General features: G+C 55.2%; 12 protein-coding genes, 1 long non-coding RNA gene and 3 other non-coding genes across 25 annotated transcripts; 8 read left to right on the forward strand and 8 right to left on the reverse strand.

Moving 5' to 3' along the window:
* Positions 1–499: 499 nt before the first annotated feature.
* Positions 500–5,584, reverse strand: NAT16 (N-acetyltransferase 16 (putative)). Its single transcript, XM_007440411.3, has 3 exons — positions 5,370–5,584; positions 2,726–2,950; positions 500–1,432 (listed from the first exon to the last, which is right to left on the reverse strand). The coding sequence occupies exons 1-3, from the start codon at positions 5,559–5,561 to the stop codon at positions 878–880; spliced, it is 972 nt and encodes a 323-aa protein (XP_007440473.2). The 5' UTR covers positions 5,562–5,584; the 3' UTR covers positions 500–877.
* A 10,493-nt stretch (positions 5,585–16,077) lies between these two features.
* On the forward strand, positions 16,078–16,149 carry TRNAW-CCA (transfer RNA tryptophan (anticodon CCA)). Its single transcript has one exon. It is a non-coding gene; the product is annotated as a tRNA-Trp (tRNA).
* A 571-nt stretch (positions 16,150–16,720) lies between these two features.
* TRNAT-AGU (transfer RNA threonine (anticodon AGU)) lies at positions 16,721–16,794 on the forward strand. Its single transcript has one exon. It is a non-coding gene; the product is annotated as a tRNA-Thr (tRNA).
* Positions 16,795–17,844: 1,050 nt separating this feature from the next.
* On the reverse strand, positions 17,845–21,158 carry MOGAT3 (monoacylglycerol O-acyltransferase 3). The gene is made up of 8 exons (XM_088142340.1): positions 21,030–21,158; positions 20,720–20,811; positions 20,473–20,580; positions 19,915–19,985; positions 19,358–19,562; positions 18,660–18,831; positions 18,214–18,416; positions 17,845–18,107 (listed from the first exon to the last, which is right to left on the reverse strand). The coding sequence occupies exons 2-8, from the start codon at positions 20,784–20,786 to the stop codon at positions 17,953–17,955; spliced, it is 981 nt and encodes a 326-aa protein (XP_087998466.1). The 5' UTR covers positions 20,787–20,811; positions 21,030–21,158; the 3' UTR covers positions 17,845–17,952.
* A 4,714-nt stretch (positions 21,159–25,872) lies between these two features.
* On the reverse strand, positions 25,873–31,184 carry LOC103062657 (2-acylglycerol O-acyltransferase 2-B-like). The gene is made up of 6 exons (XM_088142339.1): positions 30,919–31,184; positions 30,359–30,537; positions 27,947–28,151; positions 27,648–27,822; positions 27,300–27,499; positions 25,873–26,414 (listed from the first exon to the last, which is right to left on the reverse strand). Exons 1-6 carry the CDS (start codon positions 31,010–31,012, stop codon positions 26,260–26,262), a joined length of 1,008 nt encoding a protein of 335 aa, XP_087998465.1. The 5' UTR covers positions 31,013–31,184; the 3' UTR covers positions 25,873–26,259.
* A 372-nt stretch (positions 31,185–31,556) lies between these two features.
* LOC112542333 (uncharacterized) lies at positions 31,557–32,245 on the reverse strand. The gene is made up of 3 exons (XR_015796475.1): positions 32,134–32,245; positions 31,855–32,019; positions 31,557–31,694 (listed from the first exon to the last, which is right to left on the reverse strand). It is a non-coding gene; the product is annotated as an uncharacterized LOC112542333 (long non-coding RNA).
* Positions 32,246–45,871: 13,626 nt separating this feature from the next.
* LOC148215848 (uncharacterized) lies at positions 45,872–47,218 on the forward strand. Its single transcript, XM_088142350.1, has 3 exons — positions 45,872–46,411; positions 46,580–46,667; positions 46,853–47,218. The coding sequence occupies exons 1-3, from the start codon at positions 46,310–46,312 to the stop codon at positions 47,104–47,106; spliced, it is 444 nt and encodes a 147-aa protein (XP_087998476.1). The 5' UTR covers positions 45,872–46,309; the 3' UTR covers positions 47,107–47,218.
* Positions 47,219–47,797: 579 nt separating this feature from the next.
* Positions 47,798–54,084, reverse strand: TAF6 (TATA-box binding protein associated factor 6). Of its 2 annotated transcripts, none has more exons than XM_088142342.1 (14): positions 53,929–54,084; positions 53,763–53,849; positions 53,511–53,664; positions 52,534–52,590; positions 52,295–52,414; positions 51,559–51,701; positions 51,072–51,149; positions 49,830–49,931; positions 49,553–49,735; positions 49,392–49,466; positions 49,177–49,302; positions 48,835–49,008; positions 48,527–48,706; positions 47,798–48,449 (listed from the first exon to the last, which is right to left on the reverse strand). In XM_088142342.1, exons 1-14 carry the CDS (start codon positions 54,082–54,084, stop codon positions 48,075–48,077), a joined length of 2,010 nt encoding a protein of 669 aa, XP_087998468.1. In that variant the 3' UTR covers positions 47,798–48,074. The 2 variants fall into 2 exon arrangements, with proteins under 2 accessions (XP_087998468.1, XP_087998467.1); XM_088142341.1 differs by having other exon boundaries at positions 48,527–48,733.
* An 82-nt stretch (positions 54,085–54,166) lies between these two features.
* MBLAC1 (metallo-beta-lactamase domain containing 1) lies at positions 54,167–54,994 on the forward strand. Its single transcript, XM_088142349.1, has one exon. It carries the CDS (start codon positions 54,318–54,320, stop codon positions 54,978–54,980), a length of 663 nt encoding a protein of 220 aa, XP_087998475.1. The 5' UTR covers positions 54,167–54,317; the 3' UTR covers positions 54,981–54,994.
* Positions 54,995–55,314: 320 nt separating this feature from the next.
* On the forward strand, positions 55,315–63,533 carry LOC112542334 (transmembrane protein 272). Of its 6 annotated transcripts, none has more exons than XM_025174948.2 (5): positions 55,315–57,925; positions 60,808–60,894; positions 60,989–61,039; positions 61,907–62,098; positions 62,908–63,533. In XM_025174948.2, the coding sequence occupies exons 1-5, from the start codon at positions 57,664–57,666 to the stop codon at positions 63,126–63,128; spliced, it is 813 nt and encodes a 270-aa protein (XP_025030716.1). In that variant the 5' UTR covers positions 55,315–57,663; the 3' UTR covers positions 63,129–63,533. The 6 variants fall into 6 exon arrangements, with proteins under 6 accessions (XP_025030716.1, XP_025030717.1, XP_087998474.1 ...); XM_025174949.2 differs by having other exon boundaries at positions 60,811–60,894; XM_088142348.1 differs by having other exon boundaries at positions 55,315–56,404.
* On the forward strand, positions 63,461–64,716 carry LAMTOR4 (late endosomal/lysosomal adaptor, MAPK and MTOR activator 4; the record flags this gene model as incomplete). Its single annotated transcript, XM_088141994.1, has 4 exons — positions 63,461–64,006; positions 64,108–64,209; positions 64,286–64,403; positions 64,479–64,716. Coding segments are annotated over 4 exons (864 nt in total), but the record flags the coding sequence as incomplete, so codon positions are not given.
* A 959-nt stretch (positions 64,717–65,675) lies between these two features.
* Positions 65,676–74,156, reverse strand: TRAPPC14 (trafficking protein particle complex subunit 14). Of its 2 annotated transcripts, none has more exons than XM_088142343.1 (11): positions 73,604–74,156; positions 73,437–73,532; positions 73,237–73,366; positions 73,054–73,140; positions 72,788–72,908; positions 71,914–72,061; positions 71,705–71,787; positions 67,230–67,393; positions 66,860–67,014; positions 66,486–66,679; positions 65,676–65,916 (listed from the first exon to the last, which is right to left on the reverse strand). In XM_088142343.1, the coding sequence occupies exons 1-11, from the start codon at positions 73,961–73,963 to the stop codon at positions 65,745–65,747; spliced, it is 1,710 nt and encodes a 569-aa protein (XP_087998469.1). In that variant the 5' UTR covers positions 73,964–74,156; the 3' UTR covers positions 65,676–65,744. The 2 variants fall into 2 exon arrangements, with proteins under 2 accessions (XP_087998469.1, XP_087998471.1); XM_088142345.1 differs by having other exon boundaries at positions 65,676–66,316; positions 73,604–74,155.
* Positions 74,157–75,827: 1,671 nt separating this feature from the next.
* On the reverse strand, positions 75,828–83,038 carry GAL3ST4 (galactose-3-O-sulfotransferase 4). Of its 3 annotated transcripts, none has more exons than XM_015890406.3 (4): positions 82,730–83,038; positions 81,236–81,394; positions 80,457–80,784; positions 75,829–79,889 (listed from the first exon to the last, which is right to left on the reverse strand). In XM_015890406.3, exons 2-4 carry the CDS (start codon positions 81,385–81,387, stop codon positions 79,038–79,040), a joined length of 1,332 nt encoding a protein of 443 aa, XP_015745892.2. In that variant the 5' UTR covers positions 81,388–81,394; positions 82,730–83,038; the 3' UTR covers positions 75,829–79,037. The 3 variants fall into 3 exon arrangements, with proteins under 3 accessions (XP_025030723.1, XP_015745892.2, XP_087998472.1); XM_088142346.1 differs by having other exon boundaries at positions 82,585–83,038; XM_025174955.2 differs by having other exon boundaries at positions 75,828–79,889; positions 80,457–80,781; positions 81,236–83,038.
* Positions 83,039–98,775: 15,737 nt separating this feature from the next.
* LOC148215851 (uncharacterized) lies at positions 98,776–100,958 on the reverse strand. Its single transcript, XM_088142351.1, has one exon. The coding sequence runs from the start codon at positions 100,568–100,570 to the stop codon at positions 99,299–99,301; it is 1,272 nt and encodes a 423-aa protein (XP_087998477.1). The 5' UTR covers positions 100,571–100,958; the 3' UTR covers positions 98,776–99,298.
* A 17,101-nt stretch (positions 100,959–118,059) lies between these two features.
* Positions 118,060–118,132, forward strand: TRNAG-GCC (transfer RNA glycine (anticodon GCC)). Its single transcript has one exon. It is a non-coding gene; the product is annotated as a tRNA-Gly (tRNA).
* Positions 118,133–121,777: 3,645 nt separating this feature from the next.
* On the forward strand, positions 121,778–130,228 carry GPC2 (glypican 2). The gene is made up of 10 exons (XM_088141995.1): positions 121,778–121,931; positions 122,481–122,639; positions 123,002–123,312; positions 124,682–124,762; positions 125,370–125,535; positions 125,853–125,983; positions 126,479–126,619; positions 128,247–128,383; positions 128,766–128,941; positions 129,960–130,228. The coding sequence occupies exons 1-10, from the start codon at positions 121,778–121,780 to the stop codon at positions 130,226–130,228; spliced, it is 1,725 nt and encodes a 574-aa protein (XP_087998121.1).
* The last annotated feature ends 3,345 nt before the right edge of the window (positions 130,229–133,573 follow it).

Raw genomic sequence — 133,573 nt, forward strand, 5'->3', positions numbered from 1 at the left:
GCCTATGGCACTGGCTTCCTGGCTTCCAGGTGCAACATGCTAACTTATAAAGCGTTTGCCTATAAAGCCCTCTATGGCGTGGCACCCGGGTGCCTTCTGCACCGTGTTCATTCACTGGAATCAGCCCAGCGTATTCAATCTTGCTGGTGGCTCCCCACTCTTGGAGGGCCCGGCAGGGGGTGGCGGGGGAGACACAGAGGTGCTGCTTTCCTGTAGCTGCACGGGTCCTCTGCGGTGGCCTTCCACCAGATGGGTTGGCCACCTTCTGGAAGCAGTTGAAGACAGAGCTGTTCTAGAGGGCTTTGGGACTTGACATCTGTTCTTTTTAATTCTTTTTAGATTTTCTGATTTGAACATCTCAGGTGTCATATGGTTTTAACTGGATGTTAACCATGGATATTGTAATCATTTTTGAACTCCTGTCAAGATGCCAAGCGTCCTGTGGGATTGCAGCGGGGGACAAATGAAATAAATATGAGTAAATAAATTGCATGGCCATCACCCAGAGGGCAAACTAGCAGGGCGGGAAGCGTCCCCAGAGCACTGAGTAGGAAGAGCAGTGAGCAAATCGAGGCTGAGGTTGTTTTGCTGCCCAAAGCTCTAAGGACCCAATTCGGAGCCTGCTGGCTGGGGAGGCCGCCCGTCCTACCCTTCCGCAGGGGCTGCCCCAGACTAGCTGCTCCCGAGAGGAAGACTGTGGCTGCAGGCCCTGACCCCCAGGGCCACCACGAGCTGGGCCCCTTCCCGGGGGCCGCCTCTCCTCTGCCACCCACGTCCTAGACTCTTGGTGGCCTGACAGTCCAGAAAGGCGAGGGAGGAGCCATGGCGAGACAAAGCAGGGCTCGGAAGGTGTGGCGTTTCGGGGGGGCTCTGCCCCTCAGATATCTGACTCCAGCAGGTACTGCTCAGTGTACCCCTTAGCCAGCTCCAGGCCCAGAGCCACTTGGCAGAAGGCGGCCATCTCCAGCCACAGGTGAGGCTCCAGGAACAGCTGGCACATGACGCTGCCCCGCAAGGCCGGCACCTGGAGGCGCAGGTGGTGGATCAGCTGGCTCTTGAGGTGGGCCAGGTTGCGGCCAAAGGCGTCGATGTTTAGGTAGTGCCAGTCTTTGCCCAGTGGGATGGAGAAGGGCTGGGTGCTCAGGGTGGCCACAGTGGGGTGGACCTTCTGATCTACCACCCAGCAGAGGCTCTTCTTCTGCAGGAGGCTGAGGTTGCTCTTGGTGGCCTTGAAGGGCTGCCAGTCCTGGATTATGGTCTGGTTGGGCAGGACTTCGCTCCGAAAGGCCTCCTTCAGAATGATCTCTGGCACCTCGTTCTCTGAGAGCAGCTCCGAAGGCTCTGGGCTGAAGCCGCCCTCTGCCAGCGCCAGCATAGCGGCATCCAACCGGGAGAGCAGCTCCTGGGCCTGAAAGCGCACCAGAAGGATCCCCTGGAAGTGGAGGAGGGTTTTTCAAGAGAACAGGAAGGGACAGCACCAGGCCCAGGTGGTGGCATTGCCTGCCCGAGGAGACCCCTGCGGCTGGGAGGAGACCAGGCCCTGCTTCCTCTGGCCACAGGTCCCATCCAGAACAGGCTGGGAGGGCTGCCTTTCTCTCCGAAGCAAGCCTGGTGGGGCTCGACCCCCAGTTGGCTTCTGTGCCTCCCGGCAGCTTAAGGGCAGGGGCTGCCGGGAGCCAGGCCTGCAGATGTGGTGAAGCGGGCGGGGAGGGGTTCCCAGGCAGCCCCTCTCCAGCAGAAGAGCAGCCCGCGTGAGAGCAGGCCGGCCACCTGGATGATCCCTGGGGTCTTTTCCAAGGTGAATGAGAAGAAGGGCGCGGAGAGAAATGGGCCCGACCATAAGAAGCAACCTAGCTGAGGCTTCAAGGCCTCCGCAGGAAAAGTGGCGGCCGAGGGAGCAGGCGGCGGCGGAGGCAGGCTTGGCCGGCAGCTGCAGCCACCCCCTCCTGAGCTGCGCTCGGTCCTGCATCCGGGGAGGGGTCCTGGGCTCAGCAGATGGGCACCTCCCCGCCCTGGGGCTCCTGTGAGACGCCGCCGAGGGACTTCCCTGCACTTCTGAGGCATCAAGAGGATTATGCCCATTTTAAGGGAAGTCCAAGCAGAACCAGCATTGTTCCTACAAAAGCAGCCACTGTACCCGTCACCTGAGGGGAATCTCCCATGGCCTCCCCTGCCCCGCACCCCAACTCAAGGTGACTGCAGTTGCTTCTGGATCTGTGACCCCGAAGGAGAGACTCGTAATAATCAGCAGGGATTCTATCAACTGCTCCCTGGACAGCTGTCCCCTCTGCTCCAGGGATGGCCCTCCTCCTCCTCCTCCTCCTCCTCCTCCTCCTCCTCCTCATTTATGGCCCAACAGAGATCTCAGCCTCCTCCCCAAATAGCTGAGGGGACCGGCAGCATCAGGTGGTGGGCTCTGCCATACACCCCATGGGCTTGTGAGCGTGCCAGCTGGCAGTGCCCCTGGGCCTGGGCTGAAGGGCTCAGTCCTGGGCTTTAGCTTCCTGGGCTGCCAAGGTCTTGAGCCCTGGGGTCAGGTCTGCGCTCCCAGGAGGAGGAGGAGGAGGAGGAGGAGGCAAGCAGGCTCTCTCCCTGGGGTCCGGAATCCACCCATCGTATGTCATGGGTAAACAGTGTGACTGGGGCAGGAACAGAGCCCCAAACTCCTTGGCATACCTTGTCCTGCCCCCCACCTCTGCCCCCCTTCAGAGCAAGGTTCCTTCACCTGTGTTGCAACGATGCGATACTTCCTCAAATCCTTGGGGCCCAGCTTGTCATCCCGGGTCAGGCGTGATACTTTGACTTCTGGGTGCTTCTCCTTCACCATGGCAGAGCAGAAGCGCTGCAAGATGCCAGCCACGCCTTTGCCACGCTCCCAGGGTGCCACACGCAGTCCCTCCACCAGCGCAGTCTCTCCCGCGTCAATGATGTAGACAGACTGGAGCCCAATCTGGGGGCAGATCAGTGGGGGCAGGAGGGGGGAGAGCAGAGAGTCAACTTTCAAGGAGTTGGATGGGCGGAGCAAGCGAGCATCACACCATCACAGCTGCCCCGGAGGGAGCCCTTTTTTCACCAGCAGAGCACCCGAAGCACAGAAGCACAGACAGACGTTTATTTCGTGACTGGAGGATTTGGGACCCGCAGCCCCATCACGCTCCTCCAAGGAAGCCCCTCAGGTTCCTTGATGGGGGCCTGAGCACCGCCCAGCACCTACATGAGTAATCCAGTGCAAACCAAACCGCAGCTTGCTCTGAAGAAGGGGAAGAAGGAAGTGTGAAGGGAGAAAGCTGGAGACTCAAAATTCGGTGAAATCTCAAGGGGGGGGGAAGTGGAGTTGGGGGCCATGAGGTGGCAGTGCCTCCTCCCTGCCAGAGGAGAGGGATGCATGGGAGGCAGCCTGTCGCTATCCATATGGGACCCTAGCAAGTGGGAATTTCGCGCCCAGCCCAGGGGATTCTTTCTACAAGGACAGGACCTCCACTGGGCCGCCAGTCGGAAGTCAGCTAGCCGCAGCAGGGGCCAAAGGGTCGATCACCTCCAGGCAGACGTGATACCAAACCCCCGCTATAAGAGTCTGGCAGGGTTCCCTCGTGGCCTCTGCAGTGGGGCGAGGTTAGGAAGGGAACTGGATGGACCCCCTGCCCCACCGCACCCAGCCAGGCCATGAAACCCCACGTCAAGTCCAAGGAAAGCTCTGAATTGTGGTGCAGGCCTCCTGTTCCAGGGGATTCAGAGCCGGTCCTCAGGACAGAGTGTGACATTGGAACCATCATCTGATTGTATCTGGTTACCCAAACTTCGGCCTAGGCTGTTTTTAAGTACATGGACTTCCTCATTCTCAAAAGCTCACAGGAATGGGGAACTCTGAGGGCAAAACACAGACCAATTCCAACACTGGAGGTTCAACCTTCTGCTTCAGATTCACTCCCCCCCCCCCCCGCACCCCTGCTGCACCCTTGCAAGGGAAATGCAAAGGAGAAAAGGGAGGAATGCAAAAGAGGAGGAGCATGATAATGACCCTCCTTCCCAGAAGGAGGCAGCGCCAAGGTGTCTCCTTCCGCAGAGGATGATACCAAAGAGAGGAAGGGACTCCTGAGACAGCAGCCATCAGAAGTGGGTCTTTCTTTCCCTGGATGAGATGCGACTGGCTTTGCTTTCTCCAAAGATGTAGGGAGCCACCTTCTCCCTCAGACCTCTGGCAGCCGTGCTCACCAGCAAGCCACCTCAAACAATCTTTCCCAGTTCTGCCTGGAGAAGCTGCCGGGTGGTGTTGTGGGGCACACCCACACCAGCCAAGTAGGAGGCATTGCCACTGAGATCCAGTTGCTTCTTCTGGCATGAATCAGGCAGAGATTGGCAGCCCATGAGGTACTTCCAGCCCCTCCGCCCCCCATGTCCTGGGCTGCGCTGGCTGGTCTCTGAGGAACGGCTGCAGCTGCGTCCTCAAACAAAGGTGCCGTGGATCCTTGCAAGCACCATGGCTGACTCCCCGATGGCCCTTTCTATTGAGGGATCTTCCTCCCCAGCTTCTGAACTGGCATCCAAGTGGCACTTGGTGGGTTCCTGCCTTAGCCTGGGTGGTCCTTCCCAAAGGCCTCTGGGGATCCCAGGCGTGGCACATTTACTGAAGTTAAGGTGAAAAGCCCCGACTTGACATTCAGAAACATTTTGAGTTTTTGTTTTCAGAAACGTCTCTTCTTCCATTCTGAAGAACACACATGACTGCAGGGCCAACCCAATCTGGGCTCCAGCAAAATGCCTTTTGAGGCAGTGCGTATTTAGAAACTATTTGTCAAATTCACAGCCTTTTATCCTTCCTCAACCTGACAAAAGTAATGGGGAACCATTATTGGATACAAAATATAATAGGAATGGGCAAAATCATTTGCTCCCCTTTTGCTCAGGAGCTGCCTCCCACAGGTTAATGTCCATTCTAGGGGCAGATCCCCCAAGCTCAGCTCTGCCTTCCACTACAGGGAGGTGCACCAACAGTTCTGCAAGCCCCTCTTAAGGGGAGTGGCAAAGCTGCAACCCCGGTGTAACTCCGACACTCTTGGAAACAGAAGGACGTGGCAATGCCCTTGAGCAAGGATGGGACAAAGCGCACCTGGAACCCCCCACCGGAGGCCGGGGGACTCTGGGCCGTTCTCTTCGACAGACAATAGTTGGGCAACCAAATGGCACAGGTCCTCTTCACTCAGAAAGAAGTACGGCCCCGATGGAGAGGCCCCTCCAGCCCTTCCCCCGGCCCTCCCGAGGCCCCTCCCTCCCAGGCAGCAAAGGCTCTCTCCCGCTGCCCGGCTTCACTTCCAGCCAGAGGTTTGGGGAAAAGAGGTGGCCGGCCAGCCCGGCTTCGCACAGGCCCTTACCACCATGCCGTTCTTCTTGGCCAGCACGACGGTGCGGTTCGGCTCATGGATCCAGGCATGGTAGCGGCTTGGGAGGTAGTCGAGGCCCCCGTAGATGCCCTGGGAGATGGCCAGGATCTCCTCAAAATCTTTTTCTGTGGCCACAGTGAACTCCAGCTGCGAGTCGGCTGCACTGGGGCCTTCCAGTTTCATGGCTGGCACAGGAAACTGCTGCTGCAGGGACACGAACTGCATGAAAACCACCAGGGAGGGTCACAGGATGGGAGCCATGGGGGTGGCCCAAGCTCCTGAGCCCTCTGGCAAGCCACCTATTAGCCTCCTGTAGGGCGCAGGAGACATAAGCATGTGACAGTGCTGCTGTGTGGGGTGGAGGATGAGGGGTGGACAGGGACCCCTTGCCAACCAAGAGGACTTGGGGATGGACGTAAGCCCAGCCAGAGGAGATGCTCCCGTGATCACGCGAGCCATGTGATCTGCCCAGCCGGCCCTTCCTGCTTTCCTGAGACTTCAGCAGAAGCCCTGCCTGGCATCCCAGAAACCAGGAGTTGGACATGGTTGTTGGGCAGGCGCACCCGGGCTTTGGAGCCCGCTTCTCTGGGGCATCTGCTCAACTCCTGGCCCCCCGGCCCACGTACTATCCCTGTCCTGCTGGTGCTCTGAAAAATCATTCTGGCTCAGAGGCTGGCGTGGGTGGGTCAGCCTGTAGCCCCTTCTCTTGGTCGCTTCGATTTGTGGCAGCAGCAGCAGAAGCAGCAATAGCAACGACACTAATTCCACTGTTAAGCCTGGATTTCAGGACTCGGTTAGACATCAGGAAATCTGGTAGCCTGCATTTGCCCCATGCAGTAGTGAAGGCAGATGAGGAATGCCGCAAGAGCAACAAGCAGTTGAAGAAGAAAAAAGGGGCAGCCTGAATTTGCTAATGGTAGCCAAGAAGGTATTCTGAATGACTTAATGAGGGAAGGGGTACTGGAAAGCAGTGAAACCAAGGATGTATGTAAGAATGAGCAGCTGACGATGAGAAGGCGCAGCTGGCGAAGCAGGCGTTCCACGGCCAGTACTTCAACAACATCCAAGGAAAGGTCAGTAATGAAAGAAATATGGCAGTGGTTAAAAAAGAGTCACGAAAGAAGAAATGGAAGGGCTCGTTTTAGTGGCTCAAGAACAGTCCCTACAGACAAATGTGAGAAATTGAGGAAACTCAGCCTGTAGTAAATGCTGGTTATGCAAAGAACGGGGGAGACTGTTGAACTCCTGGCACGCAGGTGTCAGCGCAGACCGAGCATTTGGAAAGACACGATAAAGTGGCCACCTCAGTTCACTGGAATCTTAAGATGATAACTTACCAGCAACAAAGAATTCGTTAAAAAAGTGGTGAGAACAAAAAGTTTAAATCCTATGGGACTTCCAAATGCAAACTGAGAAACAATAGTCAAAAGTACCAAAGCCGGTTGGAACAATCAAGTAGATTGGGTGCAAACGACAATACTTGTCTGCTTATTTATTACTGTGTTTGTACAATAACTCACTGGTTGGTTTACAAACTAATGATTAAAACCACCAAGTACAGAATGATAATAAAATGTGTATTTCCCCTTTGGTTAATCACTTCAGGGGTTACTTTGAGCAACACAGGATGAAAAGTTTTAAAATATCTAACTAAACTGCTAACAGAGTAGGTTATTATCATTAAAGATAAACTTTGTGTGCCCTTAATTGTCAGGGAAAGAATTAATGCATTTTGCAAGCAGCAAGGAACAAGATGCAAAAGTGCGTTTTAAAAGAACTAACCACAAGATTTTAACTGATAGTGCCTGTTTTGCAAATCACTCCTTCTCAAAACAGAAACATCTCTGTAAGCCAAGGAGCTTTTGGGCAACTTTGCATTGAACTGATACCCTACAACCGTGGACCTAGAGAGCCAGCGTGGGCCCCAGTAGGCCCTTGAAGCCTTGTCCTAGGCAGCCCCAGGAGGGCTGGACAGACGGGTAAGCAATTGCCCACAAAAAAGTGGTCTGCTCAAAAGCCCCCCCCCCAGCTCCCCAGGATAAGCAGCACCCCAGCCTCCCAGAGACGCTTTTCCTTAATTCCTGCATAAACGGGGCATTTATAAATAAGCAGGTCAAGACAGCTCTCCTCCTCCAGACAGGATCAGGCATGGAGTGGTTGCCTTGGTTCAAAGGCGGCAGGATTGGGTTAAATCAATTTAGGAGCAAGCAGCATGGCCCTTGTTTTGCAAGCCTCAGCTATATTTGGCATACCACCTTTGTTGAGTGGTGGGCCCTGCTTTGTCCTGAGCAGGGAACCGGCCCAGAAGAACCTCAGAGCCCCCCCAACTAGGATTCTGAGGGAGACAAGGCCACGCTGTAGGATCCGGAGAAGCAAAAAGCCAGTGGCCTAAAATCGGCATTTCGGAGATTCCCTGCATCCCTGCAGCTCCTCATCCGTCATATGAGGATCCGGCTAAATCCAGAGGCCTTGAATTATGGGGCTGGGGAGGAAACCAAATGGCTGGCTCAGAAGGAAGGAGGTTGACAGCATTACCCAACGCCTGAGTCTCCATTTAGCCCTTGCCTTGTTTACAGCACTCAGGTGCGGCTCCGTGGAAGCAGCATGCGACACAGGAGGGGGCACCCTGCTTCATCCCTCCCCGTTGCCATGGTCCCCCCAACTGTAACCCGAAGCTGGGTGATGGGGGAGGAAGTGGTCCACACTATGTGGGCCAAAAGAGAAATGTGAGTTAAAATAGGTAAGGAATGAAAGAGACAACACCTAGCTGCTTCGAATGAATTCAGTTTTCTGAGAGCAGATGGATTACCTCCTGGGGTGCTATGGGACCTGGTGGATTGATCTCAGAACCTCTGACTGTAATCTTTCAGAACTCCTGGAGCACAGGAGAAGTTTGGAGATGAGTTAATGATGTTCCAATCTTTCAAAAAGGGAAAAAGTGGACCCAGAAAACTACAGATCAAACAGCTTGACATCGGCACCTGGGAAAATCCTAGAAAAGATCATCAGTGGGTTTGCAAGCATTTAGAAAGGAAGGAGGCGGTTACCTGCATGGCTCTATTAAAAATAGGTCATGCCAGGCAAATCATATTGCTTTTCTTGATTAGAGGAATGCTGTGGCTGAACACCCTCTCCTCCTTTAGCGACCACAATCCATTCCCTAAATCGGAAGCGAAATGGTTGCTAAGCCAACGCATGAGAGAGAGAGAGAGAGAGAGAGATGCTGCAAAGATTGCTGGTTGCTGCCATCTCGTTAGATAAAGTTCTCTTGTGCAGCTATGTCAGTGTTACTCTCACTCCAGTGTGCGTTGCTGTCAGATGCAAAAATTTGGTCATAAGTGTGCACATTGGTCGGAAGATGATTTTTTAAAATTACCATTGTATTTATGAATGGTTGCTAAACAAGGTAGCCACTAAACAAGGACTGGCTGTAGTGTATTTAGTCTTTAGTAATACATTTGAAAAGTTGACCATAGCCTTATTCTTGACAAAATGAAACAATCTGGGATGGATGGTCCCACTACCAGGTGGAAACAGAGTTGGCTGAACACTGTGGCTGGTCCCACATGGAGGGAGGGGTGCAGTGGGGAGCCCCACGGCTCCATCCTGGGGCCAGAACTCTTCAACATCTTCATAAACGGCTTAGATGGGGGACGGAAGGGACGTTCATCAAATCTGCAGGTGACACAAAAGCAAAGGGGCGGGGGAGGAGATTGTTTCCACCTCAAAAAAGAGGCTCCAGGTTCAAAAGGATCCTGATAGACCTGAACCCTGGGCCCGATCCAACAAATCGTTGTTCAGTGGTGAGAAATGCAAGATTCTGCACTTAGGCAGGAAAAAACAGACGCGCAGGTACAAGACAGATGGTACCTGGCTCAGTGGTAGTACTTATGAGAAGAATCCGGGTGCCTTGGTGGAACACAGATTAATCATGAGCCTGGAATGTGCTGCTGCTGCCAAAAGACCCAAGGCAATCTTCAGCCGCATTGACAGATATGCAATGTCCAGATCCTGGGAAGAGATAGTCCAGCTCTACACTGCATTGGTCGGACCGGACCTGGCATGGTGGGTCCAGTTCTGGTCACCTCAGTACAAGAAGGACACTGAGGAACTGGAGAGAGGGCAAGAGGAGCGCCCGAGAGGGGGATGGGCTCAGAGGCTGAGTCCTACAAAGTTCAGATAAAGGACCTGGATGCTTTTGGCCTAAAGAGGAGAAGGAACACGAGCGCCATCTTCCAATCCTTGAAGGGCTGTCCCAGGGAGGAGGGGATGGATTTGTTTTCCAAAGGGCCTGGGGCGGGGGGCAAGAACCAATGGGTGAAACCTTAACAGAGAGAGAGCCAGACTTGAAATAAAGAGGAATTTCCTGACCTTGAGAGCTATTAAACAGTCCATCAGTTCCCCTCCTTCTGAATCCTTTTAACAATGCAAATCTTTGCATTGGTGGGAGGCAGCAACATCAGTCAAGGTGGCCCAGGGGCACCATATACCCTTGAGCCAGCACTACTGGGGAGGCTCTGGAGGCTAAGAAGATCCATGCGCTCTGCCTATGCTCCCTTCACTGTCGCTCCTTCCCCCCCACCTCCCTTCCTCACAGCAACCGGCAGTTACAAGACATTCAACAGCCGGCCTGCTTCCTTGGTGGGTGCTCTGCAACTGTCTCCATTGCATGTGGGTTGAAAGTTGGCCCCTGGCATCATTGAGGGGTTGAGCCACAGGGAGACTAATCAGGGCAGTCAGTTTTCAGATTTAGCCCATGGAAAGAGGGGAGGGCCGCAGGCTAGGGAAACAAAAGGCTTTATTTTTACATCTACTTAAAATGGGAAAATTCTTCCCTCCAGATTTGCTTTTGCCCCCCGCCCCCTCCCACCCCTTTCCCCTTTCTGCTTCAGACTATGGATCTTGGGCAAATCAACCGAGATGTGGAGCTGCTTGGGGGCAATCTGATGCCACTTAAGGCTACTGTCACCTTGGAGAGGGAATTTGAGCACTTCTAGAGTCACAAAAGAGGAGGGCAGGTAAGGAAAAGGGAGTAAAGGCTGGACCGAATGAGGCCACTGGAGCCAGCCCTTCTCTGCTTGCCTCTGCATCGCATTTCGCTGGGCAATGGCCATTAATGTTTCACAGGAGGGAAGGATGCCCTTTTCGGCTCTTGAACAGAAAACCAGCCGGAAACACAAGAGGCCAAGATTTTCCATCTCAGCTTCAGTCCGTGCACCAGCCAATCTACAGTTGTGGCCCCAGGGAGGAGCCCCACTTCTCTTTCACAAACGCGGACCCATTCTGAATGGCCAGGTCAAGAGTGGTCTGCTCTTGTGGCTGCCTTATCCTCCTAGCCTGTGGAAGAGATGGGCAGCCTCCTGCCTGGCAGAGAAAAGTGCCAGCCTCTGAGAAGACCAGCCCCCGCAGCTTCCTTTGAGAAGGATCCCTTCTGGGTGGGATGGCAAGCCTTTGGGAGTGGGGGAGACACCATGGGGCTTCAGGGCAGATCCAGAGGCTTCCTGTCCCCACCAGTGGCCTGTAGACGATGTGGGCAGCAAGAGGAAGCAAAGGCAGAGCTGAGAGGGGCCACCAATGGGAAGAGCATCTTTTATGCTGAAGAGTTGCTCCGTTCCTCCCCGCCTCCTGCCTGGGCCGTTGCGAGTCCTGCATGGCCAGGAAAGAACCAAAGCGTGATCGCTTTAGAAACAAGGAGAGGGCCAATAGCAACCAGAGAGGCTGCATTCTGGGTCAGAGGAGGTGCCTAATGGGGTGGGAGAGGGTCAGGGTCAGAGTGGTTAAGCACCCATTCCCCAGGGCACCGGTGGGAGTTTCTGGGGGCTGGGGAAGCAGAAGACGTGGGCAGGGTCCTTTTGCCCAGGGGTCCCTTTCCTCCCAGCAGCTCCACCACCCTTTCCGGTCCTTCCCCTTCCGCTCTGTTGAGGCCCTTTTCTGAAAGGCCTTTTGTGACCCAGATGGCTGCCAGAAGGCATGGGGAAGAGAGTTTAAAGATTCCCAGAAAGATTCCAACCAACTTCTGCCCAAGAAGGGGCAAAGCAATGGGAAATCAGCCCCCAGAGCTCCGTGAGCACTGCCAGAGGCTCTGTGCCTCAGAGAGGGCGCTCTGGGCTGGAGAGAAGCCCCCAGAGTGCAGAAGGGGGAAAAGAGCTCCCGAGACCCCTGGGAGGTTCTAGCCATGGTGTGGACCGTCAGGAAGGAAACTGGGGGAGGGGATGAGAGCAGACTTTGGGAGGGCTTCCATCTTCCTTTTGACAGCTGTCAGAGCTGCAAAGTTCCCTCCCGCCATTCATGGTTCATCTTTCAACCCTGAATGGCCTGGACAGCACTGGTTCAGCAGCTACCCAAAAACCCCCACCCCACCCCACCCTTCTGCTTCACATGTTGAAAGAAAAAGGCCACAGCAAAGTTGAATCTTGTTTTAGGATGATGATGATGACGACGATGATGATGGATGACACTAGTGGTGGGAGGGGGAGCAGGAGGCAAGGCAGATCCACAATACACAGTGTGCCCTGGGGAACTCACAGCCTCATGATCTAGATGAAGCAAGGATATCCATCCTCACAACCAGTCAGACCCAGGGAAGCTGTGATAGTCAAGGATTTGGCAAAAATCCTTTTTTGTTAACCACACAGCCACCACCCCAAATCAATATAAGGAACCAAGGGCAGGTGGGTGTCTTGCTGTCGGACAGACCCATGAAGTCCCTGCCTGGAGAGGGTGGAGCAAAATGCCAGTATGGAATCAGGAGGTCCACCGGGTGGGCTGGGTAGGACCTGCCTGGCAGAGGATGGACACCAACCAAAGCACCCCCTTCCCACCCCAGAGCGGGGACAAGGCCAGTCAGCCCAGTGCCTTTGGTGTGACCTCTGCCCTCCTGTTTTCCCACCACTTTCTCCTGGTGGCAGGAGCCCCTCAATCGCAGCTGTCAAGACTGGAATGGAAATTAAGGCTCAGGTTCGGTTCCCCCCACTTGGACTGGGAGAAGAGGCCCAGAAAATCCCTAAAGCCTGACTGACAAAATCGGGGTGGTTGGGGGCGTACAGTGCTCTCCCTGCCCCCATTTCCCGCATTCTCTCTCTCTCTCTCTCCCTCACACACACACACAACCGCCTCCAGAGCCCTGTTCTTGCTGGTCACGTGAGGAGCCCTATAAACAGAAGAGGCAGAAGGGGGGAGGGGGCAACTCTCATCCCTTCTTTGGGGAAACCTGCAGGGTGGGGCTGGGAGCCAAGGCGACCCCCGGACCAGACACCGCTCCAGGCTCCAGCCCTCAACCCTGCCCGGCGAAGTCTTCTGCCCGGCTCTTTGCAGGAGAATGAGCCCTGCGGGGAGGGGGCCGGGCGGAAACGAGTCCCCCCTTTCCCCGGAAAGCTGACGGGCAGTGGACGGGAGGCGAGGAGAAAGCCAGCGGCGAGAGCTCCCCCCCCACCCCCGGGCCTTTCTCGGCTGGGGAAGAGCTGCCGGCCGCAAGCGAACGCCGGCCCCGGCGGCAGAAAAAGAGTCTGCTCAGAGCAGGGAGCGGGACGCTGGCCACCCCAGCCCCTCACGCCGAATCCCCCAAGCAGCCTCGCAGCGCCCCCCCCCCCCACGCGGATTCCGGCAGGCCGATGCAGGGGAGGCGTCGCCAGTACCTGCTGGAGCCCAGAAGCGAGCGAGCGACGAGCGGGCACTGCACCTGCCGGGAATCTCTGGCGCCGCGGCCTCGCCTCAGCCGCTCGCGCGTCGGTCGGTCCCTTTTCTAGGTTGCGCGCCTGAAGACCTTCTCGTCCCCCCACCCCCGTAAGGATGGAGACAAGCTCCCCGCATATCCCTATGCCCCGCCCAGGAACGGCGGGGGGGGCGCCTACTCCCCCCTCTCGCGCGTGCTTTCACGTCAGCATTGGGGGAGGAGAGGGCGCAAGAGGAGAGCGTGGGAGGTCGGATGAGGAAGATGCTTCCCCAGCACCCGCAGGTGCTCGGGCACGCGCTGGGTTCAAAGCTCCGGAGGGAGCGCGGGATCCCGCACAGGGCTGGAGCGCGTGCTGCATCCCGCTCTGCCAGAGCCAGGGGCACCACGTGCCTGGCCGTCCTGGCTCCAGCGAGCCTACCTGGGCTAGGACACTCGGTCGGTCCGTCCTTCTCCTCCCGGCCCCGAAAGAGCCGGAAGTTCGCGGAACGGAGGCAACCCTAGATAGCCTCCTGACTGATGACTGTGATCCGGCGCCGGGTGCAAGGATGGGGGAACCGGCCGGGTCTGCGCTCTGAGCCGAGCCCCCAGCAGGAGCCTGGAGAACCTGAGTGGAAGGAGCATCACTGCGGGCCAAAGAAGGTGCATCTTCACAGAGCACCCAAATGTAGCCACACATCTTTAAAGGGTGGGTGGGTGTGGAGCAACATTTGGGTTGGTTTCTTTGTTTGTTTATTATTATTACAATTTTGCCAATTAGTCTGGGTGGCTTACAGATGGTTAAAACAAGTAATAAGAATCAAACCCACAGTAAAAAATGGGAAGTGCAAATTCCAAGTTAAGCTAAAGAAGAAGAAAGCCAGTCAGTTTCAACAATATGATCTTGAATACCCAGCATTTTCAAAGAGAACATCAGGAATCACTTTGAACTCCTGAATCTCATTGATAGAGAACCAGAGGAATTATGGAATGAACTCAGATAAGTCTAAGTCGTTATGGATGAATATGAAAAGAGACCACCAAAAATGAAGAAAGAGAAGAAAGCAAACTGGATGTCACGACAAACTGTGGAAAATGTCAGGAAGAGAAGAGAAGCCAAAGACAAGAAAGACACGAATCTCAGAAAGGAACAAAGAGTTTCGGGAAGCCATTTGAAGAGACAAGAAACAGTATTACAGCAACATCTGTAAAGACACTGAAGGTGGAAACAGACATAGAAAAACAAGAAAAGTCTTTCAGAGGACCTCTGAACCCAGAAGGAGGCTCTAAGCTCGAACTGGTATGCTAAAGGAACTGATTCAGAGGAGATCACGGGAAGATGGAAAGAGTATACTGAAATAGTGTACAACAGCAGTGCCAACATCCAGGATACCTTTGAAGATATTCCCTACTTACAAGAACCTCTAGTAGTAGGTGAAGTTAGATCAGCATGCCGGTCATTACCCAGTCGGAAGGCTACAGAAGCTGGCTACAGAAACTCACAGAAGTATGGCAAGCAAGAGAAGAAGAATCAGTAAAAGTTCTAACCAAGTTAGGCCAACAAATGTGGAGACAGACACAGGGGCCACCTGTGTCTGTACAAGAGGTACACCCGGAGCTCTCGCCAGCAGCCTGCTTGCCCACCTTGTCCCATGTCACAGCCATGTGAAGTCCTCGCTTAACGACCCACGTGGTCCTTTTTGGAATATCAAAAATAAGTCACTATATGCTTCACTGATTGTACAGTAGATGTTATGGATGCGGTCTAAAGAGGGAGCACAGCACTGAGAGGAGCCACGTTTATTGCAACAATCTTGCTGGGTGCTTGCTTTACAAGAAAGAGGGACCCCGAACAACTGAAAAGCAAACATTTTTATGGAAGTTGAGGGGTACAAGGTGGGGATCCTAGGAATCTGGCTGACTGGCTACTTTTGGGGAAGCTGGGGTTAGGCAAAACGGTGGCGATGGGTGCAGTGCAAGCAATGATCAAGTTGAAGGACCTGAAAGACCAAGTTAGGGACAGATCACCATGGAGAAAATCTATCTATGTGGTCTCTAAGAGCTGATAATGACTTGAGGGCATGTAATCGGTCAATCGATCAAAAATTGCCCACACCATGTCATCTATCTGGACGGGCTGTAGCTTTCCAGGGAAACCACATGGAGAGCATTACAATAATCCACGCTTGCGTGACTAAGGGGGCAGTGGCTGGGTTGCGGATCGGTGCCTCCAATATGCAGGAGAAGGCCCTTGGGGCCAGCTCCTCTTTGAAGGGCCCCCAGAGGCCTCAGCTTCGCGGTTGGGGAAACAAACTGCTGCACCAGGAGGGGCCTTGCTCTGCTTCCGGCTGGCGGGGACTGGGACAAGCCCTTCTCCTCAGGGCCATTAGGCAGCCAGTTAACAGGCAGGGACTATTAACTCCCATGGAGACCCCGACGGGGCGGAATCGACACGGACTCCTCCGTGGTTGAAGCTAGGCCCCACCCCCGCCCTGCCCGAAACCACGGACTCCGCCCCATAGGTTCAGAAGCCCCTCTGCAGACCCCCGGCAGCTTGATGGGCGGAGGCGGTTTCTCCGCTGGCACGGAGGGGCGGGGTCCCAAGGCAGGGAAGCGCGTCCGCTTCACGGGGTGTGCCCGGCCCTCCGGGAGCCAAACTGGGCGACTGCCCCCTTGGAGTGGGGGGGGCGCCCAAAGCGGCTGCCGGCTCCGCTTCACGAACCGGGGCAGCCAAGCGGCCGCCGAGTGCCCCCGCTGGGCCTGCCTGCGGTGCACTGTGAGCTCCTCGCGAGCACGCTGGGGAGCCCGCGCCGAGCGCCCGGCGCCCCATCCTTCCCCGCGTCGGAGCGACAGGCAGCGAAGGGCCCGGCCAGCTGCGCCTCGGGGCAGCCTCCCCCGAGCGCGCCCCTCCGCCAGCCCCGCGGAAGGCGCCTGGCGAGACGCGTCCCGAGCCGGGCCAGCCGCTCTCCCCGCGCCCGCGCCCCCGTCGGGCGAGCCGGACTCCCTCTGCCTCGAGGTGCACATGCGAGCGGCCGGCGGAGCCCCGCCGTCGACCTCGTGGCGCAACGGGAGCGCGTCTGACTCCAGATCAGAAGGCTGCGTGTTCGAATCACGTCGGGGTCAGCGGCTGTCCTTTTCCTTCGGGCTCGCTGCTTTTCTGCGCCGGGCGGGGACAAGCCGAGCCCCGCTCCCTCCGGGCCGCTCGCCGCCCCGGCCCGCGCCCCTCCCAGCGCCACCCCCTCGCCCGGTCCTCCGTGGGAAAGACGGGGCGGGCGGCTCCGCGCGATCCGGGACGCCCCGCTGCCCTCCCGCCGCCGCCGCCGCCGCCCCAACCCAACTTCGGATCACGAAGCCGAAGCGTTGGACTGGCGCCCGCCCGGGGCAGGTGCTGCCGCTCTGGGCGTGGCCCTGCCCGGCGGAGCGCTGGTGGGAGTGGACGGTCGGCTCCGTCTGGGGATCCTCCCCGCCCCGCTCACGGCCCGCGCCCGCCGCCCTTGCAGCCCTGCAGCGGCCCCCGGCCCCCTCTTCCGCCGTCTGCTGCTCGCCCGGTCCGCCTCCTGGTTTTGGAAACTCCGCTCCAGGATTGGTCCGTCACCGTCCCTTCCTGCGGCGCAACTCCTGGCCGGGTGTTGCGACACGCTCCGCGCCCGCTTGCACTGAACAGCCCCGGCGGCCTCGGGAAGAGCCGACGGGTGGCGCCGTGGCTTAGTTGGTTAAAGCGCCTGTCTAGTAAACAGGAGATCCTGGGTTCGAATCCCAGCGGTGCCTGGCGGTCGGCCCCCCTTTTGCCAGCCCGGCTCCCCATTTTGCGTGCGGAGCAGGGGCGCGGCGTTCGCTGCCGGGGAGCCAGACTTGCTCTGCGAAGCTGCGGGAGCGCTCGGGAACAGCCACCCAACCGGGGCCCCGCGCGGCCTGCCCCACGTGCTGGAGCGCCGTACTGCGGAAACCAGCGCCCGCCCGCCCGCCCTCTCTCTTACAGGGCACCCCTGGAGGACGGGCCATTTCCAGTTTCCGACTCCCCCTTGGATGTTACCCTTTCCCTGCCGGTGAGAAAAAGCCCGCCTGAGCTTGGTTGGCTGGCTTTAAAGCGCAGGGGACGCTCGGTCCCCCCGAGCAGGCCCTGCTGCCCTCCCCTGCCCCCCCGGCCGGCACCCTGGATGAGCACCGCGGAGCAGAGGGCCAGAGCCGCCCGCCCACAAAACCCAGCCGGGGCCGGCAGCCAGAAAAGCGCTGGGGTTGGGTCGCAGGCACACGAGGCCCGGGTTCAACCAGCAGAGAAGCCGCGCGGCGAGCAGCGCCGGTCCTGCATAGCCCCTTTGCAGCACACCCGGGGGGCCACACGGGCTGGGCTGGGCTGGGCGAGCCGAGGGCGGCTTCCGTGGCGGGTCCCAGGGAAGACCCCCGACGCCCCCCGCTGCCATCCAGGGGCCATCTAGAGGGGGCGCGTGGCAGGCGGAGCCCCTCCGGCGAGTCAGGCCACGAGGGGGGAGGTTTGCCGATCCCCACCCCACCCCCTGCCGCCTCCCCCCCGGGTGTCCGGGGGCACTGGTCCCTTGACCTGGGGCGGTGGCTGCCTGTGGGGAAACACTTGGGATGCGGCCAGGCGAACATGCACCCTGCCCACCCCTCCCCAAATCGCCAGGAGTCTCTGGCTAGCAAAGTCTCCAGCCCACAGGAGGGGCGTCTTGCCCGCTGCATTCTTCCTTCATAGTCGCCTTCGGGCTAAGCTCGCCCCCTGCCCCCGCTTCTGACAACCAGGCTGTAGAGCAACCCCTGCCTCGGGAAGAGGAGACACCGGATACAGAAAGCAGGCGCTGATGCCAGAAAATACGACCCTCTTTATTGGGGGGGGGAGCAGAAGAGAGGACCCGCGCTTGATCCAGCAGCGGAGACGGGCGCCTGGCTCCCTGGCCGGGGAGGGGGTCCCTAGGCGATGACGAGCTTCTGCGAGGGGGGGAGGCCGCAGCTGCCCTTGTGCTCGTGGAAGAGCCGCTGGAGCGCCTCGACGTAGAGGGCGTGGTAGCGGTCCACCTCCTCCTGGGTGGGCTGGGGTCGCAAAGGGACTGGGATCGGCTTCCCCACTGCGGGAGAGAGAGAGCGAGCGAGCGGTGGGGCTGAAGGCCGGCCCTGTCCCTCTGCGCAGCCTGCCCTCCCGTGGCGGGGGGGGGGGGGAGATCCCAGGCTCACCCACAACAGTGATGGGCTGGGGCTGGGGCAGGAGCCCCCAGCAGCGGCTGAAGAAGAGGCCGCGCCCGACGAAGAGGCAGGGAGCGAAGCCCGCCAGCTGCTTGAAGCGAAGCTGGAGACGGCGGAGGGAGCTGCCCTCGGGAAACTGCAGCTGCCGGAAAATGTCACTCTCTCCAAAGGAGAAAACTGGGACGAGGTCTGCCCTGGAAATAGAAGTGGGGAGATTGTGCACAGGGGATAGGAGAGCCCCCTCACCCCCCCCCCCAGCCTTCACCAATCCTGTGTAGACTACCTCAACCTAGAGGTGGAGAAGAGAGTTGGTGTAAAGCTTCCGATAGTTCTTCCCCTGATGCGCGAGGAACTTGGGGATCCCAAAAAAGGTGCCCCGCCCACCCATTCCAGACCTCCGCCCCTTAATCCTGCTGAGGCTATAAGGAGACCCTCACCCATGCTGTAGCGCTAGACGCACAAAGCCTCGCCTCCCCGAGAGATGGAGGCGCTGCTCGCCAGGGTTGCAGTCCAGGGACTCTGTGGCCCCGCCCACCACAATGACCACCGCGTGGCCGGGCCCCGCACGGAGCAAGAAATCCAGGGACCTCTTGCTGACTGGCACCATTCCTGGAATGGGACAAGGAACGTGGGAGGAAGAACACCAGGCTTTGAGTTGGGGAACACTCTTCTTCACTGCGCCTTCATGCATTGGCTGGATTCCCTCACCCCCAGCCAGACCATGGCATCTGGAGGACAGGAGGCAGGGCACCTGGAGCCTTCCTTTGCCCCTCTGCCCCTCAGCTCAGGGGGCTGCTGCCACGTTCCCTCTCCTCTTCCACCCAGGAGATCTCCTAAGCCAGTCTTCCTCTTCCCAAGGACCGACATCCTGGTCAAAAGCAGAAAGGCCCAAGGTGGAAGACAGATTCTTCTTTTAGTTCAGGGTCATGCCCCGAACACGCCAGAGGGAGGGGCACTGAGGCATGTCCCCAACATCTCCCAAACTCCCAAAATGCCAGAAAGGATACCCCCGGCCTCTGAGGCTTAAAAAGGGCCCTTCCAGGGCTTGGTCCTTGCGCCTGCCCATGGTGCTCCTGGCCCTGGCCCAGAAAGCTAGGCCAGGGATCTTGGGACTGGGGAGAGAAAGGTTTCCCACCTGAGCTCATCATGTACTCGCGGTACACAGGCAGGTAGAAGAGACCAGCGAGGAGAGCAAGGCTGGAGGTCAGGCCGGGGAAGGCCCGGGAGAAGCCACAGGCTTCCGTGCAGAAGGCAGAAAAGGCTCCGGCACAGATAATGCCGTGTGGGTGGGAGCCCAGGACATAGTTCCTTGTGGGCGGCAGTTCGGCCGTCTTCACCAGCTGTGGAAAAGAGGGACCCCCGGGTGGTGGTAAGGTTAGGGCTGCCGGCCCAGCCACCTCCATCCTTCCCGTACTAGCTGGCCAGGCACCTATGGGCAGAGCACGCGTAATTCAGGCCTAACCCTAACCCACTGGCTTTCCTGGTGCTCTCCCATTCAGGTCCCGCCAGAGTGACCCTGCTTGGCTTTTTGGACATCGGCCAAGGGCACCTGGGCCCAAGGGTCAATGCCAGCCGCTCCAACTGAGCCCAGTAAACAACAGGAAGCAGGGCGGCTTCTTCAGGGTGGGCATTGTGGGGCCACGTCCCTTTGAAGCAGACCAGCCACCCTCCCCTCCACCAGGCCCCCACTACCTTGATAGGGAAATAGTCCCTGTGCAGCTCCCAGACCTTCCAGCGCCTCATCCAGTCGCTACGGCGGCCACCTGCCAGGAAAAGTACAGGGGCGGCTGAGGGTGGGTGGCTGGTCCTCCAGGAGAAGGTTGGGCCTGCCGCCCCCGCTGCAAGTCCTGCCTTTCCATATTGGCCTTAGGATGGATGAAGGGTGTTGGGGCTGCTGGACTGGCAAGGGGGTGCTTCTCCTGGCCGGCAGCTGACTTTGGGCCCGATTCAGCTCCCCCAGAGGATTTGGCATGGCTGCAAGAGAGTGCCCCTGAAGGCAGCCACAAGTCCCTCGCAGAACCTAGAGCTTCCCCTCCCCCCTGGCCAGCCCTGAAGCCACATCCCAAAGGAAAGAGGATCTGGGGCCCAAGATGACAGCCGCCGCCCTGGGGGACACGGTGAGGGCCCCTTCCTTGCTGCGGGAGAGTTGAGGAGATGCCACGTAGCTCAAGGAACATTGTGGGGCTGCAAACTCCTCCAGGCAAGCCGCAGGCAGGGGAAGACGGCTGGGTGGGTGGCGGAGCTAGGCACCTTGCGCGGGAGTGTCCAAGTCTGCAATCCACCAGATGAAGTAGAGCACGCTCAGGAGCCAGAAGGAAGTGAAGAGCAGGTAGGTGAGGAGCAGGGTGAAGAAGAGGCCTGTGGGGGAGAGCAGGGCTTCACTCGAGCCCCCTGCCACCCAGCTGCCTTCTGGAGAGGACGCTGAGTGGGGGGCCGCCCTCTCACCAAAGGGAAAGCGGCTGGTCTGTGCCCGCAGAGACTCCCCCTCCCCACGTACCAAAGAAAAGGAAGGTCAGCACCCATTGGAAGACGCTGAGGGCCTCCAGCTGCTTCCGCAGGCTCATCTTCCTTGGGGGGCAGTCAGCTGGCCTGTAGGGGGACACAAAAAGGGCCACCCGTCCAGGAGCAGCACAGAAGCACCCTTGACCTGGGGAGGAGTCCGGACTCCAGAACAGGCAGAAGCCGTGCCAGGGTGGGCAGGGCAGTCTCCTCTCCGAGACGGGGTCTGGCGCTCCCCCGGCCCATCCAGAGTCCGCCTCCTGCCCTTCGGCCAGCTCTGGGGGAGCGGGGAGAGGGGCCGCACTCACCGGGGGAACAAAGGCGTCTGTCCGTGGGCTCTAGTGGAAACTGCAAGCTGGAGCTGCACTTTGGCCTCCGGGCAGGCAGGCCTTGGAGAGCAGGGGCCGTGGCTGCCGCCGCCAATGCCGATAAGAAAACAGGCTGTCGGGCAAGGTGCGAGGCACGCCTCCTGTGCCACCTGGGCCCTCCTTGGAGCTCCGGCATCCCGGTGTGGCTGGGTTGTGTGCCCCCTGCCCCCTGCTTTGCTCACTGCAGAGACAGGCAGCCCTGCGTGCGCTCATCCGTCGTTCTCCAAGGAGTCTGGATTCCCCCCAACAACCCTTCAAGGTGGGCTGGGCTCGGGCGGTAGGCCAAAGGTCAGCCAGCAAGGCTCACGGCAGGGTGGAGACAGGAACGGCTTCAGCCCGAAGTCCTCCTAAGCGCAGGCGAGGGGGGAGAAACGTGGACCCGTCGCTTCTCAAAGGCACCATTTCCAACTTGGCCTAGCCTGAGTGGAAGATCGGGGTCGCCCCTCCCTGTACTCCCACATCCAGCTCATCTCCCTTTTCATTTCTCCTGCCCGAAATGGCCTGGAGGGATGGGGGGGCAGGGGGTGCACCACACGTGCTCAAAGGCTCCATCACCTTTGCTTGACACCACGTCTGGTCAGCCGGAGCACCCGGGGTTAGGGTGTCCGTGGGACAGGGCCGGCTTTCCAGCGCGTCGGCAGGAGAGGAAGCAGCAAGCCCGGGCCCTGCGGAGGGAGGCAGCGGGTGCGGCGAGGTCCGCAAGGCCTCCCTCGGCAGCAGGCCCGCCCCTCTCCCCGCAGCGGGGGAAATAAATCTATGAGCAAAATGGAGACCGCCCCCCCGCCCTTTGGTTTGTCTCTTTGCCAAACCCCATCAGACCCACGTTAACCCTCCCTGCCCCAGACAGAGCCCCCCCGCCATCCCATCGAATCCCAGGTGCAGGCGCCTCCTCGCCCGCTCGTGGCCCAGCCCGAGGGGAGCCCGAGGAAGGGAGGGCCCCCAGAGGAACCCCGGGCTCCCTCCTCCACTGCCGATGGCCCCAACCTTCCACCTCCCTTGCAAGGGGCCTCCCCAGCAACGCTGCCCTCTGGAAAGGCCCTTTGCCTAACCAAGAGCCAGTTGGGTCTAGCGGTGAAAGCGCCAGGCCAAAAACCAGGAGGTGGTGGGGCCTCATCCCGCTCGAGGCACAAAAGTCCCGGGCCTCGTCCCACCCGAGGCATCCTAACCCTCATAGGGTGGTGGCTGTGGGGAAAAGAGGAGGGAGGAGGCCTAGGTATGTTTGCCGGCTTGAGTTATTTACAGAAATAATAAAGGCGGGATAAAAAAATTGAAAAAAAATAGAACTCACCCCAGGTACGCTGGCAAGGACCTGCCCAGCTTCCCCAAACTGGCCAGCCAATCAGATCCCTGAGAAATCCCTAAGATTTCTATCGATGTGGCAGCCAGGAGTCGAAAAGAACTTGACGGCACGTAATCCTAACCAAGATTTCCCGCCTTGCAGTCCGCAGCCTCCATCAGTGCTTTTCCATGGTTCAGGGCCCCTCCTTTCTGGAAAGCAGGCCCCCGAGGACCCTGGCCATCGACCTGGGTCTTCTCCTCAGCACTGCGCTCCTTGCTCGGGCAAATTCCACGACATCCCCTTCCAAGGGAGCCTGCGGGCCCAGCTCCTGGAACAGCATGCCAGGGAAGGGGCAGGGCAAGCTCGCCCCCCCAGCCCCAGCGTCCATAACACCAGCTCCCCTGAGGCTGAGCCCCCAAGCAGGCTGAAACCCGAGCAAGGCCCCCGGTTCGGTTCTCCTGCAGCTGCTCTGGCCTCAGGGAACATGTTGCGCTCCGTCCCACATGGGTGCCCCAAAGAGCAGCTCGAGCTGCCGTGCCCGGGACCAGGCATTCCTGCAGCCTGACGCGCCTGGGCATTTCTACAGTTCCCTCTGATACAGCGAGGGTCCTCACGGGGTCGGGGGACCCTGATGCTCCGCCCTGGCCTTTTGCTTTACAGACCTAGAGAGCCCTTTGCCTGTCTGTCTCTGCAGGAGACCCGGGCTGACCTTCAGGACCCACCAATGGGCAAAGGGTATTAAGAGGGCCTCCCTGAGTTGCAAAGCAGCAGCGTGGCTTGGAGGGAGCTGTAGCCCACGGTCACCCCGGCTGTTGGGAGGGCTTGAGGCAGCTGCGGCACAGTGTTCGTAACGGAAGAACCTGGGCGAGTCACGCTGACCAGTGGCTGAAGGTGCTCCGAGCTCCTGGACAAGATGCACGGGAGCACTGCTTTCCACACAGGCTGCTGCTGGATGGCGCAGCCCAGGACATTGGCATGTTTATAGTTATATTTCAAATTTGTCACTGCCCATCTCATTAAAAAACAACTCTGGGTGGTTTACAAAGCAGTTAAAATCAATTCAAGGCACCAGCCACCCCCAGGACTGGGTAAGGTTCTTGTCACCCCACACAAGCCAGGAGGGCGGGGGGCTGCCACACCTCTGGGGGAGAACATTCCAAAGGGCGGGGGCAACAGCAGGGAAGGCTCTCCTCCTGGGCCCCGCCAGCCGACTCTCACTCACCGACGGGACCCGGGACAAGCCCTCTCCACCTGACGTGACGGGGCGAGATGGTTCCTTACACAGCCCAGACCCATGCCACGTAGAGCTTTAACGGCGGTAGCCAATACTTTGAATTGGACCCGGAAGCAGACTGGGACCCAATGCGGCTCCTGCAGCAGAGGCGCTGCACGTGCCGTTCTTGAAGCACCTAAGATTGTCCGCGCAGCCACATTTCGAGCCAGCTGTAGCTTCCAGGTACTCTTCAAGGGTAGCCCAACATAGAATGCATTGCAATAGTCTAGCCGAGACACGACCGGGGCATGAGTGACTGACCAGAGCGCGTCCTGATCCAGGAAAGGGCAAAGGGACTGCAGCTGTGGCAGTCGCAACAGGACGGGTGAATCTCCAACACCTTGTTTTTCCGCCCGGGCGGGCGGGCAGGAGAAGTGCCAGCCTACAGGAGCAGCGCAGTTCTCCCACACTTGTACTGCAGCCCCCCAGGGGTGCCCACAGAGGCACAGAACAGGAAAAGGGGGTTCCCCCCACATTTGCCACCTTTCTGAGCAAGTTGGCCTGCACTGGAACAGCCCTGAGGCTCTACCCACCCTTCTAGCCCGGCCACGCCTGTGGCCCCCCTCCATAGCGGCACTCCCATTCCTCAGTGGGGCAGGAGCAACATCCCTGAAATCTGGGGACACCAAGGGAGACGTTCCCGTCTCCCGTGAAGCCCCAGCCCTAAGCCACACAGAACCACAGCTCCCCCCCGTCCACAGCGGATACCCGTGGGGCTCTGAGTCCCCAACTCCCCCCCTCCAATTGGGCCTAGTCTGGCACGCCAAGCAAGCTCTGCGTCGATGCCGGAACTAACCCCCAAACGCCTCAGGCACCCATTTTAAGCCCGGAAGGCCAAATTCCTGGGCCGCCCCCTAGGAAAGGAAAGGGGCAAGGGACACCTCGCAACCCCTCTTTCCTTGCTGGCCAAGACAGAGCCCCTGGCCTCCAGCCCCAAGCCCCCCAGCTCTCTCCTTGCCTCCCAGAACAAGCAGGGCCTTCCTCCTGGCAGACAGAGGCCTGCTGGGAGCTGAGCAGAGACCATCTCAGTCTGGGAACCCTCAGGGCGTGCAAGCGTGTGTGTGTGCAGGTGCCCACGTGCACACACACACAAGCACACAGAGGGGATTTCCCTTTGTAGGGGTGAGCACCCCATTCCGTTCTGTGCTGCTGGAGCGGCGGGGGGGAGACCCGGGGGCTGCTATCACCACCTCTGCCTGTGCTCCCAGTGCAAATTCTGCCCTTCCCCCCTGGTTTCCGCTTCAGATGCCTCCCTTCCCACCACCCTGCCAGGCCCCTCAGCTGTCCTCCCCCCCTTTATATCCTGCAGCTCCTTGCCAGTTAAGCACCCCACAGGCCTCAGCAGATCCTCCAACGCACGTGGCCTGACCAAACGGGAGACCGGCCTCCTTGGGCAACAGGCGGCTACCGCAGAGGCCAGCCTTTCCTGCACAAGCAGGAGCTTCCTAACTGAGCCTCCCTGCAGCCTGGGGTCTTCTCCTCCTACTGCGGAGGGTCCTGGAAACAGGGAAAAGGGGCAGGCGTGAGCAGCTTTAGCAGGCCTTGGGGTACCCTGCTGTGGGGGTGGGCCTGCTGCCCAGCCAGGATCACAGGGCGCGAGACCCCTGGCTGGGCAGCAGGGAGAGACCTCAGGGACCCATTTGCACAGGCCCAGGAGGCCGAGCTCCGTCGATGACTCCTTCCCCATGCTGCCTCTCGGGGCGTGCCCCAGCAGGCAGCGCTTCTCCTGCCACCCCGTCAGATGCCCAAGGCAGGCCTGCCAGGAGCCCAGCCAGTCCTCCTGTGCTCGGTGATGGGAGGGCTCCAGAGGTTCATCTTCAGTGGCAGCACGTCCCAAATCAGGCCCATGAAAATCTCGACGCGGAGGCCCAACTGGCTCTCCCTGGGCTGGGAAGCCTTGCTTTTCTCTCCCCCCTCCGTACAGCTTCTGCAGATGCTGGCCTCCGTCTGACCAGAATGGCTGCCAGCTCCACCTGTCAGAGCCAACGCCGGATGCAAAACCTGCCCAGGTTCACCACTCCCAGCCGCAGCTCTGGATTCCCCTCCCTCAACGCTCCGGAGGTCAGAGGCCACCGGTCATCCCGCTCCCTTCCCCCTGGCGTCCCCCTCTGGATCCCCACCGGTTCTTGCAGGAAGAAAGGAGGCCGAATGGCTGTTGGGGAGAGCGGTGGGGGTGGTGGCAGCGGTGGCTGGGCTCCTGCCCCACGGGACTCCCTCTGCCCTGCAAAGCATTCAGTGCTCCACTTTATTTCTTTGCAAAGGAAATGCCAGAGTTGCGTGCCTGCAGCAGAGGGGATCACAGCCCAGGAACCCCCCAACCCCTACTGAAGAGTCCCCAGAACAAAGCTGCTTTTAAGGCAGGCGTTTGCCCGCCCCAGCTGCTTTGGGGTCACCACTGTTGCCTCTGCGTGGTCGAGAGTCCAGCAGTGCTCCGCAAAGGCCTTGCCAGCGGTTGGACGCAACGCTCACACTGGCTGAGAATGATGGAAGCTTTAATCCAGCATCTGTTTGGTGAAAGCTGTCCTAAAAGGTAGCGCTGGGTCCTCCTGCGACTGCACAGTCCTTTCGCCCAGCCCAGGCGTTGTCCTTCACCCACTGGCCTGGCCCTCGGGGCCCTCCTAGGTCAGCGTCAGGTGCTTGTCTTGGGGCAACCCATACTTGGCCTTGTGTTCCTCAAAGAGCCGGGTGAGCTTCTCCAGGTACATCTCGTGCAACTCATCAATGGCTTCCGGAGAGGGATGGGGCGTCCTGGGCACCAGAATCGGAGCTCCCACTGAGGAGGGGGAGCAGGCCAGACATGAGTGCTCCGACAGCCCCCAGACAGCTCCCTTTTAGGCACCAAGGACACCCCTTAGCAGGAAGTGGGGCTAAGGGGTGGCAGAGATCCTGGGAGCCTGACTTCCTGCAGCCAAGTGGACTGAACCAGCTGCAAGGCTCCCTCCTCCCCAGAGCAGCAGCAGCAGCCCCCTCCCTCCTTCCTCAGAGGCTCTGGGGAGGCACCAGCGTCCCTTGCACAGGGAAGACCTATTGAGCACGGTCACCTTGGGAGGGGCAGCAGCAGCAGCAGCAAGAACCCGCTCCCCTGTGGGGCATAAGAGCCTCAGCCCCAGAACACCCCGGCAAGGTCAGCACAGAATCCTGAGGAACACTAAAGAGCGCCACGTGGCCCGGGATGTTCCCTGTCCCTGACCCCCACGGGAACAAGCGTTAGGGCAAGGAGCAATGTTGAAAACCGCCAGCCACATCAGCACACCGTCTCCACTCGGCCAAGCATTCTAGCAGCCCTGCCCCACAGCATCGCAACAGGGAGAGGAGGCCAGTCTTCAGCCCCCTCTTGACCAAAGTTCAAGGCTGCTGCTGGCTCAGAGGGGGTTGCAACACACAGACCAGGAGCTGAGCGCCAGCAGCTGGCCGTTGCATCAGCTGGAGGGAGGTCAGTGTGGCTGACCTCCAAACTGGGAGGCATGCTGGCAGAACTGGGGGAAAGTGCTGAGAGACAGCCAGCCGCAGCCATTTGCCCAAGATGGGGGCGGCTCTGCCCCCCGAGGGGTTTGTTCTGTTATGGACAGCCGGGATGTACAAGACCCAAGCAGTTCCCTGACGATCGAGCACCCTGGCACCCTCCCTGTCCAGGTGCCAACCACAGCAGCACCCTCACCAACAGTGTAGATGGGTCTCCGGAAGGGCAGCAGGCCGAAGTTGTATTGGAAAACGCCCCGAGCGTGGAAGAGGGGCAGTGCCAGCCCCATGATCTTCTGAAGCCGTTCCTGCAGCGTGCGGATGAAGGAGCCCTGGGGATTGGACACCTGGTTGAAGAGCTCGTTCTCCCCGAAGGAGAAAACCGGGACCAAGGATGCGCTGGAAGGGGGAGGAAGGGGGAACCTCCGTCAGAGGGTGGACACGCAGCACACAGGTCACCCCTGCTTGCCGAAGCCATTCCTGCCCATGCCCACCTGGCCTGGCCGTACTGCCCTCTGCACCGGCCCCAGAGGCCCCTGCCCCTCACCCGTGTTGCAAGGCCATCTTGATGAAGCCTTTGCGGCTGCGTAGCTGAAGGGTCAGAGCCCCAGGGCGAGCATCCAGCGATTCAGGCGGGCCCCCCACAGCAATGACAGCCACCTGCCCGCCCCCCTCACGTCCAAGGAGGTAGGACACGCTGGCCTTTTCCGAAGAGACCAGTCCTAGAACAAAAAGAGCAGAGGGGCTCAGAGTGAGGCTCTGCCCTGGCCCTCCTCGCTGCCTAGCAGACAAGCAGCCCCACAGCCCAGGGGCTCTTCATGCCTAGATGCCCCCAAAAGAGCTCACCCCCACTCATGATGTAGTCTCGGAAGAAGGGGACCTTGAACCAGAAGGGCAGCATCAGGAGGTGCGGGGTGAGGCCCGGGAAGAGCTGGGAGAACCCCGTGGCCTCTGTGCAGAAGTTCCCGAAGGCGCCGGCCACCAGGACCCCGTGGGGGTGGAAGCCAAAGAGATAATTGCGGGAGGGGTCCAGCTCTGATGTCTTCACCAGCTGCCAGGGGAGAAAAAGCAGAGCCAGCCAGACAAGAGAGCTCCAATTACTGAGGTATTAATGGATCAGGAATCGAAGCGCTGCGGACTGACCCAGCAGCCGTCCATGCCTTTGGCCCATGGAGATCTGCCCTGGCTGCCTGCACTCTTCCAAGCCAAGAAGGCTGTAGGGAAAGAGGCTTCCTGAGCAGGGAGGCTGCCGAGACCTTGGCCCGGCACAACACAGGTGCTTCTGTACCAAGCTTCTCCCTAAAACAAGGCCCCACGGCTGCCCAGGAAGGAGAACGCCACTTCTGTCTTGGCCAGCAGCCTGCTCTTGCAGCCACTCATCTTGGCACGTGGGTGGGTGGTGGTGGTGGTGGTGACTGGGAACACGGCCTACTGACAAAGCCTGAACCAAGCTCTCACTTTAAGGATGCAGAAAACAAAGGATCTGGAAGCCACCGCCTGAATCCAAACGAGCCTCAAACAGATGAACCGTGGGGACCCAAAATACTTGCTGGGAGCTTCACCCAAAGGTTATTTCCAAGACTCCACCTTGGGGTTCTCCCTCTAGGAGCACGTGGGATGCAACTGAAGTTGACGGAAGGGTTTAGTGGACAAGAAATCACAGATGCACTACCTCCCTTGCAAAAGGAGTTGGGAGCAGTTGCCGGTAAGCGCGAAAAACTGCGCTCGCCCGAAAAGGGCGCAAAGCAACGGAAAGCCTGCCTCCTGCGCTCGCCAGCCGGGCTCTGCTCTAGGAAGGAGGCACTGGCAAACCACTTCCGAAACACCTTGCCTTGAAAACTGCAAGGACTCGTCCAAGCAGTCACTGCAGAGTCGGTAACGACTGAGCGCAGATAAAAAAAACAAACAAAAAAAACCAAACCACACCTGTAATTCCTCACAGTTAAAACGAGCAATTAAAGCCATGACATTTACCTTTGTTTAGAGCAAATGCACCCCTTCAGACTATGGGAAAGAGAACATGTTAGGAAAAAAACAGAAAAAATGTTCAGAATAGGCTTGCAATTAACAAATGCACCCTGATCCGGCCAAACAGACAGGAGGAATTTTCATGCCAGGGAAACATTTGGAGACAGCACATTCACGATGTAGTTACAGACAGGACATCTAGATCTACGAGACCCGGTGCAGAAGCAGAGGACCAAGGAAATTGGCAAATGAGCTCGCTTAACAATCCAGCAACACAGTTGCCTGCATCTTCACTGGCTGTTAGTGTCACTTTTAATTGGTAGGCCCTGAGATGTAACTATTTGTTTTAAAATATTTATAAACAAAACAGTACTTATTTATAGACTAGGGCAATCTATAAGTATTGCAAAACAAACGAAGCATCAACTTTAATTGGAGACTCACAAGGAAACCAACAGCCAAAGAAAACACAGAAGAACAGGGTGACTCAATTGTTTTAGTCAGTTAAACTACAATTCAACTGCTTCGTGGGACTGATCATTTTATTCTACTGTAATTGATTCCCAAGTTATGAAGTCAATGGATCACTTTATATTACATTTTCACCGTTTATCGTTCGTCCCCGGTCTGCCTATTAGGCTCCTTTCACGCTAACCCCCTTCGCTGGGGACCCCCTTCAGCTCAGCCGAGCAACCCCGAGCGCAGAGAAGGCAGACTCCTACCGGGAAGGACGCAGCGGCCGATCCTTCCTCACCAGGCACAGCCGCTGGGCGACACCAGCTCCCCGCCCGCCCCGCCGCCTCACTCCCCCCTTCTCCCGGCCCAGGCTCCCAACCGCTAGGCTGTCCGGGGGCGGAAGGGCACCCCGCTCTGCAACACAGGCTGCCGAGCTCTAGCCCCTCCGTTGCACCGAGGGTCTCGAGCCTTTTACTAAAACGGGTCAGTCTGAAGAGGGCTACCAAGCTCTTTCTGACTGAGGGGCGTGGAAGGGACGGCATTTGGGGCGGTGAGGCAGGGGGCCGGGCCAGCCATGGAGCAACGCCGCTTGACTCTGGCGGAGCCGCCGCTTAGGCAGTGCCGTCCATGACGCAGAGAAGGAAAACCTCTCCAGCAGAGCGACCCCGCGTCGCTCGGATGATTTTCCCAGCACCGCTTCCAGCCCCGGGCAGTTTGCTGGCAAGGGCGGTGTTGGCGGAGCCGGCGCCCCCCGCCGGGAAAGCGCAGGCTGCACCGCGAGGCCCGTCCCCCCCGCCAGCGCAGGGAGCCTCCCCTCCCCGCTCCTCTCCTCACCGTGATGGGGAAGTAGTCGCGGAAGCATCGCCAGACGCCCCAGCCGCGGACCCAGGCGGAGCGGCGCCCCCCGCGACACGGCGTCTCCCAGTCCAGGTACAGCCAGGCTGCGTAGCCGACCGCCAGCAACCAGCCCTCCCCGAGCAGCAGCAACAGGTAAAGCGCCAGGCAGCACTGGGCTGCGGAGAGAGGCAGAGCCGGGTGACTTCCTCCGCTCCGCGAGCCCCCAGCAGCCCGCACGGCCGCTCAGCACTCTAAACGCGCTCAGGAGCACGCCGCTACGATTACTCCCGCCCCGCTGGAGAGCAAGGGGCCCTCCAGTTGGGAAGGCAGCCGCGCGCGGAGCGAGGGAAGCCGCCCCCTGGGAGCGCGAGCCGGCCCGCGAGCGCCAGCTCCCCGACCGCACCCGCCTCGGCTTCCCTTCGCGGAGGATCGGCCCCGTTGCCGCGGACTCGGCAGTACGCCGGCAAGCGCTGCCTCCCCGCTCGGCCGCGGACACAGCCGTGCTTGCCGCCGCTTGGGCGGAGGGGTCCCTTGCCCTGCCGCCGCCCCGTCCTCACCCAGCGCCAGGAAGGAGAAGACCCACTGGAGGACGGCGGCCGTTTGGAGGCGCCGCCGGAGCGGCAGACGGAGCGGGGCGAACTGGAGCCGCATGGCCAGCGCGACGGGGCAGGGCGGGCACCTACAGGTTGCCGCCGGCCGGAGGCGCAGCTTATCACCGAGGGACAAGCCCCTCCCCCGCGAGGCCCCGCCCCGGCCGCCCGAGCGGCGAGGCGAGGGCGAGGCGAGGCGCGGCTTCGCTGCTCCGGGTGGGCGCGTTTCCGACGGCGGCTGCGGAGGGGAGCGCTGGACGAATCGGGACTGCGACAGCGAGGCGGCGTAGGGAAGGGCGGCGCCCGCTGCTCCTCCCCTGGCAGTCGCCCTAAGCCCAGCGGGAAGGGGTCCAAGCGAGCCGCTGACCTTCGCGCAACCTCCAGCTTCGCACGAATGGCGGAGCCGAGCGCCAGCCCGGGGACGCGTCTGAGCTCAGCTGCTGCTGCCGCTGTTTCTGGCGTCTCCCGCCCCAGGAATGGAGGGCGGTGGCGTCTTCCTTTCTCTCTCTCCGCTTTGGGGGGCTTTTCCCTGCTGCCCAGGTGGAGGCGCACCAGTCTTCCGGGACCTTTCCCTTGCACACACCCCCCCGCCCCCATACTCGCCTGGATCAGCCTGCTTTTCGGCAGGGCGTTCTGCTCCCAGCGGGTCCTTCCTTTCCTCGGTGTCCTGAGGCTGTTCTTCAAGGGGCCCTCCCACTGCCAGGGAGGCCTGGGTCTCGCTGCTCTGTACTGCAGAAGGGCCCCTGAGGATGGCACAGGTGGGCGCTGGGCCTCCTCAAAGGCACCAGCTGGCTTTCCTCCCCCAGGAGGCCACAAGGGGAGCAGATGTAGTGTTTCCAGGCCAAGAAACCCCCATCTCAGAGGTGTGCCCTATATTTTTCACCATTCAGTATAACGCCTTACATTTGTCCTTGTTGAAAGAAGGGAATCAGCCCTTTTTTTCCACCTGTCCAGATGAGACCGCAATCCCATGCTGTCTGCCTTTTGTCACCAGCCCAGCCCTGCCTTTGGGGGGCAGAGGGTTCCGGTCACCGGCCAAACAAGGTGCTGGATGGCGGGGTGGAGCTCCTGAGGAAACAACAGAGGAGAAGATCAGAGGGTCCTCTGCCGAGGCTTGCCAGGGAGTCCCATGGTGGCCAGCTCATGTGGCAGGCAGGGGTCAGCTTTGCTGTCTGCACTAACCCCACATCAGGAGGTGGCCTGCAAAGAGCCTGTTTCCTTCGCCTTCCTGGATCTCTCCGGTAACCTTTGTGGCCCCTGACAAGACCCCACTTTGAAAGAGTTTGGTCCTGAGAGATCTGCAGTGGAGAGCTGGAGGGAGGGAGAGGGGAGCAGCTCTGAAGATGGGGAAGTGAGAATCTCCCTGAATTTGGGCCAGGAGCTGCAGCCCCTCCTGAGAAGGGGATGAACCTGGGCGGTTGGAATGGGGCTCCCTTGAAGGAATTGGAGCAGCCCCTGGGTGCCACGCATGGACCACTGCCTGCTGCCATGCCAAGGGGCAGGTCCTCTGGGCTGGAGATTTTGAGGCCCGCTGGTGAGAAGAGGGAAGGGGCTGAGTGCTGGGTGTCACCCTCAGCAGCTGACGAGTACGCGGGAAGCAGGCCAGCTGGGGACGTTGGGCACAAGCCTGATGCTGGGGGAGTGGCCCAAGCTGGTCCCACCACCTGGCAAAGGGAGGGAGGTGCCTTAGCTCTGTGTAAACGCTTAGCTGCTTCCTGCAGTTTTGGGGGAACACCCCCTCTGCCCCTCTGCACCCATCATTGGTGATTCCGACCCATGGGAGGGGGCTACCTTCCTGTTGCCTTGGCTGCCTCTGCTGCCGGGGGCATCTTTGAAAAGCATGGAAATCATGGCTGCTGGGCAGGATGACTCTGTGTTCCCCAGGATCAAAGGCTGTGGGGGCAGCTGCTGGGGAATGTGATTCCTGGGCCCTGTTGGGAAGTGTGGCCCCAGTGGAACCCTTGGGAAGAGGAGGCCAGACCAGGCACTTTGGGCAGCTCCTGCCTTCACAGCAACGACAGGCTCTTTCTCTGTGCCCAAGCAAAGGGACTTTGGTCTCCCGGACCAGCAACGTGGGCATGACCCCCTCCCGCCAGAGGTGCTGAAGAGACCGTGTGAAGATGTCCTCTGCTGTGGCAGCTGGAGCTGGTTGAGGTTTAAGGGGCACCCCTGGAAGACTGCCGCCAAGGGACCCCACAGCAGTTTCCTATGCCAGGGAGTGGGACCGGTGGGGGCAGGAAGAGGCCACAGACACCCAAGGAGCCTCCCTGCTGCTGCCTCTTCACTGAGGCTGCCCTTGCTGCCTTCCCAGCTGGGTTGAGAGTTCACGAACCGTCTCGGGAGGCTTTGCTCTGGCGCTTGCAGCAGCAGCAGGAGCAGGAGCAGCAGCAGCACCATAGTGGATGACAGAAGCAGAAGCTCTTTCAGCAAAATCAGCAGAAAGTGCTTGCAAAAACTTGTGATTAATTTTATTAAAAATAAACAGAACACTGTGGGCTGCAGTTTAGCAAAATTGTAAAGCAAAGTCTGGTTTTAAACTAGGACAGGTTTTAAAATCAAAGTCTGAAAGCTTCATTTCCAAGTTTCAAAAAACCATCAAATAAATTTTTCTGAAATACTGAACATTTGCATTCTTGTTTGTGGCAGAAATGCTTCTGTGTAACTCAGACCGAAATTGTAAGCAGCTGGTTCTGCAGGTAGGCTGGCAGCCCAAAGCAGGCATTAGGTGGGGGTGGGAGTGGGGGTGAGCAGGAGACCATCATTTTGTGGCTGCCGTGTGTCCTCCGGAAGGTATTTCCTGCTAGCGGCCCCTAGCCCTTTTCTCCTCTGCCCGGCAGCTCTGCAAATACTGTTGCCTGAATCAAGCAGCCTTCCAAGGAATCCATCCGTCTGGAAAGAGCAGGCTCCATGCCTCTGGAAACTTGGTTTGCCCCCTCCTCAAGAGGCCATTGCTAGACCCCAGTATACTGGACAATTTTCATCCAGTATCTGACCTCCCCTTTTTGGGGAAGGTGGTTGCGCAACAGCTTCAGAGGACCTTGGATGAAGCGGATTATCTGGATCCCTTTCAGTCGGGATTCAGGCCTGGGTATGGGACGGAAACAGCATTGGTCGCACTCTTGGATGATCTCTGGCGAGGGCGGGATGGGGGTTGTGCATCCGTCCTTGCCCTACTTGACCTCTTGGCGGCTTTCAATACCATTGGCCATGGTATCCTGGATCAGCTCAGAGGACTGGGGGTGGGCGGCACGGTGTTGCACTGGTTCACCTCCTTCCTCCAGGGCCGATTCCAGTTGGTGGTGGTTGGGGAGGAGAGATCCAGCCCTCGGCCCCTCTTATGTGGGGTGCCACGGGGTTTGGTGCTCTCCCCCCTCCTACTTAACATCTACGTGAGGCTGTTGGGTGAGCTTATCCGTCGCCATGGGGTGAGGTATCATCAGTATGCTGATGATACCCAATTATACATCTCTGCCCATGGCAAATTAAGCAATGCTGTGAATGTTTTATCCCGGTGCCTGGAGGCTGTGGGGGTCTGGATGGGGAACAACAGGCTTCAACTGAACCCTGGCAAGACTGAGTGGCTGTGGGTTTTGGGGCCTCCTGGTGCTAGAGTTATGGCATCTTTGGTACTGAATGGGGTTGCAGTGCCCCAGACAGACCCTGTGCACAATCTGGGGGTCCTCCTGGACCCACGACTCCTGCTCAAAGAGCAGGTGGCAGTCGTGGCTAGGAGGGCCTTTGCACAGCTTCATGTTGTGTCGCTCATGCCCTGGCCACCTCCGTTTGGATTTCTTTAATGTGCTCTACATGGGGCTGCCCTTGAAGAGTATCTGGAAGCTTCAACTGGTGCAAAATACAGTGGCGCGGGCAGTTATGTGCGCCCCTAGGGCGGTACTCGTTACACCTCTGCTCCGCGAGCTGCACTGGCTGCCAGTTTGCTTCCGGGTCCGATTCAAGGTGCTGTTTTTGACCTTTAAAGCCCTTCGTGGCATGGGGCCAGGTTACCTGAGGGACCGCCTCTCCCCGATTACCTCTGCCCGTCCCATCAGATCTGGCAGAGAAGACATACTGCGGGTCCCGTCTGCCAGGGAATGCCATTTGGCGGGTCCCAGGAGGTGGGCCTTCTCTGCCGTGGCGCCCGCCTCGTGGAACCTCCTCCCCCCAGAGGTGAGACTAGCCCCATCCCTCTCGACCTTCCGTAAGTCCCTCAAGACCTGGTTACGTGAGATCTCACGACGGCTCCCTTATTAATTCCATCCCCTCCTGTTTTGTGTCTTTTTACAGTTTTTTATGTGCAATTCTTTTTATGTATTTATTTTTTAATTGTTGTACGCCGCCCAGAGTCACCTCGTGTGAGATGGGCGGCCATACAAATATGATAAAGAAAGAGAGAAACAAACAAGAAGTCTGAGCCTCAGCTGAAGTCCAGATTTCCTAAAGTTGCCAGGGTTGAGAGACACTGCTCCAGCGCGTTCTCCTCTGCTTTGCCGCCCGTGGCTGGGGGTGAGATCCTTCTTTCGCCAGAATGGGAGCCATGTACGCTCTTCAGGGACATCCCTGCCTGTTTCCAGGGTGGGGAGGTCAGAGCCGGTAGGGACGGCCAGCGGGACGGGAGCCGGAGAGGCAGCCGGGCCGGGGGGCACCCTCCAGGGGCAGCACCTGTGCACTGCTGGTGGAGGGCTCCCCTGTGGGGACTGGCGTGGCTGCTGCCTGGCCCACACTGGGGGAGCAAGGAAAAGGGGTGCCCTGGAGAAGGTTGGGTTGTGAAGATGGGAAGGGGGGATTCTCCCCTTAGCACCGTGGGGTGTGTGGAAGGGGACAGCAGGGGCAGTTCAGATGGGGCTGGAGGACAGTCACCCCAATACGGATGGGCTGGTGTGGCCAGCGGTGGCAGAAAGCGGCCCTTGAGTGGAACTGGGGGCTGGAGGTGGCCTTGGGAAGACAGGAGCAGGCAACTTCCCCTTTGCAGCCCATGTCTGGGGTGGGGCTTTGTGTATGTCGGGCTGGAGGAAGCAGGGCACACACAGACTTTCATTCCCAGCCTCCTGCAGGGCCAAGGGGGCTGCGGAGGGGCTGAGTAAACTTGCGGCGGGGGGGGGGGCTGGAGGACAGAGTGCCAAGAAGGGCCAGAAGGTAGGTGGGGAGGAGAGAGTGGCAGTCAGCTACTCAGAGCACACCCAGAGGCTGCCCCCCTCCCTGGATAACAAGGGAGTCTGCAGGGAGTCCTAAACAGGCCAGTCTGAGGCCAGCTGGCTTCTTTTGTATTCAGAGACACTGCCTCTGATTATGGAGGCTCTGCATTCCCACAGGATGGCTGCTGAAAGCCACTTCCTCCTCTTTCTCCACCGTGGGTGTGTGCCCAGCATCTTCCAAACTGTGGGGCTCGCCCTCCCTCTTCTGCAGCCTGTCCACGGTAGGGCTTCTTGCTGGAGTTGGGGAGGGCCAGCCCTGCGGCCCTCAGGGCTTGGACGGAGCTGATGAGCTGGGGGGCCAGGTGCAGCAACCGCAAGGTGGAGCTGGGGCTCACTGCGGTTGATTTCTTTGAGTGGGGAGGGAAGAAGGAAACGTGGTGCTGCCTGTGCTCAGGGCAGCATGTCTGTGTTTCCACTTTGCAGCTTGGGAGAGGTGGTGTTCGGGCTCAGCCTGAGCACCTCTCTCCTGATGCTGGGGAACTCCAAAGCGTCACTCCTAGGATTCATATTCCCCCCCCCAAACAGCGTCCTGGGACAAAGTGGCTCAGCCCCCTGGCTTGTGGGAAGGTAGGCAAGGCTCACCGCAGTTGAGCAGGGTGCCCTCTGTAGATCCTCAGAAATAACTTGCCCGGCTGGCCCGGGGCAAAGGTGGTGGGCAGCAGGGCATAGCGCCCACCTGTCAGTGCCACGCGGAGGAAGAGGCTGTGGGAATTGATGCAGGTGGAGCAGTGACTCGCTGTGGAATGCGATGCAGGCGCCCGTTTTGGCTCTGCTCAGCCCGAGGGATAATCATGCCGTCCAGATGGAGCCCCTCAAGAGGAGCAGCTGGATCTGCCTCCCTTGCTGTGGAACCCAGTGCTTGCCAAGAGGCCCTGCAGTGCTGAATGCAGGGAGCCCACGGGTTGGGTGGCAGTTGGGACCAGGGCTGCCATCTCTAGGCGATGTGTTTGTAAAGTGCAGTCCCGGTTGCTGTCGTAACCCCAAGACGCGTGGACCGTTAAGCAGGAAGTGGAGGCAGCGGCAGTAGAGCGTGAGGGATGCTGTGGGGGGGGGGGGGTTGGGGAGGCTCTGCCAGGGCCGCGCTTGAGTTGGGGGAGGCCGGGGTCAATGATGAATCCCTTGCTTTATGTCCCCCGTCTTCTCCAGCAGCGGTTGAGAGTGAAGAGCAGCCCTCCGCCTTTTCCCCATAACCACCCCTTGGGATAGGATGGGCTGTGCCAGTGCGACAACCCAAAGTCACCCTGGGGGCTTCTCTGACTCAGTGGTCTCCCAGTCTGAATCCCCACCACCTCTGGCCCTGCAGCCGCCTTGCCAGTGCCCCCCGCCCCAACCTCAGCATGGACTCAAGATGGCAGAAGAGTTCAAAACCCACGGGGAAGTTGTAGCCCCCTCCTCCCGTGCTGAATCCCTGCAATTGCCACGTGTCCTTCTGTTGCAGGGAGACTGAGGTCAAATCCTGCACCCTCGGGGCCTCGGAGAGAAACTAAAAGCAGGAGAGGAAGAGGGTCCCTTGTCACCCAAAGCCCCCCCCCCACAGCGCTACCTCAAACCTTTGGAAGGAATTGTGTCCCCCAGCAAAGCCAAGAGCTGAGCAGTTGCTTTCAGAGATCACGTCATTAAAAAAACAATTCAGTCGTGGATTTTCAAATGTTTGCAAATTTTCCTTATTTCGATTGTACTTCCTCTCGCTGGGGACATATTTCAGTGATTTAAACACCCACCGGCGTGCCCATTGGAGGGGTCCCGCTTCCCAAATTGCAAAGACTCAACCCAACTTTGCCGGCAGCTCCACCACGCAGTGTTCACCCGCCAGCAAATAACAATGCCTGTGAAATGGGTGTTGAAGCCCTCAGAGTGCACCCTCGCAGAGAGACAGAAGGCCGGCGGGCCAGGCTGGAGGAGGAAGCCGTTCTGCCAAGGTGGGGCTTCAGTCCCTTCCTCAGGTCACCGAGGCATCTTTCCTCCCTGTGCACGCTCCCCCAGAGCTTTGGGCCACGGGGCACAGCGTGCTTTGGAGAGGTGGGCAGGAGAGCCCTGATGGGGCTGCTGCCACCGAGTGGACGAGCTGCTGATGGGACCGAGGGCAGCCGTGGCCCTACCAGGACTCACCACCATCCTGCACTGCCGCTCTTGGTGGGTCATCTGCTGCCACTCTGGGGACCTGTGGGAAGATGAGGAAGAAAGGGAAGATTTGGGGGCCACGGTTATGGACCTGTATGCCAAGGGTCTTGTGGACCGCAGACCCACTACTGGGTTTGTCCCTGTCTTTTCCAGTTACAGGGGGTAGGGGTGGGGTGGGGTCGAGTGGGGGAAGAGAGCCGAAAGCTCAAGCAGGGCCTTCACCTACAAAACTGGAAGAAGAGCTCCGTGGCTAACAAGGCAAAGAGAACTTACTTCCAAATGTCAGCAGTGTGGAACACTTCATAAAAGGGACAAGGGGGGAATACATATTGGGAAAAGTTGGGGTGGGGTTAAACACCAGTATAGTGTGGCATAATCTTTATTGCATCCTCCTACTGATATTGTGCACGTGGGAGACTTATTCTATGGGGTTCAAACTCTCTGCTGGAAATTGAACTCAGTCTAAGAGCCTTGCACCGAAGATGACTCTGCATTACCTTTAGGAGCTACCCACGTTCTGGCACCTGGTGGTTGCAGGAAGAGATATACAGGATGTCAGAATGGGGTGTATGCAATGCACCTTCCCTTAGACCCTCAGAGATGTACAGACATTACGTCACTCCCCTGTGTATGAGGGCTTACATGACTTCCACCCTCACACCCCTCCCCATAACACCACGGAGCACCAAGTCACTTTTCTTACTCCCTTGAGCATAGAGTCACTGGTTGGTGAGTGCAATTCCCTGTAGAAGGTTTGAACCCTATAGAAGATTTGGCTACGTACATCTGATGATTTCTACTTCTGTGGTCAGTATAACTGAAAACTCCACACAGAGTATATGCACTGGATAAAAACAGAGAAGCAGGAGTCACAGAGGGAGACATGGCATAATGGAACACCTGAAGATGACCACTTAAAGGAAGGTGGACTGTATAGACCATTCTGATAGATTTGATGGGAGACAGAAAGCACACTTCACTTTTACAGTAACTTACAGTCGTGTGAAAAGGAAAGGACACCCTCTTTGAGTTCTATGGTTTTACATATCAGGGCATAATAAGAACCATCTGGTCCTTAGCAGTTCTCAAAAGTAGGTAAATACAAATGCAGATGAACAACACATGACATATTACACCAGGTCGTCATTTATTTTACAGAAAGAAAGCCAAAATGGGGAAGCCGTGTGTGAAAAACCTAAGTACACCCTTACTGCTTCCATACGTATGAAGAGGCTAAGTAGCAGCCAGGTGCTGCTAGTCAAATGCCCTTGATCAATTGATCATCAGCAAGTGTGACTACCTCTATAAAAGCCGAAGTTTTAGGAGTTTGCTGGTCTTGAGCACTGAGATGTGTGTTAACACAATGCCAAAGAGTAGAGACATCAGCAATGATCTTAGAGAAGCAACTGTTGCTGCCCATCAATCTGGGAAGGGTTATAAGGCCATTTCCAAACAATTTAAAGTCCATCATTCTACAGTGAGGAAGATTATTCACAAGCGGAAAACATTCAAGACAGTTGCCAATCTTCCCAGGCGTGGACATCCCAGCAAATTCACCCCAAGGTCAGACCATGCAATGCTCAGAGAAATTGCCAAAAATCCAAGAGTTACATCTCAGACTCTACAGGCCTCAGTTAGCACGTGAAATGTTAAAGTTCATGACAGTACAATTAGAAAAAGACTGAACAAGTATGGTTTGTTTGGAAGGGTTGCCAGGAGAAAGCCTCTTCTCTCTAAAAAGAACATGGCAGCATGGCTTAGGTTTGCCAAGTTGCATCTGAACAAATCACAAGACTTCTGGATCACTGTCCTTTGGACAGATGAGACCAAAGTGGAGATGTTTGGCCAGAATGCACAGCGCCACGTTTGGCAAAAACCAAACACAGCATATCAGCACAAACATCTCATACTAACCGTCAAGCACGGTGGTGGAGGGGTGATGATTTGGGCTTGTTTTGCAGCCACAGGACCTGGGCACCTTGCAGTCATTGAATTGACCATGAACTTCTCTGCATACCAAAGTATTCTAGAGTCAAATGTGAGGCCATCTGTCCGACAGCTAAAGCTTGGCCTACATTGGGTCATGCAACAGGACAATGATCTTAAGCACACCAGCAAATCTACAACAGAATGGCTGAAAAAGAAAAGAATCAGAGTGTTGCAATGGCCCAGTCAAAGTCCAGACCTCAACCTGATTGAAATGCTGTGGTGGGACCTCAAGGGAGCTGTGCATAAACAAATGCCCGCAAACCTCAATGAACTGAAGCAATGTTGTCAAGAAGAGTGGGCCAAAATTCCTCCACAATGATGTGAGAGACTGATAAAGTCATACAGAAAATGATTACTTCAAGTTATTGCTACTAAAGGTGGTTCTACAAGCTATTGAATCATAAGGTGTACTTAGTTCTTCACACATGGCTTCTCCATTTTGGCTTTCTTTTTGTAAAATAAATGATGACACGGCGTAATATGTCATGTGTTGTTGTTCATCTGAGGTTGTATTTACCTACTTTTGAGAACTGCTAAGGACTAGATGACTTTTATTAAGTCCTGATACGTAAAACCATAGAACTCAAAGAGGGTGTCCTTTCCTTTTCACACAACTGTATACTTTATGTCATTCTAACTCTGGAAGTTCACAGGTCCTTTGCTCAGTATTGGCAAACCTTGACTTCTGCCCTACCCATGCTTTCCCTAGCCTGCCTGGGGCTTCAAGATCCTCTCCACCATTTCTACCGGGGAAACACTGTTTTAAAGCCCCACCAGTTGGGGGAGATGAAGCTAAGGAGGGAAGGCTGAATTTTCACTCCCCCAAAGGGAGTGAAAATCCTCCCAGATCATCCCTTCTCCGCTCCAGGGGCGCTCTCGGGCCTCCCTTTTCCTTGCAGAAGGATCTCATATGGAGCTGTCTGCATGCAAACTGAGGCACCGTGTGACTGTACCCGTTGCTGATGTGCCCCGCCGCACCCCACATACTCGCCTGGAGTCAGTTTGCTCTGTGGGGTGCAGCAGGGTTCACTGCTGTGCAGCTCCACTTCCCACCCCTCCAGTCCCACGAGAGGCTCTTTCCCACAGCTCAGATAAAATGCTGCCCTCTCCCCGTGAGCCAGCAGGAAGTTAATCTGGCACAGATTCACTGCCCCGTTGCCTCTGTTCTGGCTTGCAGGCAGAGAATGGTGTCCTGGGACGCCTGCCTCCTCCTCCAACAGCACGAACCAGCAGGAAAACCCTCCACCCACCGCCCCAGTGTTACGGCTGGTGCTGGCTTGAGAGAGGGCCTGGGTCCCGCCATCTGTCTGAACTTGCCCCCTCACTTTCACCTGCCACGTCTCCTGGCTGCCGGGCAGAGAGAGATGGCAAGTGAAATGGGAGAGGAGGCTCTTTACGCATCGTGGCTCTGAGCTGATCCCTGGTTTGGATCAGCCCAAATTAGCTGACAGGCCATGTGGGGCGGGGGGGGGGAGGGGGGCTGTACAGGAAGTAGTTCTCCCTTCCGTATAACATGGCAATCTCACTACACCTATTAGAGGTGTTCAGGTTGCTGTTGAGGATGGAGTTGGCCCTTTTCTCCCAGGATGCTAAACCCATCTGGAAAAGAGGTCCAGGCAACAGCTGGTGGGCACCACGGGGGTGTCAAATCTCAAAGCAGCAGATACCGTGGCTGCCATCTGCAGCCCCCTCACCGCCACTGCTGATCCAGGGCTCTGAGCAATGGACTGGCTTGGAGACCCAGCCTGCAGAGACCCGGCATGAGCTGAAGCAGGGCAGTTTTTCGGGTGCAGAGGGGAGGAAGCTTCAGGTGGCCGTAGGTGCCAGGTAGTGGCCTTCTGACAGTACCACCGACAAAATGGTTGGCGAGGCGCACCAGGCCAACGGTAAAAGCGCTGTGAGGCAGGGCAGGAAAAGGAGATGGTCAGGGTGTGATCACAAGCTGGGGAAAGAGGGTCCGCCCCGGTTCTCCTCTCCTCTCTCCTCTCCTCTCCTCTCCTCTCCTCACCACGTGCTCTCTCTGGCCTCCAGGCCCCTCTTTGGCCCCAGCTGATTGGGAGAAGCTCTCGGAGGGGTCTGTCCCTCTGAGCTGGCTGCCCTGCAAAGGGCCCGATTTGCCTCCCATCACTTGTCCCCCCAAGCCCCAGGGTGCCCCAGGGATTCTGCAGAAAATCAGCTCCAGCTTCTTGGCTGTGAAAAGCTCCGAGAGGCCAAGCTGAAGGCGAACTGTCCGGACGGCAGCGGCTCTGTTGGCATGGCCCTGGACCAGGCCACACCTTCGCCTGGCCATTTAATGCCTGGGGTGCATGGCGGTGGCAGAGAAAAACAACTTTAGAGGCAGCCAGGCTGCCCACAAGGACGAGAAACTTAACTCACTAATAAAGATATCACAAGAGTGGGAAAGGAAGCCTGATTCCTGACTCAACTTCCCCATAGCTCCCCTCTTCTCTCTGCCCTCTTTGAAGCGGGACCTGCCTGCTCCTGGTGCCCCTGGATTCCTTTTTAAGAGGCAGCAGGAAGGGGTGGTTCTACCCTGGTCTAGCCTGGGGCTGCTGAGCCTCTCACACGGATGAAGCAGCTGATGAGAAAGGCCCGAGAATGTGCTTTGTCCAGCTGCTTGAAGAGCCCCTTCTGCTTCTCGGGCTGGCGGCAAAGCCCCCATCCTGCAGGGCCAGAACTTCTGAGATGCCTCCTGTGAAATCCACCAGGGCCTCAGCTGTGTTGCCACCCTCACAGCAGCCATTCAGCCTGGAGGGGGAGAAAACAAAGACAGTTACATGGGGTGGCACTGTCCTAGCTGGCTGGCTTCTGCTCCAGCAACCTGCTGGAGAGGCCCGCAGCTGCCAGTGGCAGTCTTTCCTAACTGGAGACCCAAGGGAGCTCAAACGCTCTATTGCAGCTGCCCTGCCTGGAAATGAACAACAGCCCTCCTGTGCAGACAAATCCCTGATGACGGAGGGCAACGGTAAGTATTCCAAGGCTATGCTGGCTTGGTTTCTGTTTAACATTTTCGGAGCTGATCACAGGAGAGGACAGAAGCGTGTTCAGGAAGTACTTGCTGTCCCAGAGCTGGAGGCCTTTCTCCTAATCCCAGACCAAGGCAGGAGTGGAAGGAGAAGGGGTTGCTTGTCAGTGGGCAGTGCTAATGGATCAGCACCATCAGAATCCTCGATGAAGATACTGGTGGGGGGCATCCAAAGGAGCCCATCACACCCTCCCCCCAAATACTCGGCATAGGCCTTTCCAGGAGGGCACTCTAGAACTCCCGCGGCTCTGCTCAGTGGCAAAGGAAAAGCTTTCCAGGCCAAGGCAGGCAGTCATCCACGCAGATCTCTGTCTAGCACCCCCAGTGCCAGAAGCGGAAAGTGTGTCTGTGGCCGATGTGGGTCCCAATCCTGCTCATGGGGCTTTGGATCACCTGGGGGAAAGAAGGCAGAAGTGAGAAGACAATAGGTGGGGTACGTATGGGGGTAAACCCTAGCTACAATTGGCTACCCTACATTTCTCCAACTGGCTGTCAGCATAGAAAAGCAGGCTTGGGACCAGATTTTTAAATTCATTTTCAGCTCTAGGAAAGAGATTGTGCCGAAGTTTTAAACTGGCAATTTGGGAGGCAAGATGAGCCCGATGCCCCCCAACCCTGCCTTAGTGTAGCTACTTGGAGAGGAGTTTGCCTGACATCCTCCCACCGACCCCAGGGGGTGAGAGAGATGAGGACCCCGCAGCACACGGCCCTCACTGGCCGGGAGAAAGAGAAAAGCTGACAAGAACGACGAAGATTCTGTAGGACCACCTCCAGACTCTGTAGCGGGAGGGGTGCGACGAGGGAAATCAATCCCTGCCCTCAGTCCCACAAGGCTGGCTCAGAACAACCTTAGCTAAGCTGCTGGCTCACAGGAAGATTGCAAGAGTTTAAATGGCATCACCCAGAGAAACATAAACATACAGACAATGTTCCCTATTTATCTCCCACTTGGCAAGCATCCCCCCATCTCTGTTGCTTCCTTTGGGGGAGGGGCTGGGGGAGGGGTTCACCTCCCACCTTCGTCCAGATGGTGAGGTTGCTGGCCCGGCAGGAAGGAGCTGCCACCGACCAGCAGTTCCTCAGCCTTCCCTGCTGTACCGCTCGGACCGAGGACATTGGCAAACAGCCAGGTGCATCGCGCAGCTCCTGTGCAGAGGGGAGCAGCCCAAAGTCACCCTCACCCAAACAACCCAAATTCCCCCCCCCCGCCCCATTCCTTCCAGCCGAAGTTTCAATGGCAGGCAGCAGCTGGTCAAGCCGAGCCATGCCCCTGCCCCCCAAGATTCTAGGGCTGCTTCCAGGAGGCAGCCTTATGTTCACAGATTGAGCCAGAAAGCCACAGAAAGGTATACAATTCTGCAAAAGTCCAAATTCTGTACTGTGTTTCACTCTGGGGCTTGGGGGGAAGGGTGGCTTGGCCCCCTCTGTTGCCCCCTCTGTTGCAGTCCCTGAGAATACTGGTTCAGCGTGCATGTCTGCTTTTTTGTAACAGTTTATTTGCATCAAAAGCCCCAAATGGCACAATACTTAGATTGATTAAAACATTTGCTCCGTTTTAAAATTACCTCAATTCTGTTCCAAGTCAGAGGAAGGCTTGTGTAAGTGTGTGCGTATATATTAGCAGCACTTCTCCATAAAACATAAACTGGAATTCACTGCCACCTGAGGCAGTGATAGCCACTAGTTTAGACAGTTTTAAAAGAAGAGTGGGCATTGGTTCAGAGCAGAATTCAGCAGCCAGAGCCATGCCTGAAACAAAAATGGGTTTTGCTTCTCATCTGAACTCCAACAGTTTATGGCTGTCCTGTGCATTGCAGGAACTGGGGTTAATTTCTGTGGGTTTGCATCTGCCTTACTTAGCCATCCTCATGCCGAAGTCTGCATTTGCAGTGAACTGTGTCATGAAAACACTGTTACCCAATCAACACAGGAGATTAGAGTGGGGAACTCTTAGTTCCAAACAATCCCAGGTGGTTTTTTTGGGCATGGTGGCTGGTGTTTAACCTTTCTCCAACCGGCTGGGTCAGGTGAACACCCAGCTTTAACAAGGGCTGCCTCCTGTCTTGACAGCAGCCAGTGCCAAGATGGCACCATGAAAACCAGGGCTCCCTAAGGGCCCCTTTTACCCCTCCATCTGGTGGCCAGGGACGATGAGGAGCTGAACAGAATGTGAAAGTGGGCGAGGGGGGGATGAGCAGTCTCCCCCAGCTCTATTCCAGATGGCCCCAAGCCCAACTAACCTCCACTGGAGTTTTTCCTTTCTGGCATGAAGTTTCTGTCCCCTGGCCCCATTTCCCGCCGAGGTTGCTCCTGTTTGTCCCCGCCCCCCGCCAGGTCCAGCCAAAGCTACGCGAGCAATCGCTCCGTCCGTCGTTACGAAACGCGCGGGGGGGGGGGGGGGAGGGAGGCCATGTAGTAGGGTCCCAGGGGCCGTTCCGGGAAGGGAAGGAAGCGGGGCTTCGGAGTGGTCTGCGATGCTTGCATTCCGGGGTACTGGTTTCAAGAGGCTCCGCCTGCAGGCTCGCCTGACCGGGGGAGGAATCGGGAACGGCGGGGAGGGTGCAGGAGGCTGAGGAGACCTGGCGCGGCGAGTCGGAGTCCAGACTCACCCTGGGGCGCTTCCAGGAGACCCCCTCCGGTGGCTCTTGACGGTAAACGAGAGAGGCGCTGCTGGCGGAAAGTTCGGGGTCCTCATACAGGATCCCTCTCTGGGCAGTCTCGCTCCAGGTCCTGATATCGGTGGCCCCGGAGGGGTCTCGGCCTGGACGGCATGACCTGGGGCGGGGGGTGTCACGAAGAAGGAGGCCCTGGCCAGGATCAGAAGAGCCATCTTTGACCTCGATTCGCAGTTGGAAGATAGCAACTTCTTCGGACAACTTGCAGCCCTTCCCGCAAAGCAGGAGAGGGGGCTCCGGCGGCTGAGCCAGGTTTCTTGGCCCCCCGTGGCTTGTGAGCTCACTCGGTCTCACAATGCCTCTACCCCCGCCTCCTGCGGCTATCCAGCCCCGCGAGGGAGCGGGGACCGGCAATCATGTCCTGGCAGCAAAACGCCTGCCAGGAGGTCGGCAACGTGGTGGCTCGGCTCTTGGGCGGCGCGGTCCTGCTCTGCGTGGCCAGCAACGCTGTCTTTCTGGTGAGGAGGGGGCGTGGGCGCCCGGGAAGCAGGGGACGCAGGCCGGGGAAATCCTCCCTCCCGCTCGCCCTGCCGCCTTCGGCCTGCAAGAGAGAGGGGCCCCAAAAACTCCTGTCCAACGGGGAGGGCCCCTCCATCCTGTGGCCCGACGCGCCGCTCTCTTTCCAGTTCTATCTGCCCTCCAGACGAAGTCGGGGTTCAGACGACCGGCGCCAGGCGCAGAGGAGCGAGGGTCGCCAGCCCGCAAGTAGCCGAGGTCTGGGAGCCGGGCCTTTGTAAGGGGTAACGCGCAGCTCGGGGGACGGCGGGGAGAAAAGCGGGAGGCGGGAGCTGCAGCCTTGCCGGCGGAGAGGAACGCGCCGACCGCTACTGCCAGCAGGAGGGGTCGGACTGACGCGCGCCTCCTGGCCCGCCGGCACCCTGGCCTCTCTCCCTCTCCAGAAGGCGGTCAGGCCGCCCAGCGCGCCTCGTCTGCGGGGAAGTGGCGCGAGGCCCCCTCGACGGACCGCAGACGACCGACGGCGGGGCAGAGAAGCAGCAGCGGCCTCAGCTGCTGGCTGGGCACCGCGGGCGCCCTGGCGGAGCCGAGAGGAAGGACGATGATCCTGCTCGTCCCGGAGCGGCTACCCAGTCGCCCGGCTTCTCAGGGAAAGGGCAGCCTCTGGCCTCCCACCCCTATAAGCTGGGGCAAGTGATCGCCAACGCCCGCTGGCTGCACAACGCGGGGCTTCGGGACGGCGGGGCCCTGCCGAGGCAGCGGGCACGCATCGCTGAGCCTCCCCCCCCCCCCCCCGCAAGCAGTAAAGGCGCCACCAGCAAAGGCCAAGACTGCGTGTCTCTCTGCATCCTGGAGGAGGGGGCAGGACGGACTCAGACGTTGGCTCACCCACGCAAGTTGCACTACTTGTCCAGAACCAGCCCCCCCGCAGTTCCACCACACTCGTTCCCAGGCATTGCCCTCCTCCAGAGCCATGCTGGGGGATTTGGCCACTTCCCCCATGGGGAGCTTGGACCCCAAGGCATGGGCTGTGTCCTCCCAACATGCAAAGTTGGCGTTTCACCTTAGGTAGCAGGGAACAAGAGCAGCTGGGCCTCCCTGGCTGAGCTCTCCCGGATGGAAGGTCAGGAGGAGGGAGGCCCCCCCCGCCGGGGCCTGCAGGGGATTCTCGCCCTGGCAGAACCTGCAAGTCCCTTATCCAGCAAGTGTGAAGCTCCCCACACCCTCTACATTTGCCAGCCTGCCCTGTCCTGAAACGGGTTGATTTCCTGGGCCCCGCACCAGCCCAGCCCTCAGTGATGGAGCAACGACCTTGAGAGGCATGTGGGACTTCGGGCTCGGCTGCCTGGACAAGGCCCTATCTGACACGATCCACACACCACCATACAGGCTGTTGAGCAGGCATGTTTATTAGATCCCCTAAAGTATTTACATCAAACGTATTTTGTTAAAAGTAGTAGAGGGAGCACTCTTGCTTCTCACGCAGCAGGGAACCCCGTCCCCCTGTTTCTCTTCAATTTCAAACTGGCAGGCAGGACGGACAAGTCCTGGATATGGGGCAAGCTTGGCCGGCAGGGGTGCCCTCCCAGAGCACCAAGAGGTGGAACATGGGAATGGAGCACCAGACTATCCCCAGCCCACCCCGTAGACGGCAGATTGTGAATTCTATATGGGGGGCTGTGGGGACTCAGGCACCAGGCCTTGCCCCCCGTTATTGGCTTTGGCAAGGAAGGCAGTGGCACTGGTGCTGGCGCTGCCTGGCAGCTGGGGGCTGGTGCTGCGTTCCTGCTTGAGGCTTCCGCTGGAGAGGGCCAGGCTGGGCGGAGCAGAGGAGGAGGGGGAGAGTTGGGAGCCCCCCCCTTTGCCCTCTGTGGCAGGCGGTAGAGAAACCACAATGTACTTCTGGACGCTGCCCGAGATGGGGGGACTGGGGGCCGCCTGCCCTCCAGAAACCAATTTCACGAGGGGCTGTGTGCTGGGCACTGTGCTGGTGACAGGGGAAGTGGAGGTGCTGGCTGGGCCACCGCTGAGCGTGATCACCTGTGAGGGGCGAGAGAACGTCAGCAAAGGACCTGTCAGCCTACCCCACCCCCACTGTGGCCCGCCACCTTCTGTACCTGCTGGGAGGTGGACGTGCCAGAGGCGGAGGACATGACGATGAACTTGGTGGGTGGAGGCGAGGGCTGCGTTGGGGTGGCTGGCCGGGTTGAGACGAGGGTCTGCACAGGGAGGGCGATGGAGCCGGGCATCTTGATGATGCTGGGTGCCCGTGTGGTGCTGCTGCCTCCCTGGGCTGCCTGGGAGAGGGTCAATGTCGGACGGGGCTGTGCAGGAGAGGAGAGCCAAGCGGTGGGCAGCGTCCCCCAGTCAGACGTGCTGCCTGACACACTTGGGAAAACCGGAGGGGGGAAGGGTCCTCTACTACCTGGGTGATGGTCAGCGTGGTGCGGTTCACCTGCTGTGCCTGCACGGCTGCCTGGGCCCGCGCCTTCACCACGTTGGTGCAGAGGAGGGGGCCCAAAGCGCCGTATTCTGCTCGATAGGCCTCTTGGTTATCCGGCGGGGGACGCAGCTTGGCCAGGACTGGAGCGCAATGCTTCTGTGGGAGGGAGGGTGAGAACAGAAAGTAGATGTAGCAGGACTCCCATAGAAACACCCCTCCCAGTGTGTATGGAGTGGACCCTTGCCCCTGGAGCGCAAGAGCCCCTCAGCCTCTTCCTACTGCCTGCGATATGGACTGCTCAGGGGAGGGGCGTCCTTCCCTTACCAGCAGGAGACTCTGGACATGGTCAGCCCCTATCTTGTCGATGTTACTGACCACAGGTCCCTCCAGGACAGCGCGGACACGCTCCCCCTCCACCTGCAGCCGTGGCAGGATGAGCGTCTTGATCACCTGGGGAGAAGCGTTTGGAAGCAGTCTGGGTCCCTGGCCAAGCTGGGCCAAGAGAACCCCCTCCTGGCTCAACCCTGGGCTCCACTTACATCAGGGCCCAGCTCTGCCAGGCCGGCGATGGATCCATACCGCGTGGTCCAGGGTGTTTTCTCGTCCACCCAGCTCTGGTGAGCAAAGGAAGGGAAAGAGGAGTGAGGAGGAGCAGGAAAGCCAGGGCTGCCGAACACCCTGGATTTCTCCAGACCCTCACCTTGGTAAAGGTTTTAGTGATCCGTGACTGGATGTTGTTAGTGGTGGTGCTGAAATTCTTGCAGATTTGGGCAATGAGGCGAGCAGCAAAATCCCGCAGGGCCCAGTGGTTGTCAACATCTGGCCTGAGGCAGAGCTGGCGGCTGACAATGCAGGTCATGACTGCTGGGATGATCTCATGCAGCTGGAGCAGAGAATAGGACCGCAGAAGCCCATCAATGTTGCCCCTCCTCTCCCGTCCTGCCCCCTGCCCAAATGCCATGGAAGTCTCTGCTCACGTATTTCTCCAAGTACAACGTTGGGTTGTCCATCAGGGCCTTGACCATCCTCATGAGGTAGATCAGAAGAGCCAGATTGTTCTGCACCACATTGACCCGCACCTGGAGGGGCAGGAAGGCGATTGTGAGGGCGACCTCCTGGCAGATGCTGCTCCATGTCCACTTTCCCAGGCAAAGGCCTTTCATCTGAGCAATCATGTGGAAGGCTCACAAGGAGACTCAGGAGTTGGCCTTGAGGGGCCAGCAAGGAAATGCTCGATAGGACTTGCAGCTGCAAGAGTGGTGCCAAGACAGGCTGTTCTCCTGGGACAGAGTCCACTGGCCAAAAACCAGGCCCGGGCTTAAACCAGGGCAGTTCCCAAGGCATCATCAGCCGCTGGTGGGTAATCCCTTTCATGTGGTCTCAACCATCTGGCCGCTTGACGAGGCTGCATTGACTGGACAGAAGACTGCAAAGAATTCTGAATACTAACAGACCCAACTACGAATACAAACTGACCCACCCTTGCCTGTGGGTGCTTGGAGCCACGCTTCCCAGCTAGGAGGCTCTCCACATCTCAGCTGAGCTACATCTCAGAGCCAGAATGCTGACCCGCCAGGGGCACAGCAGGGTGTCAGGCTGCATGCCTCTTTTTTCCCAATTCTGCAGAATCATTCTAACTCTCCAAGGCCGGCTGTCCTGCCTCTCCAGGCTGTTCCAGGGTTTGCTTCTGAGAGTTGGGCAAACGCAGCACGGGTAGAGAGGCCAGCTGGCAACCTTGGGATCTCCAGATACAGGTACTCCCCAGTTTAAGAATGAGTTCCGTTCCCAAGGTCTGTCCTTAAATCGAATTGGTACTTATTATTGTATTATATTGGTATTCTATATTTAACTCGAATCGTTGTGCATTTAACTCGAATTTTGCTACAATAGGCTCCATTCTTAACAATGGGCTGTCCATAAACCAGGCGTTCTTAACCCAGGGACTCCCTGTACTTGGGATCCTCCAAGAATCCAAGGGGTGTGTGATTTATTGCAGAGCTTAACAACTATCTTCTCCTGCCCAAATACAGGTTGACCTAGAGCAACCCTTCCTCCTTAGGACAGGAGAAGTTAGGACAGCTCCCCCTTATGAGCAGCCTTGGGCACAGAAGGCCCCAGGCTGAAAAGACACAGAAGAGTGAGGTGCCTCATTCCTCAGCCAGCCCCTGTGGCTTGGAAGGGGCAGCAAGGACCCAGGAGTCCCCACCCTCTCTCCTTACCCCTTCAGAGATGAACGTGCTGAATCGGGGCAACATCTGGTACAAGCCAGGGTCTGTGGCAATGCTTTGAAGGGCTTCCTGGGCAGAGAAAAGTGGGATGTAAGAACTGAAGGGAGGCTCTTCTGCAGAACTGTAAGATGGAATGGGCCACCTGGACTCTCCCCCCACAAAGCAATGTTTGCAAGAAGACTGGACAGTTCTCCAACAGTTCCAGGAGACACATTCAAATGCCACATTTCAAGCAGACAAGGATGATTCCACGCACTCGTACTAAATGCAAAGATGAGGGCTAAGGGATAAGAAGTTGGACCCAAATGATCTCTGCTGTTTGGCAGAGGCGGTCTCCAGAACATGGCCTCTGGCCACCTCCTCTCCTTGCAGAGGTATGTGACCGCCCTTCCCTCCTCCAGGGGGAGGGGAGGGAGGGAGGGAGGGAGGGAGAGATGTCTGCAGACCACTGAGACATCCAGCAGTCCTGGCTCCTCACCGCTCGTTTTGCCTCACAAGATCCCACGCAGGCTTCAGTGATCTCTTTGTAGTACAGCTGCTGCTCCACGGAGAGCTCGTGGATGCTGCGTGGCTTCAGCTTCAGGGGGGCTCCTTCCAGAAGGGGCCCTTTCTTCTCTTTGCCTGTGCAGGCGAGGCGAAGGCAAAAGCGCAGATGGGCCCTGGGTGTGCATTATCCTCACCTCCCCAAGCAGCTCCCTTGCTATTAGCACTGACCTGCCAGGGTCCCACTGAGAAGGCACACACCTTCAGCCCATGAAGCACAGCTGCAGGAAGTTGTGCATGGCTCAGAGATACAACAAGGAACATGGTGCCCAGTGCCACCATGATAGTCAAGGGTCCCTCCTGGGGAGGGGGGAGGAGGGCTAGTGTTGACCTCGAGTTATCTGTGGGAGATGCCTGCCTGCTCCCATCACTATGGGACACATCCTGACCGACAGCTGCCTGCCACTCCTCCACGGAGCACCCTGACCACCAATACAAATGTGGATGTTTGGGTGCCTGGCAAAGCCAGACTTCTTTGCTGATGGTTTGCAGGCACTGGCTGGAATGGTCAAGGATGACCACTGGTACTTTTCTGAAGAGCAGGGGAGAAAAAGGTTGTCTTGCTTTGCCTGGGATGGCCAGATGTCATCCACGGGTGCTAAGCAAGTGGCCTTAATCTTTGCCCCTTGCTCCCCATCCACCCTGCTTCTCCCAGCCACGCTTGGCTTGACCTTTGCTATCAGGTGGGGTGGCACTCTGTCCTTTGCCCTTGAGGGCACCATCTTCCTCCTGGCCAGGCTTGGTTGCCTTCAGAGGCTCAGTAGCTTCAGCTTTCTGCTGTTCCTTGGGGGCTGCAGAGAGAAGAGACGGGTCAGGGTCAAGGCTGAGCTGCAATGGCTGCCAAACAGACTTCCTTGAGGCAGGAAGTTGCCTGCCCTGCTGTGCCTTCCCACCAGGGCTCGTCACTCACCGGGGGGTGGATTTTCTGGGATCGCGGGTTGAACTCCCTCGATGCTCAGCCAGTGTGCTATTAGAAAAAGGCGAGAAGCTTCAAAGAGGGAGATAGCTGGTGTGCAAAATCCCAGCTTGGTCTCTCCTTCTCAGCGTTGCAGAGCCAACTGGGAAGACAGGTCAGAGAGGACAAACCTTAACAGCTCAGAACTAAGCATAAAACAGACTTTAGGGTGTTTCAGTTCCTTCTGGTTTGGCTGATTCTGCTCTTGATAGTGCCATGGCTCGATAGTGGGATACAGCTGATGCGTGTGCCCACAGACCCTGTGGCTTGATCTGGCAATCTGCCCTCTTGCTGTGGCCACAAGAAAGACAAGGATGGGGCACCTCCCAGGCAGCAGAGAGTGGGAAGGCACAGGAGAGGCTCTGCTGCAAGCCATGCTCTGACAGCTCCTGTGGGGCACGCTCCCTTAATTCCACGGATGGCTGCCCAAGCGCATCTGTATTGGCGCAAAGGGACCCGCTTAGACCGTGTATCTGCCAGGCCATTTCCTCCAACAGGGAAACCCTACCTTCCCAGGAAAGCAAACTGGGGAAGTCAGCTTGCTGGATGGCTCTGACCCCTCTCCAGCTGGTTCCTGTGGCCTCCAAGACCACTTAGGACCCCGCCCTGGGGAAAGAGAATATGGAGCATACGAGCGGCTTGGTCCTGAGGGAGGACGCTGTGCTCCATCCCCTGGCACGGGGGTACCTATCCTGAGGCAGAGGCATTTTGAGTTGGAGGAGGCGTGGGATGGGAAAAGCAGAGCCGAGCCGAGCCTCCCATTGTCCTCAGGGATCGAGACTGGAAATCTGGAGCCCTTTCAGCCTCTGCCACAGCCGCCCCCTCTTGCCGCACAAGGGCTGAAAGCCGCTGCCCCACTTTGCACGTGCTCCCGGAAGACTACTTCCCGGGCGGACGGCACCAGAGGAGGGGGAGCCCCAAACGCCCCTCACCCTTGAGGCAGACGTCGAGGGGGACGCGGGGCAAGGGCGTGTTGATGATGTCGCTCAGGTCCATCTCCTTCTCTTCGTAGAAGTAGAGCTCGCGGCCTCCCCCGCTGGCGTACCGGAACGGGATGAACTCCTGGGTGTGGAACCCGTAGAGCGGCTGGACCGAGCAGGAGCAGGAGGACGAAGAGGAGAGCCGAGTCAGGGGCGGCTCCGCGGCCCCCCGCCGCCCCCCCGCCCGGCCGAGCCCCCGCGCACCTCCACGTTCTTCAGCTTGAGGGCCAGGTCGACGTCGCCCATCGTCAGCAGCTGCCGCTTGCCCATCCGCATGAACTTCAGCGCGTCCTGCGGAGAGGGAGCCGGTGGGCGGGGGGACGGGGACGGGGAGGGGCCGGGGGACCCCGCCCGCGCCGCCGCCGCCTACCTGCGCGATCTCCTTGATGCGGTAGCTGACCTCGTCGGCCAGCAGCTGGCACGTCTCCTCGGGCACCTGCCCGATGCCCACCGATTCGGCCATCACCTTCATGGACTCGGTAGGCAGCTGCGCGCTGCCGAGCTTCGGCTTCTTCTCCTCCGCCATCGCCCGCCCGGGAGAGGCCGGGCACCGGCGGCCCGAGCGCGGACGGAGCCCGCCGTGGCGCCCGCGCTGACGTCACTGCCCGCCGCCGCCGGGCCAGGCGGCGCATGCGCAGCCCGCCGGGGCAGTCCTAGAGCGGCGGGAGCTCCGCGCGCCGGCGAGGGAGGCGAGCAGGCCCGGATCGGACCCGTCTCCCCGCGTGTCTCCCGTCAGGTCCGGAAGCGGAAGGCCGCGGTATGGCCCGGCGGCGGCGGGCCCCGCTCGCTCTCCCCGGCTCGCCGTACTCGGTGCTGGTGCTGCAGGAGGGCTACTCCCGGGCGCAGCCGGACGGCGCCACCCTGGCGGACGGGACGGTGTCGCTGGTGCTGGGCCCGCGACTCACCCTGGTGGACACGGGCGGGCCGTGGGGCCGCGAGCGGCTGCTGGCGGGCCTGGCGGAGCAGGGCGTGTCGCCGGGCGACGTGCGCCACGTGGTGTGCACCCACGGCCACTCGGACCACGCGGGCAACCTCAACCTCTTCCCCCGCGCGGAGCTGATCGTGGGCATGGACGTCTGCCGGCCGGGGGGGCGCTACCTCCCCACGGGGCTGCGCCGCGGAGCCCCCTACCCGCTCCACGCGGGGCACCTGGAGGTGCTGCCCACCCCCGGCCACACGGGGAGCGACGTCAGCCTGCTGGTGCGGGGCACCGCCCTGGGGAGCGTGGTGGTGGCCGGAGACCTGTTCGAGCACCAGGACGACGAGGGGGAGTGGGCGGCCCTGAGCGAAGACCCCGCCCGGCAGGCGGAGAGCCGCGCCCGCGTCCTGGGCATCGCTGACGTCATTGTGCCCGGCCACGGGCCCCCCTTCCAGGTCTTCAGGGAGGGGGCAGGTCCTTCGGCTGACGGAAACGCTCAATAAAGGGTTGGATCACGGAGAGTGGTGGACCCTTCCTGACTAAGCAGCTGGGGGTCCGGTAGTAACCCTCCTGCTTGTGGGGTGTTTATCGGTCCCAGAAGGCTGTGGGGGTAGGGGCGTCTGGGCTAGGGAGACTTACTTTTATGACCAGGACACCCCCTTCCTCGGCTGCCGACTAACAGGCGCTGGACCTCTTTCGGGCTTTTTACAGGCTCGGATGCTGTAGCAGGAACCAGCGACGAATGATGCTTGACCCGTGGCCCAGTTGAGAGGGAAATGAAGGTGCCTCTGGGTCAGAATGGCTGCTGGTTACTTGAAACGATGGCCTGGTCCAAAATGACAAGGTGTGGCCAGCTAAAAAGAGTTGCAGTTTTGGGCTGGGCTCAGGTTTGGTGATGTTTGGTGGTCATGTCTTCTGTTGGAGGATTCCCTCCAGGGAACTCTGGAATCCCTTTGGATCAGCTTGTATCCCGGTTGGCTAAGTGCCAGAGGATTGGAGGATACAAGTGGCACGCGGGGAATGGTCACAGCACGGGAGAATGGGTTCAGTCTTGGGTCACTCGTGGAAACCGCCTGGACTTTTGTACTCGGAGGACAATATCCTGCTTTGCGGTCTGGGTGGGTCAGAGAATGCTGCCTTCTCCTCCCCCTCTGCTCCTACAGACATCTGCCATCCAGGCCCTGAAGGCAGTTTACAAAATCTGTTGAATTCCACCAGTCCCTTTTGGGGTTTGTTCCAAAGTGAATTTCTGGCGATCTTGGTGGAGGAAAGCAGCGGTCTTGATGCTTGTTCTGTGACTCTGTGCAAGTATGAGAGGCCAGGCAGGGAAGCATGGATCCACTCCTCTAATGGCCAGTTCTTTCCTTCTCTTTGCCCACAGAAGAGCATGGTGTGCCTCTTCCCCACTGCTGACCATTTCCTCGTGCTTACTGATGGCATGGGAGGGGTGAGCCCGTGGAGAAAACCTTCGGAGGGCCCTGCCTCCTGTTTCCTATCCATGCATCCCAGTTTGGGGTGAAGGAAGGGTGTCAGTGCCTCCTTCCTTGGCCGGGTAAGCCATCCTTGCCTGCTGCAACCCACTGGGTGCTGCCGTGGGCCATTGTTTTGGCCTCTGCACCGCCTCAGTTGTGGCAACCTTCTGGCCTTCGAAGAACAGAAGATCCCATTTCAGCCGTGTCTGGGGCAGCTGTTCAAAGTGGGGGCTCCATGGTGGTAGACTTATGGTTAAGGATGTGGCAGAGAGGGGCTGGTGGACCCGAAACAGGGATCCTGCCAAATGTGGGGGCTAGACAGAGATTTCAAGACAGCCCCACAGATCATTCTGTCTCCCAACATACTTGGCCAACTGGCCCTAAACGAGGATTTCCAATACTGCAGTTTCGTTACTGTGCTTGGATTTTATTTGGAAGGATTCATGTTCCAAAAGGTGAGAAGTTTCCCCTGGTTGCTATAGGAATGCTGTAGGGTGGCTCCTCTGATTGGGCTTCTGCATAGTTTACAGACTGTTGAAAGGAGAATCAGATCGGTTGTGGATTCAGAGGGCAGGTGGGTGGGTTTTGGATACTGGGTTGGGTGGGAGAGCCCTCTGTCTCTGCGGGTTCCGGTCCCGGCCACCTGCCAGGCAGCTGGTGCTCTGGGTTCTGCAGGAGCCCCTGCCATCCGTGTCCCACAGCCCGACTCCTTGTCCTTGCTGCAGGATCTAGTGTAGAAGGGGAAAAGTGTGCTATGGCACCTGCCAGGGAATCCCCACGTCTTGCAGTTCCTCTTGGTTCCCCTACAGCTCCCTCTTCCCCACAGCCCTTCCAGGAGATGAACGCAAGGGTGCCCCAAGCCCAAACCTTTCTCAGTGACTTTGGGCAGCTCACTGGCTCTGTCCCTGGTCTCCCCTCCCCCTGTTCTGCTACCAGCCGGTGGGGGGACAGGGTCTAGGGGTTGGCCTTGTCAGGATCTGGAAGGGGGGACACATTCAGTTATTTAGGAAGGCGGACTTTGAACGTGGTTTTGGAAGGTCTTGCCAAAAGGGCATTGTTTTCTAAGTGCCGAGTTGCTGGCTGGCCACCTTCAGACAGGCAGGCCATTTGTAGACAGTGCCCAGGGAGCCCTGGTATTATTTTGAAACTGTGGCCAAGGTGTAACGAGCTGCCACCTGTTGATCCCAAATCCAGTAACTTTCCTTGCAACCAATATTGATTCAAAAGAAAGTTCATTTATTGAGAATAAGTGTACAGATCCATAGCATTGCTAAGACTGATCAAAAGCGTGCCAAAAGCTGTTTTTCTTACTTTCCCCCCCTTACATCGCCCTTAGTTCTTGGTCTTCTGATTCTCTTGCTGGTATGACCTTGAGCATGCCAGAGCTTGTGATAAGGAGCCATCTGCTTTAAACGGTTTCTCATTCCTACTTCCCCAGCCCCCTTTTACAATGGCAGAACCGCAGCGTGTAAAAAACCATTTTTTTTTTAAACTAGCCATCTAATAATCTATTATAAAATCTTGCGAGGATTCTGACACAAGGTTTAGATATACTGGGGGGCCATCAGCTGTGCTTGGGGCAGGGAGGGGAGAAGAGAGGGTGAGAAGAAGGCTGCAGAGATAAGCTCGAAGGAATGTCGCTGCTTCCCTTTTCCAGGTATCCAGTGGGGTCAGAGAGTTTTTAATAATTCATTAATTTAGTTGCCCTGTGGGCATGGGGGTGAGCTTGGGCAGCATCTTGGGGTGTGCAGCCAGCCCAGATTCATCGTCTCCCTCAGCCATGCTTGGTAGCCTTCGCTGTTCAATGTGCTGCTTCATCCCAGCCTCCTGCCTGGCGCAGCCGGGCATCTGCTTCACCCTCAGGCTCACTGGGCTATTCTGCAGCAGTGGCAGCAAGAAGAAGAGAGTGGCGGTTCTGTTGAGTCCCTGGCTCTCGCCCCCTCCCCACTTTGGATCTCCCCAGGGTAGAAGTCTAGGTAATGTTTCTTGGGGGGGGGGAAGAAGGCGTGGGGGCAAGGGAGCAGCACAGGCTTCCATTGTCTCTGCCCCCTTTCCAGAGGGGCCGTTGAATTTCACCCAGGCTAGAGGGTTTGTCTGCAACGGGATGGAAGGTTGTTTCTAGGCAAGCAAAACAGAGCTTAAATCTCCCCTTGGTTTTATGGTGGTTGAACCTGAGGGCAGTGCCTCTGAGCGTGTCCAGAAGGCTGTTGCGGGAGGGATGGGCAGCTAGGCACCAGCCGGCACAGAGCCAAGACAGAACCAAGCCCCATCCAGTCCTCGGAGGGCCGCGCCAGAGAGAAGGCCCCAGTGCTCTCCGGTGAAGCCCTGGTGTTATGCAGCGCGTGTCACAAAAAGCTGCCCTCCTGCCGCGGCTGGGTGGTGCTCGCTTCAGGGCACGACGTGTGGTGAACCCAGGGCGAGTGGCTGGCTCAGCGTGCTGTGCAAACACAGAAAGTGGGTTACTGTCAAGCCCTGACTTAGTGGACCTTAAACCTAAGTGCCCATTAAATCTCTCTCGACTGCGTCGCGGGGAGGCTAATCGCTTGCTGCTGCTTCACAGCCAGTATCCGCTGGCCCGCCTGGTCTTCTGGGCACCTTCTTCCTCTCCTCCCCAGGCACGGGAAGCATGCAGAAAAACTGCCTGGCACTCACCTGGTAAACATTTAGTCTATTGTATTTGAAGTTCGCTAAACTCAGTGTAGTCAAATCGGAGGTTTGCTGTAATTCCTTAGCCAGCTGACTTCTGTTGTGTGCCTCAGTTTGGGTTTTGTTTTTGTGTGGCAAAGCTACAAAGCTGTGCCTCTTCCTGGGGTTTCATGAAGAATCTCCTTAGCTGGGGAAAGAGCCAGCAAAGCACCAATGGTGGCCTTGACACAGCCCAGCCTTCTGGCCAGGAGGGGCTCAGCTCTCTTGAAGGCAGGGCGGGGTTGGGGGGGCGGCGGCAGCAGCAGCAGCAGCAGGAGGAAGTGAGGAGTCAGCTGCTCCTTGGGTTGTAAAGGAAGAGTGAGGTGGCATCAGAACATTTGCTTGTCATTTCTGTCTTCTCCCCACTGAATGAGGCTCCTCTGATTCAGGTAAATAGTCCAGGGCACCCTTTGCCTCCTGGCTCCTGGGATCCCCCTCCCCCCAGCGAGGGCTTGGCTCCCATTTGGGCTGGACTCTTCCTCTTGAACTAAGCTGAGGTCTGCAATGGTTTGGGGGCTGGGGAAGGGGAGGGGAGGCCTCATGGCAAAGCTATAGCAGGGGAACCTCAGTCCAGCACACCCACCGCTTTGTGGTTGTGCCAGTGGCTGATCTCCCACCCCCTAATCTCCCCTGCCCCTTGATCTCTCTACCCACTTTTTGGCACCACTGAGCAGGAGAGGGGAGACCTGCTCCACTGAGGAGATGGGTACTGCCCAGCCTCTGCTGCCTCTTAGGGACTGGCCGCGTGTGCCGCTCAGCTGGGGCAGCCAAAGCCACGCCAAATGCACCTAGAGCTTGCCCACAAAGGTTGTCCAAGAGCCTGCAAGATGGAGTTGGGGAGGGCAGGAAGAAGGCTGATACCTCTGGGGTGGGAGGGGCTGAAGGCATTCCTGCGCAGAGGACTCCCCTGGCCCCACTGACACCCCAATGGCTTTGGACTGGGGTAAGAGCTGCTGGTCAGGTCAGCTGGGGCCAATTGGGGTGGGAGACCTGGCTCTGGTGGCAAATAAAAGACCCAAACAGTGAGAAAAGTTAAATGTAAAATTAATGATAAAAAGAAATATCAATGTGATAATTCAAAGCCTGGGAAAGGAACTACATCTATAGATATTCTAATTGCTGAGAGCATGGGGGGGGCAATATAACCCTTCCAGGGGGAACACATTTCACAGCCTGGCAACGGTGCTGCAAAGGGCCTCTCTCCTGTACCAGGAAAACTGCCTCTGGCCATGGGGCATCTTCTAAGGGCTGCACAGGTTGGAGATGGTTCAAGCTGGAACCAGCTAGGGTTTGAGGGCTTCAGGTGAACTCCAGCTCCTTGTGCCTGCAAGGATGACTTCTGGCTGTTGTCTTGGTAACCAGGCAGAAGTGGTCCACTGCCACCTTGGGGTGGGTTTTGAACTCTGCCGCGGACAACTTGGGGGCTTCCTGGTGCCCTCCATTCCAGTCCTGGCAAAGTGATCCTGCCTGGCATTTTGGACATTGGCCAAAGGCACCTGGACCTAAGGGTCAACACCTTAAACTGAGCCCTGTGAGCAACTGAGTAGCTGTGCAGCTCCTTCAGGGTGGGCACTGCGGGACCCCTTATCCCAATTAACAGCTGGCTGCTGCAGCTTCCGCACCCTCAGGGAAGCCCCATGTAGAGTACCTTGTAGTTGTCATGAGGGTGAAAGACAGTCTGATTAATTTGGGAGGGATCGTAGACGCTGTCCTCCGCCAGTCCAGCGAGAGCTGCGGATCACGGAGGATCCACTGGCGGTGCAGGGCCATCCCAAACAGGCTGCAGCTCAGTCCCCAAGCCCAGCTACCTACTCTTCACGAGCTGCTCTTGGTTGCTGTTTCTCATCCAGGTCATTTCTGAGCCTGGGCTGCAGCCGGCCCCCCATCATCCAGTCAGCTAAGGGGCAGGGGTGGCCCAGCCCTCCCACCCAAGCAGCTCATTGCTTTCTACTTTTCTCCCCTGCTCACCCCCACCCAGAAAGGAGGGAGGAGCCCAGCTCCACACACTCTCCTCCCCCCCAAGGTTCTGGGCCCTCCCCCTGTTCCAAGTGGTAATTGCCTGCGGGTGGGCCACACCTGGGTCAGGAGGCCATAAAGAGGCAAAGGCTACTTAAGGTGCAGGGTGGGCGTGGAAGGACAGTCACCACTCTTGGTTCTCCCCTGTCGACCCCAGCAGCTGCCATGGCCGAGGAATCGCAGTCTGAGACGCTTCTCCTGAGGGCTACTGAAGAGCCTTCCTCCGTGCACTCTGTCCTGATGGGTAGGCTGTTTTCCCCCACCCACACTTTGGTTTTGCTGACGCTTCTCCACACCCCCATCTCTACCCGTGGTGACCCGATCTCTTCCTCCTCCAGTCCTAGGAAAGCTCCTCTTTGCTGTGCTGGCTGTTGCAGGAATTGTCATTGGTGAGTGGAATCTTCGCAGGTTCCCTGTCTCCCCCCTCCCCTGCAGCCCCTTCAGCTGGTCTGTTTTCCCTGCTCCTTAATGTCCCCCTGCTGTTGTGGTGGCTAAATCTTCTGCTGGACCCACTCTGGAGCATCTGTCTTTGTCCCCTGCAGACGTTCCTTGGAAGAGCACAGCTTCCTTGTATCAAAGTGGCTTGATCGCCTGCTTTGTACCACTGGCTAAGCCAGTATTACTTCAGTCATAGGTTGTTGAAGAAACTGAGAAACTACAACAGCTGTGGCTGATAGAACCCAAACCATGGCTTACAAAGCACGAGTGGCATTGTGCCTCGATGTGCTCCATGCCACAGGCCTGCCAGGTGTAGTGCTCAGGAGGGCAGGCTGGAAGGGGCTGCTCTTCCAAAGAAGCCAGTGTGGAGTGGCCCGGCGACTCAGACATCCGCCTTTGCTTCAGGCTGTGTGCCCCTTCATCTCCCCCCTCCCAGACCTGGAGCTCCTTGCCAAGAGGCTCGGGCACAGGGGCAGGTTTGCTGGCCGTCCTTGCTGTTGGATTGGGGTAGTCAGCTGCATCCGAACTGGGCATGGACATTGCCTTGGCTGCTCTTCTCCTGAGCTCAGGTGCCACCTGTACGTGCATGTTGCACCTCTCCCTGGGCTGGGTTACAGAAGCCGACTGGAGCTGTGGCCAGCCTGTAGTGGGAAGTGGCAAAGGCTGCCAAGCTGCCTTCCCAGTCTTCAGGAATGGCCTTTCCCATGTGGGCTCCCCCTTGATACAGGAAAATACTGGGGGCTGTGGCCAGTGGGAGGGATCTGTGCTCTGGAGAAGCAGGAATCTGAAGTGCTGATCTGTTGCTCCTCCATCTCCAGGAATAGTCTACTTCAGCCAGTGTCCCCGGCAGCCTCCCCTCCCTGTTTACGTGGTCATCTTGGGCATTGTTACGCTCTTGCTCCTGTTCCTGAGCTGCATTCCCTGCGGGGACGGCACCAATCGACCAAGCACCCTACTCAGCTGTTTCCGGGCAGCTGGTTTCCTCTTCCTCTGTGCCTGGTTCATTGCAGGTGAGTGGGGGCCCTGAAGGGGAGCTGCCTAGCCTGGGGTCCTCTCCCTTCCAGGGAGGTGCACGTAGCTGCATGGCCTGTGGTCTTTAGCCAACGGAGCAGCCTGGCTGTGGTGGCCAGAGGGTTTGCTCTACTGGAGGCTGTTAACCACCGCTGGCATGGCTTCAGGTTGCACTGGGGCTGGAGAAAGGCAGCCTACCCTGCCCAGAGCAGTTAGTGTGCTGGAAATAGCTGTATGCCTCCACCCCCTCCCCTCCTCGTTTAGCCAAAGGAACCTACATTGAGAGATGCTAAAGACTGCCAAGCCTATTCCCTGCTTTCAGGAATGTCTCTCTCAGTCCACATGGACTCCTTCATGATACAGGAAAGTACTAGAGGAATTGGGGGTCCCTAAAGCAGATTGCCCCAAGATGCAACACTCTAAACTTAGGTAAGCGAAGCTGCTGGAGTTTTCCCGCAGGCTGGTGAGGGAGTCAAGCAAATTAATAGGATCCTTCCAAACCTAAACTCAACCAGAATTTTTATTGAAAGCAGTGAGAAACTTTTGGATGATTATATAATTTACATTCATGAAATAAGCATTTTCAACCCAAATGTGATTTTAAAACTCTGGAGGTGTAGGCATGCTGCAGAAATGTGTGAAAGGTGGACTCCACCACACGTCCTTTACAGAGAAAAGTTGGGTTAACTCCAGCAGCTGTTTCTGAGCCCGGACCGAGCAACGGCTTGATTTAGAGGCCCTGAATGTGGGTTATCCAAAAGGAGCATGAGCCTTTAGCCCCTTCTGACCACTTTCTTTCCTCCAACAGGTAACGTGTGGGTCTACTCTATCTACCCCCCAGATTACGAGGCCGTTGGCCATCCCGACTTCTGCCAGCGGACTCTCTTCCTCTTTGCCTTTGGGGTCACCACCGCCATCCACATGGCCTTGGCAGTGGCGCTGCTGCTGGCTCTGGGCATTCTTGCAGTCATCCTTATCTTGAACGCGATGATGCCCTATGGTAGGCACAACTGTCCCGGGGGCCCATAGCAGCTGTGGGGTGTCTTTGTTCTTAGTGGACCTTTTTGCTAATAAATCTCGGTGTTGCTAAGCTGCGTCGTCCTCCCACTTGGATTTGGGCTGAAGCGGTACTAGAGGGGCTTTGGGGAGGTTGGACGCCACCCGGTTCCTGGAAGCCGGGCTCGGCAGGGCGGAGCTGCCGAGCTGGCTCTCCTCCGACGGCTGGCTCGTGGTGGGGAACGGGAGGACCGGGGCTCGCGGAGACAGCACCCCCGCCGCTTTCCTCCCTCCCCACTGATTCGCAGCGCCCGCGCGCGCTGCGTTTCCCCGCTCCGAGGGGGAGGCTCCGCTGATCCGCGCGGGGCTCGGTCGGGCGTCAACGCGCCTCCGCGACGCCCCAGCCGGGCGGGGCCACAGGGGGTCTCCCGCCCAGTGCGCCTCGCTCCAACCGGGCCAAGCGGCGAAGCCCGCGCGGACCGCCAGGGCTCAGCCGGGGCCGCGAGGAGGCGGAAGGAGACGCCGCTCGCTGGGGGCACAGCCGGACCGCGGCGGGCGGGGCGCGCCTGCCCAGCCTAGCCTGGAAGAGGCCGCCCGGGCCCGGGGCGACGAGCGGGGCGCGGCTGGATCGCAGAGCGGCGGAGGAAAGAGGCGGCGGAGGGAAAAGGAAAAGAGCGCGCGCCGAGCCACGGAGAATCTCGCGCGGCTCGCTGGGCCGAAGCTCTTCCGCCCAAACGGCTCTCACCGGAAGGAAGGAAGGAGGTGCCTGTCGGACACCGCCTCCCGCAGGAGAGGAGCGATTGGCGGCCCCCAGGAGGACGGCCCCTTCCGTTTCCGCAGGAAGTCGGGGGTGGCACCCGGCCGGCTTGATCCGGGGTCGGCTTCTCTTCCGCGGCTGCGGGCCGGGCATGGTGAGCTTCGGCGCGACGCGGCGCGGCGCGGCGGGGAGGGGAGGGGAGGGGAGGGGAGGGGAGCGGGCGCCGACGCTCACCGAGCCCTGCTTTCTCGACAGGCGGCGGCGGCGGCGGCGGCGGCGGCGGCCCTCACGCAGGGCCTGGAACGCATCCCGGACCAGACCGGCTACCTGGTCATCTGCGACGGCGCCGTCCTGGCGGTGAGCGGGGGGGCGGGGGGGCGGGGGGGCGGCGGCCGTGTCCGGGGCGACTGAGACTGACGCCCCTCTCCCGCAGTCGGCTGGCGACCTGGAGAACGACGAGCGCACGGCGGGCGCGATCGCGGAGCTGGTGAGCACGGCCTGCGCCTTCCGGCTGCCGCGCGGCCCGGAGGTGCCCTTCCGCCGCGTCTCAGGTGAGTGAGTGGGTGGGCGGGCGGGGGGGCGTCCGGGCCGCCGGGCGCTGCTGACGACCGCCGCTCCTCCCGCAGTGGTCTTCGGGGAACACTCCTTCTTGGCGACCGTCTCCGGCCAGAAGCTCTTCGTGGTGAAGCGGCTCAACAGCGTCCCGGAGCCCGTGATCGTCTGAGCGGGCCGAGGGGCGACTTCGGGTCCGGGGGCGAGGGCCGGGAGCCTCACCTTCAGCCGCTGTTCCGCCCCTTCCTGGCTCCCGGAGGGGCTTGTCACACCTCAAGACCCGAGGCAGAGCAGCCTCCCTCCTCGGAGGGTCCTGCGCCTGTTGTGTGCTCAGGACCTCCTTCCTTTCTCCCTCCTGTAACTTTGCCTCCCTCCAAAGCTCCCCCACAACAAAGCAGAGAAAGTTTGCTAAGCAGTATCTCCCCCACCCCCCAAAATGCAGGAAGGAGAGTGATGCAGACCCCGAGTTCACAAGCTCAGGGTGAGGCGACCTTACCGTTGCACACCTTTCCTGTCTAGAAAGCGCATTGAGGCGTTTTATCATTCTGGGCCAAAAAAATCCTGATGCAGCCACGATTCCCTCTCAGGCCGCCCCTTCCCTGCTGCTTGTCCCCACTTTGGGGGAATGGGCCTAGTCCTGCACAAATGCCTGGCATGTTGTTGAAAGATGCTAAAGCATTTCACCCTCTCTGATCATCTCAGCGAGATGCTTCTTCAGTAGAAATTGGCCTATGGAGGATTATCTGCCAAGCATTTAGTATGTCACTTGCTGTTCCAAGGGGGAGCAAAGCTGCAATTAAACCAGCTTCCTCAATGTATGTTTGCTAGTTGCTTTGGTTGGCTGGAACTAAAGAGGGATCTAGGCAACTGATGGCAATCCAGCACTGACTATTATATCTGACCACATCTGGAAGATGAGGTGAATTCACATTCTGTTCAGAAGCAGAGGAAGAACAACAGACAGAGGCTGCTGCCAGAGGACACCCCTTACTCCTCACCAAAGAGGTCCACAAACCATGTTGTTTGCCGGCCAGCCAGTGCAGTTTATTTGCAAGCACATACATACACAGTTGGGGTTGCTTCTGAGCAAATACAAAAATATAAATAACAAAAATTAAATAAAGTGCAATGGAAGGGCACCTGGGCCTGAGATGCTGAGGTAGGGGGAGGGCTACAGACTTGCCCTCTCCCATCTGAGAATACAGCAGGTACTGGGAGAGAAGGAAGATGGCAGGGCTCCTCTGGGAAGGAGCCATCTTCCATGTCACACCCTGTGGCCTAATCCAGTGCGAAAAGGAAAAACCAGCTTGGGAATGTCTGGCAGCTAAAGTACCCTTCTACTAGCATTGCCTTTTAATGGTGACATCCACTGCTGTTCGTACCTCGGTTTTGGGGTGGGTGGGGGAGCTGCTCCCTTCTCTCTTGGCTTCCAGGCTGTTCCCACAGAGGACAATGAAAATCTCATCGCTGAAGGAGCGTGAAGAAAGCAGGGTGGGCAAGGGGCAGCAGTACCTGGAGAGGAGAATGGTGCCACAGTTGGGAGACTTGGCAAGGGTGCAGCTTAAGGGTCCTTTTGAGGAGGGGGGGAATGACTGGAAGAAGGGGGGGTAGCCCCGTGAAGTTCAGGTGGCTGGAGCAGAACGTTTTCTGATCGTGGCCTGGAGAGACTGGGTGGCAGATACCGTGGGTTGGTTCCAGGGGGAGGCTGAATGCAGCCAGCGCTGCCCCTTCTGGGGGAATGGAGGGGCCCCTCTTCTGTCATGTTACAGGTGCTAGCACCAGCACCTTGCACTCTCGTTTGGCAATTTTGTCAAGGGAAAGAGCGGCCTTGTCCGGGGGCAAGTAAAGGGGGCGGCCCACTGGGGAGCCTACTGGGGGGGTGATGGCCCGGCGTTCCATGACACTTCCTGACCTGTTAGGGGGAGGGAGAGAGAGAGAGAGAGAGCACACGTCAACAGGGCAAAGCAGGAGTCTCTCGTTTTTTCTCCCCAGTGTGCCTGATGTCTGCAGAACCCAGTGTTGGTTCTCCCCAGCCACTCCCCCCACCACCACCAAGGAAGAGCTTCCTCTACAGCACCCACCTCAGGAGGTGTCCCCGTGCTGGCTGCTGGTGCGAGAAGCTCTGGGAGCGCCCAAGGCTGGCCTGATGACGCCCCACCAGCTCCCGGACCGCTGGGCTCCCAGGGCTGCTTTTGCGGGAGACTGGCCGGGCCTCTGGGGGTGGGTTGGAAACGCTGGCTGTGAACTGGAGCTTCAGCTTCATGTGCTGGGACAACTGGGCAGGGAAAGGAGGAGAGGAAGAGTCAGCTTATCTTGGCTGGTGTGGGCATTCTGTAATGCAATGCTGAAACTGGGTTTAACTAAGGTATGTCATCTCACAGCGGGCAGGAGGATCCTGGCTTGTTAAGCCAGCTGATGTCATGTCTATGTTTGGTCAACGTGTGTGGGCATTTACCTCGAATAAGCCAGCACGCAGGGCCTGGAATGTGACACAGAAAGTGCGGGCGCTGCCCTTGCGGGAGAATCCTAGGTTGTTGAGAGGGGTGTGGCACACAATTGAATCTTGAGTGTCTTGCGTGGCACGGCATTCATCGCAGGCCAGCTTCTTCCCTAAGGGTCCGGGGTCAGAGCAAGGACAGTTAGGAAACGTAGGCATGGGTTTGTACAAAGACCCAGCGTGCTCCCAAACTGATGCCTCAGGGAACCCCCGTGCAACCAGTAGCTGCAAATCAGCCAAACTTCCCTAGAACAGCTCGCCCTATCTTCCTGAAGAGTTACGCATCCCATCCTTCTGGTAACCGTCCTGCCCCACCCTGGCCACTCACCTGCAGCAGCACTTTCTGGTGTCCACACCAAGCGCACCGCCAGGAAGTCCTGCAAGTTGTTGATGAGTGTGTACGTGACTACAAAGCGTCGATGCAAGACAACTGGTGACTCGCATTCTGCAGTCATCACAAACCTGGGACGGGCAAGACGGATGCTTGGCAGCCTAGGAGAAAAAGTGAGAGAACGTGTGTCTTCACGCCTGCGTGCCCTAAAGCCACTCTGGCCTGAAGTTCTTAGATTTTGATCCTGCCTTTCCTTTGGTATCTCAAGGGGGTGGAAGTGGCACGCTCTCTAGCTTGTTTCTCCTCAAGGTAACAGAGAGTTGGGCTGACACAGAACACTGGGCCCCAATTCACTCTGAGCTTTTGCTGCCCCAGGTGCACCAGAGAACCCTTGTGGTCCTTTCCACCGCACACCTCTATGATTCTGGGCCTCCCCAGCCTCTAAACGCCACATCCCCTCTGTAGGAGAGGGCAATGTCTACACACAGGAATAAATTAAAAAGGCAGCCTACATACTTTAAAACCAGGCTTTGAACTCTTCTCCAGGAGTTCTTTTGTTCGCTACTGCAAGTGAAAATGGCCACTGCAGGTTATCAAAAGCCTTTTCTTCATCTAGGAAGATTAGAATACTTCAAGCAGGTCCCTGGCCTCTACATCCATGGAGAGGAATATAAGCTTAAATGTTTTGCAGGTGATGGAGTACAAAGTGCATTAAGACAGTTGATGAAAATAATCCAAGGCTTTGGAGAATTCTCCAGGTATAAAATCAATGTTCAAAAAGCAAAAATAATTGCAAGATACTTTATGCAAGAAGATTTCCTATGGAAGGAATCTGGCTGCCAGATAATAGATTCAGTGAAGTATCTGGCTTTGTATCTGACAGGCAGCAATCAAGAAGTATATCAAAACAATTATGTTAAACTAGGGAAAGAAATTTAAAGAGAGGTGAAAAAACTTAAAGATGTCTTGGTTAGGATCAGCTGCAACTATTAAGATGAATGTATTACCCAAGATACACTACTTGTTTCAAGTGGTGCCAATTCTAATCCCAGAAAAAACATTACAAGAATGGCAAAAAACTGTTAATAAATTCATATGGAGTGCGAAAAAAACCTAGAGCAAAATTCAAAATTTGATAAGACTCAAAAGAGAGAGATGGTCTTGCTCTTCCAAAATTCAAATTATAGAGCAAGGTGTCTGTCATGGCTAACAGAATGGATAATATCCCTGAACAGGAGAATGTGAATATTGGGAGGAGTCGGCCTAGCTAATGGGCTTCGCAGATACTGTATTAACGGTACAGGGATATGAAAGTGGACAAAAATGGAAAAGAACATATTCTAAGATGATAAAAGTATGGAACCTTAAGTCTAGTAACTTTGCTGCTAGCCTCTCCTTTAAATGCTTTTCATGTTAGAGATAACGATAGTAAGAAAAGTGCAATTACTTATACAGCTATATAATACAGCTATGGTCCATTCGGGCTCCATGAATAGACTAAAAACACAGAAAGAACTACTTGATGAAGGCCAGAATATACCACGATTGATGTACTTGCATCATTTGTTGGAAGAACAAAACCTGGCCTAAAAAACGAGGGATGGCTTCTAAGAAAAAGGACAGAATTTGAAATACTCATACAAAATCAAGGCTACCTACTATATAAACTCTTACTTAGATTTGATATGGTGTAGTAGCAATGTGGAAGACCATTGTTATTTCTAGCAGTTTAGGTGACATATTTTGATTTCACCTGCACATTTTAAGAAAGTACACTCTGAGTCATAGTAAGGTGTAGCCAGTGCTTTGACAATTGGCAAAACATACGGGCACAGAACAAAGTAAAAATTGTGTGATAAAATAGATGCAAAACTATTTTACAACAATGAAAATTTGGAACAAATCTATAAAATTCACCCCAAGTTATCAACTAAAAGAAAACTGGTATAAAATGTTCTATAGAAGGTAAAAAGGTAATGGATGGGGATTATGTTTGGGGGAATTGCAAAGATATCCTGAAGTGTGACTCACCCACCACAGCCCTCTCTAGATACATTTCTGAGAAGGGGATAAAGATTGAAGCAAATACCAATTGTCCAATTTTATTTTTCATTAAATGCATTTCTGAACAAGCTGGCACCAGGCAAGCTGCATTATTAAAAGGAAATATGCAGAACCACAATCCCCGAGTTGTGCAGCGAACCCCTGATGTTTGTGGTGGGTTGCATACATCTCATTTCTCGGCCCCCCCGAAGCCACTGGGAAGAGTCCCGTTAGTTTGGAGTGAAGGATCATCAGTATAATGATGCTCCTTAGCTGTGCACCTCCACTCAGAGCTGAACAGGAGCTGTTGTAGAAGTTCTTATCCTGCGTCTGAAGGCTAACCCCCAGGCAAGACAGCTGGGACTGAACCTCAGCCCTGGGTGGCTCTGGAAAGAGCCGGTTTCCCCAGAAGGAGAGGTCTGCAACCTGAGAGTGTTCCCGCACTCATGGCGCTAGCCAGATCAGCAGCCAGGAACGTGCAAGATGAGCTTTGCAGCCCTTGTTCAAGCAGCGGCCACGTAGGCCCTCGTTATCCCCAAGTCTCCTCCAAGCCAGTCTGCTGGGAAAGGGGAGAGTCAGGCCCCCTCAGACTGGGATATGGATCAGGATGGGCTCCCAGCTGCAGCGCTTCTCCTAGAAAACCTGGCCAGCTCCTGCACTGACCTTCACCGAAAAGGAGGGAAGATGCCAGCTTCTCCAAGAGTAGTATCTGTGCTTGGCTTCCAAGCCATGGCAGTGGACTATTTTATGTTGTGCTGAGTTTGAAGAGTTGTAATGTTTATGGCTTCTGTGATTTGATTTGTAAACTGCCTTGAGATGTGTAATTGTGGCAATACAGAAATACTGAAACTAAAAATACCCAACATATATAGTATTTGCGCAAAATTTCCTAACAGGAAGAACTGTTCAGTCCTGAAACTGACTTCCTCAGCTCCTGGTGGTCCCTCCTTCATTGGAGGTGCTCAAACAGGCTGGATGGCCATCTGCTGGGGGTGCAGAGCAGTAGCATTGGATCCCTGTCCCGGGGGGAGGGGGGATAGACTAGAGGATCTCAGGGGTACCCTCCAATCCCTACAGGCGAAGCGCCTCCTTATGCTCACGGCTGCCTGACACTGAAGCGTCACTTTCAGCGTAGCAGTTCCCAACCAGTTTCTTTATGCTGGCTGTTCCGGCATCTCTGAATGCTTTAAGGACAAGGAGTTGGCAACGGGGCAGCTGCTAAATGGGGTTCACAGAACATCAAAGTTAAATAAAAAGTATTTTTAAAAATAAAATGCCCAATATTCCACAAGACTTGTTTGTGTGCCTATATAAAACCATAAGAGAGGTTTTGATATTTGTGGCTTTCCTTAATATGTGCCTGTCTGGCCATCCCCACTAGGAACCCTGGGCCACACCCTGGAGATCCCATGTCCCTGGACCAGAGCTGCGCTCCACTGCTTTAATAACAAAACAAAACCCTCATGACCATGCCAGGGGGTGGGGGGTATCCAGACACTGGCAGCAGCTGGCCCCCACTTGTCCGTGTGGTCATACTACAATGTGTCTAAGCTGACTGAATCTGCCAATCATGGTGGCCATTTTTACCTGGATGATGCAGACATTTCATCAACACCAAAGTGAAGCAGGCCACTAAAAATTCTCCATTTTAGGCTTCACGTGTTGCTCTGTCAGTCAAGAGGCAGCCTGGTTGGGTAACCCCAGGTAGACATGACATACGCTGATACCCCACAGTAGACCTTTCGTGGTGAAGGCCTTGTGGGCACATCCTGCTGGGTTCCGGCCACACACTGCCCAACTTTTCTGCCTAGCAGCCTGGCCTCCAAGTGTCAGCCATTTGCAGGGTCCCTCCCTGAAGCTCTGTGGTGAAGTCCTTGTGGCCTGAAGGGTTAGCAGTGCTTGACATAGCTGCCCTCTGCCCCCAGCACAGGCCTGAATGTGGCGGACCACCGGCTCCAGGACTACTTTCTGATAGCAGCAGCCTGAATGAAGGAAAAGGAGATTGTGGAGGGAGTACGGCGAGCAGAGGTGGCAGAGGGCACCTGGCAAAAGGAGACCATGGAGACTTTATCTAGTTTGTGACTGTGGAGAGGTGGGAGCAGACGCAAAGGGAGCATGGGGGAAAGGAGGGCGACCGGCTGCTGCACACTTCACCTCCAGCTTCAGCTGGTCTCTGCTCATGCCAAGGCTGGGCAGCTTATCCTGCAGACCCCTGAGGCTTCCAAGGGACTTTGGGGCTCTTCTTGTCCTTCCAAGCCAGGAGGACCCTCCCCTGCTATACTGTCAAGGGGCCCTCCCTCATCTCTGGTGCCAGCCAGAATCTCCTCAGAGCACCCTGGGGCTGGCCATGTTCTTCTTCCTGGGCCTCCAAAGAGAAGGGCCAGTTCTTGGCATGGGCTTTGGCGGAGGGTGCCGAAGGAGTTGCTCACCTGTAGTGCGTGTAGATGCTGCTCGTGAATGGTAGCTTGGGGGTCGACCACTGCACCACCGCGATGAGAGGAACCTCAAGGCCCTGTAATTGTCAGGCGAGAATGACTGGCAGGCCCCCTGCCTCCCTCTCCCACTCGGCGCTGCACGTGCCCGGGCAAGGAGGGGCCTTCCTGAGGTCACGCGGCAAGGCCCTGTTGCGGAATCTCACCTCTTTGGTGCTGTCAGGTGGCTGCTCTGGCGCCTGCAGCTGGAAAAGGAAGTTTTGTTCTTCAAGCGCACGGAGGGAGCACGGCCAAGTGGAGGTGGCAGAGGGGACCTGGCAAAAGGAGGCCATGGAGACTTCGCCGGACTGGTGGCTGTGGAGAGGTACGAGCAGAAGCATGGGCAGCGTAAGAAAAACGTGCAACCGTTTCCCAGCCCCCTCCCTCCCTCCCTCTCTCTCACGCACACACACACCTGCTTTCCCTGCAAACACCAATTCTAGGCATTAGATGGGGGGGCAGGGGGGAGTACTGCCTCTGCCCACAGCCCGCCATGGCTGGGAAAAGAGAAGGATTTAATGCCAGGTTCTGCCATGCAAAAGAAGCTCCCTTCAGAGCTCATGGAGGAGAGCAGGGGGCACCCCTTGAGGCAAATGCAGGGCACGAGCTCCTGGCATCTGCCTTCCCAGCAGCTTCTCCTCAGCCCCTCCTCAGCCCCTCTTGGGAGCAGCCCAAGGTGACCCCCCAGGAATGAGAAGCCTAACCCTTCCGTGGCTTTCTCCTTTTTTGTGTAATGGCCACTTCTGGCAAACCGGCCTGCATCTGTCCCCCTCCCCAGAAAGCAAAATCCCCCGATGGGCAAGGTGAGGGAGAAGTACCTGCTGTGGCTCGTCCAAACACCAGTCCTTGAACTGGCATTCAGAGAAAGTTGGGTTCAGTGAATGGGCCCACTGAGACTTGGTTTGGGCTATTAAAAAGCAAACATCTGTGGGCGTGTTTTGAACATTTAGAAGAGCAGGGAATGGCAATTAGATGCCCCCCCCCGTCCCAGCCCCTCCTCGTCCCTCCTCAGACCCCCTGCCCCAGGGCTTGCCCTCTTACCAGACATCATCAACTAGCAAGACGGAGCCATCTGGCATCATGGGAAGGTAACTGGCGTTAAAATTGGGCAGGATCCGCACGTCCCACACCGAGAGCTCGTCCTGGGAGGCGGCATTCAGAACTGGGAGGAGAGAGGTGGGCGAAGAAGGGGGAGGGTGGGCCCATGAGGGGCCGCAGGCCGAGAGACAGGCAGCCCCCGCCTGCCCGGCAGGGCTTGGCTTCTCCCCTCCCCTCCCCTCCCCTCCCCTCCCCTCCACGCAGTGCACCTTTCAGCACCATCAGGGGCTTCCCGGACACGCTGAGCTGCTGGCACTTCAGCTCCGGGGGCGGCAGCACGGTCAGCATGGTGCTCACTGTAAGCCAAGAACAGAGGTCGGCACTCATCGCTCCCGGTGGCCGGCGGGGATGGCTCCGCCGGCGCGGCGCGGTGCGGCGCGGCTGGGACTCACCTTGCGCCTTGAAGGCCCCCTGCTCCTCGCGGAAGGTCTGGGAAGGGGCCCTATCCTGCAGGATGCTGAGGTAGCCGCGCTCCCGGACCTCGCCCCTCTCCTGGTCGCGCCTCCAGACGGTCGCCACGATCTGCGGAAGAGCGGGCATCACCGCCGGGCAACCCGCTGGCGGGGGGGTGGGGGTGGGGGCCGGGGCTTACTTTGGCCTTGGCGGTGCCGGGGGGCAGCCTGTCCAGGGAGATCGTCAGCGGGAAGATCACCTCGTCGGTGGACACGATGGGCTCCTCGGGCGGCACCTGCGGGGGGGGGGCAGGTCAGGACGGTGGCGGCGCCAGCGGGCCCCGCCGCCCCCCGGTCCCGGCCTTACAGCCGCCGCGCTGGCTCCCGGGGTGCCGCGGCCGTGGGTCAGCAGCGCCCGGCACGCCCGGAAGACGCCCGCGCCCGCCTCCGCCTCGCCGAGCAGGGCCTCGTCCGCCGCGCCAACGCCCGCCGCGCCGACGCTGGCCAGGGCCGAGAGCGAGCCGGCCAGCTCCCCCCAGGGCGGCCGGGCGGCGCCGCCGGCCCCCGCGCGGCAGCGCAGCACCAGCAGGAAGCGGACCGTCTCGCCCAGGTAGAGGTGGTTCCGCCGCGGCAGCGCCCGGTACCGGCCCGGCTCCGCCAGGAGCGCCTCGCGGGCCGGGAAGGGCACGGCCGGGAAGTACATGAAGTAGTCGCACTGCGACTCCATGCGGGCCGGGCGGCGGGCCGGCTCCCAGCCGGCTCGGACGAGGCTGCGGCGGCGGCGGCGGCGGCGGCGGCGGCACGGCACGGCATCGGCGGCCGGGGGCGCCCGGGTCGGAGGAGGGGCGCTGCAGGAGCGGCGGAGAGGCAGGCGGGTGGGCGCGGCGCGGCGCAGGGCCGGGGCGGGGCGCGGCGGCAGGCACTGCCTCCCGCCCGCCCCTTCCTCGGCCGCGGCGGCGGGCTTCCTTCCGCGGGAGGCTTCGCCGCCCCCTTGCCTTCGGCGTGGGCCGCGGGCGGGCGGCGGCGGCGGCGGCGGCGGCGCAGGCCCGAAGGAGCGAGCCCGAGGCGTCCTTCCCGGCCGGAGAGTCGGGCGGCCGTGACGCCGCCGCCGCCGCCGCGCGCTCCGCGTTAAGAAACGGGGCCTCGGTCGCGCTGCCGGAATCCTGCTAACGCGGGTACAGAGGAATACGGTGCAGCTCAGAGGCTCGGGGGCCGTTCGCACGCTCGGTGTTTCTGGGTAAGCGTGACCCCGATGCGCTCTGTTCTCCACACGAGCCCTGACACGGGGCAAGGAGCCCCCCGCTGGACGGATGCGTCGGAAACGTTGCACTCGTTCACGGATGTATTGAGGAAGGCGACCCGCAGCCAAAACAGGCAGCCTGAGCGGCAGCGAAGCACTTCCGACGACCGACCGACAGTGGACCGTCCCGCGTTTCAGCCTTGCGGAACTGCTTCAGCTCGGGGGCGCGGGGGGGGGGGGGGGGTTCCTGGCGTGAACTGCCACTTGTGGGGGATTACGGTCAGGACGTTGACTTGGCCTTTCCAAGCATGAACTTCCTTCTGCCTTAACCATTCTTTGGACGTTTTGGGCTCACAGCCGTTTTCCTGTAGCATTTGCTGGTCAAAGTGGTCCCCGGTTTAAGGATGACCTATAGTTAAGAACGGAGCCTATGGTAGCAAAAGTCAAGTTAAATACACAGTGATTCAAGTTAAAGACACAATGGTTCGACTTCGTTATGCAATACTACTTATACAGTATTATTGTATAATACTGTTCTGGCTTACGTACAAATTCAACTTATGGACAGACCTTGGGAATGGAACTTGTTGCTAAACTGGGGTCCAATTCAGAATTCATGGTTCCATCAATGATGGCAAGCCATCCTGGTCCAGAGGCAGCAAAGCAGGCCCACGTTGTGATACTGCTGCCACCATGTTTCTCAACTGGGATAAGGTTCTTATGCTGAAATGTAGTGTTTGATTTTCGCCAAACATAACCCTTTTCATTCAAGCCAAAAAGTTCTATTTTGGTCTCATCCACCCACAGAATATTCTTTCAATAGCCACCTGGCTTATCTATGTGGTCTTTTGCAAACCGTAGAGGGGAAGCAGTGTTCCTTTTGGAGAATCATGGCTTTCTCCTTGCAACTCTGCCATGCACACCGTTGTTGTTCAGTGTTCTCCTGATTCTGGTCTCATGAACACTGACATTTACCAATGCAGTAGGCCTCTAGTTCCTTAGATGTTACCCTGAAGTTGAGACTTACCAGAGTAGTATATGCCTCACTCTTGGTGTGATCTGGGGTGGCCGACCACTTCCGGGGAGGGTAACAATGCTGTTGAATTGCCTCCATTTGCACACAATCTGCCTGACGGTGCACTGGTGGAATCCAAACTTTTTTGGAAATAGTTTTGTAACCTTTTCCAGTCTGGTGAACATCAACAACTGTTTTGCAGAGGTCCTCAGAAATCTCCTTTATTCAAACCATGACATGCTTCCACATATCTGTGTTGTGAAGATCAGACTTTGATAGCAAACACCCAGATTTCTTTTTTTTTTTAATAAGGCAGGACCTCCCACACTCATGCCTGATTATCATCTCATTGACTGAAACACCTGACTCTAACTTCCCCTTCAAATCGTAGTGGTTCACCTACTTTTGCCACACACAGATATGTAGCTTTGGATCATTTTCCTCAATAAATAAATGAACAGGTATAATGTTTTTGACTCATTTGTTTAATTTATGTGCCATCAACTTGTTTTCTACTCCTAGCGACCACATAGATAGATTTTCCCCATGACGATCTATCGCTAACCTGTTCTTCCAAGTCTCCCAACGGTGCACTCCTTGCCACCCTCCACCCTGCTGCTGGTCATCCTCTTCTGTCCATGGTCTTCTCAGGTGTCTTCTCCAACACCAACATTCAAAAGCATTACTACTCTTCCTATCCTGCTTCTACAAAGTCCAACTTTTGCTCCCACAGAGGGTCACAGGGATTGAGTTTGCTTCATCTGGTGTTAGGACTTCTGTGGAGTACAGATGATATCTGAAGTCATATTTTGGCAGAAATACTGAAAATTCAAACGGATTCACAAACTTTAAAGCACCACTGTAGGTACCCATTCATGACCTTGGGATAGGGAGGCATCACTGTTTGAGCCATGAAGGGAACAGAAATCCCATCCAATTCAAAGAATGAATTTTCCAGTTTCCCATCTTGTCTCTGAGCCAAGGAGCCTTTGCAATCTTAGAAGTGAAGAAGTGAATCACAGAATCCAAGGGTTGGGATGGACTTTAGAGGTCTTCTAGTCCAAGTGTTGCTCACTGCAGAATCCACTACGACGTTAGGGTTAGGGTTCCTCAGGGAGAAGGGCGGCGGCAGTGAGAAAGTACCAGCTAGTCCCATGCACCTGGATAGGAGGAAGGCAAAGCCAAAAGAGACCTGTCCTGCCACCAGCATGTCACTCCTCTGGGCATTGGCATTTCGTAAAAGCAGAATTCATTCTTGAGAAACGTCCCTCTCTGGAGAGTAGCATCTAAGGGTAAAAGGTGCGTTAGGAACACAAAACAAGTAGGACTCAGACTATACCAATCAATTGATGTGGTTTAATTTTTTAAACTGATATTCTCCTTTTTGAAAGTTAACACAGTAACAAGATTATACAAGGAAAAAAAAATCTAAACTGCATCCTGGCCCAAAATGCTGGAAAGAGCCATTGCAATTTGAGAGCTCCACAGTGTGAACACAGATTGTACCAGAGGCGGCTAGTGCCGGCCTGGCTTTTGGGTTGACCTGGCTATTAGGGGCAATAAAAATCAAAGGGCCCAGAGCAAGCTGCGAATCTGAGCTATTGTAGCAGCAGAGTTGATGACCCTGAGGTTCTTGTTGTTTCACTGGTGCCAGGGAGGAGTCCGGGTTTGTCAGGATCTGGGCAATCTGGATGATCCCAAAGATGGTTCAGCTTCCAGCCCCAGCCATGGGCCTGCCTCCCCATCCAGCAGGAAGACCAAGAGATGACACGGTTCTTAGGTTTCTGCAGCTGGAGAGTTATGCACACACGTGATTCTTTCTCCCCAAGAGTTAAGCATGCATCACTTAAGAGTGTTCAGACCAGTCCTCCTTTCAGCACTCCATGCCACAGTCCTGCAACCTGTTGTTGTAGATAGAGGGTAACGGGTGAAGATGAGTCAGCCCTTGCAGCATGGGAAGAGACTGGAGATGGGAGCTTCTGAAGCACCACACCAGCAGCCGGACTCTGCTAATGGTTACTGGGAACACCCATGGCTCGCTTCCCAGGATTGTGTGGGATGATGGCTATTTCTTTGCCCCACCCTTCTGCACAGTTGAACTTCGCTCTTCAGGGGCAGCAAAATCTTGGTTTTTCTTTTTGCCAAGTGGCAGCCAGACTACTGACGCTCATGCCAAGGGATGGCTGGGCTACGGTGCCGCCCCTCTTCCCATCCTCCTGGGACCAGGCAGCGAGGGGGAAGGTTGTGTGTTTTTTCTCCAGGATCTTTTGTTCAGGCTAAAAAGAGAAGCAATCTGTGCTGGACAGAGCAAAGCCTGCCTAATCCCTGCGCCCGACTTAGCCTCGATGCCCCGGCAGGATTAAGCCCATAAGCAGGTCATCTGTGCCGCCTCGCCCTCCCTTCTGCTCCTGTCCACAGGTTGCTGCCCTGAAGTCCCCCTTGGGCTGCCTGGCAGGACTGCTGGCTTGGCTGAGGTGGGGCTGGATTTAGGCAGGCAAAGCTAAGCAAATTATAGGGTCTCACAGTCTGAAGGGGCCTCTCAACATCTCAGGGTGCTTTTTATGTGTCGCAGTTTTATTAGTTTGTATAGGAAACTCTCCATAAATTAAGCCCTTCAGATTGGCTCACATGACTCTCAACAATTGATTAATTATTAAAACAATGACTGTTTCCTCGCCGTCTGTTCAAAGAGGGCAACGCTAACCGTAACCCTAACCCATCATGGGTCGGTTGTGCGTCTTGCTGGCATCCTCGTCAAGTTCGGTGGTTGCACAGCTTCATTCCCTCCTCACGTCTGCCAGCAGAGCCTCCACAGCTCCTTGGGCTGTGGGCCCAACTCCACCCTGGGCTCAGGGTTCCAAAATGTGGCCCCGCTGCCCAGTTGCTTGTGCTGCCAGGGGGTCCCTGCCTGGGAAGCCTTTGGTTCAGAAGAGGCGGCGGCCACCAGAGAGAGGGGCCGGGGAGGCCCATGGACAGCGGTGACTCCCCAGCCTTCCTGGTATGAACCCCGCTGCCTCTGTGGGTGAGACGGGGGCAGCAGTGGGGGAGAGCAGCACTCCATGGCCAGACAGCAGGCGCACGGGGGCCAAAGGATGGAACTAGGCAGTCCGAGGGCTCTCTGCACGCCAACCGCGCCACCCTAAGAACGCCGGGCTGCCAGGCTTTGAGAGGATGCCTTGTCGGGGGGTGGGGGGGTAAAACTGAGTGAACGGCCAGAGATTGTTAGCCAAGGGGGAGTGTTCACGCTCTCCCTGGCCAGTCAAAAGAAATCCTCCAACTAGCTCCTCCTCGGGCATCGCCAATTATGGAAGCTCCCATCATCAAGCTGCTGGGCGTGCCTGGTTTCCGAGAGGGTGCATAGCCCTGTATGTCTTGGAGTCTTCAACAGTCTCAAGCTGTTTGAAAGAATTGATAGCCCTTTGCATTTCAAAACGTGGAAATCTTCATGGCTTTTGACTGGCCTGGCATCACGCGTCCCTGCAGTTCCCATATGGTCCCTCTGCCTGCGGCATTCTGGGGGGAGTCTGGCAGAGCACGAGGGCCATGTCAATTGGGTGGCTGCTGCCAAGAGTTGTTGCGGGCTGCCTCCCCTCCCCGTCTGAGACCCATCGCCTTGTAGGCATGGGGAAACTGCTTGGCATCCAGGAGGTCCTTGTACTGGAGTTCAGGAGTGACCATCCGCTGACACACTACCTGGAGGCCAGATGCCAGGCTGGGCTGTAGAACATAGCCCAGGATTGGCACCTGCCCAAACTGGAAGGGGCGGATGCGCTCATCAGCAATGCGGCCTGGCTCCAGCGGCCCCCCGCCCTGTAAACAGCGCCGAGTTAGCTCTGCCCGCTGCTCCCGGAGAATAGCCACTTCCCTAGCCATGCGGGCACTGCCGAAGTGTTCCACACGTGCCCAGAAGGTGCGATTGAAATGAGCGTAGAGGTGCCAGTCCAGATGATTCCAAGCCCGGAGCCGAGCTGCGTCGGCAGGCCCCAGCTGGTGAACTGCCGCCGGATTGCGCAGGTTGTGCTGGAAAGCCACCACGTCCGCAAAGCTCCAGCAGAGGGCGCTGCGCAGGAGGACCAGCGACTCATCCATGTATTCTGTGAGCAGCACGAGGTGGAAAATGCGGTCCAGGCCCAGCAGGGCAGCGCGGATCGCAGCGGATCCGGGGCTCGCTGGTGGATCGAGGCCAAAATCAAACCACAGCAGGTTGCGGGCATAGTGGCTGCCACGCTCACCAGGCCGGTAGAAGTTCTGCGGGGAAGCCAGGAACTCGTGCAGCGAGCGAGCACGGCGGAAGGCAGGAACCACCCCCCGGTAATAGGAGAAAGCGGATTCAGCCAAGGAAGCTGGATCCCGCACGATGGAGAAATAGAAACTGTCTGGGGGCATCACCTTCTGGACCTGGAGAGGAACACGTGGATGTTAGTGCCAATGCCAAGCACAGGTGGCATCCCTGGAACAGACGGGCTCCTGCCTGCCTCGTTTGTGGAAGGAGGGAAGTTGGAGCGCAGGCCCAGCATGTGGGCATCAACTAAGGAAGAGACTGTGGGCTCAGCCAACTTCCTCCAGAGTCACTCACTCTGGAGGAAGTTGGCTGAGCCCACAGTGTTTTCCTTAGTTGATGCTTAGGAAGGGCGGTGATGCTGGCCGCAGGAAAAGCCCCTTTTGCCTGCCCCAAAGTTCTGTCCCTCCACATCTTCCCACGCTGATTTTCCATTCTCGATAAGCCTCAGCCAGCAGCGTCTTGGGAGAGGTGGCTCCTCACGGCCCCAGGCAGAAGTGAGGTTCTGCCCTGGACTGCTGCCACAGCCTGCAAAAGCCCCTTGGTGGAAGGGGCAGGAGGCTTAAGACCTCTGCGTGTGCCACCCCCCCAGCTTCTCACCTCCTCCTCCTCCTCCTCCTCCTCCTCCTCCTCAGGCAGTGCCCCTCCTGAATTCAGCCTTGCGGCTTTTGACTCCCCCCACATACCTCAAGCAAGTTGAAGCGCATGTGGTGGCAAAGGATGTCGAATGGGGGCCCCTCGGGGTGCCATCCTTTTACGTGCTGTGCCTGGAAAAGTTTGGGGTAGTTGAACTGGTAGCCGGCAGGCAGGGCAAAGCGCAGTGATCTTCTGTCCCCAAAGCGGTGCAGAATGTTGATGAGGGTGCTGCTTGCAGTCTTATGGGTCTTCAGGAAGACCAGGTGTTGCCGTGGCTGGCAGGAGACAAGGTGGCCGGTGGGCTCTTCCTTCCCTGCCCCCTCAGTTCCTGCTGAGGGGACCCGAGGTGTGGGGAGCAGTGGAGCCAAGAGGACCCTGCTGGAAGAGGTTGGAAGAGGGTGAGCCAGCTGACTCGGTGGCTTCTCAACCAGGGAATGGCTCAACTCCCAGTGACTTCCTGGAGAAGTCCACATAGATTTCCCGGCAGCAGGACGACAGGTGTTTGCCAGTGCCTCCTCTGGGGATGTTTTCAGCTCCCGTTCTGGCCTACATCCCTGGCGGTCAAGCCCTAACTAGGTCTGGTCCTGCTTAGCTCCCAAAAGGACGCAGCGTAACCTTGCACGGATGCAGCACACTGTGCCCACTGCACGCACACTGCATGGCCCTCATGGAACCGCTCGGTTCCCAGGCTGCATAGCAACCTTCTCTCCGGTCACTTGGAGCCTTTCTGGCCTACTCTAGCATGCTGCATGGCATGGTCCAGCCTCTCGCCCAGAAGGGCCCTGTGGTGGGCGAGCCCGAGATGCCAACGAGGGGGGGGAGGCATTACCTCTTTGGAAGGGAGAGCCCCAGGAGCTGGACGGTGAAGCCAATCATTGTGGAGGCAGCCAGAGCAGTCCAGAGCAAGGGCAGCCGACAGCAGCAGCAGCAGCAGCCGCAGCAGCAGCACCGCCACCGCTGCCCCCTGGAAGAGGTCCTCATCCTTCACCTTGGCAGGGCAGAGAGACAGCAGTGGTGGGAGAGCACCTGTGTCAAGCAGCGCCCAGAGATCCTGCCCTGTCCCTGTTCCCGTGGGCAAGCAGGAGCCCAGCCAGTGGCTTGCACACCGAGCATATCCCCTGGGATTGCCCGCAGGGCAGGAGGCTGCCCTCTGAACCTGCTCCTGTCTTGCAGGGGTCACCTGAGCCCTCATGGGGTGCTGGGAGAAGCACCCAACCATTTTAAATCCTCCTCAGCCAAGGAAAGCCTGGCCTGGCCTCTCCTTACCCTCTGATCCGCTGCCTGAAGCCCCCCCCCCGCATGCACAGCCCAGCCCAGCCGAGCCCGAGTCCAAGCCCAAGCCAGCTAGGCCTGAATCACGATAATGATGGATGGCCTGTTGTGGAAGAAAGACAGATAGCCAAGGGCCACCCGGATGCTCCTCTGGCCACTCCAAGACTGTGGGGGAGAGAAAGGGTCAAGGCTATGGGGAATACGGGGTAAAAGGAGTGATTCTTAGGGCCTTCTCGGAGTACTCCCCCTGCCCCCCCCCCCCGCAGTAGTCAAGCTAAGCCAAACCGTGCTGACAGGATCGGGTGCCTGCAGAGGGCCCCCTCCAATCCCAAGGACCTTTGTGCCCATTCCTCCTCCTCCACCCCTTCCTATCATCACGCCCAACTGCACAGCAAGCAGACCAGAGACCAGCCCCGGCACTGGGAGCTGTGCGTCCTTGCCTTCTTACAGCCACAGGTGATGGGGAAGCCCCCTGAGGAGGCTTGTGCAGACTCCTCAGCCACCTGCAGCTTGCCCCAGTGAGAGAGCATCCTGCCTGGCCATCCACCAGGCCGGGGGCCTCGCTGAACGCGAGACTGGCTTGCCTCCCGGGGGAGCGCCCCCCCCCCCCGACGCTGCGGGACTCATCCCGGAGCCGAGACAGGCCGCTTTCTCCATGGGCCCGCCCCGCCGCTCCCTGGCATCCGGAGGGCTGCTTCTGCCGGCCCGCCGTTCGCTGGCGCAGTCGGCGGGGAGGAGGCCAACTTCGCTCCCAGGCTGGACGCCTGCACCCACCAGGCGCCGAACCGAGCCCCTCGTGGGACTCGTTGAAAGGCCAGGGCTCTGGAGCCATAACCAAACCCGGCGCCTCCAGAGCACGTGCAGAGGGCCTCCCTGCAGTCGCCTCAGCCCGCCCGCTCCGCACACCTTCTGCCAGGCTTCGCGGGAGGAGATCCCCGGTGCGCGCGCCCGACCGTAAGCCGCGGCGCTTGGAGGGGGAGCGAAAGGCCCCCCGCCTCCGCCCGCTCCGCAGATCCTTCGGCGTCCCGAAAGTTTTCCCCGCCTGCCTTACCGAGAAAGAGCCGGAGGTCCTAGCGCGGTCCCTGCCCTCCCCACGGCTGCCCGGGTTCCCAGCCCACCCATTCGGGGAAGGGCGAGGGAGCGGGAGCAACCAGCGCCGCGGCGCCGACCGACGACCGTAGTCCGGAGCGGGAGGGCCGCTTCCGCCGCTCGCTCTCCCCGACCCCCTCCTCCTTTCTGCTGGCGTTCTCCCTCCGCCCCTTTTCTCCCAAACTTTTCTGGTCACTCGCGCGTTCTGCCCGCCTCCAAGGCTCTCCGTGGGCCTCCGGCTCCCCAATCACACGCGCCCCGCCCAGCGTGCTTCTTTGTGCCCCGCACCGTAGCACGCCCCCCGCGTCCCCCCGCCTAATGAAGCAGGCGGAAGGAGAGGCGAAGGCGAGGCGCCCGCTAAGCTCGTCCGTCCGTCCAGCCCGGCGTCTTGGACTCGAAACGTGCGCCGGTCGCTGCCGGGGCGTCCGGACCGTCCCCGCTCCAGCCTCCCGTCCCTGAAGCAGGGCCCTGTGGCTCTCCTGCCCAGATGCGCTGCCCCCTGTAAGCCTCCTGCGAGCCCTCTGCGCGGTGGAATAAAGCGCGCATTTTGCTCCCGGACAAGGACCCCGTTGTTAGGACTGCCTCGCCTGTTCCAGGGCTGACAATGAACTCTGGAAACAGCTGCTGGGGGTCGGGAGCGGGGCTGGAGGGCTGAACTCGCCTTCTGCCAGCCCCACTGATTTTTTTCTCCTCATCTCCCTTTCCACCCCATCTAGCGGCTGAGAAGATTTGTAGGCATTCCCAGCTTAGCTGGGGCATGGACAGAAACCCGTTTTCTGGGCCTGCACAATCCCTTGCCCCAAACTAAGCAAACGGGATAAATGGGTACGACTTATGCTCTCAGCCTCTTGTGGAGATGGGTGGCCTGGAAAGCGGTTCAGGGGAACCCAAGAGTGGGAGTGGAAGGATCTGGAGGGGATGGGGAGTGATGCTGGCTAGATGGCACCCCAAAATCTCCCTCCCACCAGTGACACCCCCCCATTTTCCGTGCATGCAACCTGCAAGCAACAGATGATGAGAGGGAGGCCTCTGGGGGCCCTGGGGCCTCTGAGGGGGAGCTGAGCTCAGCCTGCCAGCGCTGGTAGCACTGGTGCTCACCTGCCCAAAGCCCAACTTCTCTGGTCAGAGGCAGAAGGCCCTTGAGAGCCGTTCCGCGCCAGCCTGATGCCCCACAAATGTGTGGAGGCTTGGGGCTGTGAGGAGGGGGCAGAGGGAAAGCTGTGGTGCAGGTACAAGCTAACGGCATTTGGGTAAGTGGCTTACTGGCTAACTGGCTGTGGCGTGACAGCCAGTCAGGGCCAGGCGCCCCTCCCCTGAGACAGAGGGCGATGTTGCTTGGGCTGGGGGCGCAGCCTTGGGGCTTTGTGTCCTAGGGCCAAAAGCAACCTGCAGGGGTGGGGCATGTGCTTACTTATTTATTATGAACAGACTCATAAATCACCACCATCTACACAACTCTGGGATGTAGATCTGAGCAAACTGATTATTCAGGACAAATATCTATGCCTACAGAACCAACAGCTTAAAATTAGAACAGGAAACAGTTGCAGCCCTAAACATAGCTTTTGCCAGATATTCGCCAGAACACTCTAAAGCCCAAAGGAATAAAATCCTCTTGAGGGCAGAGGGGGCTCCTGGTGCTTTGGTTGAAGGGGAGGGCACTTGGGCCCTCCCCTTCTTTGTGAATGTGCCCCTGCTCCCATTCCATCACCTTGCCCCTTGAAGGCTCTGGGGCAGGAGGATTGTCCTGCCTCAGAGCTGGAGGTTGTGGTGGGGGAACAGCCTCCCCTTGGCTCTCCTTTGCGGAGGGCTTGACTGGGACTTGCGCTGCCCAGCTTTCAGCCTTATTTATTTAATTTATTCGACTTAGACACTGCCCGACTCCGAATGACTCTGGGTGGGTTACAGCATAAAAACAGCACACACACAATAAAAAATGAACATAAACCCATAAACAAGATGACAAAACAAACATATCATACACCCAACAATGGGCTTTGTGCACCCTAGCCCAGGGCCTGGGAGAAGAGCCAGGTCCAGAATGCCATCAGGGTGGGAGCCATCCAAAACCTTGGGAGAATCTCATTCCAGAAGGTGGGTGCCGAGACAGAGGAGGCACGTTTCCATGGTCCTTCCTTAATCGAAAGAAATGGAGTGCGCCAACCCTGTTGGGTTGAACTGGATGGGCCAACACCACTGGAGACAGGCATCCCTCAGGTATCCAAGCCCTACACCATGTAGGGCTTATAGGTCATAAACAGCACCTTGAATTGCACCTGGATGCAAACTGGCAATTGATGCACCTCAAGAAGCAGGGATGTCACATGGGCATACCAAAGGATACCCATCACTGCCTGTGCCACTGTGCTCTGGACCAACTGATGCTTCTGAGTGATCTTAAAGGAGAGCCCCATGGAAAGTGTGCTGCAGTAGTTGAGCCGTGAAGTGACTAGGGTGTGAGTGACTGTCTGAAGGGCCTCCTGATCTAAGGAAAAGGTGCAATTGGTGCTCCAGAGGAAGCTGTGCAAAGGCCTTCCTAGCCATAGCTGCCACCTGCCCTATGAGCAGGAGTTGTGAGTCCAGGAAGACCCCCAGATTGCACATCACCCTTGAATGGAAAATGTTACCCCATCCAAGATCAGAGATGGAATATCCTCAGAATCAGGCGGTCCCAAAAACCATGGTCTTGGTAGGAGTGAGTTGGAGACACTTGAGGAGGATCTGATTGATTGATTGATTGATTGATTGATTTGATTTATTTGGCCACCCATCTCATAGCAGTGACTCTGTGTGGCATACACACAAACCATAACATATAACCCAAGGCGCTCCAGGTTAAAACAATAACCACAATAACAGAAAAGCATGTCAACAACAGCAGAGCTCACCTAACCTAACCTGGAGAGCACAGGGAATTGCCTTGAAGAGCTGCTACCAAGGCAATGGTCAGATAAGCAGGGCTTGAGCCCAGGCCAAGAAAGAAACTTGAGAAAACATCTCAGACAAGCCCCTCCCTAGTTCACATGAAAATAAAGTGAGGGAGGGGAAGGCACATTCAGACTTGCAAGACTCTATTTCTATAGCTGTTACAGTAAAAGTAGTCCTGACATGTATGGCACTGGTATCTTAGTCTGGTCTGCACTGTTGGGCTGACACCTCCTGGCTCAAACGCCTGGGGAAACAGCACCTCGGGAAAGGCTGGCAGGGTCGGCACCATCTGGAGCTCCACAGCGATGCTGTTCCTTAGGGAGGTGCTGCCACAAAGAAGGCACGAGTCCAGGGTCCAACAAGATGACATTGTTTAATAGAAAGGACCCGGAACCTGCCCTCTCTGCTAGATTGCGTGGGCCAAGCGGAGACAATGGGAGAGAGATGGTCCTGCAAATAGCTTGACCCTATGCTGTGTTTATAGGGCTTCACAGGTAATGACCAGTATTCTGAATTTCCCCTGGAGGATTCCTGGGAGCCAGTGCGGCTTACAGAGCAGTGGTGTTAGTGGGCATAATGAAGAATGCTAATGACTGCCCACACTGCTGCATTCTAGATGCTGGTCTATGACTGTAATAAAGATTTGATCTGACTCTTCAAGTTCTTCACTTCTTCACCCCCCTGTAGGTACATTACAGTGAACCAACTGGGAGGCGACTAAGGCATGAGTCACCATGAGCAAAGCTCCCTGGTCCTGGAATGAGCAGAACTGGTGCACAAGGTGAACCTGTGCAAAGGCCCCCCAGACATGGCGCCACCTGCTCTCGAGCAGGAACCATGACTCCAGGAGGACTCCAAAATGTGCGCCATCTCTGACTAGGGAAGTGCCTCACCGGGCAGAGTTAAATATGGAAAATCTCAAGAACTCTGTGTGTGTGTGTGTGTGTGTGTGTGTGTGTGTGTGTAGTTTTAAAATGCACAGTGACTCAGTCTTGCCAGGGCTGACCTGAAGCCCGTTCTTCCCCATCCAGACTCTCACAATCTTCAGGCACCGGAAACGAATCTTGGTGGGATTGCTCGGTTGGCCCAGGATGGAGATGAACAGAAGGGTATCGTCAGCATACTGATGATACCGCATCCTCTACCAGCGGATGGTTTTGCCAAGCAGTTTTATGTAGATATTAAATAGGAGTGGAGAGAGGGTAGGGGCACCACGTACCACACAGAACAGGGGCCTTGGGCTCAACCTCTTCTCCCCTACCAGTGCTAATTGGAACCAGCCCCAGAGAAAGGAGTGGAACCACCTTAATACAGTTCCTCCCGGTCCCAGTCCCCTAATATGGTCCAGAAAGATAACCATGATTGATGGTGTTGAATGCCACTGAGAGATCGAAGAGTGTCAGGATGGATTCAGTACCCCCGTCTCAAGCCTGCCGGAGTCATCAAGTATGATCAAAGCTCTCTTGGCACTATATCCCAGCCTGAAATCCAAGGGCAACGGATCCAGATAATCAACTTCTCCAGGGTCCAAGTAAGTGAACTACCTTGTCAACAGATTTCCCTAAAAAGGGAAGGTTGGAGACTGAAAATTGTCCAGATCTATTGCATCCAGAGTGGTCTCTTAAGGAGAGAGCAGACAACCACCTCCTTCAAGGCAGACAGAGCCACCCCCTCCCACAGAGAAGCATTCACCACCCATCTTGCGCAGAGGCCCATGTATTCCACCCTATTTCTGCCCTACGAAGCAAGTCCTTTTTGGGAGAAGGAATGATGCAATATAGAGAGAGATTTATGAGATTAAACGAGATGTGAAAATAATCTTGGGAGGTCATTTGCTAGTCTGTTAAATTCCCTGGGCCCACTGGCCTTGTGCAGCTTAAGATTCCTATGCAGTGCTAAAAATATTTCCCACCAACTGAATATGGCAAACCATGGTACCATTTCAAACCAGCTTGGTTCAAACTGGAATATGGTGTAGTGGACAATACTGTGTTTGGTTTTGCTAATTTTTTTTTTCATTGGAGAGGGTGCTAGTAACAGTGCGGTCCCCCTTGGGAGAGTGTTTACTCCCAAGGAGGACAGCAACTGGACAAGACTGCTGGGCACGATTCTGGTCTGAGGCTGGATAAGAGATATGCTGTTCTCAAAGGCCGCATGGCCATTTAGGAGAATTACAGACCAATCCAGACAAGAATGAGGTGCAGTTTTAGCTCAGTTGAGTAAAGGCTCATGAAGAACCTGGCAAAAAATAGATACTTACATGGCTACTTTGACATCTACATCTGTAAAAACATAGACATTGTTGCCCATTTCTGTATTCTTCTTCAACAACTATAGGTCTTTGTACTGTGTTCCTCTGTGTATGCTGAAAGAAACTGGGAGCAGAATGTTGAATTAAAGAAATTGTCAGACTCTCTCTGGGTATATCAGATTGCATCAGGCTTAGTTGTTACATCACACTTTCAGTACTTTTATTGCTTCTGAATATAGATAGCTGTGGATTAAATTCTGCAGTAAGTATGGACTCAGACGTTTTAAGCCAGATAAAACATTTATTTGGTATTTTGTCTGAATCTTTTAAATGAAGGGTTTCTTGAACTTAAAGTGGTATCAGATTACTTGCATAAGTGGGAGTTCTGAGATGAGGCTCAGGCATGTTTTCTTTATTAACTCTTAAATTGCAAGATGTGAGGGAACAGGAGGAAAAATTCACCCAAATAATGACTAATTTAAAGGTTATTGTAGAAAAAAAAATCCACCAAAAGGCAAGCAAGAAATTAGAATTTGCTGCATGCTCCCACAGTTTCAAAGCCATGTCATTACTGACCCTAATGCAGCAGAAGGCATGGTTCCAAAAACAGCATGGCTGTGATCATCCGATTAGTGAAATTAAACAATTTCCAGACAACTCCCATGTTTTAAATGGGGCAGTGCTTTTATTCCAAAGTGCCATTACAGTATTTGATTCAGAGAAACTCAGATAAACTTTTGCAAGACAATACAAGAGCAATTTGACACTGAGCTGGGACAAGGTCCAAAAGTTCTGGAGAGGCAGGAATGTGAGAGAGAAGTAAAAATGGCCACAGCGTACCAAGTGTAGAATCTACTGGATAAGCCGAACATGCAGCGGCTGTGGGCTGTGTGCTATTGCCAGTACCATCCCTCCTTCCAGGCAGATAGTGAACCATGTGACATTTTCATTTCTGCATCAGGTTAAGACCCATCTGAGGCGGTCTTGGCGATGAAACCTGTACTGGCATTGGGAAGATGTGCTTGATCTTGAAACAGCAGCTAGCAACTTTGCAGAATTGCATGTGATCAGTGTGTTCTGTTTTTAAACATACCGACAAACGTGTCCTTTGCCTTCTTTCTCTTCCCTCTTTCTGATTTCTCTCTTGATCAGATTCATCAACCAGCTTGATTGACCAGACTGCCTTGGCTTTCTTGCTTGGCTGGAAGTGTTTTTTTCGGTGGGCTCTGCTCCCTCTCACAGAGAACTCCTGTGTTCCTGGATTTTTCGGCATTAGTACTAGCTCAGAAGCAAGCAATTGCATTTTTGGGGGGAAATCCATTATCTGGTGTTTATTCTGCTTAATTTGTACATAACATTTTTGTCTGAAAGCAAGCTTGTTTGGAGATAAACTTGTTTGTTTCCTTGTCACAATTTCCATTTTCAGTAGCCAAGTAATTGTTTGTGGTATGAGCAAACTATGGTGCCAGCTAACTTCATTGGAATCAGAAGAACCTAAGTTTAGGATGAAAGCAATGATGCCCCCTCTACGCCTCCCATACATATGCTGAACTGACAGAAGGGAGAGAAGCTGATCCCTGCAAATCCCTCTTTTGAGCTCGGGGGTGGGGTAGGTGGCAGGTTGGGGCCTGTAGTACCCCTAGACTCCTGAGCTAGCATTTTAACCCACTGCTGCTGAGTGGGTTGGGGGGTGGGGGGGAGGGAGCTTTCCTCTGCTGCTCTAGGAAGGCGAGACCTGCTCATTTTGCTGGGGGATTCAGGAGGAGCTGCCTGCCTTGGGGAGGGATTTGGATTCTTCTGGGACAGGGACACTTTCTCTGCAAGAGCCTGGGAATTCCCTGGACTCCCCCCCCCCCCCCCCACCAGGTGAGGCTTCCTCACTGCAGTTGGTCTGGCTCCTTCCCTTTCTCCTGCAAACCCTGTGTCAATGACGCTCCCCCAGTGCTTTACTCCTCTTTGGCAGCGTCCCTGGGGCTCAGTGGCCCAGTGACTGACTTGGAGACCTGGACAGGGTCTGTTGTCTGCTAGGAAATGGGATCCCAGTGGCAAGGAATCCATCAGCATTACGAGGGGCATCAGTGGATTTGGAGAGGGTGGGAGGGCGTGCAGAAATGCCATGGCTCAGTGGCAGCCTGAGGATGCTGCCCGCATGGAGTTCCAAGGGAACATGCTGTGCCTACTTGACCTCTCACACAGGCATGTGCTATACATGTGCTGTACATGGGCACAGAAACCAGGGCTGGGCTTAGCTGCCAAAGCTTTGCTGAGACCCTTTTTCCCACAGGACAATGGTGAAGAAGCAGCTGGACTTCCACCCCAAACAACCCCTCCCGGTAACTTGCAAATCTGCTTCTCCTTTGTAATCCTTTGGTTCCATTTTACAGAGGGAGAGTTGAGGGAGAATAACTTTCCAAGGCCACGCAAAGGATGTGCCGAAGGACAGGGACCTTCAGGGGTCTTTGCGATGGGAAAGGAAAAAGGGGGGAGGTCCCAGACAACTGACCACCTGTGGCCTGGCCAACCTCCACTTCTGCCAGTGGGGTGGGTGCCCTGTGTGTGCGTATGGGAGAGTCTCAGTTTTTGAGGTTTGGTACCTCCCCTCGCTTCCAGTTGTTCCTGCTAGTGACACTTCAGGACATCTACAGCATCTGCCCCTTGGGACGGCTGGAGGGGAGAAGGCTCCAGAGCCGCCAGAGTGCTCTCCGTCTCGTCTCTCCCTGCACTGTCCTCTGGAAGAGATTCAGGAGACCTCTCTGGGCCTGGGCTGGCACCCATTCACTCTGCTGACATTCTGGGCAAAGGGGGAAGCTGGCAGCCCCAGAGGGGCCTGAGAAACTGTGCCTGGGGGAGGGAACCTGGCCCCTCCCCAAAGCCGGTCTGCTAGAGCACAGAGGGAGCAGGCTCGGCTTGGAAATAGCCCCCATTCTCTAACTAGGAAGATGGTTAGCATATAAATTAAGGAGAGAGAGAGAGAGAGAGAGAGAGAGAGAGAGAGAGAGAGAGAGAAGAAAATGATTTCTAAAATTCAAGAAGGAAATGTGGAATTATTGGATAATGAAAAGATTAAAAAAGCATTTCATAATTTTTTTTCCAATTTCTATAAAAAACAGGAAATCTCTTTGGAAAAGATCGATGAATATTTGAATAAGCAAAATTTACCAAAACTTTCACAGTCACAAAAATTAATATTGAATAGTCCTATAACTACTTTTGAAATAGTTGAAGCTATAAAGAGAACTAAATTGGGAAAAGCACCAGGACCTGATGGACTACCTGCAAAATATAAATGTTTTGAAGATGAGATTCTTCTACCTTTTAAAAGATTGATGAACTCTAATTTGCTGGGTGCGGCAATGCCAGATTCATGGAAGGAAGCCAGCATTGCACACTTACCTAAAGAAGGACAAGATCCTTTTCTAATTAAGAATTATAGACCAATTTCATTGTTGAATAATAATTATAAAATATTCGCCTCAGTGTTGGCAGAAAGGTTTAAAAAAATTCTACAGGAATTTATTCATCATGACCACTGTGGATTTTTGCCTAAAAGACAATTAAAAGATAATGTCAGAGTTGTGGTGGACATTATAGAATATCTACAATGTCATAATGAATGTCAGACAGCTCTTATTTTTTTGGATGCAAAGAAAGCTTTTGACAATTTGAATTGGATGTTTATGTTTAAAGTTTTGGAAAGTATGGACTTTGGAGAACACTTTATACAGGGAATTAAGTCAATTTATATGCCTCAGAAGGCTAGTATTATTGTGAATGAAGAATGAACTGAACCATGCCATATACAAAAAGGAACAAGACAAAGTTACCCTTTGTTGCCTTTGCTCTTTATTTTGGTTCTTGAAGTTTTTAATAGAGATATTAGAAGGGATGAACAAATAAAGAGCTTAAAGATCAAACAAGAGTTTTTAAACTGAGGGCTTTTGCTGATGACTTAGTTTTGATACTACAGGATCCTCTGGAATCTGCTGAGCATTTGATGAAGAAACTGAAGGAATTTGGCTCATTGGCGGGTCTTAAAGTAAATAAACAAAAAAACAAAAATGTTAATCAAAAATATGGCCCTGCCTAATCAGGATCTGTTGATGAGTAAGACGGGCTTCAAGATTGAAAAAAGGTGAGATATCTGGGGGTGATTTTGTCAACTATAAATAGCATGTGGTTTCAGAATAACTATGGCAAATTTGGAATGAAGTGAAAAAAGATTTGGTAAGATGGGAAAAATTACAGTTGTCTCTCATGGGGAGAATTTCTGTGATTAAAATGAATGTTTTGCCTAGGATGTTGTTTCTCTTTCAGACTATACTGGTTTTGACTACAGATTTACCGTTTATACAGTGGCAGAGAGATATTTCGAAGTTTATTTGGCAAGGCAAAAAACTGAGAATTAAATATAAATTGTTACAAGATGCCAAAGAACTAGGAGGTCTGGGTCTGCCTAATTTAAAATTGTATTTGGGATCAGACATCTGCAGCCCCAGTGGCCCTTTTCAAAACTGAATGGTATGATTGGTGGCATATTTCCCCATCATTTTTAGGGGGGAGCTACACAAAAAACAATTTGAAATAGACTTTACATTGTTTTTTTTTTAAATAAGAAAATGGTTAGCCACTCTCCCTGCATCAAAAAGAAATGGAAAATCCCAGCCTTCTGAAGGCTAGTGATGTGACTGTGCTCAGCTTGCATAGTATTTTGGTACATTGTGATCCTGGTTTTCACTAAACTGCAAGACCCCCCCCCGCCCAGCCTCCCACCAGCTGTTAACCCTGTTCAAGGCCAAGAATATACAAAGTCAGGTCTCAAAGCCTCTGCAGAAATTGTTGCAAAATGGCAATGTTTAATTTGACAGAAGAGGAAATTGTTAAAAATGTGGGGTGTAATTATAATAACACATAAATTGTGTTATTATAATTATACCCCATTTTAAATTAATTAAATTTAGTGTCCCCCCCCCCCCAAGTTCTTCCAATCTGTTGGAGTGAAGCTTCTGGTGTACTCTCAAAAGATAGAGAACGATTGAGTGGCTGAGGTCTATGCCACTAATGAACAAAACTGTTAGTGCTTTGAACTGATTGGGCATCTCAGGATCACAAAAAGCAAAACATTGCCATGCTTTGGTACAGGACCGTCCAATGGAGACAGGCTGGTCTCTGTAGAAGGGAAATAGACAAATAATTGCACTTATCTCACATGCTAGTAAGATAATGCTCAAGATCTTGCAATCCAGATTTCAACAATACCTGGCAGAAAAAGAAGTTGAAAGGCTTTTGAGTATGTAGATCATGAGAAACTGTGGATCACTGTTAAAAACATGAGTGTTCCAGGCCATCTGACCTGCCCACTGCAAGTATGATGACCAGAAAACAAGAGTTAGCAACAGTCAAAATAGGGAAAGGAGTGCACCAAGGCTATATAACCTGTATTGCACCTGAGCAGTGGCAATATGATTTGAAGGGGAAATTATATCTGTCCCCCCGTCATGGTCTGATCACGCCCTGGTGGCCTTGAGATTCTCCTATGCCACCCCCCTCTGCAGGGAGGCAGGACCCATTCGATTGGTCCGCCCCCGGCGACTGATGGACCCAATGGGGTTCCAGGGGGAGCTGGAGGTTATACCCGAGGAGCTGCTGCACGGCCCAGCGGAGGCCCTGGCCACCACCTGGAATAGGAAGGCGGCCGAGGCCTTGGACAAGATTGCGCCTGTGCGACCTCTCTTGACCCATTGAGCCCAATGCTCCCCGTGGTTTATGGAGGAGTTGAGGGTTCTGAAAAGGATTAAGAGACGTCTAGAGCACTGCTGGAGGAAAACAAGGACCGAATCTGACCGAACACAAGCTAGAGCCGCTATTAAGGCCTACCTTGTGGCGGTAAGAGTGGCGAAATGTCAACATTTCTCCGCTCTTATTGCATCCGCAGAATGCCGCCCAACGGCCCTGTTCAAGATCACTCGATCTCTTTTGGGAAAGGTGGGCCCAGTGACCCACCTACAGGGCTGCACAGAGGAGTTTTCTGGGCATCTGGCGGCTAAAATCACTCGGACACATTCCTAATTGGATGCCGAGCGTGGGGCAAGGCCTGTGGGGTATGTACTTACCCTGTTATCTGGGAACAGTTTGACCCTGTTGGACCTGAGGAAGTGGACAGGGTCCTCCAGGCTGTAAATGCCACCACCTGTCAATTAGATCCATGCCCCTCCTGGCTGGTTAAGGCAGCTTGGGAGGTGACGTGTGGGTGGGTCCAGGCGATGGTGAATTCATCCTTGAGAGAGGGAGTGTTTCCAGTGGCCTTTAAAGAGGTGCTGGTGCACGCCCTCCTCAAGAAACCATCACTGGATCCCATCGTACTAGACAATTTTCGTCCAGCCTCCCACCTTCCCTTTTTAGGGAAGGTGGTTGAGAAGGTGGTGGCGTTGCAGCTTCAGAGGATCCTGGATGAAACAGATTATCTGGACCCTTTCCAGCCGGGTTTCAGGCCCGGATTTGGGACTGAAACAGCATTGGTCGCACTCTTGGATGATCTCTGGCAGGAGTGGGATGGGGGTAGTGCATCCATCCTTGCTCTTCTTGACCTCTCAGCGGCTTTCGATATCATCGACCATGGTATCCTTTTGGGTCGGCTTGGGTGGCACGGTTTTGTGCTGATTCACCTCCTTCCTCCAAGGCTGGTCCCAATCGGTGTTGATAGGGAGTGAGAGGTCCAGCCCGCGGCCCCTTCTTTGTGGGGTCCCGCAGGGTTCGGTACTCTCCCCGCTCCTTTTTAACATCTACATGAAACCGCTGGGCGAGATCATCCGCCACCATGGGATGAGGTATCATCAATATGCAGATGATACCCAGTTATACATCTCTATCCCAGGTGATTTGAGTGATGCTGTGGCTACCTTTTCGGGGTGCCTGGAGGCTGTGGGGGCCTGGATGGGGAACAACAGGCTTCAGCTGAACCCTGGTAAGATGGAGTGGCTGTGGGTTGGGGGCTCCTCCATATCCGGAAGTTTACCATCTTTGGTTCTGGATGGGGTCGCACTACCCCAGACAGACCCGGTGCGTAACCTAGGGGTCCTCCTGGACTCACGACTCCTGCTCGAAGAGCAGGTGGCAGTCGTGGCCAGGAGGGCCTTTGCTCTGTGAGATTTGCCCCATTCGACAGAGAAACTCTCGTGACACGTGTGGTTCACAAAGAAGGTTTACTCATGCGTAACGTAGTAGTCACAAGCAAAGCCAGGACTGGCTTGGTACAATTGCATCACTTGTTATATTCCCCCCTTCCCGCGCTTTTTCCCGCCTCGTGATCGCGTTGCGGCTGTGGGCTATTAGGCCCCCCAATGTCCCCCCTGATCGTTCATGATGGCAGGGTCGGTCAGAGTCCATTGTCCTTGATTGCCAGTCCCCCTCCGGCTGGGTTGGTCCCTCCCTGCTACGTGCAGACCCGCGGGTTCTGTGCTGCGTTGCGATCTTGTTTCGCTGCCCTGCGGCCCCGTTCCTTGCTTACTCGCGCCGTTATCAGTTCATAGTTAAAAGCTTCCGCTGCGGTTTTCCTGTTTAGCTGGCCGCAGGTGGCTCGTTAATTAGCGGCGCTTTCGGTTCCTCTTTTCCCCGCTAGCTACCGCCGGTGGATTCCGCGTGGTCTGGTTGCGAGCTTCCCTGCAACCCCGTGCTTCCCTGAAGCCTCGTGCTGACCGAACCTGACATGCCGCCCCCCCTGACGACAACTCCCCCCCCTCGGTCCTATTTCGGCTTCCCGGGGTATTTGCTGTAAAAGTCCCGCACTAGGTCCGGCGCCCTTATGTGGGTTTTACTCACCCATTCGCTGTGGGACTTGGGGAAATGTTTCCATTGCACTAGGAGCTGGGTCTGCCCCTTGTGCCTCCGGGCGTCCAGTATCCGGTTGATTTCGAAATGCTGCTCCCCCCCGACCATGATGGGTGGTGGTACTCCCTCCGCCTTGTGCCAGGCGTTCCCCGGCTGGTGCAACTTTAGCAGGCTGCAATGGAACACCGGGTGGATCTTCCCGAGGCTTTTCGGGAGCGTCAGCCTGACGGTCACCGGATTGATGACCTCCGAAATGGGGAACGGCCCCACAAACCTCGGGCTGAGTATTTTCGATGCCTGGTGCGTCTTTAGGTTTTTGGTTGACAGATACACCTGGTCCCCCACTTTCCACTTTTCCTCGGGGAGCCTCTTGCGGTCCGCGTGCTTCTTGTAGTCGGCTTTGGCTCTTTGCAATGCCGCGTGCGCCGCTCGCCGGGTCTCGTCGATTTGGGCGAACCAGGCGTCCAGGGAGTTGATCTGGGATTCCGGCTGAGGCAGCTCCGGCATGGGGACGAAATCTCTCCCGGTGGCTACTTTGAACGGAGAGAACCCGGTGCTCTTGTGGACGGCGTTGTTGTATGCCACCGCCGCGAATGGTAGTAGCTCCGCCCAATCGTCCTGTTGGTGCCCCACGTAGCAGCGCAGGTACTGTTCGAGCCCCCCGTTCAGGCGTTCCGTGGCTCCGTCCGTCTGCGGGTGTGCCGCGGAGGATAGGGCTTGTTTCGTCCCCACCCGCTTCAGGAACTCCCGCCAGAACCGCGCAATGAAGTTGCCGCCCCGATCGCTGACGATACGTCGAGGTGCGCCGTGGAGTCGGTAGATATGTTGCACGAACAGTCTCGCCAGCCCCTCGGCCATGGGGACTCGCCGGCACGCTACAAAGTGCGCTTGTTTGGAGAATAAGTCCGTGACCACCCAAATGGCGGTCTTCCCCTTACTCTCCGGGAGCTCCACTATGAAGTCCATGGCGACCTCTTGCCAAGGGCCGTCGGGTTCCGCTACCGGCTGGAGTAGGCCTCTAGGTTTGCCTTTGGCTCCTTTCGCTGTTGCGCACACCGGGCAACCCCCCGAGTACGCCTCCACGTCCTTCCGGAGCGTGGGCCACCAAAACTGCCGCCGGATTAAGTGGAGTGTCTTTACGAAGCCGTAATGCCCCGCGCTCCGGCTGTCGTGGGCTCTCTCCATGACCTCCCGTCGGCAACCCTCGGGCACGTACAGCTTTCCTTCGTGCCACCACAACCCCTCTTGGCCGGTTAGCGCCTCTCGGTTCTGCTTGAGCCAATCGTCCCGCTCCGCCGCCTCCGCGAACCCTTGCCTTACTTCAGACGCCGCGTCCCGTCGCTCCCCCTTGGTCTGGCTTCGGGTCACCGCCTTTGCAGCCAGCCTGCTGGCGGGGATGACGGAGTCCACGATCTCCTCCCGTAGGCTGGCGTGTTGGGGCATGCGAGACAGTCCATCCGCTAAGAAGTTGCGCTTCCCGGGGATGTGTTTCAGTGTGAACCTGAACCTCCCGAAGTATTGGGACCACTGTGCCTGTTTGGGGGATAGCTTACGCGGGGTCTTCAGGGCCTCGAGGTTCTTATGGTCCGTCCACACCTCGAACGGTTCAGTTGCCCCCTCCAGTAGATGCCTCCACGTGGCCAGCGCCCACTTGACCGCGTACGCCTCTTTCTCCCACACCATCCACCTCCTCTCCGTCTCGGTGAATTTGCGGGAGGCGTAGGCGCACGGGTGGATGGCCCCCTCCGGGCTGGGTTGGAGCAGGACTGCTCCCGTTGCCACGTCTGATGCATCCACTTGGATTATAAACCGCCGGTCTGGGTCGGGATGGCGCAGGATCGGCTCCGCGGTGAACCGCTGTTTTAGTTCCTCAAACGCCCCCTGGCATTCTGCAGTCCACGCGAGTGCCATGCTGGGCTTGGGGGGTTTCCCAGTGCCCTTGGTTTTTAGCAGGTCGGTTAGGGGAAGGGCGATTTGGGCGAAGTTCGGGATGAACTGACGATAGAAGTTTGCAAACCCTAGGAAGCTTTGGAGTTGCCTCCGGGTTCGCGGCGCTTCCCAGCCCAGGACATCCCTTACTTTCGCCGGGTCCATCTCAATTCCCCGGCTGGATATTCGGTAGCCGAGGTAGTCTAGTTGCTCTCGATGGAACTCGCATTTCGAGAGCTTTGCGTACAGCTGTGCCTTCAGCAGTCTCTGGAGCACCGTGCGCACCAGGCTCACGTGCTCCGCCAGGGTCTCGGTGTAGATGAGGATGTCGTCCAGGTAGACCAGGACGCCCCGGTAGAGTAGGTCGTGCAGCACCTCATTTATTAGCTGCATAAATACCCCCGGGGCCCCTTTTAATCCGAACGGCATCACGGAAAACTGGTAGCTTCCGAGCGGGGTGTTGAACGCCATCTTCCACTCATCTTTTGCGCGGATCCTAACTCTGAAGTAGGCTTCGCGCAAGTCCAGTTTTGTGAACACCCTCCCCTTCGACAGATGCGACATCAAGTCCTTCATCGGGGGAGGGGGTATTTGTACTCCGTGCTGATTGCGTTCAGCCCCCAGTAGTCTACGCACATACGGAGCGAGCCGTCCTTCTTCTCCCGGAATAACACCGGGGCCGCTAATGGTGACTTCGCGGGTTGGATGAATCCCCGCGCTAGGTTCTTGTCTATGAACTCGCGCAGGGCCCCCATCTCCCTCCTCGACAGGGAGTACATTTTCGGCTTAGGCAGGGTCGCTCCTGGCTCTAGCTCGATGGCGCAATCACTGGGCCGGTGTGGTGGGAGCTGGTCGGACTCCTTCTCCCCGAACGCTGCCGCCAGGTCTCGATACTGCCTCGGGATTCCGCCGCCCGTCGGGGGTTCCCCGGGTCCGGCCCCTCGCTTTGCGGTCGCCTCGCCAGTCGCCGCTGCCTCCCTCGCCTCGGGATCGTGGCGGGTCTCCGGGGTCCCGGCGCTGCTGCTGCTGCTGTTGCCGCCCGGGTCTCGGGCCCCATCTGCTCTCGCCCCGTCTCCCGGTGTCCCGGACCCTCCGCTTGTCCGCCGGTGGTTGCGGCTGCCTCCGTCTCCACGGCTCGGTCCCCTCTGCTCTCGCCCCTCGCCGGTCTGTCGACCCCGAACCACACTGCCTCCGCCGTCCAGTCGACTCGTGGGTTCCGCCGCCGCAGCCACGCCAAGCCGAGTACCACCGCGTAGTCGGCCACCGGGACCACCACGAACCTCAGTTCTTCCCGGTGACTCCCGATCGTCATCTGGACCGGCTCGGTGTAATACTGAGCTGGCCCCCCCCCTGCCAGCGTGCCATCTAACTGGCTGAATGAAATGGGCTCCCGGAGGCGCCTCAGCTGTAGCCCGAGCCCCGAGACCACCGCTGGGTGCATCAAGCAGTGGGTGCAGCCCGAGTCCAGTAGCGCCCGTAGCTGCGCCTCCCCTCCGGATCTCACCCCCCGGACGTGTATCCTCACCCGGAACGGTGGGCAGTCCTCGTCTCCTATTGGGTCCGCGCGCCTCGACTCCCCTGCTCGCACTGGGACGCCGTTCAGTGCGAGCGCGCCTCGTTTCCCGCCGGCTCCGAGTCCTCTCCGGAGGATGCTGTCTCCGGGGTCGACCACCCCCCGCGTCCTTTCTCAGTCACCGCCGCCACTGCCCCCTTCCGCGGTCGGTCACCGGTCCTTTTCCCGTTCGCACGCGGGGTTTTGACTTCGGGCCGTGGTGGGGCACCTTCCCGCTCCGTCGGGCACTGCGCCGCTCGGTGGCCTCTGCCTCCGCATCGGAAGCACAGATTCGGGGCTCTGGTCGCCTCTCGCCTCCCGGTGGACTGCCGTCGACCGCTCCGTCTCTCCTCGGGGGTCCTCTCCCTCGGCCGGTCCCTCGCCTGGTCCCGTCGTCTTGTGCTCTGTTGGATCTGCCGCCACGCCGATTCCGCCGTTCCGGCCAGCCAGATCCAATCCTTCACTGTGGACGGGTCGTCCCGCCCCAGTGCCCGTTCCAGGATCTCTGGGTTGAGTCCCCTCTTAAAATACTTCACCTTCAGGGACTCCGGCCAGTCCGCGAGCTTCTCGGCCAACCTCCGGAACTCCAGGGCATATTCCGATACCGATTTGCCCCGCTGTCTGAACTGTAGGATGTCGTCCTCCGCCCGCTTGGCGCTCAATGTGTCCTCGAATCTGTCCCGGAGCGCCTGCATGAAGTCCGGGAAGCTCCGTAGTTCCGCCGCGTTGGCATCGTACAGCCCGATCACCCAGCTGGCTGCTTGGCCATCTAGCAGCTCGGCCACGTAGGATACCCTGTCCTCGTCTCTAGCGAATAGGTGACCACCCCTCTGCATGAACCCCCTGACGTGCGTCAGAAAGTGCGGCAGCTGTTCGGGGTCCCCTGAGAACTTCCCAGTGATACCTCGAAGTCTCAGGGCGTCTGCCGCCCGTTGGTCCTCCGACCGGGGCGCCGTGGGTGGTGCCGGCGGGGGTGTCGGACCGCCCCCCCTGTCGCTCGCCTCCTCGTTCACCGCCGGTGGCCCCACTCTCTGTAGTAGGGTCTGGAGCATCGCCTCCACGGCGTCTAGGCGTCGCTCGACTCTCTCCTCTAGTCGGGCGAATTTCTCGCTCCACTCACGGTTCCGGAACCCCGAACCCCGGGTCATCGTAACGCCTGAATCTTCTGGTCCTTGGTTCACGCCCATCGACCACCGCTCGGATGGAGTGCGCCCGGCCCTGGCCGCTGCCCCGTCGCTCCCGGGCGGCTCCGACCGCCCTTCCGCGAGCCTGGATCCCTCGCGCTCCAGCTGACCCACGGATTCCTCGTCGCTGGTCATGCCTGTATTGAGAAAGAAAACGCTCCTCGGTGGTACCGGGTAGCGCTGACGGTGAGTCCTGGCTTTATGTGAGATTTGCCCCGTTCGACAGAGAAACTCTCGTGACACGTGTGGTTCACAAAGAAGGTTTACTCATGCGTAACGTAGTAGTCACAAGCAAAGCCAGGACTGGCTTGGTACAATTGCATCACTTGTTATATTCTCCCATTCCCGCGCTTTTTCCCGCCTCGTGATCGCGTTGCGGCTGTGGGCTATTAGGCCCCCAATGTCCCCCCTGATCGTTCATGATGGCAGGGTCGGTCAGAGTCCATTGTCCTTGATTGCCAGTCCCCCTCCGGCTGGGTTGGTCCCTCCCTGCTACGTGCAGACCCGCGGGTTCTGTGCTGCGTTGCGATCTTGTTTTGCTGCCCTGCGGCCCCGTTCCTTGCTTACTCGCGCCGTTATCAGTTCATAGTTGAAAGCTTCTGCTGCGGTTTTCCTGTTTAGCTGGCCGCAGGTGGCTCGTTAATTAGCGGCGCTTTCGGTTCCTCTTTTCCCCGCTACCGCCGGTGGATTCCGCGTGGTCTGGTTGCGAGCTTCCCTGCAACCCCGTGCTTCCCTGAAGCCTCGTGCTGACCGAACCTGACATGCTTAACTATGTGTTGTGCACCAGTTACGCCCTTTTCTGGATTGGGAGTCCCTTCAGTCAGTCACTCAGGTCCTAGTTGTCAGGTTCGGTGCGGAAAAAAGCGCGGGAAGGGGGGAATATAACGAGTGATGCAATTGTACCAAGCCAGTCCTGGCTTTGCTTGTGACTGCTACGTTACGCATGAGTAAACCTCTTTTGTGAACCACACGTGTCACGGGAGTTTCTCTGTCGAACGGGGCAAACCTTACATAAAGCCAGGACTCACCGTTAGCGCTACCCGGTGCTACCGAGGAGCGTTTCCCTTTCTAATACAGGCATGACCAGCGATGAGGAATCCGTGGGCCAGCTGGAGCACGAGGAACCCGGACTCAAGGAGGGACGGTCAGAGCCACCCGGGAGCGATGGGACAGCGGCCAGGGCCGGGGACCCTCCAACGGAGCGGTGGTCGATGTGCGTGAACCAAGGGCCAGACAGCTCAGGCGTCACGATGACCCGGGGTTCAGGGGCCCGGAACTGCGAGCGGGACGAGAAGCTCGCCCGACTAGAGGAGAGGATCGAGCAGCGCCTAGACGCCGTGGAGGCAATGCTCCAGACCTTGCTACAGAGAGTGGGGCCATCGGCGGTGAGCGATGGCACGAGCAACAGGGGTGGCAGCCCGGCACCCCAGCTGGCACCGCCCACGATGCCCCGGTCAGTGGACCGACGGGCGGCAGACGCCCTGAGACTTCGAGGCATCACCGGGAAGTTCTCAGGGGACCCTGAACAGCTGCCGCACTTCTTGACGCACGTCAGGAGTTTCATGCATAGGGGTGGTCACCTATTCGCTAGGGACGAGGATAGAGTATCCTACGTGGCCGAGCTGTTAGACGGCCAAGCGGCTAGCTGGGTGATCGGACTATACGACGCCGATGCGGCGGAACTGTGGAGTTTCCCAGATTTCATGCAGGCGCTCCGGGATAGATTTGAGGACACATTGAGCGCCAAGCGGGCTGAGGATGACATCCTGCAGTTCAGACAGTGGGACAAGTCGGTATCGGAGTATGCCCTGGAGTTCCGGAGGTTGGTAGAGAAGCTCACGGACTGGCCGGAGTCCCTGAGGGTGAAGTATTTTAAGAGGGGGCTCAATCCGGAGATCCTGGAGCGGGCACTGGGGCGGGATGACCCGTCCACAGTGAAAGATTGGATCTGGCTGGCCAGAACGGCGGAATCGGCGTGGCGGCAGATTCAACAAAGCACGAGGCGACGGGACCAGACGAGGGACCGGCCGAGGGAGAGACCCACAGAGGAAAGGCGGAGCAGTCGGCGGCAGTCCACCGGGGGGCGAGAGGCAACCAAAACCCCGAACCTGTGCTTCCGGTGCGGAGGTAGAGGCCACCGAGTGGCGCAGTGCCCGACGGAGCGGGAAGGAGCCTCACCACGGCCCGAAGTCAAGCCCCCGCGTCCTACCGGGAAAAGGGCCGGCGACCGACCGTGGAAGAGTGCAGTGGCGGCGGTGACCGAAAGAGGACGGATGGGGTGGTCGACCCCGGAGACGGCGTCCTCTGGAGAGGACTCGGAGCCGGCGGGAAACGAGGTGCGCTCGCACTGAACGGCGTCCCAGTGCGAGCAGGGGAACCGAGGCGCGCGGACCCAATCGGGGATGAGGACTGCCCTCCGTTCCGGGTGAGGATACACATCCGGGGGGTGAGATCCGGAGGGGAGGCACAGCTGCGGGCGCTGCTGGATTCAGGCTGCACCCACTGCTTGATGCACCCAGCTGTGGTCTCGGGACTCGGACTACAGCTGAGGCGCCTCCGGGAGCCCATTGCATTCAGCCAGCTAGACGGCTCGCTGGCGGGGGGGGCCAGCTCAGTATTACACCGAGCCGGTCCAGATGACGATCGGGAGCCACCGGGAAGAACTAAGATTTGTGGTGGTCCCGGTGGCCGACTATGCGGTGGTGCTTGACTTGGCGTTGCTGCGGCGACGGAACCCACGGGTCGACTGGACGGCGGAGGCAGTGCGATTCGGGGTCGAGAGGCCGGCGGAGTGCGAGAGCAGACGGGACCGGGCCGTGGCGACGGGCGCGACCGCAACCACAGACGGGCAAGTGGAGGATCCGAGGCACAGGGAGGCGAGACGAGAGCAGACGGAGCCCGAGACCCGGCTGGCAACAGCAGCAACAGCAGCGCTGGAACCCCGGAGACTCGCAACGATCCCGAAGCGTGGGAAGGCAGTGGCGACTGGCGGAACAACTGCAAAACGAGGGACAGAGTCCGGGGAACCCACGACGAGCGGCGGAATCCCGAGGCAATATTGAGACCTGGCCGCGGCGTTCGGGGAGAAGGAGTCCGACCAGCTCCCTCCACACCGACCCAGTGACTGCGCCATCGAGTTAGAGCCAGGGGCAAAGCTGCCCAAACCGAAAATGTACTCCCTGTCAATGAGGGAGATGGGGGCTCTGCGGGAGTTCATAGACAAGAACCTAGCGCGGGGATTCATCCAACCCGTGAAGTCACCATTAGCGGCCCCGGTACTATTCCGGGAGAAGAAGGATGGCTCGCTCCGGATGTGCGTGGACTACCGGGGGCTGAACGCAATCAGCACCGAGTACAAATACTCCCTCCCCCTGATGAAGGACTTAATGTCGCACCTATCCAAGGGGAGGGTGTTCATAAAACTGGACTTGCGCGAAGCTTACTTTAGGGTCAGGATCCGTGCAAAAGATGAGTGGAAAATGGCGTTCAACACGCCGCTCGGAAGCTACCAGTTTTCCGTGATGCTGTTCGGATTAAAAGGGGCCCTGGGGGTGTTTATACAGCTAATAAACAAGGTGCTGCACGACCTACTCTACCGGGGCGTCCTGGTCTACCTGGACGACATCCTCATCTACACCGAAACCCTGGCGGAGCACGTGAGCCTGGTGCGCACGGTGCTCCAGAGACTGCTGAAGGCGCAGCTGTACGTGAAGCTATCAAAATGCGAGTTTCATCGGGAGCAGCTGGACTACCTCGGCTACCGGATATCCAGTCGGGGAATTGAGATGGACCCAGCGAGGGGCGGAGCTGGCGTCGCGGTGATACGGCGCAGCCGATATCTCTCCCCCCGGATGGTCCCGATGGACCTAAGCTGTCCCGTAGAGACGATGATTGTAAAGGGCGCATCCTGCGGATCTCAGGGACACCGCAAGTCCCAGATTGATCCCAGGAGAAGCTCTTGAAGCCGGCGGAGGAGAGGCAGCCATTTAATGACTGCGAAAGCCGGGACAGCTCCAAAGGAAGAAGAAGGAGAGGGGTGTCAACCGGGTGAGATGGACCTTTACTATTCAACTATTCTTAGAGAACACCTTAAGTAACTTAAAGAGATTTTTAAAAGTGAAGAAAAGTGGATTAAGCGGCGAGATTGAGCCTTATAAAAAAAAAGGGGAAAAAAATCTTTGTTTTTTAACTTTCCCTTTTTAGTGGAATTGGCAAGATGTTTTTCTTTTAAAAAAATATATTTTTAACTGGACTGGCTTTTTCTTTTCAATACTCAATAATCTTTTATTTCAAGCTTCTTTTTTGATTAAGATTTTTTTTTAATGTTATAAGAAACCTATATTTTTTGTTTTGGAAATGGGGAAAGTGGAGTTAAGAGAAAGTAAATAAAAGAAAGTTGCACTGCCATCTAGAGGCTTGATATAGTGTTTTTTTTTTCATTGTGACGTATACTCAAGGACTTTGGGCTTTCTAAAAAGATAGTGGGATGTGCATGTTTATACAGGTGCCATCCGAATAACTATAAATAAGAAAGCGGAGTTGAAAGCGATTTTGAAAATATTCAAGATGGAAAGTTTGAGTTAGTCACAAGAGCCTTGTTTAGTGGCAGTAGCTTTTCTTTCTGGTAGAAGCTTTGCTTTGCTCTCTATTCCCCCCCAGTTGGACTTTTAAAGAGACCTAGCCTTTCCCCTCCTTTTCTTTTTTTTTTCTCTTTTCTTTTTTTCTTTCTCTTGGCAAGAACAAAGATAAAGAATCCTTTGACTTAATGAAGGTCTATACAAGGGGTTTGATAATAGACTATACGAGAAACACAATGCAGAAAAAGATTTTTAAACTATCAAGGATGACTATAAAAAACTGGAAGAAGAGCTCCAGAAATTCCCGCAAGAAAAAAAAAAAGATATCAAAGCTAAAATGGACTTAATTAAACATAAAACGGGATCAATGGAAAAGGAAGAAATAGCACAAGAAATCAGAAACACTAAACAGAACTATTTTGAGGCTTATAAACTGAGAATCAAAAAGGGTTAATCAATTGATAAATGAAGAGGGACAGACTTGTTCTTGGTAATGAGGGTGAGAAAAAGATTATGCAAGATTATAATGGAAAATTGTACTAAGAGAATACTTAAGAAGAAGAAGTAAAACAATATTGAAAGAAACTACTCCAGATGCTTAAAGAAAAAACGAGGGGAATACAACAATGATGAAACTGACAGAAGCTTCAAAAAGCAGAATGTTTGAAAGGACACTTATTATTGCTTTCTCTTATCCAATAATATAGAAAAAGGAATAAACAGCTAGATATTTTGGGATATTGAATGAAAAGGGTGAACTTAAAACTATGCAAGCGTTTGAATAAGGTATAAAACTGAGATATATAGTAAAGAATTGTATTTGATTGTAAATGTTTTAAGATATTAGAGTAAAATTCATACATGGTTGGACATAGTAACATATAGATTTTAAACTAGAGATATTCTTGTTGAAACATGTAGTGAAGAATGAAGTATGTTTTGATAGTGGTTAGAACTGTAACTTTTAAGAATTGGAAGAATGAAAAAGTACCTATGCAGGAGGAAGTTATTGAAAATTATGGAATGTGCAGAGATGAGTTAAATTGATATTTGAAATTAGAGTAAGAAGATAAGAAATTTTACATGACACGGGATTTGTTTTATTAATGGTTTGGATGAGAAAATATAGTAATGTAATGGATTAGGAAATTTTATAATAGAAATTTGATATTAATTACACTATATATATATATATATATATATATATATATATATATATATAATCGATGGATAAAAATGTATTACTAATCCTATAATGAAAGCTAAAATTTCTTGTAATAAATGATTTTATAGACTAGCTACAAATGATTAATAATTGATAATTGATAAGTATACAAGTATATTTTGAATAGATGATATGAGAATTTATATAAATGTGTGAAGATTATGAAGGGGGCACCAATGATTTGGTAACTGGTTGACACACGGTATAAAATGGAAGATTTTTTTTTTTTTATGCCTTTGTATGTTCTTGTTTGTTTATGTATGTTTTGTGTTTGTTGTAAAGAATAAAAAAATTTTATTAAAAAAAAAAAAGAGATGGACCCGGCGAAAGTAAAAGATGTTCTGGGCTGGGAAGCGCCGCAAACCGGGAGGCAACTTCAAAGCTTCTTGGGGTTTGCGAACTTCTACAGACAGTTTATCCCGAACTTCGCCCAAATCGCCCTTCCCCTGACAGACTTAGTAAAAACCAAGGGCACTGGAAAACCCCCCAAGCCCAGCATGACACTCGCGTGGACCGCGGAATGCCAGGGGGCGTTTGAGGAGCTAAAATGGCGGTTCACAGCGGAGCCGATCCTGTGCCATCCCGACCCAGATCGGCGGTTTATCATACAAGTAGATGCGTCAGACGTGGCAACGGGGGTGGTCCTGCTCCAGCCCAGCCCGGAGGGGGCCATCCACCCATGCGCCTACGCCTCCCGCAAATTCACGGAGACAGAGAGAAGGTGGATGGTGTGGGAGAAAGAGGCGTACGCCGTCAAGTGGGCGCTAGCCACGTGGAGGCATCTATTGGAGGGGGCAGCTGAACCATTCGAGGTGTGGACGGACCACAAGAACCTCGAGGCCCTGAAGGCCCCGCGTAAGCTATCCCCCAAACAGGCGCAGTGGTCCCAATACTTCGGGAGGTTCAGGTTCACCCTAAAACACATCCCCGGGAAGCGCAACTTCCTAGCAGACGGGTTGTCTTGCATGCCCCAGCATGCCAGCCTACGAGAGGAGATCGTGGACTCCATCATCCCTGCCAGCAGGCTGGCTGCAAAGGCGGTGACCCGGAGCCAGACCAAGGGGGAGCGACGGGACGCGGCGCCTGAGGTAAAGCAAGGGTTTGCAGAGGCGGCGGAGCGGGACGCTTGGCTCAAGCAAAACCGAGAAGCGCTAACCAGCCAAGAGGGTTTGTGGTGGCACGAAGGGAAGTTGTACGTGCCCGAGGGGTGCCGACGGGGGGTCATGGAAAGAGCCCACGACAGCCGGAACGCGGGGCATTACGGCTTCGTGAAGACGCTCCACTTAATTTGGTGGCAGTTCTGGTGGCCAACGCTCCGGAAGGACGTGGAGGCATACTCGGGGGGCTGCCCGGTGTGAGCGACGGCGAAAGGGGCCAAAGGCAAGCCTAGGGGGTTACTCCAGTCGGTAGCGGACCCCGACGGCCCATGGCAAGAGATCGCCATGGACTTCATAGTAGAGCTCCCGGAGAGTAAGGGGAAGACTGCCATTTGGGTGGTTACGGACTTATTCTCCAAACAAGCGCACTTTGTAGCGTGCTGGCGAGTCCCCACGGCAGAGAGGTTGGTGAGGCTGTTCGTGCAACATATTTACCGGCTGCACGGCGCGCCCCGACGGGTCATCAGCGATCAGGGTGGCAACTTCATCGCGCGGTTCTGGAGGGAGTTCCTGAAGCGGGTGGGGACGAAGCAAGCCCTTTCCTCTGCGGCGCATCCGCAGACGGATGGAGCCACGGAACACCTGAACGGGGGGCTCGAACAGTACCTGCGCTGCTACGTGGGACACCAACAGGACGATTGGGCGGAGCTACTGCCATTCGCGGAAGTAGCATACAATAACGCCGTCCACAAAAGTACCGGCTTTTCTTCATTCAAAGTAGCCACCGGGAGAGACTTCGTCCCCATGCCGGAGTTGCCTCAGCCGGAATCCCAAATCAACTCCCTGGACGCCTGGTTCGCCCAAATCGACGCCACCCGGCGAGCGGTGCACGTGGCATTGCAAAGAGCCAAAGCCGATTACAAAAAACACGTGGACCGCAAGAGACTCCCCGAGGGACAGTGGAAAGTGGGGGACCAGGTGTATTTGTCAACCAAAAACCTAAAGACACACCAGACATCGAAAAAACTCAGCCGGAGGTTTGTGGGGCCGTTCCCCATTGCAGAGGTCATCAATCCAGTAACCGTCAGGCTGACGCTCCGAAAAGCCTCGGGAAGATCCACCCGGTGTTCCACTGCAGCCTGCTAAAGCTGCACCAGCCGGGGAACGCCTGGCACAAGGCAGAGGGGGTGCCACCACCCATCATGGTCGGTGGGGAGCAGCATTTCGAGATCAACCAGATACTGGACGCCAGGAGGCACAAGGGGCAGGTCCAGCTCCTAGTGCAATGGAAACATTTTCCCAAGTCCCACAGCGAATGGGTAAGCAAAACCCACATAAGAGCGCCGGACCTAGTGCGGGACTTTTACAACAAATACCCTGGGAAACCAAAATAGAGTCGGGGGGGGACTTGTCTTCAGGGGGGCGGTATGTCAGGTTCAGTCAGCACGGGGCTTCGGGGAAGCTCGCTCAGCACGGGGCTTCAGGGAAGCTCACAGCCAGACCACGCAAACTCCACCGGCGGCAGCTAGCGAGGGAAAGAGGACCTGAAAGCGCCGCTAATTAATGGGCCACCTGCACCCAGCCAAACAGGAAAACCACAGCGGAAGTTTTAACTATACACTGATAACGGCGCGAGCCAACAATGAACGGGGCCGCAGGCAGCGAAACAAGATCGCCATGCAGCACAGAACCCTCGGGCTTGCACGTAACGGGGGGGGGGACCAACCCAAGCCGGAGGGGGACTGCCAATCAAGGACAATGGACCCTGACCGAACCTGCCATCATGGACAATCAAGAGGGATTATTGGGGGGCCGATAATCCGCAACGGTAACGCGATCGCGGGGCGGAAAAAAGCGTGGGAAGGGGGGAATATAACGAGTGATGCAATTGTACCAAACCAGTCCTGGCTTTGCTTGTGACTGCTACGTTACGCATGAGTAAACCTCTTTTGTGAACCACACGTGTCACGGGAGTTTCTCTGTCGAATGGGGCAAACTTTACACTAGTCATCTCCCGTATAGACTATTGCAATGTACTCTACATGGGGCTACCCTTGAAGAGTATCCGGAAGCTTCAGCTGGTTCAAAATGCAGCCGCATGGGCAATTTTAGGTGCCCCAAGGATGGCACATGTTACACCATTGCTACGTGAGCTGCATTGGGTACCAGTCTGCTTCTTGGTCCAATTCAAGGTGGTGATTATCGCCTTTAAAGCCCTACATGGCATGGGACCGGGTTACCTGAAGGACCGTCTCACCCCCATTATATCTACCTGTCCCACCCAGTCAGGCAGGGAGGGTGTGCTGTGGACCCCGTTGATGAAAGAATTTTGACTGGTGGGGTCCAGAAAGAGAGCCTTCTCTGCTGTGGCCCCCGCCCTATGGAATACTCTCCCCCCAGAGGTGAGCCAGGCCCCAACTCTCTTGTCCTTCCGGAAAGCAGTCAAGACCTGGCTCTGCCAACTGGCATGGGGTGCAAAAAAGGGCAACCAACCCTGGGAGTGGCTGGTACCTTGAAGATGCTCCCATATGTTAACATCTTACTGACCATCAATATCTTGGAAGATATTACTTGTGTGTGTGTGTGGTTTTTATTCTATTTTTACTGTATTTTATATTGTTTTATTGTATTTTAATATTTATTGCTGTTTTATTGTGAACCTCCTAGAGTCACTTTTTGTGAGATGGGCGGTATCTAAATTTGAAATATAAACAAACAAACAAACAAACAAATAAATTTATTTAAGCTATACGCAGAATGTATAGTGAGAAATGCTGGACTAGAAGAAATAGAAGTTGGAATTAATTAGCTGCTGAGAGAAACACCCACAAACTCAGCTATGGTGACGATGCCACTTTGACGGCTGGAAGAGAAGAAGATTTAAGGAATCTCTTGTGGAAGGGGAGACAAGGGGGTGCAAAAGCTGGTCCACTGCTCGGTGTTGACAAACTCAGATTGTGTCAGAAGGCAACAGGCAGAGGAGCAGCTGAAGTAGGAACAGGCGCTATCTTTCCCAGCTGAGATATTCATGGGGGGGCAGGAGGCTGCGGCTGTAAAACAAAGCAGCACCTTATCCTGCCTACCAGTGTCGTTTTCTGGGCACTGGCTTGGTATCAAGAGCGCACAAAGAGCGGCGTACCGCTGCTTTCTCCCACACATTAAGAAATGACGTGTTTTCCCTTGTCACCTGGGTGGTCATCCGGCTCCAGCGTTTTTCTACATCACTGCTGCCCAGTAGAGGTGCCTGCTTGCTGCTTGCTCCAGCTGGCCCCCGGGCCTCGGGTGACCCTGCTGGGAGTAGGTTCTCTTGGCACGTAGGCCTGGTATTCTTCACTCACCCTTCCCACCATCCCAGTGAAGCAGCACAGCAGGATTTTAGGGAGAAGGAGGCCAGAAGGAAGCCCGTCAGGTTACAAAGACTCGCAAGCGACTGAGTGAACAAAAGGTAAAAAAGGAAATGGAAGAACAGGAGGAGTCACCTGGGGGCACCTTCTCCGACTAACAGCTTTCCTGAGCTGCAGCTCCCTCCCTTCGTCGGATGCACAGCGTGACTAGGCCATTGCAGAACTGAACTCAGGCGAGGTGGGGGGGAGGGGAGAAATAGGTCCCGATGCAGGCTACACGGGAGACAGATGGCACGTACCTTATAAACGGACAATTGTAGTGTGTTAAAAACCCACCGTGCTTCTTGAGACCTTTTGATATAGCCTCTTGAAGGTTTGTGGAAACCTTTTGATCCATGTGGGTTCAGCAATCTCTCCCTCAGTAGTAATGTTAAAGTCTTGTTTTTCCAAAATGGTCACTTTGAGATCTGCAATACAGTGTCCTGGGATGCTGAAATACTCTGAGAGTACTTCACCTTGTCTTGAGTCCTGATGTCAAAATTGTGTCCATTAATTATTTTGCAGAGAATTTGTCCCATCTGTCCTATGTGGAATCCAGAGGGGCACTGCTGGCAGATGATGGTATACATCACACTGGAGGAAGAGCACGCGGAGGTGCATCTCGTCTTGTGTCTTTACCTATTGGGGCCTGTGACAATGCTGCTTTTATAGATGTCGGGGTCGTGTAGGTTTGCGGCAAGGTCTGGTTTCCATGTTAGCATTATTGTCCTGTTGTTTCTTGTGTCAGATTCAGCCGGCACGGCACGGCACGGCGAAGGCACTGCTCAGCTTAGCCTAAGTCAATTTCACTGCCTAGGCGCGAGCAGAGAAAAAGGGGAAGTGAAACCGTGAACTGATTACTGGCAGGTGGCGAGGCTTAACTCAAAACCGCAAGCGGATACTTTGTATCAGCGCGGCTTCCCCTCGGGTGCTGCAAACAAAGGAAAGCACAGAGGCTCAGAAGCAAAGCAATCAGGCAACAACAGCACAACCCATAGACGGCAATCAGAAAGACAAAAGCACCGGACTGAATCTGCCATTTGGGCGAGGGGGGATTACTGCGGGTAAGCTGTAACTAAGCAACGGGTAAAGCACGGAAACAGGGAAGCTATAAAATACCATGTAAGCTATGCCAAGCCAACCCTGGCTTTGTCTGTACTTACTTACGTTACGCTTGAGTAAACTGCTTTGCTGAACACACGTGTCACCAGAGTTTCTCTGAGATGAATGGGGTAAACCTTACATATTGTTGCTGGTGAGAATCCACTTCAGGTTGGGTGGCCGTATGCAAGCACAGACCTGGACCTGCTACCCAGTGCCTGAGAAAGTGCAGTGTCTAGGTTACTGATGAAGCATCTGAGTGGTTTGAACTGTGAATTGTAGGTGACAACCAGCGGTGTTCTGTCTTTTAATAGGTCCTCCTTGGGAATCGATCTGGCTGTACTGGCCTGTTAATCTTGTTGGGTGGGTAGTTCAGCCTCCTGAATGCCTGGTTTAATTCCACCAGTTGGGCACTTCTGTCAAGTGGGTCAGAACAAGTGCCGTTGTAGTGGAGAACCTGGCTATAAATATTTAGTGGTGTGTTCTGGGTAGAAACTGGAATCATATTGTCAGCCCAACAATGTAAGTAGACCAGACTAAGATACCAATGCCATATAGGTCAGGACTACTTTCACTGTAACAGCTATAGTAACGGAATCTTGCAAGTCTGAATGTGGTTTCCTCTCCCTCACTTTATTTTCATGTGAACTAGGGAGGGGCTTGTCTGAGATGTTTTCTCAAGTTATTTTCTTGGCCCGAGTTCAAGTCCCGCTTATCTGACTATTGCCTTGGTAGTGGCTCTTTCTTCTGTCCTTCAAGGCTATTCTCTATGCCCTCTACACATATAAGCATGCATGGTGATCTGTAGGTTTCCTGTAAAACATGGGGTTTATGTGTCCATTGTATAGTTTTACCATGACTACAAGGAAGTGGACTTGTTCTATAAATAAGGTGAGGCTGAGGTTGATGGTCAGGTGGAAGTTGTTGAAGTCATGATCTAATGTGATGAGACATTCATTTCCATGGGTCCAGATGATGAACATGTCATCAATGAATCTCATGTAAAGGAGGGGATTCAAGGTGTAAGAGTTAAGAAAGCATTCTTCTAGGTCCACCAGTAAGATGTTGGCATATTGAGGAGCCATACGTGTGCCCATGGCTGTGCCACCAATTTGCAGGTACATATTATTGCCAAAGGTGAATTAGTTATGGGTGAGTACAAAGTCCCACAATCTGGTGGCAAGGCGTCCTGTTTTGGCATCAGTGATAATACTCTAGATGGTTTGAAGTCTATGTTTGGGCTGATGTTCAGTCCTCTTAGGAAGTCTCTGGTGACTTACGCAGCTGGGAGTGTTGGTGACATAAAGTTTAAATACAGAGTCCATGAAACTTGATATTCCAGTTGTGGTAGTTACTTGTTGTGCTTGTGGTAGTTCCAATGCTTGAGACAATGGGACATCCCAGGTTGCCTGATTTGGTATTTCAGGAAGGTAGAAGATGCCTGGTGGGGGCTCCTGGGGTATCTCCATGTAGATACTATGTCCCTAAGAAATTGAAAGTGGTGTTTTAATGTTTTGTTCTCAGATTATGACACACTCCTGATGCTCTCACATATTTTTGAGAAATTTTTATTTGCTCCTTTTCCCCATAGAATTCTGAACTCTTGATAATGACATTAATGGCCACTAAAATAACAGTGTCTGTAGAAGCCACAGGAAAACCATGGAGACACACTGGTTAGTTCATCTGACTGAGCAAATTCTCTGTTTAGCAAAAAACCACTGCTAACGAGGCTGTAATTTAAAGTAGACTGAGTATACCAAAAGCAAGCAAAACTGAGCACACATTTTCAAGCACAGAGCAAGGCAGATGTTTCACTCCAAATTGTAAATGTAAATAAAGATTACTGGAAATTCACATTACCATGCTGAGAATTTGTAAATCACTCTGAATGCAATTGGTAAGACAGACTGTCCTCCTTTGATAGAATATGCGAGGGTTCAAATTCTACAGAATCAACAAACTTTAAATTTTTAAACTTCACCAACAAGGACTAGGAGATGTAAAGTTCTATGCAAGTCAGAAGTTTGCAGAATCCTATTGCTATATTTGCTTGCAATTGTATTAGATACTAATTAGTTTCTGAAACAAAATGGTAGCTGGGGTGACTACTCTACTGTTTGCAGGAAAACTCCCTGCCGATGAAGGCAGGACGGGCCATGGCTGTAACTGTCCAAACAGGCAGCAGCACTTTTGCCCCACAGGGTCACAGCCTGAAAGCAGCTCGGACAAACTGTCCCCACAGCCTCCAGGGTGGGGCAGGTAATGCGGTGAAGAGTTGGCCAGAGCCCCTCTCTTGCCCCATGGGGTGAGCAGAGGAACGCTGTTTCCTCATACGGGACCATTCTTTGCTCTCCCCCTTTCAGGGAGGGTCTGGGGCGCCAGCTGCATCCTCTTCTTGACCCGAAAAGACCTGGACCAGCACATGTGGCCAGGAGGGTTAGGGTTGCTAGCCTGCTTGCCTCTGGGCTGGCTCCAGCTCCTTGCAAGTGCAAGACAGTCATGTGGCAGGTGACACACTTCCTTGCCAGGAGCTGAGACCCTAAGTGACCGACAGTCCCCAGTCTGCTGCCTATTGGGGTAACCTGGGTCTTCTTCTGTCAGGATCTCTGCCACGTTGGGTGTCCTGTTGCCAGGGGAGCACCTGGAAGGGCTCCTTTGACTCCCCCTTTGTAGCTTCTGCCTTCAGTTGACTGTCTGGGGTGGGCAGGAAAGGAGCTGGAGGGCCTTAAGGGAGGCTTCCTTCTCTCCTGTCTGCTCAGCCCCCTGGTCTAACTGCTGTGCCAGCCTGGCAGACTGTTGGTGTGGGTAAGAAGCTGATGAAGGCAGGGAGGGGCAGGGAAGCCTGTAAGGCAGATTGCAGCTGCCAAGGGAGGGGAGTAACTAAAAACAGGGAAACTGGCAAATAATCAAGAAAAGCCTGATTCAACATTTCTCATTGTTTTATGGATGCCTCAAGGAGAAGAAGTGGGCTTTGGCATCTAAAGGAGAAAGTCTCCCTTGATGCCATTTGAGGATAGGACTCCCGTGGAATGGGACAGACACGCCCCTCTTCTTCCCCAGAGGAAATGGCGGTGGCCTGTCTGTTCTCTGTCTTGTTGGAAGATGACGGCCGTGGAAGGGCCTTGGGAAGCCAGGGCTAATGAGGAGGACAGGTCTTTGGAGAGGCACAGCTATTAGGTGTGGACCGGATGGTGCTTCCAGCCTGCTTCTCTGGATGTGTCGCTCATCTGTTTCTTCCTGGGGACTGATCTACAGCGGCTTTTCTTTTGCCTCTTTGGCTGCAGCCACAGTGCTCGTGGGCAGAGATCCACCTCTGGGCATGCCCGCAGATGGACCCCATGAGCTGTTTCTGCTGCTGGGGCATCTCATGTGTGGCAGCCCGAAGTAGTCCATACCTTCATTGCCACGAGGGTGCCTTCAAATGGGGCCTTTGGGATTGGGGCTCTGGTGGAGACTTGAGGTACACCGCAGCACTCCCACTTTAAGAGTTTTAGCATGGTGCATTTTCTCTTTCTAGACTGAGAAACCTGTGAGATTGCAACCACCCAGCTTATGAAGTGGCAGTGCATTCTCCCCCAGTTAGGAGATAAGATTGTTTGTTAAGATTGCTTTACTCAGGGGTCTTATATCAAAGAGGGAGGAAGAGCCACAGTAATACCTTTGAAGCTACAATGGGCAGATTGAAATTCTAAAGACAGAGGATTTGTGTCACACAAAACTGAGATTTGTTCTGCTTCCTCTAACTGCAGTATTAATTACAGCAAGGACCTTATGATCCAAGTTCCATGCAGCCCCCTTCATTCAGTGGAGACATAAGGGCCTCTTCTCCTTCTGCCCTTCCAGAACAAAACCCTATTGTCTGAGAACCCCGGGAAAGGCATTTGCCCTACCTCCTGGGAAGGATCCAGCCTTGTGGCACTGCCCCCTGCTGCCCTGGAGAGGGCTGGTGCTGCAAACACCGGCCTGTGCGGATTGGGCAGTCGGACCTCTTTCCTTTGGATGCTGAAGAAGAAAGTACCGAGAGCCATAGATACACTAGGAACAGCGAAGGCACCTGGAGACTGACTTGGCTCTAGGTGCCACTCACACGACTGGCAGTGAGGATCCCAACCCTGGCCAGAGGCACCAGCAAGCCTCGCCTGGGCTTCTTTTGCCTTCGTGGAAGTGGGGAGAGAGGGGGGGCTTCCTCAGCAGCCAGAGAAGATCCATCCAATTTCTGGCTGCTGGTAAAAAAGATCCGGTTGTTACCCCAATACCTCTTTGCGCCTTTTGAGCCTTCCTTCCATCATCCACACCAGTCCACTCGCTCTCCGTCCATGCATTTCTTCTGCAGTTCAATCCTCCTTCCTCCTCTCTGTGTGAGCAAACCACCCAACCCACTTCTTTCTCATTTTCACATTCAATCCAATTTTGTTCCGCACTCACTCTTTCTTAGCCCTGTCTCTTCTTATATTATCACTCAGCCTCTTACGTATCCCCTTCCCACTGTATTCAGTTTACCTTTATGTGTCTCCTGACGTACTCAACTTTCACATCAGTGTAACAAAGTGAGCAGAAGCAAGCTTTTATATACAGGTAGTCCTCACTGAACAACCTCTTACTCAGCTACTGTTCAAAGTTATGACGGGGGACTTAAAATAGGTCCTCATAGTTATGGCCATCACAGTGTCCCCCCGGGTACATGATCACAATTTGGATGCTTGGCAACCAGCTCACAATTACAATGGTTGCAGCATCCCGTGTTCACATGATCGCCATTTGCAACCTTCACTGCCGATTTCCAACAACTAAAGCCAATGGGGAAGCTAGCAGGGGGTCACAAATGGTGATCATGGGTCTGCGGGATGCTGTGAGTGCACAGGATTTTTATTTTTAGGTTTTTTTTTATCCTGCCTTTCTCATTTTTATAAATAACTCAAGGTGGCGAATATACCTAATACTCCTTTCTCCTCCTATTTTCCCCACTACAACTATCCTGTGAGGTGAGTTGGGCTGAGAGAGAGTGACAGGCCCAAAGTCACCCAGCCGCCTTCCGTGCCTAAGGTGGGACTAGAACTCACTGTCTCCTGGTTTCCAGCCTGGTGCCTTAACACACCTAACAACAGCCACTGGGACTGCCACAACTGCAGTTACGTGACATCACACTTTACGACCATGTCGCTTAGTAATGGAGATGCCGGTCCCAATTACTACCGCTAAGCAAGGACTACCTGTATAGCCATTTCTGCTTATTTTGACAAGCATTCATTGCTCAGAATTGATCTTGTTACTTATTACCTTTCCTCCAGCATTTATACATCTTAAAATTTCTCCATCCATTTCCCCATTTTTAGTAAATATCCTACCACCATTCACAAATTCATTGACTTGCACTTCTGGTGAGGATTCATGGCAAACTAGACAACCCTGAAGGAGCAGGGATGGCATTGCAGCAGAGATCAACGGCCAGATGGTGAATTCTGGCCAGCGAAGTCTTTCCAGAAAAAGGTGAGATTGTCCACATGTACTCCGGACAGCTGTTTCTTGTGAGTAGACAGCAGGAACTGAGCCTTTTGTGGTCAGCTTGTGAGCTGAGTGGCTAGGAGTTGAGGGTTTTCAACCAAGCTCACAGCCGTAACGCAGCTTATATGGACATAAGGTTTGCTGAGCCTCATTTCTTAATCACTTTTAGAAATTGCTTCTTAACTGCCTTTTAGCTATTAGGAACCTTTGCAATGGCAACTTTTAGAGCACTGGGTGAGTCTCCTTCAATTCTTAGTGAAAGAAGTTTTAAATACAGGTTTAAGGATTTAAAACAATTTTTTTCCTTTGGAATAAACAGCAAAAGTGTGATTAGAATGTTGATTTTGGAAAGTTACAAATGGACTAAGGGTCCAAATGGATTTGAAATAAGATTTTGAAATTAATTAGTATCCTTCCCATGGGAAAATGCAGTTGTTTTGAATTCTTAAAAACACACACACACACACACACACAATAGGATGGGACTTTGAAGGTGGGACACTAGACCCACCTGAATTACTTTCCTATAGGAGTTACAAAAGAGTCTTGTTAAAGGTTTGAAGGATTTTGTGAGAAGGGACAAAGAAAAAATGAAAAGAAATCAAGTTCTATGACAGCATTTGAAGGGATTAAAGATGAAGATTGTTAAAAGTAAATGGAAGGAATATAAAGTTGGTTTATCTGATCAAGATTAAAATAGATAGGTTGTTATCTCTGATAACCTCTAATGGACTTTGGGTTAGGGTGGTTCAGTGGTAGAATTCTTGCCTGCCACGCGGGAGGCCCGGGTTCGATTCCCGGCCAATGCACCAAAACTGTCAGGGGAAAAACCACGTTAAACACGGGAGGCAGACACACCATAAAACAAGTCACTTCAAAGTTCTAAAAGCTTTATTAAATGTTAGTTCAGTAAGCAAGTAAAGTTCAACCAATAACATACAAGGTACGTAGTTAGATTCACATTGCAATGCGATGACCAACTTGACCGAGCTGTCAGGTACAGTAGACAGCTTGACCAAGAGGCGTCGTTTACTTGGATGCCATCCTTTTTATCCCTTTAAACCGCAAACCACAATTATGATTCTGAGATCATTCCCAGAACAAAGTTCAGCACGTCCTGGTGCCCTGTCCCTGGCACTTCTGTTCTCATCAACAAATTTGCAATTTCCTTCATTTTGCAAGTTCCTCTTACTTCTAGTTATTGCCATACAGGTCACATTTCAGTTATCTTGGCTTTATTAAATGCAATCAAAACTAACATTAAAACATAGAAGGCTACTAAATTTTTCCTCTCACAGTGACCAGAACTGAACAATGAGGCTTTAAAGACTTGTTTTATAGATAAGAGATGAAATATGGGAAGAAGAGATCATTTGTTGTATTTTAAGAGAAGGTGATACATTACTAAAATTGTTTATACTTGTTGTTATGAAGCGGGAAGTAACTTCTTCATATATTTATTTTTTTCTTTACTATATTCTTATTCTTATTTTATTTTCTATTTTTCCCTTCTTTTCTGCACGTTCATTATATTCTTTTATATTTTTTGTTTATATTAGTTCTTATCTTTTTAATTATAATTTTTAATAAAATTACTATAAAAATTCATTGACTTGCTTTAGCTTTTCATCATTTATATCCAATATGCAATTATTCATTCCATTTTTCCTGTCAAACACAACTCCCTTGCTCTTTTGTACATTCACTTTTAGGTCTACATTCAGTTTAGGTTTGCATGGTTTGGCAGGAGCCAGCCTGAGTGGCAGAAAGCAGGGCAAGGAATAATGGGCTTAAATTACAAGAAAGTTTATGGTGGTGGCGCATCAGGAAAATGTTCCTGGTTACATAACAGGGGGACCAAGTGCCTTGGGGGCTGGCCGAGTCTTCTTCCCTGGAGGTGTTGAATCAGGGACTCGACGGCTGTCTATCAAGGATGCTACAGTACAGGATTCCTGTGCTAGGCTTCTGACCCTGACATTCACCGATTCTGCATCCCAACCAATATACCTCTTAGGTCACCGCAAGCATTCCTATACGTTTATCCATAGGTACGCTAAACAACCAAGGGGACATCAGTGTCCTGGTCTTATTCTCTGCTCAGCGTTGAACCGTTTGCTAAGCATTCCGTTCTTTTCACCGAGGCTCCACTTCCATCGTAGACCACTCCTCTTGCGTTCAGCAATCAACCTTAACATGCATGAAAACATTCCATAATCCAAACCATGTTTACTTTATTATACATCACACATCTCTATATCAAGAAATGCAGAATAAACTTTCTCACAGTCCCAAGTTCCCCAGTGACTGACTGATGAGCAAAAATCTGGCTTGCATGCCCTCTGCCCTTACAAAGCTGGACCACATTTCCCAAATCTTACCCATTCTCACCTCCTGTGCAAACTCATGCCATGCAAACTAATTGTCAGCCCCTGTAGTTTTTGCATTCACGCTGCACAGGGGAACAAAAATAGCATTCTTCCAATCTTTAGGCACAGATACACCTTTCACACACCTATTGAACAAGCAACATGACCACTCTGTAAGCAAACCACATCCGTGTTTTAACATTTCTCCAGTTACCTTATCTACTTCTCCAGCCTTACCCATTTTTCAGCATGCTGATCCATTTTTTTCATCAATACTAAGACTTTTAGCCTTCATTTCGATTCCACTCTTTGACATATCACTCTCATTCCCATACAAATTTGGAAAACACTTCTTTCAGCATTCCTTCTCTTGGCTTTACCCCCAAACTATTCATCACTTTCATTTTTAAAACAAGTTTTTGTTTCCGTCAAAACTGTTCCGCATTTTCTCTGCCTCTTTTAATCTTAAACCATTCCCTGCTCTGACTGCATTCTTTGCAACTTTCTCTTTCTAAACACATTATACAATAACTTTCTCCTTTTCTGCAGCAATCATTGTTATATGCATTTTCCCTCATCCCATTTTATTTCATAATTCCCCCAAACATCCTTTTTCATACTTCCCATTAACGTAGCTCTACAAACTTCTGTGACACTCTGTCACACAATTCTCTTCACTCTGTTCTGAGCAGCATCCACATTCTTTTTCCTTATGTCCATTTTCAGCTCATTCTTGTGAAAGATTAAGCCATCACATATTTTTCATTCCTGCACATTCTACTTTCTCTTCTTCTATGACCTGCTCTTGACATCACCAAGAAATGCTCTGTCCCAAATTCAGAACTTCTCCTCACTCTTGTATCGCTCACTAATTCTCCCATCGTGCTTTCCAGTTCATTCCTTTTGTATATGTGTGCATGAACAGACTTGCTCAAGCCATGTATTTGGAACAAAGAGACCTTTTCCATAAGCAGAGCCTCACCAAGCAGTCCTCATTCTCCTTCCTTCTTCGGTCTCCAAATGGCCATCAGGGCTGCACTTTCTTATCTCATTCCTACCCATCCATTTATGTCCCCTAGCAGACTAATTTTCCCTCATATCAGATGCATTTAGGTGTCCTCCCAGCCTGCCCGGGGCTGAGGACAGCCATGGATTGCAATGGAGCCCTCCTGGACAAGCACCCTGCCCTGCCCATCTAGCTGTGATGGCAGGAACAGAAGGGTGGACCAGAGTGGTAAAGCAATGACAGTTCCCATCAGCCCCACACCTCTGGGTCCATTATCAGGCACAAGGGCAGTTTCAGGGCAACCCATCTGGACACCTCCATGCTGTGCCTACCGTTTACACGATGTTGGCAGAGCCGGTCCAAGGGCATTCTGGATCCAGAAGGCACGGGGCCCCCTTCTAGGCAGCCCTTTCTTAGCAAGGGTGATGGAGCACCTCAGCAGACATGGAGAGAGAAAGTGCTTCTGAATAAGAACCAAGTGCTTCCCAAGAGCTGAAGTTGGGAGAAAAGTCTCCCAGGAGGCAGAAGCCCTGATGCTTGGGCTCCCTTCCCTCTTAAAATTAAAATGAAAGTGACTGGGTGGCGGGAATCAACTGGAAAGGCCTTTGTCTGCTCTTAACTGGTTCTGAAGGGTGTCTATCACTCACCAGCAAAACAAGGGGCTGGAGGATGGGGATAGGCAGGCCACTTCCCCCGGCCCCTCGGTGGGACTTCTTTGCTCCTAGGTCCTGTACAGCCCCTCTGCCCGAGCAAAGCTGGAGGAGGGGCAGCGAGCCTCTTACGCTTAGCCAGAGGAACGGGCAAGGAGCAGAGAAACAGAGGACGCTAGGACCCCTCCCCACTCCGGCTCCATTGTCTGCTGCCTGGCGAGGATGGGAGAGGCGGCACTAGGGCCCGGCAGGCCTCACCGCGGACCGGCTTCTTCTATTGTCTCGCCTTCGCTCCGCTCAGCGCGGGGAAAGTCACCCGTTTCTAGCGGATCTTGATCCTTCTCAGGGACGGATCGTGGCGTAGCGCTGCGAGCTCTACGGCGCTTGCAAGGGCTTCTCTCTCCCCGGTCTTTGCGCCTTTCACCTCGCGGGATGGGGATGCTGCTGCTCCTGCTGGCTCTGAGCGCGCTTCTTTGTTCCGCTGCTGTCGGAGAGGCTCGTGGGGCTCGGAGCTGCGCCGAGACCCGGCAGGCGCTGGCGAGCCGCGGTTTCGCGCTCGGTTCGGTCCCGCCCACCCTTATCTCGGGTAAGGACGTTCCGCCGGAGGAGCTCTCGGAGCGCGCCGCGACAAAGTTTCCTGGGCGCCCGACAGATATCCCGGGGGCAGGGGGAGGGGGGAGCGGTGATTTGAGCGCTCGGAGACCCAGCCTGTCCCGCTCCCGGAATGGCGGGTCCTCTTTGCAAGCCTCCCGGGATTCCTTTTTAACCCCGCCGTTCCCATCCCTCTGCACTGGGCTAAGATACGGCTCGGGTGGCCTGGAGCATGTGCGTGCGCGTGGGAAGAAACTCCCAGAAGGGCTGGCCCTGTCCTCCCCTGGGCCGGTTGCCTTTCCGCGACCGTCGCCTCAAACTTCGAAGCGTCCCGGGAAGAGGAAGTGAATGAGCCGACGCCCCCGGCTCGACCCTTCCCAGGGCAGGGAAGAGGGGAAAGTCGTTGCCCAGTGCAGAGACGGGGGTGGGTGGGTGGGTGGACAAGGTGGCCCATTGCGCTAACCCCGGTTGGATTCATTCGAGGGGCTAATCCACCCCCGAGGGGTGACAGATCCGCGTGGCGCCTCCCCTTTAATTCCTCTAGGAGAGCACCTTCGCATCTGCCCCCAGGACTACACCTGCTGCGCCAGCGAGACGGAGGAGCGCCTCAGCGAGCAAGGGCAGGCGGACCTCCAGGCTCTGCTGGGGGAGACAGGAGCCTTCTTGATCAGCACCCTCGGCTCTCGCCAGCGCCGCTTTCAGGGTGAGCGAGGGGAAGGCCCCCTCCCTTGGCCCTCTTTTGCCAGCTGGCTGTTCTCTTTCCTTTTCTCTCTCACTTCCCCACCCCGCCCCCATCGCTCCCTTCTCCGCGAATACAGGCTGTGATTCCACCTGGAGAAGCAGCAGGGGTCGTTCCCTTGTAGGGAGACCCCCACCCCACCCCACCCCACCCCAGCATTTCAGTTGGCAGCCCCAGCTGCTGGCTTTGCTTGTTTGGCAGCCCTTCCCGGGAGCGTGGGGCAAGAGAAGGCAGTTGCCCAGAACTCTCCTTGCTGTATCGCCTTTCGGGTTTTCTAGGGCTCCGCTTAATCTCGCTGTCCTTGGTGTTTGTTCTCCCACTTCCAGACTTTTTCCAGGAGCTTCTTGCTGGAGCTGAGCGGTCCCTCCAGGCCATGTTTGCCCGTTCCTATGGGCGCCTTTATGCGCAACATGCCCGCCTCTTCCAGGGATTATTTGTGGAGTTGCAACATCACCTTAAGGGGGCTCGGCCAGGCCTAGATGAGGCCCTGAGTGACTTCTGGTCTCAGCTTTTGGAGCGAATGCTGCCTCTGCTTAACCCCCAGTATAGCTTCCCAGAAGGGTACCTGGAGTGCGTGGGGCGCCAGGTGGAAAGCCTCCATGCCTTTGGAGACAGCCCCCGCCAGCTCCGGGTGCAGGTGAGCCCTGCTCCTGCCAGGACAGCCCTTCATGCCTCAGAAGCTCCCTGTCTGCTTGGCTTGAAGCAGTGCCATTGATAAGGGTGGGAGGGGTGCCAAGATGAGATGCAGCCCTCTCACACTCACAGTTAATACGACACCACAGTGCCCTGATGAAGAGGGCATCAGCCAGAGGAAGTGGGGCCAGAGCTAAAAGGGGAAGGAGTTGCTACACCCCTTTCTCTCTTTACCGTGGTACCATTGAGCCATCAAAATTCCCATCTTTTGATCACGTGATGTCCCAGCCCGTAAGTTAAACCGTCTGAAGGCATCCCTTCAGGTTCTGGAATGTCTAGCACTGGGAATTGTTGGAGGAGACGTGAGCAGCCTCCTCCCCTCTGGACTAGCCAGCCTCTGCCACAGCTGTGCCTGTCCCAGGACTGGCCCTCTCACCCAACCAGGCGTCCCTAGTTCCTTTTGCAACGATCACCTTCCAGCAAGACATCCCTTTGTAAGGATCTTCAGGACCGCTTGATTCCATCACTCCCTCCCCCCCAACGTCTTTCCTTTTTGGTCCCTGGGCTAGTCTTCTACCCATGTGCTGACCCAGCTTGGAGCTTTCTAGCAGCAACTATCTGATCGGACCCTGGGAGGGGAGACGGCCATTTGCCCCAGGGCCGTGCCTGAAGTCTAAATCTCCTCTCTTGGTCCTCTCTTTGTACCAGAGGGGAAAATGCACAGCTCTTTGGCATTTGCAGTTACTGACCCTCACAGTGGCCAGGGCAAGAGCCATTTTGGAGGGGGTTTAAGAGATCAAATGGGTCCTTTAAATGTCTGCACCCATTTTGCCCTGTATACTCCCCCAACACCAAAAGAGGCAAAAAACAAACAAACCCCAACCTCCCCAAAATAACAAAAACCCAAAACCAAATGTTTGGTCCTGCCCACCCTGGGGTCTCCTGGGGCACATGCATGCAATAAACTGTCGACTCTCTGATACAGTCAAGTTAGGGTGCAGCTGCAACGGTGCCTAAAAGTCTATGAACTCTTTTTAATTTTCAATATTTCTGCATAAATATGACCTAAAACGTGATCCCAATTAAATAAATGAGTAAAAAAATTACTATTTGACTCATTTGCTTAATTGGATTCTCTTTATCTAGTTTTAGGACTTGTGTGGAACACGGATCACGTTTTAGGTCAGAAATATTGAAAATTCAAAAGGGTTCACAGACTTTAAGCACCACTGTAGAAAGCCCCTCCTGCAACCTCATATCTTCAACAGAAGGCTCCCTGCTAGATCCGGCCCCCTTACTCCACCCGTGGGTCTGCATCTTGTGGGTAGGCAAGGCTTCACTGACTGCTGGTGTCGGTTTCTGTTCCTTCCCAGGTGTCTCGGGCCTTCCTTGCCGCTCGGGTCTTCGTTCAGGGCCTGGCCACTGGGCGAGATGTTGTTGCCCAGGCGGTTAAGGTGAGTGCCTTTGCAGGTGTGAACCAACCTTCAGGTGTGGCAGGAGGTGGGGCCACTGCCAGAGAGCATCTGGAGACTTAGGAGAGAAGGAACCCTGGCAGCTGATGCGCAGCCAACTCTGTGTGCTTCTCCAAATGCTCTTCTTTCTCGAGGCTCCCTTGTTTGCAAGCAGGTCATTTCTGCAATGCACCAACCTCTTGGATGAGATTCCCCTCCTCCCTTAGAGTTGGAGGTGCTCTCCCAGCCCTTCCTGTCTTATTTTTCACCTTCTTTTTTAGTATATGGCTCCTACTGGGGTTAATTTGTGGCCATGTTAGTTGCAATTCCATAGGAGTCATCCAGACCCTATAGCCTGCAACACTTCTCCCCTCCCCTCTCTAGCAATATCGTATTTGGCTCTGGGCCCTAGAGCGTTATAGAATGAGATGAGCTCATGAGCCCAGATCGGCTGTTTTGGCTCTCTAGTGCAGTGGGAGAAGCCCTTGGGCCCAGACCCCGTCTCCCTGCCTGACTCTTCTTCCCTTCTCCCTTTATGCAGTGGAGCCTGGGCAGGCCCTAAGGCCCCAGAAGGCTGATTCTGGCTCTCCTCTCCTCCCCCACTATGCAGCTGTCTCCCACTGGAGAGTGTCGACGGGCCCACATGCGCCTCTCCTACTGCCCGCTGTGTCGTGGGATTCCAGCCCTCAAGCCTTGCCATGGGTTTTGCCTCAATGTCATGAAGGGCTGCTTGGCGAGCATCACAGAGGTGGACCCCGAATGGGAGCGCTTTCTTGGTGAGCTTGCAGGGCAGAGAGGCCAGACTGGCAGGACTGAAGTTTGAGGTGGGGGCAGATGAGCGTCTCCTAAAAGACAACTCTCCATGAAACAGAGTTTCACAAAGTAAGATGTGATGGGCCTGGGACTGGTGTTGACTTTCTGCTTGTTCCCTCTGGGGTCCATGAAAAGTCATTGCAGGAGGCAGCGTATCGCTAGGAGAACCTTGATGGCAGGTGTGTGGGGCAGTATGTGATACCCTTAAAGCTGTGGCTTCCCCAGTACATGCCTACTGAGGGTGAATGGAGATCTTTTCCTTCCTTTTTTTCCTTTCAAGATGCGCTGACTCAACTGGCAGAACGGCTCACAGGACCCTTCAATTTTGAGTTGGCAGTTGATTCCATTGCACTGAAAATTTCGGAGGCCATAATGTACCTACAGGAACGCAATATGCAGACATCAGCTAAGGTATGTATGGATACTGAGAGAAACTCCAAATTCTGTTTTCCAAGTTCGGCATCTCTTTTCGAAAACAGAATTCCTGCCTGTAATATGTAAGTAAATGCTTGGAAGAGTCCGGTCATCCATAGATGCTCTGTGAATGAACAAGGAGCCCCAGAGGATGAGAATGCCAGCCATGAAATCTCATGTGGGAGCCAAAAATCAGAGGCTTATGCCTTATAATAAATTTGCTGATCTCAGAGGTGCTCCCAGACTCTCTTTGGTTTTTGGCCACCATAGACTAACTATGGTTAGTCTCCTCCCACAATCTCCACCTGGGAGGGGGCTCACAGAAGGCCTGGTATGGCTGCCTACCTTTGCCTTTGCCCTCCTTCCATGAGACCAAGTGCCAGTGCTGACTGGGTACTGGCACACTTCTCTGAAGCAGAATATTAGTTTGTTTTAAATGCTGCATTAACTTCAACTAGACCACTCCACGCATCTTCCATGCTCTGCCCTCAGGTGTTCCAGAGCTGTGGCAACCCCCGCCCAACTCCCGCCCGTTACCGACGTGCCCCCCGAGAAGAAACCAAGCGCCACTTTCAAACCTACGTGCCAGAGGAGAAGCCAACCACTGCAGGGGGGACCAACCTGGACCGGCTGGTAGGTGGCCATTCAGGAGCAGACAGACTGCAGACAGACTTCAGAGACAAGGCATAAATAATGGTGGTGCCCTTTTCCGTGGCTCTTTTGGAGGGCAAAGCAGCTCTCATGAGTTCTTTTACAGATGGGATGACTCACGGGCAAAGTTGCGAATAACCCTGTGCAGGGCGCCCGTATTTGAGGTACAGACAGACAACCCCCTTCTCTTTAAGGATGTTGTAAGAGCTTTAATTACTCAGCTAAAAATAAAATAAGCTTTTCCTTTCTTCCCCGAGTTTCAATCATGCAAGAGGAAATGTCTCTGATGTCAGCAATCCCTTTACTAAGATGTTTCACAGTGAAACACTGACTTGCACCAAGCAGGATTGGAACCATTTTTCAAGCATATTTGTACCCAGGCTTCGTCTTTCTCAAAATTAAGCTATGAATTAAGCACTCATGCGCAAGGGGTAAGAGGGGCACAAGTGACAAACTATATGGCATGACATCATGAGGCAAGTCCCACATTTACATACTTGTGTCAGGTGCCAGGACACAAGTAGGTAAGGGAGGGTTTGCATTGTGACGTTACCATATATGCGCATGTGTGGATGTCCTCATTCTGAGTCCCTTTTGGATGCTGGGTGTGCCTCTGCACACTGTTCTGGGTATGTCTATGGCCTGTCCAGCAGCCTCCTTCTCTCTTCCTCTGACTGCTGTAGCCTCTTCTGGGGTCTGGCAGAGTGAAGCTTTGGGCCCATGGGCCACGTTGTGTCCTTCCACCGGCTTTTGCCCTCACTGGCATGTTCCTATGCCCACCTCTGGCCTTGCTTCTCCTTTCTTCACCTCTGGATGGGTCACTTTGTGCCACCACTCTTGGGTCAGACGTCTTCAGCCAGCTGCACCTTCTGTGGTTAGCCCTCACCAGAAGGGCTTCCTGTCATGCCAGGCCTGCTTCTAATGCATCTGAGTGGTCTCCATCTTGGCCAGCTGGTATACTGCGTAAAACTGCTTAAAGCTCCTGCTTAAAGCTGAAGTGTTGAGTCTTGAAAAAGTTTACCAAATCCTCAGGAATACCCCCTCAACACTGAGAGAAAAATGAGCTAATTCCCATCCCAATCCATTAGTGACAGTGTTGGGTTTCAGCTGCTGGGGAAAAAACCCTAAATAAATGTCAAGAGGGAGATGGAAAAATGGAGATACCTGTCCTTCCTCCTGTCCTCTTGGCCTGCCTGTCCCTGGCAGATCTTTGGATGTGTTTGAGTGCTCTGACTGGTAAGAAAGCTATGCCAGGGGAAATAAATTGGTGACAGTGGCAAGGCAAAGGCCAGAAGGGACCCTTCCCGTGATGGAAGACCTTTGGCAGGATGTGGTGCTCCTTTAACTCCATTTCTCTCCCAAAGCCCAGTGGTATTGCTGGAAGATCCGCATGGCACTGTAATGTGTAGAAGATGGAAATGAAGTATAACCCACCCATTCTTCTGTCTGCTAATTATATTTCACTATTGCGACCCAGTATCAGTAGTTTCTCTCCCTGGAAGGGTGAGGGAAGGGCAGGTGGATGACCATCTTGGAAGGGAAGATGTTCTCAGCAGGAGATCTGAGAGGAAAGTTTTCTTACCACACAACCACCCTATTTCCCCCGCAGGTGCTGGATATGAAAGAAAAGCTACGTCTCATGAGGCGCTTCTGGATCCTGCTGCCTCATACTCTCTGCAGCAGTGAGAAGGCAACAGCTGACATTGCCAACGAGGACAGCTGCTGGAATGGTCAGGCACGGGGCAGGTGGGAGTCCCAAAGACATTTGACTTGGCCAGAAGTACACAGTGTTGAGAGAGAGAGGGTCTGGATTTGAAGTACGCCCAGAGCAGGAAAGCACCTTTGTCCACTGCCCCTTCCTGTATGGCAGTTCTTTTCTTAAAAGTCAGACTGGCTTGTGTGCGTGTGTGTGTGTGTGTGAGAGAGAGAGAGAGATTGCAGCTGAGAAAAGAAGCTTGAGGGAAATGTGAGCGCAGCTGTTCAGTACTCTTGGGCAAGAGGACAGTGCGCCTCTGGGGGTGCGCACAGAGTCCATGCTCTGCTGAATGGCTGGTCTTTCCCCAGGAAATCTGAAGCTGGAGGTGACTATCCCCTTTTGACCACTGTGTTCTTGCAATCAACCATCCAGGTATCTCCCAGATGTGACAGGTGATGGGCTGGTGAATCAAATCAACAACCCAGAAGTGGAGGTCGACATTTCACGGCCTGATCTTCTAACCCGGCAATGTGTCCTGGCTCTGCGCAGGGTGACCTCTCGCCTGGTGGGGGCATGCAGTGGGCAAGACCTTGACTTCCAGGATGCCGGTGAGGTTGCGGCTTCTTCTCCCGTGCTAAACCCTTCACTAGCACCATCCTGCCAGTCTGCAGTCATACGCCTTTATTTACTACATTTTTTACTTACTGCCAGCCTCCAAAGAACTCTCAGCAGGTTGCGTCCATAGCGGCAAAAAAACCCAAGCAATACAATCACTATGATACAGGACTGAAATAACAAATAAAACCAATGGCACATTATGTGCCTTTCAGCGATGGCACATAAGCAGGCAGTCACCCGCCTGCTGGCACTCTGCATCCAGTAGTGTAGCCGCCTTGCTTATCACGGCAGGGCAGGAGCTCCTGAGATCTCGGGAGGGTTCTGAGGGGGCTTCTTCTGGATCCTCCCAAAACGGCAGGGGGCAGCGGCATGGAGCACGCCCTCTGGGACAGGCAAATTCCCTGCGCGGAAGCCACGCCAGGGAGGGCTTTGTGGGGTAAGATCAGTGCCTCGAACTGGACCTGGAAACCCACTGGGAGCCAGAACCCGCTGAAATGGCATACTTTCTGGCCCTGCTGCACTTTCCGTGCGGAATGTGTTGCGGTGATTTGACTGCAAGGTGATGACGGCGTGAGTGGCAAGTTCCCCATTTCTGCCCAGGAAAGAGGCTCCACTGCACCGTCCTGAGTGGCTTTGCAGCCTCAGAGGCAGGGAGAGTGAGTGGGCGGGATGGTAAGAAATGGGGAGCCTCAGTCCTGCTGGTCTGCAGTGGGTGCGTGAGGGAGGAGCTTCGGGGCGTGCCTGCGAGGGCAGAGGCACAGGGCCTCTAGAGGCTGCCATCCATGGATGTGGCCTAGAGGGTGGTCCACCCGCCTGCTCGAGGTGACTCTTTTGCTGGGGAAGGCAGGCTCATTTGTGTCAACTCTGTCAAGGAATATTTGTCTGGCCTTTGTCCTCGGCCTTGCTGGCCAGTTGCTTCAGGTGACCGACAGACAGACAGTGCAGGAAAACCTTTGGGAACTCCCTGACCCCCATAATCAACGTTTCTCATCCTGCTTTCTGTTCCAGATGAGGATGGCATCAGTGGCTCGGGTGCTGGATATAACGAAGACCGGCCAGCCTCCCCAGGGTCAGGAGGCGTGGGGGCCGGAGGGGTCTCTGGGAGCTCACGGCCTTCCCCCGACTCTCGAGTCCCTCGAAGGGAGCGACCTGGGAAGGGTTCCTCCTCCCGGCAGAACCAAAGTGGGGGAAGGCTGAGCAGTGGGGCTGGGCCTTTTCCAACAGCAACCCTCCTGCTCACTCTCTTCTTGCAATTGGCCTTCCTTGGGGGCCGGTGAGGGTGACTTGTCCCCCAGTACCGAACCCTCTTCTCCTGGGATTCCTCTCCATGTGCCCCAGGGAATCTGAAGCTGGAGGTGAAGTGGGGGACACAGTTTTGTAGGGGTGAATAGCAGGAGCTAATAAAGCTGATCTTACTGGAGGGAGTGGAGGGGAAGGGAAGGGAAGGGAAGGGAAGGGAAGGGAAGGGAAGGGAAGGGAAGGGAAGGGAAGGGAAGGGAAGGGAAGAAAGACTCATAGACTTCTCTTTTGTCATTGGAAAAGCAAAATGGTACCCTAGTGGTGCTGTGGGGGATGGCAAGACTTCAAAATTATCCTTGATTGTCATTTCCTTTTTATACCCGAGATGATCCAGTTTTTATGGCTAGAGGTTTTTTGTTTTTGTTTTTTACATTGCTTTCTGGAAGGGGGAGGCTGGGGGTGTGGACCACCACCAGGTTTCCCTTTTCCATGTACTCTGCAGGACCATCTTCACAGGCAGAATGGCAGAAGAGACCCCTGCCTTTGGGTGGCTGGGATAAGTGCAAGTAGCCAGATCTCTTCTCTCTTTCTCTCTCACACACACACTCATACACACGCACTTACACACTCCTCTTGCCACTGAGCCATTTCCTTATGCATGCATGCATACAATCACACAATTTCCCAGAAGGGCTTTTTGCAGGGAAGGTGATACTGATATTAAGCCCAACCCCCCACCCTTGTGATCCTGGGTATCTTATTTTATGGATTCTTTTTTCTTAAATTATGGAATAAAATATTTAATTTATTGATTTCCATATTAACAACATCCTTTCTCACTTATTTGGGCTCTTCTATTTGTGCAAACCTCAAGACTTTGAGCAGAGCCTGCCATAATATTTATTTAAATTATTATGCGGCTTGACTTCCAACAACTCTGGGCAGTTCACAAATAAAATCATTAAAAGCAAGAAAAAATGCAATACTAGACACAGGTTAAGAATAAAAGATGGCAAGGGTGAAAAAACAAAAAGAAAAATGGACAGGAACAAAAAACTGAATCTACACAATCGAACAGGGAGCTTCATCCCCCCCCCCCCCGCCACAGGCCTGGGCAAAGACCCAAGTGTTCAAAGCTCTTTGAAATACTAGTGTGTATGTGTGTGTGTGGTGTCTGGATCTCGGAGGGAACCTTATTCCAGAGGCAGGTGCTGCGACAGAGAAGATGAGCCTGATAGATGGCATTGTTTAACATTGTTGAACCCAGAGAGTGCCAATCCTGCCAGTTTGATTTGGCTGGACAGATACGATGGGAGACAGGTGGTGCCTCCAGTAACCAGCCCTATGCCATGTAGGGCAACAACCAGCACCTCGAATCATACTTGGAAACAAACTGGCAATCAGTGCAGCTTACAAAGCAGAGGCGTTACATGGGCATACCAAGACATATTCATCATTGCCCATGCCACCGCGTTCTGGACTAGTTGAAGCTTCTGGGTGGTCCTCAAGGGCAGCCCTGTGTAGAGCAACTTGCAGTAGTAAAGCTGTTGGTCTTTGCCTTTCCTCTGCCAGACAAGAAGAATGACTCAGGGCTGCTTTTTGGCTTGAACTTTTTGCTCTCTCAGGCTTCTGTCTGCTCTGCTGCCTTTTCCTGATGCAGAATCCGGCATGGATTCCATGCCAGGTTATTCTCTGCTAAAAGCTCACTAAGTTAGGGAGTGCCTAACTTGGAGTGTGTTTATATAATCTCAAACTGGAGACCTTTCCCAAAGGTAAGTCCTTTACACTGCTTGTGCGAACTTCTTGCCTGAGGTGGTTTCTGGGAACTTGACCAAGCAGCTCTCAAGAAGAGGAAGAGGCTGAAGGCCTATCTTTAGGTGGTCTTGGAGTCATCATCCAAGGGTTAAGCTCTGGGCCATAACGCTCAGGTGAGGCTAAATGGAATTCCAAGCCAGAGCTCCATAGGTCTCACATCATATACAGTTTGTGATGCTGACAGAGGTGTTAGCACTTCTGGTGTGGCCACTCTTTCTTACCTGCAGGGCATGGTTGGCCCCAAGAAGGAGTTCTATGGATGATACAAAACAACTGAACTGCACTCAGTCCAAGAGATGGTGTTTCTGTGTCTGTCACCTGTGCCCAGGCTTGTCCCTTGGGCTCTTTCTGCCACTGACCATGTTCTTGCAACACACAGCCCAGCTAGTGACTCAGTTAACTATTCTTACTGGTGTTTTAGCACGATGTAATTACCCAAACTGACTCCCAAGCTGTGGAGTTCCCAAGCCCTCCCACCGGAAACAAGAAATTCCTGGTGCCTCCTAAGTAGTAATATCCCTGGTAAGACAGTGCAATACTTCAGATTTCAAGAGTAAAAATATGTTTCCAAGTGTGTGATGGTGCTGTGCACCTTCTTGCAAATCCTTTAACCAAGCATATATTTCCCCAGCTGCATGATCTGGGAGAAGATGCAGATGCTAGAAGGATTTGCAGTCAGATGCTAAGCTCACACTCGTGTGTTCCAAAGCACCTTCACACTCAACCCCCATGGGTCTTATTCCCCACTGGCCAGCCATGCACAGCGGCATGCCCCAGAAAGAAGGCAAGAAAAAAGCCACAGGTGCTGCAGCTATCCAAGCACCAAGCCAGACCAAGGTTTCCAGTCCCCACTTACCACGCTTCTCACCATTCCCCTGAAGGGAGACCATAGGAGTCTGGCAGCCCATCCCATCCCTCAGGTTGCTGTCTCAATTCCCAAACATTTTCTATGGGAAGAAAAGTATCCACCTTCCCTGAAAGGATACTAAAACCTTTGTTGAGGGAGGAAGGTAGCTGCAAAGGAGACCACTGCCCTCAAACCAATCCCAGGGGAGGGTACACGGAGGAGGAGGAGGAGGAGGAGGAGGCGGCAGCGGCGGGCAATCTCAGCCCTAGGAAACAGGTAATGGCAAACCACTTCTGAAAGAAAACTGCAGGGGCTTGTCCAGGCAGTCACCAGGAGTCAACAGTGACTTGAAGGCACACACACGCACACAGGTTCCTCAGGGCACATCTCTGGCACCCAGGACACAGAACCCAGGAAACAAGGGAGCAGGCCTGCAGTGCCCCCAGATGGATTTGGCTAGGTAGTAGATGGCAGTACCAGGAGATGTGGAGAATTTCAGGGCCAAGGGTACATCCCTTCTTCCCCCCAGCCACTGGGTTGGTATCTGCCATGGTACCCTTTGACGGCAAACAGGGGCTTCACCAGCAAAGAGATGACAAGAAGAATGGAAAAAGCAGAGCTTGCATCTGCAGGTAAATCTTGATGCATTTCGAGGAAGATGGTATATAAAGAACATTTGGGTTGAATGTTGGGTTGGGTTAAGAGGGGTTTATGTGGAGTC

This window comes from Python bivittatus, unplaced genomic scaffold, assembly GCF_059951505.1.
Source record: "Python bivittatus isolate LINGU-HERP-01145 unplaced genomic scaffold, Pbiv_v1 ctg000370_np1212, whole genome shotgun sequence".
NCBI classification, from domain to species: domain Eukaryota; kingdom Metazoa; phylum Chordata; class Lepidosauria; order Squamata; family Pythonidae; genus Python; species Python bivittatus.

Bases quoted from the DNA above. Each gene is read 5' to 3' on its own strand.
- TRAPPC14 (XM_088142343.1), bottom strand. From the start codon at position 73,963: ATGGAGTCGCAGTGCGACTACTTCATGTACTTCCCGGCCGTGCCCTTC. The intron at 67,015-67,229 runs GTGAGTGGCCAG...CCGGACCCTTAG, and splicing joins ACCAGAAAGTGCTGCTGCAG to GGAAGAAGCTGGCCTGCGAT. The intron at 66,680-66,859 runs GTAAATGCCCAC...TTCCCTGCCCAG, and splicing joins TGCGTGCTGGCTTATTCGAG to TTGTCCCAGCACATGAAGCT.
- GAL3ST4 (XM_015890406.3), bottom strand. From the start codon at position 81,387: ATGAGGACCTCTTCCAGGGGGCAGCGGTGGCGGTGCTGCTGCTGCGGC. The intron at 80,785-81,235 runs GTAATGCCTCCC...AACCTCTTCCAG, and splicing joins GGGCTCTCCCTTCCAAAGAG to CAGGGTCCTCTTGGCTCCAC. The intron at 79,890-80,456 runs GTATGTGGGGGG...GTTCCTCTCCAG, and splicing joins TGCGCTTCAACTTGCTTGAG to GTCCAGAAGGTGATGCCCCC.
- GPC2 (XM_088141995.1), top strand. From the start codon at position 121,778: ATGGGGATGCTGCTGCTCCTGCTGGCTCTGAGCGCGCTTCTTTGTTCC. The intron at 123,313-124,681 runs GTGAGCCCTGCT...GTTCCTTCCCAG, and splicing joins CCCGCCAGCTCCGGGTGCAG to GTGTCTCGGGCCTTCCTTGC. The intron at 125,536-125,852 runs GTGAGCTTGCAG...TTTCCTTTCAAG, and splicing joins CGAATGGGAGCGCTTTCTTG to ATGCGCTGACTCAACTGGCA.
- TAF6 (XM_088142341.1), bottom strand. From the start codon at position 54,084: ATGGCGGAGGAGAAGAAGCCGAAGCTCGGCAGCGCGCAGCTGCCTACC. The intron at 53,850-53,928 runs GTAGGCGGCGGC...CCCTCTCCGCAG, and splicing joins GCATCAAGGAGATCGCGCAG to GACGCGCTGAAGTTCATGCG. The intron at 49,009-49,176 runs GTAAGGGAAGGA...TCCCTCCCACAG, and splicing joins ATGTCCAGAGTCTCCTGCTG to AAGCATTGCGCTCCAGTCCT.
- MBLAC1 (XM_088142349.1), top strand. From the start codon at position 54,318: ATGGCCCGGCGGCGGCGGGCCCCGCTCGCTCTCCCCGGCTCGCCGTAC.
- LOC103062657 (XM_088142339.1), bottom strand. From the start codon at position 31,012: ATGCGGCTCCAGTTCGCCCCGCTCCGTCTGCCGCTCCGGCGGCGCCTC. The intron at 27,823-27,946 runs GTGAGCTCTTTT...TTTTTGTTCTAG, and splicing joins AGACTACATCATGAGTGGGG to GACTGGTCTCTTCGGAAAAG. The intron at 27,500-27,647 runs GTGAGGGGCAGG...TCCCCCTTCCAG, and splicing joins AAGATGGCCTTGCAACACGG to CGCATCCTTGGTCCCGGTTT.
- LOC112542334 (XM_025174946.2), top strand. From the start codon at position 58,283: ATGCAGCGCGTGTCACAAAAAGCTGCCCTCCTGCCGCGGCTGGGTGGT. The intron at 61,040-61,906 runs GTGAGTGGAATC...CTCCATCTCCAG, and splicing joins TGTTGCAGGAATTGTCATTG to GAATAGTCTACTTCAGCCAG. The intron at 62,099-62,907 runs GTGAGTGGGGGC...TTCCTCCAACAG, and splicing joins CTGTGCCTGGTTCATTGCAG to GTAACGTGTGGGTCTACTCT.
- LOC148215848 (XM_088142350.1), top strand. From the start codon at position 46,310: ATGTCCTGGCAGCAAAACGCCTGCCAGGAGGTCGGCAACGTGGTGGCT. The intron at 46,412-46,579 runs GTGAGGAGGGGG...CTCTCTTTCCAG, and splicing joins CCAGCAACGCTGTCTTTCTG to TTCTATCTGCCCTCCAGACG. The intron at 46,668-46,852 runs GTCTGGGAGCCG...CTCCCTCTCCAG, and splicing joins CCAGCCCGCAAGTAGCCGAG to AAGGCGGTCAGGCCGCCCAG.
- MOGAT3 (XM_088142340.1), bottom strand. From the start codon at position 20,786: ATGAGCCTGCGGAAGCAGCTGGAGGCCCTCAGCGTCTTCCAATGGGTG. The intron at 18,832-19,357 runs GTGGGAAACCTT...GTCCCATTCCAG, and splicing joins CGAGTACATGATGAGCTCAG to GAATGGTGCCAGTCAGCAAG. The intron at 18,108-18,213 runs GTGAGCCTGGGA...TCTCTCCCGCAG, and splicing joins CCAGCCCATCACTGTTGTGG to TGGGGAAGCCGATCCCAGTC.
- NAT16 (XM_007440411.3), bottom strand. From the start codon at position 5,561: ATGAAACTGGAAGGCCCCAGTGCAGCCGACTCGCAGCTGGAGTTCACT. The intron at 2,951-5,369 runs GTAAGGGCCTGT...ATCTGCCCCCAG, and splicing joins CCAAGAAGAACGGCATGGTG to ATTGGGCTCCAGTCTGTCTA. The intron at 1,433-2,725 runs GTGAAGGAACCT...CTCCACTTCCAG, and splicing joins ATCGCATCGTTGCAACACAG to GGGATCCTTCTGGTGCGCTT.
- LOC148215851 (XM_088142351.1), bottom strand. From the start codon at position 100,570: ATGACCAGCGACGAGGAATCCGTGGGTCAGCTGGAGCGCGAGGGATCC.